General features: G+C 38.1%; 1 protein-coding gene across 1 annotated transcript; it reads right to left on the bottom strand.

Annotated features, from left to right (window-relative positions):
• Positions 1-3,341: 3,341 nt before the first annotated feature.
• Positions 3,342-107,645, bottom strand: SCAMP1 (secretory carrier membrane protein 1). The gene is made up of 9 exons (XM_058567454.1): positions 107,532-107,645; positions 73,237-73,314; positions 53,930-54,028; positions 52,887-52,995; positions 50,611-50,739; positions 46,047-46,206; positions 24,720-24,821; positions 21,989-22,106; positions 3,342-7,204 (listed from the first exon to the last, which is right to left on the bottom strand). Exons 1-9 carry the CDS (start codon positions 107,586-107,588, stop codon positions 7,040-7,042), a joined length of 1,017 nt encoding a protein of 338 aa, XP_058423437.1. The 5' UTR covers positions 107,589-107,645; the 3' UTR covers positions 3,342-7,039.
• Between the last annotated feature and the right edge of the window lie 14,251 nt (positions 107,646-121,896).

Below are 121,896 nucleotides of genomic sequence, written 5' to 3'. Positions count from 1 at the left end.
ACACATACAACGGTGGTCCCATATGATAATAAGGGAACTGAAAAACTCCTGTCGCCTAGCAACATCGTAGCCATTGTAACGTCATAGCACAACATATTACTCACATGTTCATGGTGATGCTGGTGTAAAGAAACCTACTGTGCTGCCAGTTGTATAAAAGTATATCACATACAATTATATATAGTATGTAATATTTGATAATAACAAACAACTGTTACTGGTTTATGTATTTACTGTACTATACTTTCTATTGTTAGTGTACTTTTTCTACTTATATAAAAAGTTTACTGTAAAACAGCATGCCGTGTTATGGCGGCAGCAGCCTCATGCATCTCGTGTTGACCTCATCTCTTGATTGCGTCATTTCCTCTTGTGCTAAATCTCATGTTGTTTTGTTCATCAAGGCCCCTAAGCGTACAAAATCTACTGCTAATGTTGCCAGTAAGAGGCCACGTGGAGTGAGTGACCTGGAAACAAAATTAAAAGTGATTAAGGACAATGAAGGTGGGAAATCAGCGACAGTTATTATCACTCGCCGGTCAGGCATGTCCCATTCCACCACAGCTATGATCTTAAAGAACAAGAACAAAATGAGGGAAGCTGTTAAAGGGTCTGCATTGTTGAAGTCAACAAGATTAACAAAAATTCGAGAACGGCCTATATCAGACATGCAGAAACTTCTAATAACCTGGATTGAAGACCAGACACAAAAGTGTATCCCTCTCAGCACCACGAAGATCATGGCCAAAGCAAAAAGTTTGCCTGTGATGTTTAAAGAAAAGGCTAGACCCAACTATAATGTTGAATTTACTGCTAGCTCTGGGTAGTTTAAACGATTCAAGAATCATTCTTTATTACATAAAGTGAAAGTGAGTGGTGAGTCTGCGAGTGCTGATGTGAAGGCAGCTGAAGAATTTTGGAAACTCCAGATAAGCTGATTGTGGAGGAAAATTACTTGCCAGAGCAAATATTCAATATGGATGAAACCTCCCTATTCTGGAAACGGATGCCTAAAAGGACTTTCATCCATAAGGAAGTCAAGCCAATACCAGGTTTCAAGGCTTTTAAGGACAGGATTAACAGTCCTGCTTGGGGGCAAAGTTACAGGCTACAAATGGAAACCCTTTGTGATCTGGCACAGAGAGAACCCCAGGGCCTTCAGGCACATCAGTAAGCATGCGCTGCCAGTGTACTACAGGAGCAATGAGAAGTCATGGATGACCCAGCTCCTCTTCCAGGATGCCTCTCTGAATTGCTATGCCAGAGTGGTGGAGAGGTACTGTTTGGAGAATAACACACCTTTCAAGATTTTGATTATTGTTGATAATGCTCCCAGACATCTTCCTTTTATTGGTGATCTTCATCCCAATATCAAAACAGTGTTTCTCCTTCCAAACACCACCTCTTTGATCCAATCAATGGATCAAGGAGTTATAGCAGCTTTTGAGGTCTACTACCCAAGAAGGACCTTTGCTCAGTCTATTGCTACAACTGAGGAAGATATTGATGCAATTCTGGAAGGATTACACCGCCTATGGCTACAACAAGAACCTTGCTTGGGCTTGGGGTGATGTTGCCAAAGGGTGTATGAATGGCATCTGGAAGACAACACTCAAAACGTTCGTCCATGACTTCAAAGGATTTGCCAAGGATGAGGAGGTTGCAAAAATCAACAAGGCTGTGGTTGAGATGGCAGACAACTTTAACCTGGGTGTGGATGAGGATGACATTGAGGAGCTCCCAGAGGTGGTTCCTGAGGAATTGCCTAATAAGGAGTTGTTAGAGCTAGAACAGGAATGCATAGCTGAAGAAGAGGAAGAGAAAAGGAAACTGCAGAAGAAAAAGAACCCCCAAGAAAATTCCCCGTGAAGAATTTAGCAGAAGCTTTTGCAGACCTCAACAAGCTCCTTTAAAAATTTGAAAACATGGACCCCAACCTGAAAGGTTTCCATTAATAGAGAGGAATGTTGATGGTACGTTATCTTGCTTCCAAGCAAATCTATGATGAAAAAAAGAAGCAAACCACCATGGATGTTTCTGAAAAGAGGACACATCTTCAAGATGGGCCTCAGGCAGGTCCTTCAGGAGCTGTTCCAGAAGAGGCGCTGTTATCACAGGAGATGACAGCTCCATGCGTGTTATTGCCCCTCAAGACCTTCCAGTGGGACAAGATATGGAGGTGGAAGACAGTGATATTCATGATCTTGACCCTGTGTAGGCCCAGGCTAAAGTGTGTGTCTTAGTTTTTAACAAAAAAATGTTTAAAAAGCAAAAAAAAAATTGAAAAAAAAGCTTAGAGTAAGGCTATAAAAACAATTTTGTACAGCTGTACAATGTTTGTGTTTTAAGCTGTTTTATTACAAGAGTCAAAAAGTTTAAAAAAATTAAAGTTTATAAAGTACAAAAATTAAAGCTAAGGTTAATTTATTATTGAAGAAAAATTTTTATAAATTGATTGTAGCCTAAGTGTCCAGTGTTTATAGAGTCTACAGTAGTGTAATGTCCCAGGCCCTCACATTCCCTCAGCACTCACTGACTCACTCAGAGCAGCTTCCAATCCTGCAAGCTCCATTCACGGTCAGTGCCCTACACAGGTGACCATTTTTTATCTTTTATACCACATTTTTACTGTACCTTTTCTATGTTTAGATACACAAATACTTCCCATTGTGTTATAACTGCCTACAGTATTCAGTACAGTAACATGCTGTAAAGGTTTGTATCCTAGGAGCTAGGTGTGTTAGGCTATACCATCTAGGTTTGTGTAAATACACTCTGTGATGTTCGCACAATGACGAAATCACCTAACAACACATTTCTCAGAACAGATCTCCGTCATTAAGCGATACATGACTATAGATTTCTTTCTAGCTCTCTATACACTGTGATAAAGCCTTAAAACAAGCTTTCAATACAAAAAGTGCTGTTTTGTAAAATGTACCCTAAAATTCTGGTGAAAATACTTCACTTTCCATATTATTTAACCAGATGCTTTTTAGTTTAATAAACAAATATTTAAACAATTTTTTTTTTAAGAAGATTGGCCCTGAGCTAACATCTGTTGCCAATCTTCCTCCTTTTTTTCCTTTTTTCTCCCCAAAAGCCCAGTAGATAGTTGTATGTCATAGTTGTCCTTCTAGTTGCTGAATGTGGGACACCGCCACAGCGTGGCTTGATGAGCGGTGTATAGGTCCGTGCCCAGGATCCGAACCGGCAAACCCTGGGCCACCGAAGCGGAGCGTGTGAACTTAACTGGTACGCCACCAGGCCGGCCCCATCTAATGTTTTAAGACATATTATTCTACTCTAAATAAATTTATACTATGATACTTGAAAATATGTCAAAGTAAGGTGTTTTTTATTTTTAATGACCCTCAATTATTTTTACATTAACCACTTTTATTTCACCTCTAAAGGTCTTAATCACATGGAATCAAGAAAGTCCTCTAAACATTTTCCTAACGGAAAAAATGGAAGGAGATACAGTGAAATGGTGTATGACAGCCATGGTAATTCTATAGGGGAAAGTATATGCAAAAATGTAACAAATTCTGTATATAACCAGTCTAAACATAGATTTTACCAATAGATATAAAATTAAATGCTAATGTCATGTTTCCAGAAAACGACATAACAAAAACTGTAAAAGCATTATGCTACTACAAACAATTTACAGAAACTAATAAACTTAACAAAAATTCCCTCTAAAATGCAAACCACACATTATCTCAACATGATTTATAGGAGATACATCCAATGAAAAGCCAAACTCACTTTAAGATAACACTTAGAAAACTGAAAATGCTGTTCCTCTTTTAACACGCATTTCTCAAAATAAGATTCATCGCTGAACATTATTTTAGACAATATTTTTACCTCCTCTTCAGATAACCAAGTGAAAAATCCAACAATACACAAATAGGTACCTTCATCAGTATACAAAACAGCAACAGGCAGGGAGGTTAGGAAACAGAACACAAGCTCAATCAAACCAGCACAACACTAGTACATAGGCATCCATTTTAACCCACAAGGACAAATTTGAGCCACAAAAGGTTTTCCATTTCAAATCTCACTAACTCCTAGTCTGTGTATTTTGACCTTAAAGTGGTCAAAATATTTAATATGAGTGAATCTCATGTTTCACTACCTACAAAGGTCTAATGCAATAGAAAAATCTGTCATTTTATGTTGCTGAGAGTTTTTAACTCTTTTATATTATTTGTTTAGCACATGATAGAATTATATATATTTTTTAAAAATCAAATCTGGGATTTCTATATACATTAAACCCTCAGCATAATTTCTGCCTCTGAAGTGCTAATATAGTGTTTAAAATTATACAAACAAACATCCATTAAACAGCATTTTATTTTATGACACTCTGTGTTAATACAATAAATATACAAAATTTCCAAACCACTGAAAACATGCAACATTAGCGGGACAGATGGAGGGCATTTATTTAGAACCATGACAGTCACCATGATGGCAGCACAATATTACTCACTGACAAAAATATACATACATCCCTAGATAAATAAACCAAGTCCCAAATTACAAATCACTGAGCAATGATTTTCCAGTGTTCGAACTTTAGTTTGAAATAAAATAGCCACAACTTAATATCGCAAACTGAAAAATGATGTGGATGCTTACAATGTGAAAACCATTTCATGACTGTGATACTGAGTAATGTTAGTATTAAATATAAAACACTAACAAATGCCAATCTTTTGCTGAGTGAAAATGTGACTATTTACTAATTATTGTTAAGAGAATAGAGAATACAAGAATTTAAAACTGTTATACCTTATCAAACTGTAAGGAATGCCAACATTTTAATGCACATTTATTGTTTTTAAATTACAATTTTCTCTCATAAGCTTGTATTAACCCAAATAACTGGATTTTAAAACAACATTTTCCCCAACCACACACAAAAAAGGTTCTGTAAAAAAAGGTTGTAATTAGTGTTTGCTATTTAACAATGCTGCCTCTGGGAATTTCTACAGAATAGAGAGAAGCATTCCTATTTTTGAAGGCAAGTATCTCAGTATTTTTCAAAATTCTCTATGATATTTCTTTCATTTGTAGTTTAAAGAAAAACAAAAATGGACTTGAGATATAAATTAATGATGGACATAAGTGCTCTTGTATTTTGTGGTTAATGTTTTGAATGTCTGTAAAATCCACATCCAATACAGCACACTGATGAAACAATTTTCAATAAGATTATAGACTGAAAAATTGGAACTGGCTTATTTGGTTGAGAAAGTAGGTGAAGATTATCACTGTTCAGAAATATTCATAAAAACAGCTTTAAATTCATACTCTGAATCCTATTTTCGTCAGAATAAAAGAAATATCTTCCAAGTATATTACTTCAGTAAAGTCCCAAATAAATCGAATGTAAACACTATCTGGTTGGATCCGCATTACCTACTATCACGCAACGCTTCTTTCATAAATAGTGAGAACTCACCATCCCACTCCAGCATGAAACTCATTTTAACTCCAGATTTGGGGAGAAGAATGAAAGTGATTTAACCATTTATGGCCATCTGATTTTTAAAACAAAAAAAAAATCATTTGCAGTCTCAAATAATATACTCCAACAGATTATCCTTACTTAAGATCAAGTTGAATAAATTACCATCTGTTATTCCGCAATCTTAAGTTAGCTAATGACTTTCAAAACACAGTATCATGACTTTACAAAATGTCTTTGAGTCATTTAATCAGTATTAAAAATTATTCAAAGTTTCAAACCAAATATACTATAAGAATGAACTCTTGTGCTGCACAGTAACAATTTTAATGTGATTATATTCATAATTAATGCATTCAACTGTATTTGTATTTTTTTGCTTGGTACAAGTTAAATGTCTTATTTTTTATTGCTGAAAAATTTTAATGTATGCAGTCTGTCTCAAAAATTGAAAGACTGAGGTACATCAGGGATTCAAATATATGTGAAATGCCAGGGTCTTTTTATTTTTAATGCCAGTAGAGATGAGAAGCTAAAAGAAAAATCTCTTAAATACTGTATATTCTTTTTGGACAAGGAGTTAGGCTAGACTTTAATACCCCTGTTAAAAATTATACACACACTCCCCTAAAAAGAGCTGCCAAACACAATCTCAGTTCAATTAAAAAGAGTAGCCACATGAATATACCAAAGTTTCCATACAGTAATATTTTACTATGATGTGAATCCTGAAAATTAAAAAAAAAGGTATTACATTACATTCTATTCCACTGATTATCTACCTTTTCTTTTGGATAATGCACTGCATATTATATTCTCACACTGCACCCCAATAAATTTTTATTTAATAGAAACTATTACAGAAAATCGTGTCTATGATTCTATAAACATCCCCAATCCTACAACCATAAGCAGTGCAGAACCCAAAATACTAATTCTTTTAAGAAATTAGTGCCCATGCAAGATCAGAGATTGATATCAAAATATCAACTACTCTAAAAAAACAAAAGAAAAAGATAAAATTTACATTATCTACTATGAAATGCACACAGGCTCTTCACTGTGACTGAAACTGCTGAAAAGCAAGCAATTAAAAAACCCCTAAGTCTCTGATGGCCTATTTCTTTCAATATAAATAGAGAAAAAGGAAGGAAGTATCGCTCGACTGCTCTGATGTGTAATCCTTAAGCCTAAGATTCTTGAAGGAATGACTGCCGCTAGCACTAAGTGCATTTTGAATCATAAGCACTGTCTTAATATCAGTGTGTCACCACTGAAATAATTCGCTGAACATTCATCCCCCAAAAAATATGGAGAATATTTATTTAGCATGTAATATTTTTTTCTGCAAAGGGCACTGAAATATTAAGAAACTGTTAGATAAATAATAAGACAAGGAAGTTTTTCTGTTTTTAGCCCATGCACAAGTGAATAGGAAATATACATGCTGTGTGTACTGTGTGTTTTGAACATAAAAATATTTATAGAATACAGTAACTGGAGAAAAAAGTACAGTCAAAAGGTAACGGCGTGTTGTTTCAGGATGCTCTAGATCTGGTTACCCTTGAAAGCACTCTGAGCTGCACTGGTGGCTGCAGTGGAAGCTGCATTGGCAGCTGCGGTCTGCACGGTTTTGTTGGACATCACCCCTGTCGCAAACTCTTGCTGGGCCTTCTCAAAACTAGCACCTGTTGTGCGATAGAGTCCATGTACCTACGGAGGAACAGAAAGGGGGGAGAAGGTGAGTGGTCATCTACACATTCATTTCAGCAGCTCTTCAACCAACCTCAACATCACTCAGAGATAAAAGGACTAGAAGATCCACAACAGCCACAACACTGGCACATAATATTATATTTAAATATTTTCTTAACACACATTTTTCCTTTTTATCTCCAGTGAAGAGGAGACAATTATGCCTATGCCAAAACCGATTTAAAGAACACCCTCTTAACCAAATGCAAAAAGCTATGTTTTCCACTGTACCTAATTAGTTAAGATATTATAGCATTACAAGAGAATGGTTCAAACATAACAAGAAATATTCTGACTTTAACACAGTAATTTACTACCTTAGACAATTCAAAGAGAATAATACCTTATCTGTTTCTACATTGGCTACATATACACCACTGACCCTACTATAATCAAATGGTATCATTTTATCATTTAATGTACCAAGTACTATTTGACCTTAAAGAACTTCTGCTATCCACTCTGAATACTATTTAACTTTTTTTTTTTCTTGTGAGGAAGATCAGCCCTGAGCTAACATCCATGCTAATCCTCCTCATTTTGCTGGGAAGACGGGCTCTGAGCTAACATCTACTGCCAAACCTCCTCCTTTTTTTCCCCCCAAAGCCCCAGTAGATAGTTGTATGTCATAGTTGCACATCCTTCTAGTTGCTGTCTGTGGGAGGCAGCCTCAGCATGGCCGGAGAAGCGGTGCGTCGGTGCGCGCCTGGGATCCAAACCCGGGCCGCCAGTAGCAGAGCGCGCACACTTAACCGCTAAGCCACAGGGCCGGCCCCACTATTTAACTTTTTGTGTATGGTCTAATCCTAAAGGATTTACAAAACACTTCTGGTAACTGTCTGTCCATACTGATTCATCACTCAAATCTTGGGATCTATTTTCATAAGTAGGGTTCAAAAATACTCTATTAGTATATGTTTTTAAGATGCATAAACTATGAAGTGCATCAGTACGTAACATCAGCTACTCAATTCAATACAAATGTGAGGAAGGAAATAATAACAAAGCAAATTAGAACAAATATTACATGCCTACAAACTTGGGGGGACAGGGGAGGAGACAGAAAAGTGAACCTGTGATGACACTGCGTTGTGATTAGGTCTCAATTAGAGGCCTGATGGGAGTGCAATGAGAGCTGGTTTGGAGGATGGGGCAGTGCACCCGACTCAGTGCTCTTCCCAAACCCAGAGAGGAACGGGTAACTGGAGTAAACGTGGAGTGAGGAAAAGGAGAACGAGTCAAAGACTTTCAAGTCAAGCTTGGATACTGGGAAGTTGTTTCAAGAAGACAGAGAATAGACAGGACAGGTTGGTTTAGGGGGAAAGGAGATGCTGAGTTAAGTCCTAAACATTCATACATCCCACAAATGTTTACTGAATACCCACTCTAGGCCTGCCACAGCAGGGAGCGAAGATTTGGTTTGGAGCACAAGAGAGCAATGGGCTGGAGACACGGACTTAGAGAGCAGTGGCACATAAATGGTAGCTGCAACTCCCACATAAGTGAAGCTGTCCATGGAGAACACACAAAGGAGAAAGAGAGTCAAGTACCGAAGGCTGTTAAGACACCAACATTTAAGAGGTACTCACAACAACAAGGAATGATTAGGAGAGGAATGAGAAAAACCAGGGACCCTTCCACAGATGCCAAGGGATAAGGAAGCCTGTTAAGGAATGAAGAGCTGTCAGGGCAAAAGATAAAAATACCCAGACAGCCCCAAGTTGTTCTGATATAGTGGTGAAAGCAAACGCCTTATGATCGGGGATCGAAGTATAAAGGGTCAGGGAGAAAGAGAGCACTGACAAATACATATACTGCTAAACCCTGAAATCTTTTCTTCTAGTACTGCAGACTATCATAAGTATAGAATTATTTCTATTCCCTTTTCAAAACCAAGTTTTCTTTGGAAAATTAAAGATACAGATAAATTACTACTTCTATGTTTAAGAAATTCCACAAGGAGAGGACATACGATTAGATCCTAGAAAATGGAAGCGTATTATGGAAATCTAATAAACCTTCCTTACTCACCAGACCCAGTCACAGTGCAATGTAATTACAGGTCCACTTGTCTGTCTCTTCCCCTTTCCCCCCAAGTTTATGGGCATGTAATAAATAAACATTTGTTCTAATTTGCTTTATTTCCTTTTTCAATTTTGTATTACATTGAGTGGCTGATGTTATGTATTCATGGGCTTCATAGTTTAATTATTTAAAATGTAATTCACAGCCCCACAGAGCAGAGAAGCAAAATAACAGTAGGAACAGCACCCATTTCTCAACAGTCTATATCTACACAGACCCAGAAAGCCACCCAGAGGGAGAAGACTACATACGTATCAGCGCACAAGGCTCAAGACTAAATCTATAACCTCCACGTGACAAAGGTGACTCTTCCTTGCGCCCCAGCAAGATGACAGGCAAATTATTAGAAGCAACATCTCAAAAAGCTTATCATTTCCCTGCTATGTTTCAGAGTAATATCTCCTGATGACTCATATTCCTTAGGAAATCAGGGACAAAGTTTTAATATAAAATATTGTAATTAAAAAAAACCTAAGCAACTTAACTACTTGCTATCTCTTCTACTTATGAGAATTGCATTAACCTAAATATTTAGTTCTAGGTGTATTACAGAAAGGGCACTAGTTTTGGTATCTACTGATGCCACTACTTTCTAGCTGGCTGAGCATTACTCAAAATCTGGTTTCCTTCCCATAAAACAAGAATATTTGTTGCCCTGTCTCTCAGAGTTTTCCTAAGAATCAAATGAGAATTACATAAACTTGTTACACTAATAAAAATTTAAATTAATTTAAAAATATCTGAATTGTCAAGATGTGTCAAGCAACTCCAAAAGAAAATCTGCCGCCTCAATGTCTCTTCAAGAATATCTCAGTGTACACTGTGGTGGTGTGCGACACAAAGAAACCGTACACTATGGGAAGTAAAGAACCATGGTACTTTAAACAAAATAGTCCAAACATGTTTCCATTAAAGCTTACAGAATACCACTTCAAGAAATCATTTAATTAATATAAGATCCCTGTCATACCAAAATTATTTTAACTTTTTTAAAAGCTAGGAAAATACAAACAAATGAGGCAGGGTTTTTTTAATTCTTGTTTTGAGTTTTTAAAAAACTTATGGATCTCAAGGCTGGCCTGGTGGCATAGTGGTTAAGTTCACACACTCTGCTTCGGTGGCGTGGCATTCACGGGCTCGGATCCCAGATGCAGACCTAAACACCGCTCATCGAGCCATGCTGTGGCGGTGTCCCACATACAAAATAGAGGAAGACTGGCACAGATGTTAGCTCAGTGACAATCTTCCTCAAGCAAAAAGAGGAAGAATGGCAACAGATGTTAGCTCAGGGCAATCTTCCTCAGCAAAAGAAACAAACAAAAAAGATTATGTATCTCTAAGCCTAATTTTTTCAATTAAATATTTCCTAGAAACCCTCTATGAACCATCCTGCCCATAGATCTGGGTCAGATACCTCTTCTGTAACCCCTTGAATTACCACTCCACTTTCACACTATTGAAATCCCACTCAGCTTCAAGCCCTGTCTCAAACACTGCTGTTCTCTTTCTGCCTGAACCAGCTGAGGCTCTTCATGTTATGAGCAACTCCAACACTCTGTGCATCTTTTAGGGAGGTTTATCGTGCTGCTTCTCTTGTGGGGTTTACATACATGTTCTACACCCTACCATTTAGGGAGTAAGAGCTAATTTCCACTTATTGTTATACCCCTAAAAGACATAGCAACTTGTGGTAGAAATCACTGAGTAATTATTTCTTTATTTGCTAGGGATTAAACAAATGGCCCCAAATTATCCTTATTATTAAAGAAAAAGTTACCAAATAAGGGCAAAATTGCTGTAGCAGACTATAGCTGTGTTACAGACTATAGCTGTGTTACAAAGTAAAATGCTTAGTTTGCAATTGCCTCAGAGTTTAACTGTTTTAAAAGTGAACATACTACTTCATACCTACTAGGACGGCTATAATAAGAAAAATGGAAAATAACAAGTATTGGCGAGGATGTGGAGAAACTGGAACCCTTGTACATCGCTGGCAGAAATGTAAAAGAGTGCAGCCACTACAGAAAATAGTTTGGTGGTTCCTCAAAAAGTTAAACATAGAATTACCAAATCAGGGTGACGTCAGCATCATGGCAGAGTGAGCTTTCCCGTGAATTCTTCCCCCGACAAGATACAACAAAAGCAACAGTCACAGACCAACAACGGAATCCCAGACAGTGAAAACCTAGAGCGGATGGATCCACACTGCCACACATCTGAGAGCGGAACGTGCTGGGCCCCTGGAGGAAGTGGGGAGAGGTAAGGAGAACACCGCTCCCTCCCCATCAGATCAGCGATCCTGTCTGCACGGCTCCCAGGGAGGGGGGAGGGGCTGCCCTCGGCGGGGAAACCGTGGCTCTTCGGACTCTCTCAGCCAGTGGGAAACTCCCGCACAGAGGACTCAGAGGAGCCACAGGGCTACCATCAACATCTGAGCACCCCAGAGAGCGGATAAAGAGGGGCAAACGAGAAGCCTCCCACGTCAGGGACCCAGAGGGCAAAAGAGAGAGCTCCCCCCTCCCCGCAACCCGGAGTCTGCAGCTCAACCGACCAGACCAGACCAAGCGATCCGCGGCAGACCTGATGAAACGACTGGACCCGTGGATCGCAGCCGGGGGGGGGGGGGGGGGGACACAAAACAAAACTGCGGATTGCAGCAGAAAAACCCGGGCAGAGCACAGGGGGCTTAGACTACACAGCCCTTTACCAACAGACAGTGGCGGCAGGTGGAAATTGCAACCAGAGACTTCCAGGATGAGGAAAAACAAAACCAACACAGGAACCACAATGCAAAAATATATCAAATCACCAGACCAGAAACAAAATGACAAGCACCCAGAAATCAACCCCGAAGACACAGAAATCCATAAACTAAATGACAGAGATTTCAAAATAGCTATCATAAAAACACTCAACGAAATACGAGACAACACAGACAATTAAATGAGATTAGGAGTTTCTTCACAAAAGAGATTGAAATCATAAAGAAAAACCAATCAGTGCTGATGGAGATGAAGAACACAATGGAGGAGATAAAGGAGAATCTGGAATCTTTAAAGAACAGAGCTGACAATATGGAGGAAAGAATTAGTACTTTAGAGGATAGGAATACAGATATACTCCAGATGGAAGAAGAGAGAGAACTAAGACTAAAAAGAAATGAAGAAAGACTCGGAGAAATATCTGACTCTATTAGAAAATGTAACATAAGAATTATAGGTATTCCTGAGGGAGAGGAGAGGGAAAGAGGAACAGAGAGCCTATTCAAAGAAATAATAGCTGAAAATTTCCCAAATCTGGGGAAGGAGCAGGAAATACCAGTAAGCGAAGCCAACAGGACACCTATATATATTAACAGACAAAGGCCTTCACCACGACACCTAGTGGTAAGGCTAGCCAGGGTCAACGACAAAGAAACAACATTAAGGGCAGCTAGACAAAAACAAAAAATAACGTACAAAGGAACTCCCATCAGGCTCTCAGCGGATTTCTCAACAGAAACTTTTCAGGCTAGAAGAGACTGGAATGATATATTCAAAATACTGAAAGACAAAAACTTTCAGCCAAGAATACTCTATCCAGCAAAAATATCCTTCAAATATGATGGAGAAATAGTAACTCTCCCAGATAAACAAAAGCTAAGGGAGTTCATGGCCACGAGACCCCCACTACAAGAAATACTCAAGAAGGCCCTCAGACCTGAAAAAAAGAAGAGAAAGGGAACACAAAGCTTGGAGGAAGGAGAAAAGTAGGTAGACAAAATCAGAGAAAAAGTAGATCTTTACCGGAATAAGTTAGCAACCACTTAAATACTAAACTCAAAGATCAAAGGAAGAAATTCACAAAAATAAATTTAACCTCATCACTGTAAACACACAGCCACAACACAAGATAGAATAAGGTATAACAAGAACAACTTAGAAGGGGAAGAGGAAAGTGACTGAATTGACTTAGTATAAGGAAATAGGAGGCCATCAGATAATGGACTATCTCATACACAAGATTTTTTGCCCAAACCTAAAGGTAACCACTAAACAAATAATCAAAGCAAAACCACATATGATAAACAAAGAGAAAACTAGAAGAATCCTAAGACAGAACAACCAAACTGAATTGGCAGTCCAAAACAAATGGGACAAGAAACAAAGGAAATGTAAAAGAACCAGAAAATAAGTGACAAAACAGCAACATTAAGCCCTCATAGTGAACATGATGTAATCTATGCAGAAATAGAAGTACAATGATGTACACCTGAAATTTTTACAATGTTATAAACCAATGTTACTGCAATAAAAAATTAAAAAAAAAAAAAAGCCCTCATATATCAATAATTACCCTAAATGTAAATGGATTGAACTCTCCAATCAAAAGATACAGAGTGGCAGGATGGATTAAAAAGCAAGACCCAACAATATGCTGCCTTCAGGAAACACATCTTAGCACTAAAGACAAGCACAGGCTCAGAGTGAAAGGATGGAAGACAATACTCCAAGTTAATGGCAAACAAAAGAAAGCAGGTGTTGCCATACTCATATCAGACAAAGTAGACTTCAAGATAGAATTACCAAATCAGCACCAAGCAATTCTACTCCTAGATATATACCCAAAAGAGTTGAAAGCAGAGACTCAAACAGATACTTGTACACCAACATTCATAGTAGCATTATTCACAACCCAAGTGTCCATCAACAGATTAATAAACACAATGTAGTATATACATAGAGTGGAATATTACTCAGTCATAAAAAGAATTGAATTCTGATACATGCTACAACTTGGATGAACCTTGAAAACTTTATGCTAAGTGAAATAAGCCAGACACAAAAAGAAAATATTGTATGATTCCACTTACATGAAATATCAAGAATAGGCAAATTCCTTGAGAGAGAAAGTAGATTACAGATTACCAGGGGCTGGTAGGAAATGGAGAATTATTGCTTAATGACTGCAAAGTTTCTGTATGGGGTGATGAAAAAGTTTTGGAAATAGCCTGTGGTAATGGTTATGCAACATGGTGAATGTAATTAATGCCACTGAATTGAACACTTAAAATGATTAACATGGCAAATTTTGTTACATATATTTTGCCACAATTTTTAAAAATTAATAATGTAATATGCCAAAAACCACTGAATTGTACACTTGAAATGGGTAAACTGTATGATGTGTGAATTATATAGCTCAATAAACCTGTTAAAATATACATATAAAGATGATTTAAATGAAAATACCATATGCACAGCATTACAATACTAGCAGCTCTACCAAATTTGAAGATGCCTAAGTAAAGATAATTCACAATAATTTAGTTACTAGATTTAAGATCTATTAAGTAACTAGCCTAGAACTTAGAGAAAAGGATAACAAAATAAAAACTGTGGACAGTCCAAAAAAACAAGTGAACATACTAAGGATGCCAACTGAGGACAGGATATAAACACCCTGCAGAGTGCCAGTTCTTCTAGGGATTCCAAAGTATGACTGCACCTGCTCTGTGTCCCCTAGATGAAGCCAGCAAGCGTGCGGACCAGCACTTTAATAGGCAATGTGAATCATCTGAAATGGATTCCTAATCAAGAAAGAGTATAACACTGGATGATTCAGAGAGAGAGAAGCAGCATGCCTGTTTGTGACTATAGAAAAGCAGTACAGTAAAATTATCAGCATTCTGTCCTAGATCCAAAATAAAGCAAAAAAAATCCAAAAAACAAAAATAGGGGTAAATGATAATAATGCTTTCGAAGAAAGTGCAAGTCACTTTTAATCTAAGAAGACTATCACTTTATATATAATAAGATATCGTGACAAAACCTTTACTGTAAAACAATTTAATAAATGAGATGTCATTATTCTGGATCATATAGCCAAATTCTGTACTCGCACACAAAATAAAAGAGTATTTGCAGAATAGGTATTTTGGTATATAAAAAAATTTTAAAGCACCTGGGGAAACTTTTTTTTTTTTTTGTGAGGAAGATCAGCCCTGTGCTAACATCTGCCAATCGTCCTCCTTTTTTGCTGAGGAAGACTGGCCCTGGGCTAACATCTGTGCCCATCTTCCTCTACTTTATATGGGACACCGCCACAGCATGGCCTGACAAGCAGTGCGTCAGTGCGCACCCGGGATCCGAACCGGCGAACCCGGGCCGACGCAGCGGAGCTCGTGCACTCAACCGCTTGCGCCACCGGGCCAGCCCAGGAAACTTTTTTAATAAAGTGAAAACTTTTTTCTAAAATTCTTTTGAAATGCAAAAATCACTATTAATAACTTTTATTAACATGGTCCCAAAAGTCTTTGAACAATTTTTTAAAATTTCATGAAAAAACAATCATTCAAAACTAGGTCCCAGAGAGAGGTGAATTATGTATTATCTATTTATTGCTTCCATACTAATTCTTATACCAATTAAAAGAAGGGGGATATTTTGGATTCCACTGATATCTAGTCTCCTTTGACTCATTTATTATTTGACCCATTTATATAATACCTCCCCCTTAGCCCAAAACTATTATTCCATTCTTTCTAATAGTTTACTATAGAAAGGAGACCTTTTAAAAAAATACCATTTAGAAATAATCTAAGAGAAAATTTACAAAATCTATCTGTGAAAGGTAAGGAGGTACAAGAGACATATTCTTGCATTTCAATTATTTTTAATTGGGATTATAAAATGACACTATGGGGGAAACAGAGATACCATGGTGTTCATATGGGGCACATTACACCAATGATTACCTACTGCAACTGTGCCAGACTTCAGAACGCCAACAAAATTCCCAAAATTGTATTCGTTGTAATTGAAATAAATATATACCACAAAGCACGTTTACCTGGGGCTGGAGACACAAAACAACCTAGTAAAACACAATTCTAGAGCCAAAATAGCATCCACAGATTTTTAGAGGGCATTAACTGTTTATGAAGAGCCTGACCCCTAGTGGTTATAAACTATGGCTACATACCCACAAAGATTTTTTTTTTTAAACAGCCAGTTTTGACAACGTGTGGAAAAGAAAAAAGAAAAATCAGGTGTTTCTATTGGGTCTCAATTTCTATCAAAGTAAGAGAAATCCTTGCCATTACAAATATGAAAGCTGACTCAAATTATATTTTAGCTTATATTATCCCCATTTATTGTCTTCATAAAGCCATACAGAAAATCACCTCATCTAAATTCCTTATTTCACAGATAAAGAATAAGAGATTCAGAGAAGTTTAGGGACATCTATAGCACCAAAAGGCAGTAAGCACATATAGAAAGAGGTAACTGGAGTTGCTTTAACTGTGAGGTAAGAACGGGTCACCCAGAAGAGCAGAGTAGCGGCACGACTCCCCCCGCGATCCTCCTCTCCGGGAGGCAGTGATCTCTCTCCTGAGTGCCTGGCACACAATGAGCACAGCTCTAAAACTTGTCCTTTCATGGGCTGGATCCTGAAGAAGTGTGTACCTGGGAGAAACCCCGCAGGACAGAGACTTCGCAGCACTGCACACAGCCGTCCCTCACCCCGCGGCTGCAGAACGAGCACGGCCTCCACACTCCGCCTCTGTTCACCGTCTGTGCCGCATCCTCCGCCACCCGCCCCACTGCTGGCTACAATTCTCTCCACATTCCTCCCTCAGGAGATTCTTAAGTGTCGGAGTGTTCTACCCTAGGCCCTCTTCTCACTCCACAGCCACTTGGTAGGTTTCGCTGACATCAAGTTCCTAAGCCTACAAATCCAGCCTAAAGCTCTTTCCTTTGCTCCCAACTTACATATCCAAAGCCTACCAAGTGCCCTACCAGTACTTTGAACTCTCTGCATTCAAAGTTGAAAACATCTTGATGCCCAAATCTGCTCTTCTTCCTGTACTCTCTTGCTGGAGTTTTTTTTAGATGGCCTACCATCTAAAAGCCTGGGTGTCATCCTTGAGTATTCCTTCATCTCCCATGTCCAGGCTCCAGTCTAACCAATCGCTACCTGCTCATCGTCCCTGCACTATAGTTACACACTGCTACTTCCTCAGTTCAGGCCATCACCACTACCACCCAGCTTCCTAGCTTGTCTCCCCATCTTCATTTCTCTAAGTACCACATCCCTGGCCCACAAATCCCAACTCTATTCCAGAATAGTCTTTCTAAAGCTCAAATCAAATCAATTCAGTTACTCTCCTCTTTAAACCTCTTCTATGGCTCACCACCACTCTTCAGAGAAGATCTAAACTTCTTTAACAAGATTTCCTAGTTTACAAGACCCGGCAGGATATAACTACATTTGTGTGTTCGGCCTCATCTTTCCCTGTCCTCCACCACCAATAGCCCACATTTCTCCCTGTCTGACTCATGCACCAAATTTATGTCCCATCCATTCTGAGTTACTTTCAACTCCCTGAATATGCCGTGCTATTTCGTGCAACTAGATATGAACGTGGTTTCCCTGCTATCTGGTACCTACTTATCCTCTCCCTTCCCCCTCATCCCTTTACTTAGATAACTCCTGTTCATCATGATGTCTCAGCCAACGCAATACTTAAAAAGACCTCACTACTTATAAAGATCTCCAAAACGTGGTTAGGTGTCCCTTCTGTGTGCTTGCTATACTTGGCCCTATAATGACCACTAAACCACTGGATTGTGGTACTCATTCATTTGTTTCCCTTCCACACCAAAATGTGAGCTCCTTGAGCTCATATATAGTGCAGTACCTGGCACATAATGCATGTTCATAAATGGTATTTAACAAATGAAGGGAACCTGCAACATACCACAAAACCCTCTACTATACTCTACATTTATTACATTTCTAGTTTTATAAAGCACCCCCAATGATACATCTGTAATAATGAAAGAATTGTCGGGGCCTGGACCAGTGGCACAAGCGGTTAAGTGCGTGCGCTCTGCTGCGGTGGCCCGGGGTTCGCCAGTTCGGATCCCAGGCTCGCACCAACGCACCGCTTATCAAGCCATGCTGTGGCGGCGTCCCATGTAAAGTAGAGGAAGATGGGCATGGACGTTAGCCCAGGGCCAGTCTTCCTCAGCAAAAAAAGAGGAGGATTGGTATCGGATGTTAGCTCAGGGCTGGTCTTCCTCACAAGAAAAAAAAAGAGAATTGTCCAAAGAGATATTGTAATGGTCTGGTTTATTTGGCTAGGCTACAGCTTCCAGGTAACAATCACACACTAATCTAGGTGTTGCTGTGAAGCTATTCTGTACATGTGATTAGCATCTATGATACGCTGACTTTAAGAAAAGGAGAGTATGATCTGGGTAGGCCTAATCCAATTAGTTGAAAGGCCTTAAGAACAGAACTGAGGTTTCCCTGAGGAAGAGGCAATCCCACCTGTAGGAAAGCTTCTGCTTGAGAGTTGCCACCCCTTCCTGACAGCCAGCCCCACAACCACATAAGCCAATTCCTTTTAATAAATCTGCTCATTCCGTTCTGTTTCTCTGATGAAACACTGACTGATGTATGCACCTACTAAACCAGACCCTGAATATAAAATGATAAAGGGATCAAGAAGACCAGAAAAGAAAAGTAGTTTTAGTTGAGGAGGCCCTGTGCTATGCAATTTACATTCACTGCTTCATTTAATCCTCACACCAACTCTATGAAAGCATTTATTATTCCCATCCCTTCATTTATTCAACAAATATTTGAGTGCCTATCACATACCAATCACTGCCAGCCAGTCACTGTTCCAGATGTGAGGAATACGACCTGCAAGCACAGAGACTGGTTCCCTGCTCTCACGGAGCTTAGGGACGGTGAGGACACTAAACCTGAGTGGTGACAGAAGCCTGCCTCGGTTCACACAGCTGTGAGTGAGGGCGCCAGAATGTCAACCTGAGTGCATTTTCCAAAGCTCTTGTTCTTCTCATTTAAATCTAATGCTAAAAGACACGCTCACCCTGGAGGAGCTTAACAAGCTGGCTACCCAGAGTATGCGCACTATAAGGTCTATAAAGTGGCTTGTGCCCAGGTCCCACAGTGAGTAATACAGAGAGCAAATTCTCCAAGAAATTAGAGGATGACATAATCCCTAAGACATGGGGTAATGAGAAAGATTCTATGGAAGAGGCAGGAAGATTTGAGCTGGGTCTTGAAAGAACACTCGTAGGTCTTCAACTGGCAGAGTAGATGAAGCGACCCAGGGGTTAAGAAGCATAACATGAACAAAAACTGGGGCAAAGCAACGCACATGATGTATTTAAAGAAACCGAGCAGTACAGTCTGACTAGAGTAGAAAGTCTGGATCCGGGAGTTGTGAAAGGTCACCACCAGCCCTACTTCCTACAGCCACCACAATCCCATTCCCCAACCCCAAGTCCATTGCAAAATCTTCAGAGTGCTAGGTTTGTTTGGGGTTTTTTTAGGTTAATAGAGTAGCTATACATAAAATGGAGTAAAGGAAGTGGGGGCGGGGTGTAAGTGACCCGCAAAAAAATTTCTGGATTAGCTGAGGTTGGGAATGGAAAGGAAGAGAAAGATGGAAAAGATACTAAGAAAGGATCTGGGAAATTGACTACAAAAGTCATGTAAGCACTGACAGAAGCAGAGTGTGAGTGTGACATGTTAAATAGGATCACATGAGAAAGTACTGACACCACCTCATGTATCGTAGGTACTTAATAAATGTTTCTTTTTTTAAAACAGCTTCCTTGAGGTAAAATTTATATACCATACAATTTACCCTTTTAAAGTATACAATTCAATGGTTTTCAGTATATTCGTAGTGTTGTGAATATATCATCTATACAACCTAATGTTAGAACATTTTCATCACTCCAAACAGAAATTCTATAACCAGTAGCAGTTGCTCTCCACCCCACCCCCACCTCACTAATCTACTTTCTGTTTCTGTAGATTTGCCTATTTTGGACAGTTCATACAAATGGAATCATACAATATGTGGTCTAAATAAATGTTCCTTGAACATGAATCAGAACTTCTGGAAGGAGAACTAGTTCTGAGAAAAAAACGAGTTTATGATGCATTACTGTGAGACGATGACACAAATCAACTGGAGATATAACCCGTCTCCTGAATATGCAACCAAATGTTTATGCAGAGCAGTGTGTCTTCCAACCTAAAGATTCTAGGTCACACAGGGAGAGAAAAAACTGAAACAATAAGGGAGGTTGGGATTCCCAAGGAAAAAGACTGTACAGCAGCAAGAGCAGAGAGCTGACTGCATCTAAGAAGACCTTTACTTATGAGCTTGACAAAGAAACAGAGAAAGAACAGCCTCAGAGGCAGGAGAGTCAGAGCACAATGGCAAAGACTGAGGGAGAGGGGCCGCCTGTTGTGTAGAAGGCTGCAGAGCTTGAGGAGGAGGAAAACCGAGAAAAGGTGGTAAGAGTTAACTAATAACGTTAGAAAGCTGAGTTTCAATAGTAGGTGTGTATAGTTCAGAAAAGAAGTAAAAGCTTTTAAGAGAGAAAACGAGTAGCAAAATATGGACAGAAAGAATAGAGCCTAGCCTTCATCAAGTTTTGAGAAGGCTAAAGGGCAAATGTACAAGTAAAATATTTCAAGAGTGCAAAGTGTTCTTAAATATAAGGTACAATTATTTCTACACATTTCTTGTACATATTCTCAAGTTACTGAACGGTAAAAAAGTCATTAAAAAATGTTGTAAGAACCTATTCTCTTTAAAAGTGAGACCCACCAAAAAGTCTTTTTCATTTTAAAACATAGGTGTTATTCCCAGGGTTTCTATATCACATTTGAACACATGTAGAATACCAAAAATATATATCGAAGGCACAATAAAACTTTATCTAAACAAATAAAAACATTGATTTCTCTCCTATCCTATGTAACAATTTTTTAAATTTTTTTTGTGAGGAAGATCAGCCCTGAGCTAATATCCGTGCTAATCCTCCTCTTTTTGCTGAGGAAGACCCGCTCTGAGCTAACATCTATTGCCAATCCTCCTCCCTTTTTTTTTTCCCCAAAGCCCCAGTAGATAGTTGTATGTCATAGTTGCAGATCCTTCTAGTTGCCGTATGTGGGACGTGGCCTCAGCATGGCCGGAGAAGCGGTGTGTTGGTGCGTGCCTGGGATCCGAACCCGGGCCGCCAGTAGCAGAGCGCGTGCACTTAACCGCTAAGCCATGGGGCCGGCCCTGTAACAATTTTTTAAGGCTATGAAAACAGCCCTGGGAATTCCACAGGAAGAAGTACAGCTAAGACAACTGAGCAGTCACTGTAACAAAATTCATGTCATAAGCCAGCGTGAACTTGTCACCAGCTCACTTTATACTCTTAAATAATCTCACATCTTTAAGTTTTAAGTACAAATAAAATGCTCTTATCACACAATAGTTTTACTTCTATTTATTAATCAGGCTAATATGCTTCATATTCAAAAAAAGAAATCAGAATATATTTTTTAAAAATCCAAATTTAAAAAATGAGGTTGACTTCAATTCATGACAGAAGCCTTCAATTAACAGGATTTCAAAATATTTCCTTTTTGCAGGAAGTTAAAAATGTGTACAATTTTCTAAAATATATCTACGTATAACTTTTAATTGTGAAAAGTAATCCTTAGAAAACTTGCACAAGAACAACAACAAAATGAGCTGAGGTTACACTGAATTAAAAACAAAATGGGAAAATGAGAACTGAACATCAGGTTCACCATAAAAATTGACAGACATAAAACTTCACTTACCTTTTTAAACATAACTAGTGAGATGACGGCTGAAGCTGTGAAAAGGGCTGCTATGATTATCATCATGATCCCAATAGGAATACTTTGGTTGAGACCAGTAAGGGATGAAATCCAACCACTATGAAGTAATAAAATGAAAAATGTAATTAGGCAACTAAGTCAACAAACATTTAAGGAAAAATCATGTAACGAACACATATTCAACACTTACGAGCCAGGCAATGTTCAAGTTCTATATTATATGTATTAACTCACTTAATTCTTACAACAACCCCATAAGACAGATGTTGTTTTTAACTTCGATTTTACAGATGAGGAACTGAGTCACAGAGATATTAAGTAACTTGCCCAAGGTCACACAGCTAATAAATGGCATAGCCTGAATTCAAACCCAAACACGGAACTCCAGAGCCTTAAGTGTGTACCACAAGAGTTTACATTTTTTAAGCCTATGAGTTTATTACTTTTTTTAAAGTTCATTATAAGTTCTGCAAGAAAATATTTGCAAGCCATATATCCAACACAGGGTTAGCATTCAGAATATATAAAGAACTTTCAAACTCTACAGTGAAAAAAAAAAAAAAGAAATCAATCAGAAAATGGGCAAAAGACATGAAAAGACATTTCACCAAGAGGATACAAAGACGGCAAATAAGCACATGAAAAGATGTGCAACATCATGAGTCATTAGGGAAATGCAAATTAAAACTTCACTGAGATATCACTACACATCCATCAGAATGGCTAGAACAAAAAACAGTGACAACACCAAATGCTGGTGAGGATGTGGAGGCTGAATCACTCATACATTGGTGGTAGGAATGTAAAATGGTACAGCCATTCTGGGAAACAGTCTGTCAGTGTCTGAAAAAACACTAAACATGCAACTTCCATATGAGCCAACAATTACACCCTTGGGAATTTACCACAGAGAAATGGAAACTTATGTTCACACAAAAACCTGTTCACAAATGTTCAGAGTGGCTTTATTCATAACAGGCCAAAACTAGACACAATCTGGAGTCCTTCAACTAGTGAATGGTTAAACAAACTGTGGTACATCCATACCATAGAATACTACTTAGGAATAAAAAGGAACTACTGATACACACAACAACCTGGATGAATCTCCACAGATTTATGCTGGGTGAAAAAGTCAAAGGTTACATACTCTATGATTCCATTTATATAAGATGCTTAAAATGACAAAATAACAATTGACGAACAGATTAGTGACTGCTGGAGTTAAGGACAGAGTTGGGGCAGGAGAGAAGTGAATGTGGCTATAAAAAGGCAATCTGAGGGACACTTTGGTGATGGAAATGTTCTGTATCTTGACTGTATCGATGTCAAGATCCCATAGCCTTGCAAGACATTACCATTGGGGAAAACTGGGTAAAAGGTAGGATCTGGGAAAACTAGGATCTCTCTGCATTATTTCCTGTAACTGTATGTGAATCTGCAATTATCTCAAAATAAACAGTTTAAATTTAAAAATCTGCTGAATTACATGAGGTCTATCTTAAAACAGCTCATCCTGTATGCACCCTCACCAGCAGATTCCTGTGCTATTTAGTCACTACACATGGTGTTATGCTCAATTTTAGTACTTTTTTCTCAGTTTGTGCTAAAAAAGCAAAAGAAATTACTTCAATTTCATAAGAATAAAAAACTTGTGCTGTTAACATAAGCATTGTATTGTTTTAATTAAACATTTAAAACATTTCCTTTTCTTCAAATGCCAAAGACTAAACACTATTTAAAGTAATGATGCTTTTTCCTATAACTGATTTAAAATATGTATATAAATTCTCTGCATGTACATTATAGGAGATCTGCAAAGCTCAAAGTTGTCTGATTGCCAGTCACTACTCTGATTCAATAGTAGCACACAAATTTAACTCCTCAATACACTTTAGTAACATGCTCATTTTAGTTTATGTACACAGTGCAGCCAAGCTGCCCTGTGCGTGGTTTTAGCTTACAAGAATTCAACCCTATGCAATGCAGTCATAAGGGAAAAAGAGAGGGAGGGACGATTTTAGAGACGTGTACTCTTCCGCCTACCGCTTCATTCAAGGAACGTTTGCTCCAGAGTGCATGAAGACAGAGAGAAATCTGCTGTTACTTCCTAGCCTGGGTCCAAACAGTCTTGGCTTCTGAGGGTCCCCCAGTGAGTGAGCACGTTGCCAGGCTGAGAATGCTTCTATTATTTAATGACACACATAAATATGTGTATGCAGTGATTCCAATTTTCAAAGACATGTGTCCATGTGCATGTGTGTGTATATGTGTGATGTATATGAAAATATATGTTTGTATACCTAAAATAGAGCTTTACACATAATAGGCACCCTTTTCCTTAATTAATTTCCTTAATTAATCCTTGAATTTCTTTCTTTTCTCTCCTTTTGCAATCCTTAGCCCTCCTGTCTATCTGACCACTCCTCAGACTCCTTTTCACTCTTCCTCTTAATGCCCGTTATACACATGTACATTTTACTTAAACTAGATATAAAAAGTTGTTTTTAAAAATGGGAACATAATTTTCAAATAGAATGGTTTGTCCAAAGGTTATACCTTCGAAAATTTTTAAACTGAAGTTTTTCACTTTTGCTAAAAAATTTTCTAATCTGGCTTTTATATGTTAACTATTTTTAGGAAGTGAAAAATTACATAAAGATACTAGATGAACAGATTAAAACTAAAGGAACTGAAGTAAATGACTTACCAGTTGCCCCAGTTGTGAAATCCTGCAGCCTGGAGCACGTGCACAGCAAACTGACAAATATAAACGAAGAAGAACACAAAGAACCTGAATGAACTGTCGCTCCTTTTTAAAAAAAAAAAAGGGAGGGGGAGGAGAAAGGAAAAATGTCATTTTTCTCAATACCTTTACATTCGCATGCAGACTGACTCTCAAATATTAAAAAATAAAAATATTTTTAAAAATACCAGTGGCAACTACATGAGGCTTCAAATTAAAATAATAATGCAATAATGTATGTGAACTCTTTATCCCAATACTAGATGATGATATTGTTATTCCAACTTGACTTTGTCCTTTCAATTTCCAACTGCACTACAAAATATCTTGACAGAGAAATTTATTTTTTTGTCTTTTATTTTTTATTAGCTTCATTGAATAATTAACATACAACAAACTGCAAATAGTTAAAATATACAATTCTATAAGGTTTGACACATGTATATAGCCATGAACCTTCTCCAATCAAAACAGTGAACATATCCCAAAAGCTTCCTTGTGTACCTGAGGATCGCCCCCACCCCACCCACTGCTTTCTATCCCTATAGTTTTCAAATTTTAGAGTTTTTATGGAAATGAGATCATACAGAATATACTTTTTTCTTATCTGCCTTCTTTCACTTAGCACAACTATTTTGTTATTCACTCACGCTGTTGCATGTATCAAAAGTCCATTCCTTTTCATTGCTGAGTAGTATTGCACTGTATAGATCTATCCTACAGTTTATTCATTCACCTGTTGACAGACATTTAAGTTTTTTACTGTAATGAATAAAGCTGCTACGAACATTCATGTATACGCCTTTGTATGAACACATATTTTCTTTTCTCTTGGGTAATTACCCAGAAGTGGAATGTCTAGAACACATGATAGGTCTATGTTTAACTTTTCCAAAGGGGTTATTCCTTTATAGTCCCATTGGCATTGTGTGAGCATTCCAGTTCCTCCACAGCTCACTAACACTTCGTATGGTCAATCCTTTAAATTTTACCCATCCTAATAGGTATAGTATCTCATTTGGTTTTAATTTGCATTTTCCTAATAACTAATGTTGTCAAGCACCTTTTCATGTGCTTTTTGTCATCCATATATCTTCTTTTGTGAACTGTTAAAATCCTTTTCTGAGGTTTTTAGTTGGGTTATTTCCCTTATTGTTGAGTTTTGTGAGTTCAGACATACAAGTCCTTTACCAGATACATGCTTGGCGGGATTTTCTCTCAGTCTGCAGCTTGTCTTTTCATTCTCTTAAGGGTGTCTTCTAAAGAGCAGAAGTTTTGCTTTTTTATGAACTCCAATTTATCAATTTGTTCTTTTATGGATCTTGATTTTATCCCTGTATCTAAGAAATCTTTGCCAAAGCCAGGGACACAAAGATTGTTTCCCATTTTTCTACAGAAGTTTTATACTTTTCAATTTTACATTTATACTTTTCAATTTTACATTTAAGTCTATGTTCTTTTTGAGGTAATTTTTAAAATACAGTTTAAGGTATGGATTAAAGTTCTTTTTTTTTTCACATATAAATGTCCAATTGTTCCAGCATCATTTCTTAGAAAGACTGTCCTTTCTACATTGCTTTACCTTTGTACCTTTTAAAAATATTAGTAATCTACATACAGATGGGTTTATTTCTGGACACTCTACTCTGTTCCATTGTTCTATTTGTCTACCCATATGTCAATATCACACTATTACGATTACTGGGGTTTTCTAATAAGTCTTCAAATAAAGTAACGTTAATCTTCCAACCTTGTTGTCCTTTTTCAAAGCTGTTTCAGCTATTCCAGGCTTTTACATTTCTATATACCTTTTAGAATCACCTTGTTCATTTCTATGAAACAATCTGCTGGGATTTTTATTGGGACTGCATTGCATCTATAGATCCATTTTGAGAGAATTCATTGTAATAAAATTGAGTCTTCCAATCCATTAACAAGGTATATCTCTCCATTTGTATTTTCTACACAGATGATCACGTGCCTTTTCTTTCTTTTTCTTGCCTGTTACACTGGCCAGAACTTCCACTACAATGTTGAATAGAAGTGGTAAGAATGAACATCCTTATCTTGTTCTTGATCACAGGCAGAAAGCTTTCAGTCTTTCACCCGTTAAGTATGATGTTAGCTGTTAATTATAGTTTTTCATAGATGCCCTTTATCAAGTTGAGAAAGTTCTCTTTTATTCCAAGTTTATTGAATGTTTTTATCAAGCAAGTGATTGAGTGTTGGATTTTGTCAAATGCTTTTTCTGCATCAATTATGATCATACGGTTCTTCTTTTTTTTTTTTGTGAGGAAGATCAGCCCTGAGCTAACACCCATGCTAATCCTCCTTTTTTTTTTGCTGAGGAAGATCGGCTCTGCACTAACATCTATTGCCAATCCTCCTCCTTTTTTTCCCCCAAAGCCCCAGTAGATAGTTGTATGTCATAGTTGCACATCCTTCTAGTTGCTGTATGTGGGACGCGGCCTCAGCATGGCCGGAGAAGCGGTGCGTAGGTGCACGCCCGGGATCCAAACCCGGGCCGTCAGTAGCAGAGCGCGCGCACTTAACCGCTAAGCCACGGGGGGGGGCTGGCCCCAAACCGTCCCAGCTTTAGCCTTCTGGAATCTGTTTGCTCAAGCACTTGATCCACGCTCATCTTGTGTTCTCCCCATCCCAGCTCTAGAATCAGCCATTTCTCCAAGTGCAAACAAGCAGACTTTAATGGTTCATGAATGTTTTCTATATCAGTCAAATTTAAATCAAATGGTTCTACCTTTTATAGTAATTCTATTAGTAATACATTACACCAAAGTTGGTATTACTTAATAACCATAAAACTTGGAAAAATTACCAACAAAAAACACACAAGCAACGTCAACAAAGTCCACAATATAAAATGCTATTTTTATTAATACCAATAGAAACCTCATGTATGCTTCATCCCCCCAAGCTCTCTAGGTAAACAAACATCACTTTTAATAATTAATGCTTTTTTATTCTTTTGAAGTAGATACATCTAAAATAAATTTCTATTTCCCTGTCCCTTTGGTAGAGAATGAAGACTATAACTTAATATTTTCTTTTTTCTTGTTAAAGTTTTTACTTTATTATCTGTGTACCAAGAAACCAGAATATCAAAATGGTTAAAATTATATATGTAATATATACTCTGAATAAGGTCTTCATACATAGAATAATGTCTAAAGGCTTCACAACAGCTATTTCAGTCACCTAAGAGGGATCTTTCTACTTAGTTCCAAATTCACAGACATATTCTAGAAGCTGAAACTGCCTAATAACCTCTAGTTAAGAAATCTATTAGAAGATACAGAATATGTTTTAAAAATTAAGCAGTCCTACTAAAAAGAAAATATTTCTAAAATATTGCTTTCAAGTATAAATGGGGGCATGTTAAAATTGGTTCACCTTCCTCTTTTATATTTACAGTTAATACATATAAATGTACAGTTCGTACTAAATTGATGACATGGAAATCTCAAAGTCTTTGAAACCCATTCTACTTTCACCCTTCCGGCAGGCTAAATCTCTTTCTTAATAGACCTCGTCTGCCTTATCTGATTAACCAAATTTTCTGTTTCTGGATAAGGAGACAGTAAAATTCATTTCACTGTACACTTACCATTACATTACTAATATATTACATTTATAATATAAATGATTATTTTAAAGCACTTCAAATTTCTCTGAGATATAAACTCCGTATATCAGCACTTACTTAACTCTCTGGTCTCTTCCCTCCAAGAGTGCACAAATCTTCCTCTATCTAATCTGTCCAAATTATTAGAAATGAAAAATCAGTCAAATTCAATTTTAAAAAGGTTGCCTTGTTTTTAACTAGATAAGTAGGCACTGAAAATACAGTTCTTTATATCAAAATGATATAAAAAAAGTGAATCTGACTCTCGTGAAAACAACTGACAATATGAGGTTGCGTATCCCCTACCAAAAGCTTAAAATTTACTGAAGACTTATATGCAAAAAACTGAGCTAGGCACAGCGCTAAAATGTATACTAAGTATAAATAACTTCCCATATACTAAAGAGTGGAAAACTCTGTAAAGTGTAAATTAACAAACTTGAAGAATACAATCATCACATGAATATCAAGTTCATTTGAGATGCTTGAGGGAAGAGCCTGATAAGGCTGAGGAGCTCTGAAAGGGCTAGAAGACCCTCGGGTGGAGGGCTGTACCTGACCCAGAATCAGAAAAAATTCAGGAGAAAATACATCACCGGGGGCGTAGAAGCACTTCTATTGGCATCCAGAACCAAAGGTGCTAGGTCTTATATACAGAAAGAGATTAGAAAGCAGACTGTTTAAATAACTGAGCTTGGACATAGCCATTTTAAGCCAAAGAAGAAACAGCAGAAATACAGTTAGAAAAACACTATCAATTGATTTAAGCTAAGTGATTTTAAATTGGAATCTGCCTCAGTTTACGATAAAGTATTTATGGTATTGTGAATATTTATTCATAGTAAATCCACCTACGTAATCTATTTCCTCATCAGAATAAATAAATTAATAAATAATAAAAACCTCCTACTAGTGATCCTGGCTTTTCAGATCAAAGTCTACTGGAAAACTGAATCTCAAATAAACCAGTTGTTTTTCATTTAATATCTTCAAATAATATACTCTCAAGTTATAGCACACCTTTAGTAAAAAAGTTCTTCCCTAAATTATAATAAATTTCAGAAAATAGGTTTATATGATCTTATAAAGCTTATTTCACATTACATATCAATATCAGAGAGATTTTTGTGTGTGTGTGTGAGGAAGATCAGCCCTGAGCTAACATCCATGCCAATCCTCCTCTTTTTGCTGAGGAAGACTGGCCCTGAGCTAATACCTGTGCCTATCTTCCTCCACTCTATATGGAACACCGCCACAGTATGGCCTGACAAGCAGCGGGTCAGTGCATGCCCGGGATCCAGACCTGGCCTGCCAGCAGCAGAGTGTGCGCACTTAACCGCTATGCCACGGGGCTGGCCCGAGATATTAATTATAACTACAGTTAGAGGAAGCACGGAAGACAAGGTATTTATTTCAAAATAGCTAACAGAAATTTTACATTGAACCATGATAAGGAGACACAACTTAACTAAAATATTAAACATTTTACCTTTGGTAACTCAGCATAGTAGTTAAGAGCATGTAGCTTTAGAGACAAATTTAGGTTTGAATCTAGACTCTCCCACTTAAAGTTGTTCAACTTCAAGCAAAATCTAAGCCTAAATCTGAGATTTTCTATTTGCAAATAGGAATAAGAGTGGAATTTACTTTTATATGGATGAAATAACACATGTAAAGTGCTTAGCATGGGGGGCCGGCCTGGTGGCGCAAGCGGTTGAGTGCGCACGCTCCGCTGCAGCGGCCCAGGGTTCGCCGGTTCGGATCCCGGGTGCACACTGACACACTGCTTGTCGAGCCATGCTGTGGCGGCGTCCCATATAAAGTAGAGGAAGATGGGCACGGATGTTAGCTCAGAGCCAGTCTTCCTCAGAAAAAAGAGGAGGATTGGCATCAGACGTTAGCTCAGGGCTGATCTTCCTCACAAAAAAATAAATAAATAAATGAAGTGCTTAGCATGGGACGTGAAGGCACATAGGAAGCAATCAATAAACGTTACTTGTTGGTACCTCTATTACACTAGTCCAATACTGCACTAAAAACTGTTTTGTTCACAGCATTAATATTCTGCTTACAGAAGTGACATCTGGCTTCTGATAAGATCTTGAGAATTTCCAGGACATGGCTGGTAACTTCATTACTACTACCAGAACCAAGTCATACATGAAATTCTTGATGCTGTAAAGGCATTAGAATAAAGAGGAACCTACGAAGTACAGCTGCTTTCCTTGTCTTAGTTTCTTCAGCATGCAGAATTATCTAAAACCAGACCCATTTTCCCTCTAATAATTCTGTGCCAAAATCAATTCTTTCTCCAAGAACAGGAGTTCCATAGATAGGCTCTGAAAGGTAGCACCATGAACTCATCCAAATTGTGCATAAAATTTTGCACGTGTGTTTTTCTTAGGAAGAGGACTCAAAGATTTTAGATTCATAATTGAGTCTGTGATGTAAAAACTATTAAGAACAACTCACTAGACTAGTCTAATGAAAAAGCATAAGACAGGGCTGGAAGAGATCCTAGACTTTGCCTTCTTCCACCTGTGTTCTACCAAAAACAGAGAGGCATAATGAAAAGTTAGCATGTAATGAAATTTTAAACTTGGACAATTTTAAACCTAGACCACAACCTGGGTTCAAGCTCTGGATCCTCTATACTTAACTGACTCTATATTTTGTAATAATAGCTTACACTGTTGAACATTATGTGGCAGGGACCATGGCAAACACAAGCATTACCCATTTAATCCTTATAATACCCATGTAAGGTAGGCACTAATATTGACTCCATTTTACTGATGAATAAACAGATTTAGAGAGGTTAAGTGATCCAAATACAGAGCTGGTAACAGAAATGCTAAGACTCGTCTGTCTATCTGTAAAGCTAATGTTTTTAACCATGTGATAAAACTATCTCTAGGATATTATTTCAATTCCATCTTGTCCAAGAAAGCTAATTATCAATGAAAAAGTACCACTATCTAAATTAAATTAACCCTAAATGCCCAATGTAGTGTTTCTTATATAAGGGGATATTACATATTTTCTTTTCATTTATAATAATTTAGGTTCTTTAAAATACTCCTTTTTAAAAAGAGTCAGGGAGGATATGATAGACAAAATAGTATTTTGCAGCTAATAAGAAAATAAGGACTGAAATCTACTAAACTTTTACTTGATTAGTCAAAGATTTTCTTGAGTGACAACCAAATATTCACATTCAATTGACAGCATTCAATTGAACCTTCAATTTAGACAGCATAAACAGCTAAAGTCAGCAAGTAGTCACCACATTCAATTACCTTTGAACAACAAAACTAATTAATTTAAAGGAAAAGTCAGCATTGGTTAGTTCCTAGGTCACAATTAAACCGTTTTCAGCATATTGCACAAGGCTAGGCTCTTATAAAAACTTATGAACATATTTTTTCCTACAAATATGCTTAAAGACACTTCTTTCAACAGAGAATACCAAACAATAATACACCTAGAGTTTTGCCGCATCTAGAATATATTTTATCAGAAAGCTATTTCTGGGCCGGCCCCGTGGCTTAGCGGTTGGGTGCGCGTGGTCCACCGCTGGCAGCCCGGGTTCGGATCCCCGGCGCGCACCGGCGCACCGCTTCTCCGGCCATGCTGAGGCCGCGTCCCACATGCAGCAGCTGGAAGGCTGTGCAGCTATGACATACAACTGTCTACTGGGGTTTTGGGGGAAATAAATTAAAAAAAAAAAGTATTAGCTATTTCTCATGCCTTTTGTCTTTTGTCAGAAAGAACAGTTTAATATTCAACTCTTACTTTACAGTTCTATCATTCATACTCTAAAAGTTTTCTAACTACTTAATCTAATTTGAATTATCCTTTTTTTCCCTTAAACTCTTCCCTCAAGTATTCACATATACTTAAATTCTAAATCAACTATCTTAACTTCATATTGTAGGCTAATTTAATAAGTATGTACTGCTTCTTACTTACAGTAAAATGCCATAGGAGAAAAACAATATATCTCATGGAATATTACCCAAAACAAAAAACTTTTATTAAGTGAACTAAAAACTTTATCTCCAATATCAATTCATCTTGAATTTCTTACTAAACGGTAATGATCCTCTATTTACATTATATTAACTTCAATCACCTTCCTGTCCATCTTAGATCGTGACTTAAAGAAAAAAATATACAGGACTCTTTCCTTGTATCATCCTCTTACCATATGCAATATATATTTAGTTTCTTCTTGTTTACTAACTCTGTTTCAAAAACTAAACTCAGAACTTGCTTTCATTTGGTTAACAGCTAAAGAGCAGGCTAATATATAAGAGAAATAATTGTAAAATCATTTATATTTATTACCATAAACAATGTATATACATATGCATACTGACAAATATATTTACTTTCTTTAATATAAATTACATATGTTATATATATAACTTATATTTACTTATATACACATAAATAAATACTATATGTGTACCATTCTGCTCTGTTCTACACCTAAACTACTCTTAGCTACACCACATATAAATGTTTCTTACATATCTACTTTTGCTGTTCTATGAATAATGTTACTCAGATTATTTGTATTTCCTTTTAACATCAGGTATGTGCAAAATAACCAGCTAAGAGAACACACAAAGAATCTAGAACTGACTCATCAAAAGATATTTTAAAAACATTTGTGGGGCCAGCCCCATGGCTTAGTGGTGAAGTGTGTGCGCTCCGGTACTGGCGGCCCGGGTTCGGATCCTGGCCGCACACCGACGCACCGCTTCTCCAGCCATGCTGAGGCCGCGTCCCACATACAGAAACTAGAAGGATGTGCAACTATGACATACAACTATCTACTGGGGCTTTGGGGAAAAAAAAGGAGGAGGATTAGCAATAGATGTTAGCTCAGAGCTGGTCTTCCTCAACAAAAAGAGGAGGATTAGCATGGATGTTAGCTCAGGGCTGATCTTCCTCACAAAAAAAACAAAAAAAAACATTTGTCTCATGCGCCTTACATTATTTCTGTATTTACTGCAAACCTCAAATATTTTAACAGTGCTAAGGATTTTAAAACTCTGAAGCTAACACCTCCTTCTGCATCTCAGCTAGTCTTTAAGAGGACATCGGACAGTACTGATTTACACTGAAGTGCAAATTATGCCAGATAGCACAACAGGTTTGCCTTAAAAAGAATACTTATTGAAAGAAGTAACAATGAAATGTTAAAAGAAACATTTGTAGATGGTGAAAAGAAAAACTAAAGAGCCTTTAAAACTTCTTCAAATAAAAAAAAGGATAGTTTAAAGACCAAGGGAATAAGTCTTGTGTCTAAGAAGGAACTTTCCTGTATCTCTCAAATTAAAACCAAAAGGTAGTGGGGAAAGGCTTTTGTTTAGGATACAGATAACCGGAAAGAGCACTGCTCTCAACCCTAAAGACAAAACAAAAGCTGGATAATCTGCAAAATCACAGCTGTACTTCAACCTATCAAAGAGCAACAAGCCAACTTGAAAACTAACTCAAGAAGAGACAAGAGACTAGCACTCGTTTACCTGGAGCAGACACTGAATGACATACAAGCAGGAAACAAGAATTCAGCAAAAGCTTATAATGAATTAGTGAAGACTGAATGCTTGTTGGTTAGAGAGAGAGTACAGAACCCCCAGGAGCCAAAGACACAAGTGAGATCCAAACTCACTCACAGGCTCTGCTCCAGAGACCTCACCAGGTGGCAGGCCTCGCTCCAAGTACCATTCTGAAGGAGAGCAGCAGCAGTACCTGTCACCCCCTTAACTTCCCTCAAAACAAAAGCCTGAAGGGGAGGGCAAGGGAGGATAGCAAACACCGCTCCTCAGGGCACAGTGATAAGCCAGTGCCGCTGGGGAAAGGGCACAGGACAAAACCCTCTAACACTGGAGGAGGGACAGGAATACATCTTGGTGAAGACTACTACAGAAACCTTATAGAGAGGAGTGGCAGGATCACTGGGAAGGCGACCACGCCACTCCTGACAAACAGCCTGGCTAAGACCGAGGCTGAACCAGAACAACAAAGACAATCTTCCTCTCTTCAACCAGCCCCTCGCGCTCCCACCACTAAGCTAGCAAGCATAAAGTAACAACAACAGTGTACTCCTGGGGAAGAGCACCAGTTTGGAGGGAGTCCCTCTCCGAGGGGCAGGCACCGAGGCGAGATCTAATGGCAGAGACAGTAAGAAAATGCCTCTGGAAAACCAGGTCTCACTCTAAACATAAAGTAATGTCAAAGGAATTTGAAGTCCATGAGGTACTAAAGGCAACCACAGCAACAAAAAAAATCCAAACCTCAATCAATTCTTGACTGGACTGCTTGCACCTCTCCCCACAACACACACACAAACACACTAAAAACCTAACAATAGAAAGGGATGTCTGTTTCCATGCATGAAAGCTATTTATCTCAGTTTCTACTGTCTTCAAAAGATGTCCAGCTTTGAAAAAGAAGTTATAAGGCATAAAAAGAAACAAGGAAAAAACATACGGACAAGAGACAAAGCAATCAAAAGAAACCGAGTCAGATATAACTCAATGTTAGCACTATAAAATAAGGAATTTAAAATAACTATGATCAATACATTCAAGACTCCAGTTAAAAAGGTGAATAACATAAATGAAGAGTAGAGGAACCTCAGCATATATGTAAGCTATAGGAAATAATCAAACATATGGTAAAAATAAAAAATGTGATTACGGACTTGAAGAATACCTTTGACAAGCTCATCAACACACTCAACACAGCTGAGGGCAAACTTGAAGATAGAAATCACACACACTGAAACGCAAGGATAAAAAAAGAGTGGAGAAAAAAAGAACAGAGCATCCAAGAGCTGTGGGGCAGTATCGAACAATCTAACATACATGTAATATGAATTCCAGAAAGAGAAGAAAAAGTGGCAGAAGAATTATGTGAAGAGATAATGACTGAGAACTTTCCAAAATTAATGAAACTCCAAACGACAGATCCAAGAACATTAGCGAACACTACTGATACACACCAAAACACACACACATTCACATGTCATATTCAAAATACCCAAAACCAGAAATAAAGAAACAATTTTTAAGGCAGCGAGAGGAAAAAAAAGATGTTAAATAGAAAAGAACAAGAATAAGAATTACAGCAGACTTCTCATCAGAACCTTTGCAAGCCAGAACACATCAAAGTGATGTGTTTAACATACTGAAAGAAAGAAAAAAAAAAAACTGTGAACCCAGAATTCCATATCCAGTGAAAATATCTTTCAAAACTGAATGAAAAATAAGGACCTTTTCAGACAAAAACTATAGCACTGGTTACCAGCAGACGTGTACTAAAAGAAACACTAAAGGAAATTCTTCTGGCAAAACAGTTATAAGACAGAAACAGATCTGAACAAAATAGAAAGAGCTGAAATGGCATTAATAAAGGCAAATATAAAATTCATTTTTCCTTATTTTTTTTCTTTGTGAGGAAGATCGGCCCTGAGCTAACATCTGCCAATCCTCCTTTTTTTTGTTGTTGTTGAGGAAGACTGGCCCTGGGCTAACATCCATGCCCATCTTCCTCTACTTTACATGGGACGCTGCCACAGCATGGCTTGACAAGTGGTGCATCGGTATGCGCCCGGGATCTGAACTGGTGAACCCCGGGCCGCCGCAGCGGAGTGCACGCACTTAACCACTTGCGCCACCGGGCTAGCTCCCATTTTTCCTTATTTTTAATTCTTCTTAGAGACAATTGGTTGTCTAAACAAAAGCAATAGCAATGTACTGTGTATTTCTAGTATATGTAAAAATAAAATATATAACAAAAGCAGTACAAAGGAGGAGAGAATGGGAGGATACTGTTAGGAAGTCCTTACAGTACACATGAATAAGCATACATGAATTACTATTTGAACATGGGCCACGATTAATTAAAGATGTATATTGTAAAAACCTGGGCATCATTAAAAAAGATTTTGATAACAGGTAAAAATAATGAAGAAATAGGAGAACATAAAATCATTTACAAATACTCAATTGATCCAAAAGAAGGCAAAAAGGAATAAAAAAGAAACAAAGAACAGTTGGAACAAATAGAAAACAGCTCATAAAAAGACAAATTTTAATCTAACCAGATCACTAAATGTAAATGGCATAAATACACCAATTAAAAGACACTGTCAACTTGGATGCAAAAGCAAGACCCAACTATATGTTGCCTACTAAAAAGAGCCATTTTAAATGGAAAAACATTGATAGGTTAAACGTAAAAGAACAGAAAAATTTATAATATGCAAACATGAACCAAAAGAAAGCTAAAGTGATTGTAATAATATCAGATAAAACAGATTTCAGTAAAAAAGGATTACTAACCACGGATAAAGAGGACTATTACACAATGATAAATAAGTCAAAGCACAAAGAAAACATATCATAACTACATCTCTAACAAGAGAGCACCAAACTACATGAAGCAAAAACTAATAGAACTAAAAGAAGAAATAGAAAAATCCACAATTAAAGTTGGAAATTTCAACATAGCTCTCTCAGGAATTGAAAATACAAGCAGATAAAAAATCAATATAGACACAGAAGATTGAGCAAACTATAAACCAATTTGACCACGTTGATATTTACAGAACATTCTACTCAACTAAAGCAGAATATACATTCTTTCAAGTGCACACAGAAGGAGATGTTAGTTTTAGAGTTTTAAAATCCCTAGCGCTGCTCCATTCTATATGGATTTTCCAATCATCTGCACTCAATCTGTTTTATGTTATGCTATTTTGGTTGAAAATTAAGAAAATCAGCTGCACACAGATATACAGTTAGAAAAAGGAGATTCTTAAGCTCCCTGAAAGGAGAACCCCAAGGGTCCTTACACCACACTTAGAAAAATTATTAGGAAATAAGCTGCATAAAAGCTAATAGGCCATTTTTCTTCACCACATTCTCAACACTCAGCTGGCACAGAACTTTGTAACAAACAGTAAGTCCTTAACTACTTCGCTTAAAGAACTATTTAAGAAATAAACATTGCTAGTAAATAAAATAAATTAACCCATTGAGTGGAGATTACTGAAATATGTGGATTCACCACAAATTAAATGATAATGTAAATACAATAAAGAAGGAAGGAACACAGGAACCATTAATGTCCAGCCTGAAGGCTTAGGTGAAAATTTCAGCAATTAATGACTCATTAATTAATGATCCTTAAAATCAAATATAAAGTATCTTTTCACAGAAAAAATTAAATTGCTTTCTAGCTCATACTCTACTATGTTTTTCAAGATGTTAAAATTGTGTTAAATAGTTCAATTACACTTAATTTCTATTTCAATTAGCAAAATGTTCCAACATAAGAGGCTTAATACCCCCATTAAGTATGTTATTAAGAAACAACAACAAAAAGAATTCTGTGTATTGTCCAGAGACAGCTTGCTTTTAAAAAGTGCACCTGGAAGAAGCTTAGAAGTAGCCAATCCAACCTAACAAAAGTAAAAAGCTAAACAAACTGAAAAACCAACAACTGTTCTAAGATCCAAGAGAGAAGTGAGGTCAAAGGACAAACTGTTAGCCCCAAATTGAAGAGACAGACAGATGAATATGTTACCCCGGACCCTGGCCCCATAAGACATTAACCACAACTCTGCTCAGAACAAGCCTAATGTTATCTTTAGCTTGCAGGAAACCACAAAGAAAGAAAGGAGAAGATGGCTGAACAAAACCAGTCAAAACTGGTTGAAGGCAACATGGCAGTCCGACTTGACCTGACATAGATCCTGCAACTTATCATACACTCATTGTAATATATTACCATATTCCAGAACACACCCAGTGATGCCACAACAGCTGTTGCAAGATATAACCAAATAAGGAAAGAAAACAGGTGGCACCCTTGCTCCCCAGAAAAGTCTGTCCATTTCCCCAAACAACTATGAATATTTCTCTCCTTCTTTACCTAGAACCCTTATAATAACTGCTTAATCACCTCAGGAGCTGAGAAGTTGATTTGTGAACTTGGTTCCCACTTCTCCATTCTCTGGCCATTGAATAAAGCTTGTGCTATTGAACACTCGGCTTCAGTCTTGTTTCAAAGCTGCAACACCAAACAGAGAAGTAATCCCAGGAGGAAGGGCAAGAGACTTCCTCAGCTCTCTCCCTGGTTGGAGAGAGAGTTCAATTGGTAACAAATATAGAGAACCAAAACTTACCAGAGCAGAAACTGCCCCAGGAACCAGTGCCAGGGTAGGAAAATCTGAACTTTGATGCATTGCCAGAGGTTCAGAGTGGACACCTCTGAGATTTAAAAACTCCAGGGAAACACAGTCACAGGGGAGCCCCCACACATCTGTGAGTTTTATCACCAACAGGTGGATCTGGTTCTCACAGTGAATATCAAGGAAAAATCCCCTCATGCTTCCAGCAAGAGGAGGAAAAACAAACCATTTGGAAATACTCCAGAGCACTCTGTTCTTAACAAGGTCTGCTCTCAGAAGAAACTAATTAACCAGAGCCTAACCTACATAGGGAAAGGAAAACACCCAACTCCAAACCACTCTAGCCATCCCGTCCCACCTAAGTGGGATGGGGACTGAGAAGCACTGGTGAAATTCCCAGTCCAGAGGCACACGCTCACTAAAAGACTGAGACCTCACCACAGGACTACAGAACACTCCCCGCCACACCTTACCACCACATTACCAAAGGCCTGTTTACAGCAGTTCCTTTACCCAGTACATGGGGTCCAGCTATCAAGTGAAAATTACAAGGCACACTAAAATGCAAAAAACACCGTTTGAAGAGATAGAGCAAGTGTCAGAACCCAAATCAGATACGGCTGGGCTGTTGGAATTAACAGATCAACTATGATTACAACTACAATTAATATGCTGAGGGCTCTGATGGATGAAGTAGACAGCATGCAAGAACAGATTAACAATGTAAGCAGAGATATGGAAATTCTAAGTAAGAACCAAACAGAAAATGCTAGAGATCAAAAACACAGTAACAGAAATGAAGACTGCCTTTAAATGGGCTTATTAGTAGATTGGACATGGCTGAGGAAAGAATCACTGAGCTCAAGGATATCTCAAGAGTAACCTCCAAAACTGAAAAGCAAAGAGAAAAAGACTGGGGAAAAAACAAAAGAACATCCAAGGACTGTGGCACACCTACAAAAGTTGTAACTTATGTGTAATGGGAATATCAGAAGAAGAAGGAGAAAGGAACAGAAGAAATATTAGAACAATAATCACTGAGAATTTCCCCAAATTAATGCCAGACACCAAAGGACAGATCCAGGAAACTCAGAGAACACCAAACAGGACTATACCTAGGCAAATCAGATTCAAATCAGAGAAAATCAGAGAAAAAAAAATTCTGAAAGAAGCCAGAGAACAAAAACACCTTACCTGTAGAGGAGCAAAGATAAGAATTACATCTGACATCTCCTCAGAAACCATGCAAGCAAGAAGAGAGTACAATAAAATATTTAGTGTTGAGAAAAAAAATCACCAATGTAGAATTCCGAACCCTGTAAAACTGTTCTTCAAAAGTGAAGGAGAAAATAAAAGGCTTTCTCAGACAAACAAAAATTGAGGGAATTTGTTGCCAGTAGACCTGCCTCGCAAGAAATGTTAAAAGACGTTCTTTAGAGAGAAGGAAAATAACAAAGGTCACAAACTTGGATCTGCATAAAGAAAGGAAGAGCATCAAAGAAGGAGTAAGTGGAGGTAAAAGGAAAACTTCCATTTTTCTTATTCTTAATTGATCTAACAGTTTGTTCAAAATAATAGTGACACTATATGCGATTATATATGCTTGTGTGTGTGTATATATATATGCTTATACATGTATAAGTGAAATGAATGACAGCAATGATAAAAAGGTGAGGAGAGAGGAATTAGGATTATTTTGATAATGTAAGGTACTCACACTACCCGAGAACTGGTATAGTGTTTTTAAAAGTAGATGTGGATTAGTTGTAAACGTACATTGTAACCTCTAGAAATCAACAGATGCAGAAAAAGCATTTGATGAAATCCAACACCCATTCATGATATAAACTCTCAGTAAACTAGGAATAGAGGGGTAACTTCCTCAAGTTGATAAAGACTATCTACAAAAAACTACAGCTAACATCATACTTTATGGTGAGAAACTAGAAGCTTTTCCTCTAAGATCAGGAATAAGGCAAGGATAACCTCTCACGCCACAGTTTTTCAACAGCATACTGTAACTCCAAGCTAATGCAGTAAGACAAGAAAAGGAAATAAAAGGTATAAAGATTGGGAAGAAAGAAATAAAAACTATCTTTGTTTGTAGATGATACGATCATCTACGTAGAAATCTGAAAGAATTGACAAGAAAAAACCTCCTAGAACTGATAAGTGATTATAGCAAAGTTGCAGGATACAAAGCTAATATACAAAAATCAAGTGCTTTGCTATATAGCAGCAATGAACAAGTGGAATTTGAAATTAAAAACACAATATCATTTATAACACCACAAAAAATAAAATACTTAGGTATAAATCTAACAAAATATGTACAAAATCTGTAAGAGGAAAACTACAAAACTCCAATGAAAGAAATCAAGGACATAAATGGAGAGATATTCTATGTTCATAGATAGGAAGAGTCAATACTGTCAAGATGTCAGTTCTTCTCAACTTGTTCTATAGATTTCTTTACTCAAAATATTTGAAAACTTATGTCCACACAAAAAACATGCACATATATGTTTATCAACGTAAAGCTTTCTTCATAATTGCCAAAAACTTGGAAGCAACCAACATGTCCTTCAGTAGATGAATGGATAAATAAACTGTAGTACATCCAGACAATGGAATATTATTCAGTGCTAAAAAGAAATGAGCTATCAAGCCATGAAAAGACACAGAGGAACCTTAAATGCATATTACTAAGTGAAAGCTGTTAATCTGAAAAGGCTACATACTGTATGTTTCCAACTATATGACATTCTAAAAAAGGCAAAACTACAGAGATAGTAAAAAGAGCAGCAGTTGCCAGGGGTTGGGGGTAGGGAGGGATGAACAGGTAGAGCACAGGATTTTTAGGGCAGAGAAACCACTCTGTATGAAACTATAATGGTGGATACATGTCACTATATTTGTCCGAACCTCTAAAATGCACAAGAGTGAACCCTAACATAAAATATGGTCTTTGGGTGGGGTTGGCCACCCAAAAGGCGTGGTGGTTGGGTTCACACACTCCGCTTTAGTGGCCCGGGGTTCACAGGTTCAGATCCTGGGCGTGGACCTAAGCACCGCTCATCAAGCCATGTTGTGGTGGCATTCCATTAAAGTGGAGGAAGATGGGCACAGATGTTAGCCCAGGGCCTCCCTCAGCAGAAAGAGGAGGAGTGGCAATAAATGTTAGCTCAGGGCTAATCTTCCTCACCAAAAAAAAAAAAAAAAAAAAAAAGGATTCAAGTGTACATGGTTAAACTGAAAGAAACTACTGAAATTAGGAATTCAAACATGAGTTTATACTCCAACAAACTGGACAACCTGAAAGAAATGGATAAACTCCTAAAAACATTACAACTTAACTTACTAAGTCTGAATCATGAAGAAATAGAAAATATGAACAGACCAATTATTAGTAAGGAGACTGAACCAGTAATCAAAAACCTCCCAACAAACAAAAGTCCAGGATCACATGGCTTCATTGGTGAATTCTATCCAACATTTAAAGACAAATTAATACCAACTCTTCTCAAATTCTTCCAAAAAATAGAAGAGGGAATACTTCCAAACTCATTTTATGAGGCTAGCATCACCCTGATACAAAAACCAGACAAGAAAAGAAAACTGCAGGCCAATATCCCTAAAGAACGTTGAGGCAAAAATCCTCAAGAAAATATTGGCAAACTGAATTCAACAATACATGAGAAGGATCACACACCATGATCAAGTGAGATTTATTCCAGCAAAGGAAGGTTACATCCACAAATCAGTCAATGTGATATAACACATTAACAAAATGAAGGATAAAAATCATGTGATCATCTCAATAGAAACTTGGAATTACCACCATCTACAAGAAAAAAAACACAATCTACTGGGAAACTAGAAAAAAAAAAACCTGATCACATTCTCAAACCTCACGTCCTCTCTAACTCGCACGTTTGCAATGACTGGTTTATCCTAACATCAATCCCTGTTGTGTTTTTCTTATTGCTTACTATTCTTTTCTTTACTTCTAGGGAAACCTGGAGAAATAAAATTCACAGTAGATACTTAAATAATTTTATGGCAGAATAGGCAAATATATCATTAGCCAGAGAAGAATAAAACTTGAAAAACTTTTAAAAAGCCCTTAGCTTCACTCCAGAGTCTGATTAATGAAACTAAATGCTTTCAATAACAACTTCTAAGAAATATGTGAACCTGGCCTAAAAGGTTTTAGTTACCCATTTTTTACTGACTTACATAATATGTTCAGATGCTTGTGTTTCATTTCTTAATCAACAGTCCTAAAACAGAATATGAAAACACTTGCATATCCTCTGACCCTTCCTTTCTCAAAGGCAGTAATCTCTGTCAAAACTGATATCAGGGGGCCGGCCCCATGGCTTAGTGGTAAAGTGCGCACGCTCTGCTATTGGCGGCCCGAGGTTCGGATCCCGGGTGCACAGTGACGTGCTGCTTGTCTGGCCATGCTGAGGCGGCATCCCACATACAGCAACTAGAAGGATGGGCAACTATGACATACAACTATCTACTGGGGCCTTGGGGAGAAAAAGGGAAAGAAAGGAGGAGGATTGGCAATAGATGTTAGCTCAGTTAGCTCAGAGCCGGTCCTCCTCAGCAAAAGGAAGAGGATTGGCATGGATGTTAGCTCAGGGCTGATCTTCCTCACAAAAAAAAAAACAACAACAAAAAAAACCAATCTCAGATATGGCACTTATGTGAATAAGTAAAGTCTATTCAAAACTCTCTAGTTAACGTAAATAATCATATCCAAAGTATCTGGTTTGAGATTTTCATATTTAAGGGAGATATCTGTCATCAGTCAATGTTTAACAAACTTTACTCGATACTTCAGAAGAGACTTAGATTCAGCAACACTTGGCAATATGGATGAAGGAAATACCCAAGTTACACATTGAGAAGGTACATTAATGATTTAAAACGCTTTAATTTCAATTTCCTTATAAAAAATTATACCTCTCAGTTCTGCTCCGAACAGTGAAACCCAGATAATTAACATATTTGTGATATACTGAAAAGGTTGAGATGCAGCTAAGAACTTAGCCTAGGGATTAATAATTCCAGAAGAAAAAATGTTCCACAAAGCATTTTTATTTCAACTGGCAAAGAAAGGGAATAAAAGGAAACTAGTGACTTCAAGTAATAAAAGGCAGAAAGCTGGCTTTCAGTAGTTTATTTTGGCTACATTAGTCACAGAAGGTTTAAAATCCAGTCTCTAGTCTCAGGTCACTTTTAAAGTCTCAAAGACAACCCCATTCCCAACCACCAATATCAATACAGATATATTGGTAATGTGATGGAAGTAGGCAGGCAGAGGCCAGATGGCAAAAAATAAAAAACTAAAAAACCTTGTGTACCAGGCTTAGATAACAAGGAAAATGGTAGCGATAACTTTCTCCCTAGATCAAGGAGTTAATAGGTCCTTTTTATTCCTCTCCAACCCACATCTACAGGGGCACCTCAGCCCACTCCTTGATAACCAAACTCCCACATTCCAATACATCCATAGGTTCTTTCCTCCTTTTCTCTCCTCCCATCTATTTTCTTCCCTTCACTCCATTTCTAACCAATTTAGTTTTCTGTTGAATGGCATCTTTTCTTCCCAAATTCCCTAATTTTCTCCCTTTTCTCTTTTTTTCCATCTGTTTACATATCTGGGTTTCTAATTCCATTGGGGGAGGGAGACTGATAAACATTCTGGTTAATTAAAGAAATTTTAAGTTGAAGTGGAAAAAAAATTAATTGAACTGGCCCTGTTATTTCTCTAATATGTTACTTGCACAATACATGCCTATTTTTTAGTAATGTTGCCCCTCATTTGTGAGAGTTGAAAAAGGTTCATTATTCATAAATGAGTTTACTCAAATACGAATGAGTTGGCAAATGATTGAATACACGGACTCATACAGGACAGACTGTCATCTAAATCAGCATTTCCCAATGTTTATTTCTCAAAGCAATAATCCAACAAGGTGCTCCACAAAAAAATAATGGTTTTATGGTCAAATTACAAAGCACACTAGGTTCTTAAAGAGTCCAATTAAGAAACTTGCTTAACTTTATTATCCAGCTATTCCCAAACGTAAGCTAATGAACCCTTTTTTCTGCAACACTTATTAATATCCCAGAGAACATGAATTAAAGAAATGTTAATCCTAACCCACTGATTAAAATATACCATGAAAATCAAAACAACACTAAGATATCACCTCATGCCCGTTAGAATGGCTATAATCACCAAGACAAAAAACAACAAATGTTGGAGAGGATGTGGAGAAACAGGAACCCTCATACACAGCTGGTGGGAATGCAAACTGGTGCAGCCTCTATGGAAAATGGTATGGAGATTCCGCAAAGAATTAAACATAGAGATGCCCTATGATCCAGCTATCCCACTACTGGGAATCTATCCAACGAACCTGAAATCAACAATCCAAAGAGGCTTATGCACCCCTACGCTCATTGCAGCATTATTCACTATATCCAAGAAGTGGAAGCAACCTAAGTGTCCCTCAACTGATGACTGGATCAAGAAAATGTGGTATATATATACAACAGAATACTACTCAGCCACTAAAAAAAGACAAAATCGTCCCATTTGCAACAACATGGATGGGCCTGGAGGGTATTATGTTAAGTGAAGTAAGCCAGAAAGACAAAGACAAACACTGTATGATCTCACTCATATGTGGAATATAAACCAACACATGGACAGAGAAAACTGTATTGTGGTTACCAGGGGCAATGGGGGTAGGGGGTGGGCACAAGGGGTGAAGGGAGTCATATATATGGTGATGGACAAGCAAAAATGTACAACCCAAAATTTTACAATGTTAAAAACTATTGAAACATCAATAATAAAAAAAATGCATACCATGCAAAGTATTATACTTAATCTTATAGTCTAAATAGTTTTAAAATGTTGCTGGCTTTTGAAAAACCAAAAATGAACTTACACAGAAAATAATTACCAAGTTGCTAGGTGAAAGTGACTCCTTTTAAATATCACATGTGTACTTACCTTACCCAGGTTCATTTAAGACAGGCTATAATCACCACTTGTGATTTTTTTTTTTGAAGGGGGAATGAAGAGCAAAACTTTTCTTAAAGTAACTGTATCATATGAAATAGAATCTCTTACAAATACTAATAAGACCTTAGACTGTTCATTTTTCTTTCATTCATTTTCATATTTGACCTTTTTCTCAAGTGGGAGAAAAGAATGGGATTTTATGACTTACTAAACCTAATGAATACACAGGCATGTTATGTATGGACTTTTCTGAAGGTATGTTATACAACAACAAAAAATTTTAAAAATCAAAATGTGTCAGTTTTCCCTGTAAGGTGTACTATGAATTATTTACTTCACAGGTTTTAAAGAGAATATTTTAAAGTACACACATTTTACCTGAAAGCTCCGTAAAGTGGTCTGTACCAACACACAAATGAACACGGAGTAAAAAGCAAGAACCAGAGGATACTCAATCCAAAATCAACCGCTCTTGCAGAATCAACACAAAACCAAGCCAAGCATCCGAAGATATTTAGAAACAGTGTTACAGCGTGGACTGTGGAATCAAAAAAGAAAATAGAAAACAAATGTTTACATTCAATTTATGAGTTCATTCAACAAAAATTGTAAATGAAAAAATACTTCCTAAAAGCAAATGCATTCTATCCCATGTTTCCATTTAATATTTTTCAAAACACTGCTGTTTCTTACACATTTGATTTGAAAGCAGAGTATACACAGGAAAAGGAGTGCTATGCACTGTTTGGCAAAGATTCTTCTGGTCCTCTCCTAAAGGGCAATTACACAGCTAAACTAGAGAAGCACTACCTTAAGGGCTTCTTCCCTGAGAAGGAAACATGTGATGCGTCTCTTGGTCCAAGGCCAAAGAAGAAAAGTAGTGCCTGCCAGAAAAAGGACCAGGACTTGGGAGGAAAAAGATCCTACACTCAGAACTTTATTTTTACAGAAAGGAGCTCCAGACTCCTGCCAGAGTCTCTACACAGAGAAGAGAAAACTGGAGAAGTGCCCTGTGCAATCTCATTATAACATTTTTAAGCAATCAAATTAATTAGAATCATTGGACTAAAAATACTAATACAGTAGTAATTTCTAGTGACTATACAGTCAATCTATAAGGATTATTAATTCATCTTCACAGATTTGTCCATTTATTAAAGTCCTGGGACAAAAACTGTTTTGGTAGAGGATTAAACTTATTTAAAAAAATAAAATAAAAAGTACACTATGATGCATTTCAGCTGCTGTGGCAGACCTTTCTTTTAGTTAACACAAATAGATCTTGGCAAACTCTTCAAATGTTGTTAATAATTACTTTCCCAGACAGATCAAAAACAATCTGAGTAACGTCTAACCATACTATGATACAAAAGAACCACATTTACCCAATATAATTAGTAACTTTTAAAAAGGATTTTTAAAAAATTTATTCCTAATTTATTATAGGAAATAAAATCTTTCAAAAGTTAATGTTTAATGTAAAGAATCAATACAATAAAAATATCCCAACTACTACTTGAATTAAAAATAACAAATGGAAAATCTAGTGAATCTAAATAAAAAAACTCAACATACATTAAAAACAAACTTTAAAATCTCTTTAAATTATTAATCAAAATTAATAATTAATGAAACAGGATTAAAACACACATTCTAGGATGCCTCTAAATTTGCTCTCATCCAACAACTTAATGAATACACAAACTCTAGAGCAGGAGAGAGCGCCCCAGGAAGAGTGAAACACCTGGGTTATAGTGATTTAATAATGAGCTAATCAACCTCTGTGCATTTCCATTTTTCAGCTATAGAAATGCAGGAGCTCTTCCAGCTTTAAAATTCCATTCCATTCTATTACAGAAGAAAGACTCTTACTCCCATCAAGATTTCTAACTATCATGAAAGCTAGCTAACTAATAAAATTACTCAAAATCCTTTGCCTCAAAATAAAAGTAGTTCTGTTAAGGACTTAAAAACAGAATTCAAAAGATCGTGAGATAGAAAATTATTAGTCTGTAACATTAAATGGCATCCAACTGGGCCGGCCCGGTGGCTTAGTGGTTAAGTGCGCGCGCTCCGCTACTGGCGGCCCGGGTTCGGATCCCGGGCGCGCACCGACGCACTGCTTCTCCGGCCATGCTGAGGCCGCGTCCCACATACAGCAACTAGAAGGATGTGCAGCTATGACATACAAATATCTACTGGGGCTTTGGGGGAAAATAAATAAATAAATAAATGACATCCAACTGCCTAAAAAAGTTTTAAATGTTCAGAACGTTCTAACTCAAGATTTCAACCTTCAGAGAAATAATTTTTAAAGGTTTCTCCCATAATCCACTTAAGGGAAGAAAGGCAGAATATATGGGTTTGTGTATTTTAAAGTTCACAAAAATTCTTCTAAATATAGACAAAAATATCAATTTAATTTTGTGTAATCTATTAAAACTCTTTTACAAATGTTTTCACACTAACCAATGACTAAGGATCAATAAGTCATTTATTTGTACCTCAATGAAGAGTAAAATGTCTAGGCCTACTTATTAAATAATCAGTCCACTTAGAGATTAAAAAAACATATAAAAGGCAAGGTACTGTGAAATGCATGATTCTATGTTGCTAATTTCAATCCAATTCTGATCCATTTGGTGGATTCCAAGTGCAGGTAGAACACTAAAGAAAGTCTTAGGCCATTTTGTTTATATGATTTGCAAGTTGAATGACTCATATATAAAATTTCAATTTGGTTTATTAAGTACTGAAATCTGGTACTAGTGGACCTAACTTTGCAACTATCACTACAATATTCTTTTGTTAAGCTCTGCATTACAATATAGACACCTAACAAACAGCTTTATAACAGTATATTATCTTCACTAAGTGGTCTTTAACGTAGCTGGATTGTTTTTATTATTCTTTTTTTTAAATTCAAGAGTACACTTAAAGAGGCTTAGATTCATCTCACAGCGATATTTCTAATTGCTTCAATTCCTTTATAGTATAAATTATTTGTTTCAAGTAAGGGAGCTTTGAAAGCATATCTTCACCATATTTGGGTTTAAAATGTAAATTACTTCTTAATTTTGGTACTTTGTAGGTGGTATAACATGGAAATCTAGACTCCGGGCTCTGGAGTCAAGCTCTCCAACTCCAACTTTACTTGCTATGTAATCTTGGACAAATTACTGAAAATCTCTAAGCTTTAGGTTCTCTATCTATAAAACTAGATAACATAGTACCTGCCTCATACTGTGGTTAGGATTTAATCACATAATGTACAAGAAGTGATTAGTACTGTGCCCGGCATAAAGTAAATCCTCAATAAACGTTCTCTCTCATCACAATTATTATTACAGCGTGAAAGCATTAGTCAACTCCAAAATCAAGAACAGGTTGACACTTCTTGAAAATAACTTTTCAAAACAGCCTATATTCTATGAAATTTAGAGACATCACTGAGCTGGTACTAGATCTTACTTTGTTCCAGGTAATGCTTCCTCAAATCAGAACCTTAACTGGAATCTTGAGCCCTCCTTTGAATACAGTTAACAGATCTGCCAACTGAACAGGGTTAGGAAAAACTATAGCCAATTACATTATTTATAAGAACCTCAGAGAGTTATATAATTCTAAGACTAAACAGATGTATTCTGAAACAATCAGCACTGGTAAAGCAGTTAATCACTCAGTTAAAATTAATCATCTTCCCCATTCAACCTCTATTTACTAAATTCTTTACAGAATTTTCTTCCAAACCCCATTTCCCCCATCAAAAATATGTTTTTCACTAAGTCAAAGAACTTATACCTAAAACGCAAGGCCAATTTCTGCCCATTTAAAAATAATTACTATATATGCATATAGGATATATTGATTAAATAAAATACATGAGTTTGTTAGCATGTACATATATGGAATCAAAACCTTTAATATTAAAAATATATACTACTAATGACACTGGGGATTCAGCAAAAGATATTAGACAACAAAATCTCAGAAAGAAACTAAAGAGTTAAAAATGTTCTATGCATAAGGAATCACTTCTCAAATTCAAAAGCAACTTCACACATGTGAAGAATGCTCCTAAAAGATTTTGAGGAAAATTATCTTATACATTTAGAGGGAAAAAGGCTCCCTAATGATACAGTAAAAACATACCAATTTCCTCCATCAAAAACGCACTCTACAAATTATCCATTAACCTGTAAGCTATGTAGGCGAGGAGCTGTGACAGCTACCTCACCTACGGATATGATGACATTAAATGGGGCTGAGACTACTGTTTGGAATTAAAATGAAACAGAGTAAGTGGGAATTCTGTGTACACACAGCAAACTGTTAGCAGCCTGACAGTTTATTTTAGTATTCCATGAGCTGTAATTACACTCAAAGCAATGTCAGCATCACAGCCTAAAATGTATGTCCTAATGTTCTATTCAATAAAACAACCTATATTAATTAGGTACTTTCAATAATAAAAGTATTCATTACCACTCGAAAAGTAAATTGTGCTCAAAGCTGTAAGAAAAATTAGTTTATTACAATATTTTATGCCCCTTTTAAAAAATAGTCATGATACCTTAATAGAATTTTTAGTGGCCTTCATGTGCATAAAAATACTATGCATAATTTTTTCCAAGCAAATATTGCCTAGGTAACATTTTTCAAGGAAAAAGGATTGTTGCAAAATTCTACCTGTGTGACAGAGAAGTCCTTTCCTAAAAGAATGCCAGTTCTTGATACATAAGTATTCCTCAGCTAAAAACAAGTTGTCACAGACAGTACAATTTTAAAGTACCTGAATATATGTTTCACTCTGAAAATTAAAAGATCTATAGGAAAAGACCAATTTACAATACTATCCTTAATATATGCATTCCAAAAAAGGTGAATTTTGACAATAAAATATAAACTCTGTTGACCAAAATATAATTTATTCTATACTCACACATCCACAAGTAGTACATAATCTTTACTGTCTTTTGGAATTCTACAGGAATGTCTACAGAAAAATCCTGATAGAAACAAGGTCCTACAGGAAAATTGTCAGGAAGAGGTGGCCAATTATTTTTTCTGCCTGCAAATTAAAAAAAAAAATTTATTTGTATTAGGACAAATATGTGCTATTCTTATTTTTGGTTTCATAATAAAGAAGAATATTATGTATTCTTTTAATAGGTGTTTTACAAATACAATACTATAGCTCTACATTCCTAGAGAACTTTGAAAGCCAAGCTTTATATTTTCTAAAACTTTCCCAGAATATCATTTTTGAAAACATTGGATGATAAAATAATCTTCCAGCGTCATATCATATAATGTTTAGCAGGAACCATTTATGTATATTTGAAATAAGAAACGAAAAAAGAGCACACGGACATACCCTGTGACTCTGCCCTAAGAATAGATTTATTTCAAAGTCCCAAGAGTCTAGCTCTCATGTGAAGGCCATGCAGTTTTCAAATCTCTACAATTTCCTCCTCAGCATCTTAAATCTTTCAATATATTTCCTAACCTATGAAGAGAGGGAAGACCAGCTTCCGAATCTTTCAAGTTTTCTACTGTTAGCTCCATGAAGAAACACAAGATTAACCAATACCAAAGAATCAGATTTCAAAATCTCAAAGTCTGGAAAAAATAATATCCAAAAGACACATGGAAGAAAACATGAAAAAGTCATGAGAAAGAAGCTAAGGAATTATAACACCTTCAAAAACTTGGAGAAAAAACAAATTCAAATTATGAGGAAAGATAAGGTGTCTATATAAAGAAATTAGATTGAAAATAGGGCTTTGGAAGTGGTGGGGGAAATAAAAAACTAAAATTAAACAAGTCAAAACATTAAAAATAGAGGGTAAAATGGCACCTAACGGCCATTTTCTCATTTTAGATACTATATCCCACAACTTTTAAAAATTATATTTTACACACTTTTTATAGACCAGGAAAATTTTCATAATGGAAAAAAAAGCATGACCTATTTCTGATTCTTCCCAACATGTCTCCACTGTTTAATTTACCACCCTTTTCAAATTTCATATAGTTCATTCATTTCTCATACAAGCTCATACTATTTGAGAAGCAGCAGAGAACAGCAGTAAAGAGCAAGGCTCTGAAACCAGAACAGCCAAGCCACTAACTGGCAGGAGACCTCGGGCAACTTACTTAACCTCCTGAGGACTTTGTTTCTACAGCTGTAAAATAACAACTATACCACCCTTCACAGAATTGTACTAAGGATTAAATGAGTTAATAGATGAAGAGTACTTACAAGTACAACATACTGCAAGTCTAATTATTAATTTCCCACTCTTCATGAATACCTTTACTAAAACATGTCATAGAAATAACTTGTATTAGTCAATGCTAAGGAAATACAACAGTTTTTAATTACACAGAGAAATACTGATCTCAATTAAATCTTTAGTTTCTCCTTTTATAGATGCTATCTCTGATGCTGCAAGCAAGAAAATGGCCCAGGATAAATGTGTCCTCATGAGGCCACAGACTTACACGTTCTAAGATAAGGAAGAAACAGTTGATTTATTTCATTGTCCTAGCCTTGCCATTCCATCACTATCGCAGACATACTAACAATGACTTGTCTCAGCTCTCTTATCTCTTCTTACCCAGGCTTGGACTGCTAGCTTTCCCTAAGATACTCCTCTGAAGTGGCCTGTTAGTCACAGCCTGAATAGATTTCATAGCAAATAGTCAATTCAGCACTTATTTATTTCCTTGGCGTCCTCAAAACACCCTAAGCTTCCTAAAGTCATCAGAGACGTTTTTTTTTAAATGATTCCACAGATATGATATAGTTGTGAGGACAGGGGCAGGTAATTTGAAGCTGGGCTGAATAAACCAGAAGTTAAGAGTCAAATGTAGGGCACATTTCCATGTACTCATAAAGTTTCAATAGACTCAGAGGGCCCAAGCACAGAATCAAAGGCTTCTGGCCTTAGAGTAAACCAAAACTATCCTATTCACATTCACTTTCTGTGGTGTGATAATGGTAACACTGTTCTAATCTATCAAAAGACTATGCACATCAGCCAAGATCAGAGAGCTACAGAGTACCAAATAGGAAATCTGCTGTCTGATCTCCTTGATAGAACAGGAAAACAGGGCAGGGTTTTATCCACAAAACAAATGACCTAGAGCTAGTGCAGGCACAATTTAAAGTGTTTAAAAGTTATTTTTATTTCAGACTTCTCGGGACACTACCATGTTGACTGAGGTTTTGCATTTCTCGTTCTCGACGATCTAATTCTGCTGCTTTTCTTTCTAGTTCTTCCTGGCGCTTAAGGAGTTCGGCTTGGGCCAAGGCATGTTCCTAAACAAAAAATAAGTGAACAGCTTGTCACAAGTATAAAATATTGTAACAATGATACGCTATTTCCTACTCCTCCCTCTACTATGCTAGAAATCTAATTCAAATGCTCTTCCAAAATATAAGAATTCACTGAAGATTACAGTTTCAGAAAATATTATGGAGATATTTGGCCCACTTTGGTCTTTTGGTTATGAAAACCCTCAGTGGGAATGTTGGGCACATTAGGACAGGAAAAAATTCTCTCAGTAAGAGTAGTCAGAGTCCTAAGGTAATTGGGAAAAAGAAATTAAGGTGACCTCTATGCCTAAATGATAGTGAAGAACGGAGACAAAGGGAACAGTTGAGGAAAACAGACGAATGGAGAAAAGGGCAACTGAATTGGTTCTTATGAATTGGGTTAAACGGTACATAAGGTTCTCAATGCAAGAATATGTAATATATTTTATAAGATAATGAGGTAAAAGAAGGACATGGTTAAGAAATTCTGATGTGTAACTCCACTCACCTTTATGTAATACCAGGCATCCTATTCATCTCCTTTTTTCTTGTATTTTTGCCACCTTCTATGTCCTACCATTGCTCCTTGCTTAGCCATTATAACTCTCTTTCAGTAATATCTATTATTCTATCATTGTTACTGTAATGGTATGCATTAAAAAGTGAGACCAAAGGCAATAAAAATTCACTATACAAATTGTATACCAAGATAATATATGTATTCAGTAACTGCTAATAATGGAATAAAGCAAATGTTATAAACTGAAAAAGAAGTATGAGTATTATAAGGCTGACAAGCTAGTTAATCTAGACTCAAAAGTAAGTTAAAAATTTAACAATAAGGAATGCAACATATAAAGAATTATTTTGCTCTGATGGTAATTGTTATTGATACTGTAACTTCCAATACGAATTTATACATGTAACATGAACTAACCTTTGCAATCTGTGTATAAGCTGGATGTTCCTCTGTTGGTTTCATTATTGCTGGTTGTGTACTGGGTACATTAGGCATTTTCACATTGCCTGGTGGAGCCTAGGAAGATTAAGAAAAGGACAAGTTACATAACATAGAGATCTAATTTTAACTTCTTTCAAAAGGCATAATACCAACACAAAGCAAAATGCCAGGAACTGCATCTTTTCCTCCCCTTCCTTCTCACGGTCGAGTGTCTGGCAAAGAGCTGCTTAAGCTCCCCATCTCCATTTTCTCAAACTTATTCCTTTACCAATTCTTCAATGTGGCTGCTACCTCTAACACTACACCACCAACACTCTCCTTCAGGATACCACAATAAAAAATTTTAAAAAAAACCTTTAAGTATTTCTTTTTAGTAAAATACAGACAACACCAAACTGAAGAATTTACACCAAGGTTAACTATCAACTCTTACCTCTTAAGAAAGCTACATGTCAGTGCCCTAAAAAGTAGATAGAAAGCTCTTGACAGAACCCCACTAATACCCCTTGAAAAGAGTAAGAGGAGAGGCCTTAGGGAGATGGAAAATAAACTGCACAATCTCCACTTTACCGAGGAGAATCAGCAGTATTTGAAAGTAGATGCAAGATCAAAAAGTAGGTAGATATCTACAAGTCCATCAAAGGACAACTGGTCACAAGAGCCACACAACATTTTGGTCAAGGACAGACCACATATACGATAGTGGTCCTAGAAAATGGTACCATACAGCATAGGTGTGGGGTAGGTTCTACCATCTAGGTTTGTGTAAGTATACTCTATGATGTTCACACAATGACAAAATCGCCTAACGAAGCATTTCTCAGAACACATCAATGGCGCGTGCCTATATACATACAGTGCAGCCATCAAAAGGAATGAGTCAGAGCTATAGAAGAATGCCTTTTTAAATACTAAGTGAAATAAAGCAAACTACGGAACAGTATGCATATGACCTATTTTTACTTTTACAAACACACATTACACATGCTCAGAAAAATATATGAAAGTTCTCAGCAAACTGCTATCAGAGGGATTTGCACCTTTTGTTTTATACACTTCTCTATTATTTGCCTTCCCCTCCCCAATAAACTACATTTTTAAATAAAAAATACATTTGTAAAGTAATCTTTTAAATGGTCATAAGAAAAAGAAGACAGGAAGAAGGGAGAGAAAGCAAGCATGCAAGCAAGCAGCTGCAAAGGGGAAGTTCAAAGACCAGAACTATGAAAGCTGCAAGACACCTCGACGGTAGGATTTATCCTGACACAGCAAATAGCAGCCATGAAAAGGAAGCTAGGCACAACCAGAGATATAACTGGAGTACAGCTGATTCTGAAATTCACATGGAAAAGCCAAGGGCTAAGAAGAGGTCAAACAATTTTGAAGAAGAATAAGGCAGGCAGACCTATGATATCAAGACTTATTATAAGAACATAGTAACTAAAGGTATGGTACAGATGCCAAAGATACAGAAATATACCAATAAATAGAAGGGACACAGAAACAAACCCACACAAATGCAGAAACGTGATACCCAACAGAGGTGACACTAAAAAACAGTAGAGAAATAATGTATTAGCAAATAAATGGTGCTGGGATAACTGGTTACCCTGATGGAACAATTAAACTAGATTTCCTACTTTACATTACATACAAAAGTAAATTCCAGGTGGACTAATGACCTAAAAGTGGAAAAGCAAAACAAACACTTTTAGGAAAAATATACAGGTATTTTTATGCACTCAGGATACATAAGAGCTTCTCAAATGTAAGCTCCACAAATCTTTGTGTGTTTTGTCTATGATGCATCCCAAGTGTCTAAAAGAGTGCCTGGAACACAGTAACTACTCAGTAAGTATGTTAAATTAAGATTCGAAAACGCACACACCATAAAGTTAAGATGGACAAATTCAACTATATGGAAAACTTAATCAAATAAAGTGAAAAGTCAAATGACAGACTGGGAAAACCGGTTTATGCATATAACAAAATATTGCTAACCAGAATACAGAAAAGAATTGTTACAAATCCATGAAAATACAAACTAATAAAAAAATGGGCAAAAGATTTGAACAGGGAATATGAAGAAGAGAAAACAGGATTGACCAATAAAGTATGAACTAATAGTTCAATCTCACTAGTAATCAAGAAGTGCAAAAACAGTGACATATTTCACAACCATAACATAGAAAAATGAAAAGCCTAAAATACCAAAATTTGGAATTATAGTACATACATAATGATGGTGTATATAAAAATTACAGCAAATGACTGAGATAGCATTTCCAATCAGTGGGAACAGGTGAGATTATCAATAAATGGTGCTGGGACAATTATTTAAACGTTTGGGGGGAAAAAATCAGATCCTTGTATCTCACCAGAATAAATTCCAAATGGATTAAAGTCCAATGTGAAAAAAAAAAAAGAAACTATAAAGACTAGAATATAGTATAGTACATAGAATATAGATGGTTATCTGATCTTGTGTTGGAGAAAAGTCATTCTAAACATTTAGAAGGAGTAAAGGGAGAGAAATGAAAATGACAAAGTAATATATCTGACTACATAAAAATTTTGAACTTTGATGACATAAAGTATTTCATAACCAAGATTAAAAAGCAAAATCTAAATAATAAGCAATACACACAACAGTTAATATATTTCATTACCTACAAATCAATAAGAAATAGATGAACATGTTATTGAGGGCAAATGCATTTTAAAAAACTCTTAACAGGCAGCTTATAAAAGGAAAATAAGCATATCAAAAATGTCAACCTCATTAGTAATCAAAGAAATGCAAATTTTACCTAATTATTTTTTAAATGATTATTACCATAAGATTACATTTTGGAAAAGATGTGGTAAAATGGGTATCCTCACACCTGACAGTGGGAGTATAGACTAGTCCATATAATAATCCTGGCGCACAATCTGGCATTATGTAAAAGCCATAGAAATATTTATACCTCATGACCCATCAATAGCTTGTCTTTGAAAATATCATAAGGAAATAATCCAAGATATGCACAAATGTGTGTATGCCAAGAATGCTCACGACAACATTATTTATAAAAGCAAAAGTTAGAAATAACCCAATGACCAACAATAGGAAAATGGTTAGATAAATTGTGATCCATCCACAGGAGAACATATAATGCAGCTATTTAAAAGTTCTGAAAGATATTTCATGAAATGGGGAAAGTTTGTACCAATATTAAGTGATAACAACAAATTATAAGACAAAACTGTATATACAGTATAATCCCAATTTTTTATTTAAAAATATAATTAAAATGTACCAAAATATTAATAGTGATTATTTATGGAAAGTGGGATTAAGAAAAGCTTTTTCTTGGGGGCCGGCCTGGTGGCGCAAGCGGTTGGGTGCGCGCGCTCCGCTGCGGCGGCCCGGGGTTCGCTGGTTCGGATCCCGGGCGCGCACCGACGCACTGCTTTGGCAAGCCATGCTGTGGCGGCGTCCCATATAAAAGTGGAGGAGGATGGGCACAGATGTTAGCCCAGGGCCGTCTTCCTCGGCAAAAAAAGAGGAGGAAAAGAGGAGGACTGGCGGATGTTAGCACAGGGCTGATCTCCTCACAAAAAAAAAAAAAAGAAAGAAAAGCTTTTTCTTATTTTCTTATCTCCACTATAATCTTTTGCTACCAAAAGAACTATAAACTCTCTGTTTCAATTGCCTGTTCCCCCAATATCTCATATTAACAGGCAGAAACACTGAAGCTAACCAATCCTAACTGTCCTCTAGCTAGAAAAGTAAGCACCTAAAGTTTCGCTTTCTTGGTTTATTTTAAACACAGAGCAATAACAAAACAACGACCAAATAAAATGCCTGGCAAGGGTCTTCTGGCAGCACACTTCGGAAACGCACACAAGAAGTTACCCAAGAATTCACTCAGTTGAAACCTTACTATAAATTCTTTACTGTTTTAAATAACAAATGAAGTATTAAGTACAATAAATTAGTAGATAAGGATGAAGGCTGGGTTAAAGCTAGCAATTTGACATATCTGAGGTCATAGTTGCTCATGGTATAGCAATGATGAGAAATGCTGGAGAAGTACAGATCTCTAACAGCAATGATATTAATGTGACAGCTATTTTTCTGATCATTTCTTCAAAGCTGTAGACATTAGCCAGATCTCTGTCCAGCTCTGGGACCCAGTATTTTCTTCAGCCACAACATACTTGTTTAGCCACCTCAAGCCAAGAACAGCTCTTGTCATAATTATTAAAGACCTATTCTGATGATGGCTCCTAATTCTTTTCCAACTTTTTACTTCTGCAGATATGAGTAAAAAGAAAATTAATACAACAATCCACTCAAGATTTCCATTTCTGGCAACATAGCAGACCACATATTTGTAGAGACCCCTCTGTACTTAATACCTAAAAATGCTAGATCAAATTTTATTTAAATAATATCTTAAACATAACTGAGCTGACGGGAAATTCTGGGAGGCCAGAAAGGAGGAAAAACTGCAAATCCAAACAAAGAAGAGCTTTGATGCCATGCCATTCACAAAATACTGGGGTTCAATGAGCTGCAGACAAAGCTTGGGAGGCAGTGCAAGGCAAAATCAATCTGAGATCCCTTCATAAAGCCAAGACTCCCTAAAAAGCAACATTAGTGGAAAAGAGAAATACTAGCTTCACAGAAAGAAACAGTAGGAATACTTGCCTTTCTTGCCCTGGACTCTGGATAAAGAAGGAAAAAAATCAGAAATATTCCCTGAGAATTCCCTGAGAAAACCATAAAGCTATCAACTTGCAGACTTGGGGCCAGAATTCATACTACCCACACAGAAAAATAATCCAAGATGAAATTTTCATTTCAAGGGATCCCAGGTTGGTAGTGACCTCAGGCATCTAGGAAAAGTAGAGGAACACACTTTAAAACCAGGCTTCAAAGAACTTTCACAAAGTGCCAAGTAACTTTGGCTCATGATTTAAACACAGATGGAAACAAGCCACCACGAGCAAGGGTCCATAGACATACAAACTACAGAATAAGACCCAAGATACTGGAATTATCAGATACAAAATATAAAATAGGTATGTTCAATAAAGAAATAAAAGATGGTAATAAAAGTATGACTAAGCAAGAAGAGACTATCAGAATTGACCAAACATCATCTTAAAATGATATAAATGGAACTCCTAGAAATGAAAACTGTAATAACTGAAATTATAAATTTAATAGACAAGTTAAACAGCAGACTACACAAAGATGAAGAGATAATTAGGGAAATGGACGTGGGTCTAAAGAAACTGCACAGATGCAGCAGAGAGACCAAAAGAAATGGAAAATATGAGAGGTTAAGAGAGATGACAAGAGAATGAGAAGGTCTAACAACTAAGAACTCCAGAGAAAGAGAACAGAGAGAATGAGGGAGTCAATATTCAAAAACAGTGTGAGGACGCTAATTCTCAGATTCAAAACTCCAAAACCCAAACTAGATTTTTAAAAGATTAACACCTAGACACGTCATAGTGAAAGAGCAAACCCTAAGAACAAGAGATCTTAAAACCAGCAAGAGAAAACAGACAATATCTACACAAAGGAATGTGAGTAAGACTGCGAGCTAACTTCTCACCAGTAACAATGGGAGCCCAAGCAGAACGTGCCAAACTGACGAGAGAAGACAACTGCCGATGGAGACCTCTAACTCTGGTTAGGAGCTTCTGAGAACCGAGGTGAAATGCCGATGAACACTGAAAGAGTTACTACCAATAGAGCCTCACTAGAGGAATTTCTACTTTAGGAACAGGAAAAATGATACCAGGAGGAAAATGTAAGATGCAAGAAGGAGTATCTTTCTGCCTCACTGGACACTTCTGAGTACATCAGCTTGATTTTACACTCATCAAAACTCCAGATATAGGGTCCAGCCCCATGTCCTAGTGACTAAGTTTGGCACGCTCCGCTTCAGCAGTCCAGGTTTGGTTCCCAGCCACAGACCTACACCGCTCATCAGTGGCCACACTGTGGCAGCAACCCATGTACAAAATAGACGAAGACTGGCACAGCTGTTAGCTCAAGGCCAATCTTCCTCAGGAAAAAAAAAAAAACCTCCAGATATAGAAAGAAAGTCAACCTATCTGTAGAAAAAAAGAGAACACTCTAGTGCAACTGGATGTATTGGAGTAAGATCAATTCCCCTCCCCGCAACAACCCTAAAACTGACTGCCACAGCTAGGCTGCCCCCGGGAAAAACCTGAAGTACTGAGTAAAGCAGAAGGTGCAGAGTTGGAAACAGAGAAAAAGACCGAGACAAGCCAGGAGGATGGTAGGAGAGCGACCTTGGGGGCAGAATCAAAAACAAAGACTGGCAGAGCAAGGCTGTTTATCCTTCTCCCATGGTGGATGAAATTTCACAAGTTAGGAGCAGACTGTATTTTAAAATCTCTCTGTGAAAGTTAAGGAGTTATAACTCTTTTACATGTTTTTTATTGAAGTATAATTGACCTATAATATTACATTAGTTTCAGGTGTACCACATAATTCGATATTTGTATATACTGCAAAACAATCACGAGTCTAGTTAAAAAAAATTTTTTTTCTTGTGATGAAAACTTTTAAGATCTACTCTCTCAGCAACTTTCAAATATGCCATACAGTATTATTAGCTATGCTGTACATTACATCCTCATGACTTATTTTTATAACTGGATGTTTGTACCTTGTGACCCCCTTCACCCACTTCGCCTCCCCTGCAACTACCAATCTGTTCTCTGTATCTATGAGCTCAGCTTTTTTAGTTTTTTTTATATTCCACATATAAGGTATTTGTCTTTCTCTAACTTATTTCACTTACCATAATGCCCTCGACATTATCACAAATGGCAATATTTCTTTCTTTTTTATGGCTGAATAATATTCCATTGTATAAATACTACATTTTCTTTATCCATTCATCCAGAGATGGACACTTCTGTTGTTTCCAATTCTTCTACATTATAACACAAATTACCTTACTACAGCTGCCTGTTCTGTGTGGCTTTGGTGAACTCAACTAGGACCAACAGATAAAAATTATAGGAAGATATATTTTGGCTCAATAGAATTAACAGCATTATAATAATCATGGTAATACAATAGCAGATGGACTGTTCTATAATATAGTGACCTCTCTGCACTAGAAATTCCCAAGGGGTTTCATTATTAAATAAATGACTGAATCAAGGCATGGGAGGTACACGAACGAGTTGCCTTTCTCATGCATAAACAAATATATGTTCTCCTTCCTAGCTGTCTTCCATATTCTAAACACCTATTCAAGAATATTTCTCCTTCCTTTTTCATGCTCTTTCTCTTCCGTCTGTGAACCAATAAAGTTCCTAAGCATACTCAGGGTCTAAAGCAATGTTTCTTAATGTGTTCATAGATCTCTTGCATCAGAAACCCCTAGTGCTTACTGAAAATGCAGACTCTGGGCCCCACCATGGACAGATTGATTCAAAAACTCAGGAGATGATGAAAAGGGATTTGCATTTTTAACAAGCTCATATTTTTAGTAAGTTCCCCAGGTGATTCGTAGACACCTTGAAATTCAAGACCTCCCCTCTAAGGCAACAAAGTTTACAGCTTCTCTAAACCACTGTCTTATTCTTTCACCTAACGGAGAGACTGCCAAAAGAAACCTAACACTTTTCACAGCTTTCACTGACTTCATCAATCTCTGATTGAGTAGACGAGAACTGCAGCTACGCTTAATGCAGATTCCCTTGTTATTAAGGGTGGTGAAAATTATACATATTAATATCAGAATCAGGACAATTAGAAATAATTTTATCAGAATAGATAACCATTTTACAACAGGCTTTTAAAGATTAGAATACTCTTTAATCAGGAGGAAGTGCCTAAGAGGAGGAAACAAGGGATATACAAGGATGGGAGTGTCCAAGTACAGAAAGGCACATAAAGGAACAGAAGTGTGACAATACACATTCATTCATACATTCAACAAACATTTACTGATCAACTACATTGAGCCACAAATAGTTATAGACACTTGGGATACATTAACGAACAAAACAGGTAACCATTCCTATCCTCAAAGGAAGATAAACAATATATATAATAAACAAACAAATACATTAGAGTATCTTAGAAAGCAATAAATTTTATGGAACAACAAAAAGAATAGGGTAAAGGGGTCGTGAGTTAAGGCTGAGTGGGGATAATGTTACTAAGGTGGTTAGGAAAGCCAATATCTGAGCAAAGACTTTATGGAAGGGAAGAAGCCAGCCTGGCAGGTATCTGGGGGGAAGACCCCCTCAGGCAGACAAAGCAGCCAGCGCAAAGTCAAGACAATGCCCAGCATCCACAAGGAGGACCAGTGTGCTGGAACAGGAACACATGAGAGAAAGAGTGTGAGCAGATAAAGAGCAGAGAGGTATTAGGGACCAGATTATATGCTATTTAAGGACTCGTGGTTTTACTCTGAAAAAAATTAAAAGCTAGTGAAGAGTTCTCAGCAGGAGACTGAAACGATCAACATTTTTTAAGGGATCACTCTGGCTACTGAGTTGAAAATAGACTGAAATGGGGCAAGGTAGAAGGAGGGAGAGTAGTTAGGAAACCACCACTGCAGTAATCAGGCAAGGGATGATCGCAGCTCAAGACAAGTCATGGTTACGGAGATAAAGGGTCGGTTCTGGATATACTTTTAAGGGAGAGCCAACAGGATTTCCTGACAAAATGATGTGAGATGTAGGGAAATGGAAATACCGCCAAGGTTTGGCCTAAGCAACTAGTAGGATAAAGTTGAGAAAGACTGAAAATGAGCAGGTTAAGGGCAGGGGACTCACTTCAGTTTTCAACATGCTGAATTTGCAATTTCTAAGACATCCAGGTAGACATGTCTAGTAGGCAGTTAAATACATGAGTCTGGTGTTCAGAACAGAGGTGTGTGATGGAGATGTAAATCTGGGAGTCATCAGCATGCAGATGGTATTTAAAGCTGTAAGACTGGATGAAATCACCATTTGATGAGCACAGAGACAGAAAAGAAGCAAAGCTTTAACTCCTGGTACACTCCAATATTGGGGGTGAAAGGGCAGAGGTAGAAGAGAAACCAGCAAAGGAGACTGAGAAGGCAAAACTCAAGTGCTCTGAAAGTCAAATGAAGACAGTGTTCTAAGAATGAGATAGTGATCAACTGTCAGTGCTGATGATAGATTGAATAAGGGTAAGACTGAAAATTTACCATCTGATTTAGCAATGAGGAAGTCACTGGCTACTTTGACAGGAGTGTTTTGGTGGCGTGCTGGGAGCAAAACCCTTATGAAGTATCTGTTCGGAGAAAGGAATGAGGAAAAAAACAAGTAGACAACTCTTTAGAGGATTTCTGCAGCAAAGGGTACGAGCAGAGAATTTTTCAAGGAAGGGGATGCCAGAAATGGACTGAAAAGGGAAATGAGGTCAAGATAAAGTTGCGTTACAGAGTTACAGTAATCAAGCCAGGGTGGTAATGGCCTAAGGATAGACATATAGATCAACAGAATAGAATTGAGAGTCCAAAAATAAACCCTTACATTCATCATCAATTGATTTTCAACAAGAGTGCCAAGATAAACCAAGGGTAAGAACAGGCTTTTCAATAAATGGTGCTGGAACAAGTGGATATCCACATGCAAAAAAATGAAGTTTGACACCTATCTCATACCATACACAAAAATTAACTCAAAATAGATCATAAACCTAAATGTAAGCACTAAAACTATACAACTCTAAGAAGAAAACATAGGAGTAAATCTTTATGACCTTGAGTTAGGCAAAAGTTTCTTAGATATGACACCAAACACATAAGCAACCAAAGAAAAAACAGAGAAATTTGACATCAAAATTAAAACCTTCTGTGTATCGAAGAACACTATCAAGAAAGTGAAAAGACGTCCCACAGATTGGGAGAAAATATTTGCAAATCACATGTTTGGTAAGGAACTTGTATCCAGAATATATAACAAACTTTTACAATTCAATATTAAAAAGACAACTCATTTTAAAAATGGACACCTTTGTGTCCATCTCTGGACATTTCTCCAAAGAAGACATACAAACGGCCAATAAGCACTTGAAAAGATGTTCAACATCATTAGCCATCAGAGAAATGCAAATCAAAATCACTAAGAGATATCACTTCACATCCACTAGGATGACTATAAGCAAAAAGTCAGAAATAACAAATGTTGGCAAGGCTGTGGAGAAACTGGAACCCTTATACGCTGCTGATGGGAATGTAAAATGGTGCAGCCACTTTGGAAAACAGTCTGGTAGCTCCTAAAAATGTAAAAATAGAGTTACCATATGACCCTGCAACTCCACTCCTAGGTATATATCCAAGAGAAATGAAAGCATACGTCCACATAAAAACTAGTTGTAGTGTAAGCCCTGACAGTTGGGTTTCCTCTTTTTTGTAATGCAGTGCCTAACTTAAGTTTCGATTGGCGAGGCATCCATTTCAAAGAGGCATCCATTTGGAAGAGAGCATATTGCCAGCCACATGACTAGATAAAGAGCCAGGCGGCCTCCCCTCACTGAGGCTTCTTTGTTTTAGAGATCTTAGTTGATCTACTTGTTTTTTGGGCTACTTGTTGGGCTACTCGTTTTTTTCTCTTCCGAGGTGCTTTAAACTCCCATTATGTTTTAAATTCATCAATAAAGAGTGAGCCTGCAAAACCCAAGGCCTGCCCCCACCCTCGACCCCCATAAAAGCAGAACCCCTCTCCCTTTCTACCTGCAACCTCATTGTGTGGCCCCAGGTGTGCTGTGTACTTTCCAGGTCTTGTAAGTAATAAACCTTTATTTTTTCAAAGTTTCCTGACGGTTACTACAGCAGGGCATCTTGCAATCATAATAAGAACCACAAGGGCCAGTCCAACCACAACATTTGTTACTGATAGGCTGAGACAGGCACAAGACACTAGCACACAAATGATCATAGCCGCCAAAAATTGGAAACAACCTAAATGCCCATTAACTGATAAATGCACAAATAAAATGTGGTATAAAAATCAATAAAAAGGAATGAGGTACTGATACATGCCACAACATAGTTGAACCCTGAAAACATTATGCTAAGTGAAAGAAATCAGTCACATATTATATGAAATGTCCAGAATAGGCAAATATAGAGAGACAGAAAGTAAATGAGTAGTTGCCTAGGGCTGGAGACAGAGAGGGAATGTAAAGTGACTGCTAAAGGGTGCACATGGGTAGGAGGGACAAAAATATTCTAAAATTAAAATTTGGTACTGGTTGTGCAACTCTATGACTACAGTAAAAACACTGAATTGTACACTTTAAATGGTATATGGTACATTAACTATATCTCAATAAAACTGTTAAAATAAATGAATAAATTTTCATATTTCCTTTTTCTAAGATGGGAGAAAACACCAAGTGTTTTTATGATGACATGAATGATCCAGTACAAAGTGAAAAAAACTAATGATGTAGGAGGGGGTGATTTAGAAAAGTTCTTAAGGTGAGAGTGGATGGAATCTAGAGCACAAATAAAGGGAATGGCTTTCAACAGAAGCACAGACAGTTCACCTATAAGTAAGAGGCAGGAAAGCAGAGTATATGGGTGCAAACGCTGCTAGGTACGTGGACGCAGTGGTGGGAGCCTGTGGATGTTCTCTAGTGATTGCTTCCATTTTCTCAGTGAAACAAGCAAGGTCATCAGCTGAGAGTGAAGACAGGGGAAGAGACTTGAAAGACAAGGAGAGGGCCGGCCCCATGGCTTAGCGGTTAAGTGCGTGCGCTCCGCTGCTGGCGGCCCGGGTTCGGATCCCGGGCGCGCACCAACGCACCGCTTCTCTTGCCATGCTGAGGCCGCATGCCACATACAGCAACGAGAAGGATGTGCAGCTATGACATACAACTATCTACTGGGGCTTTGGGGAAAAAAAATAAATTAATTAAAAAAAAAAGACAAGGAGAGAAGAAGAGAGTGGACAATTAAATGACTAGAATATTCAGTACAATTCAGAGTTGATCACTACAATTAAAAGTGAGACCCTGCAGCACAGTTTCTCCAGGCATATTTAGCTGCTAGGGTAAGGGCAGAGAGTAGAGTTGTATTGTATTTAACCAGCACTTGGATTTTAGCCAAAGGATTATGTCAAAGTAAGGGGGTGAGGGGAAGTCAAAAGAGTTGAGGTACATGCAAAGGAGTGATCATAACGACTGAATGTGGAACTGAAGCTGAGAGGAGAGAACAAGAGGTGGATAAAGGACAGTCATATAGTAGGATCAACAAACCAGGGGTCCTGGAGGAGTTGAAAGATGTGTTGAAATTGAGCAACTAGAGGAGGACTAAAAAGATACATGAAAATAAGATTACAGAGGAGTTCAATAAGTGATTATAACGCCTCTACAATACAGCCATGGGAGCGAGTGACTGGAGATAACATGGACGGCAAAAATGAATGGAAGAGATGAGCTCAAGGCACTGAGAGGACAAATGTTGGACAGACCACCACTAAGAATTCTAACTAGCGGGGCCGGCCTGGTGGCGCAAGCAGTTAAGTGCGTGTGCTCCACTGCGGCAGCCCGGTGTTCGCCGGTGCAGATCCCGGGCGCCCAGAGATGCACTGCTTGTCGTGCCACGCTGTGGCAGCGTCCCATATAAACTAGAGGAAGATGGGCAGAGGTGTTAGCTCAGGGCCAGTCTTCCTCAGCAAAAAGAGGAGGATTGGCATCAGATGTTAGCTCAGGGCTGATCTTCCTCACAAAAAAAGAAAAAAGTGCTGCCATTTGAAAAGTGCATATTGGGGCCAGCCCCATGGCGTAGTGGTTAAGTGTGCAAGCTCCACTGCCGGTGGCCTGGGTGGGGATCCCCGGCGCGCATGGATGCACCACTTGTCGGGCCATGCTGTGGCGGCGTCCCATGTGGAGTGGAGGAAGATGGGCACGGGCCAGGGCCAGTCTTCTTCAGCAAAAAAAAAAGAGGAGGATTGGCATGGATGTTAGTTCAGGGCTGATCTTCCTCACACACACACAAAAAGAATTCTAACTAGGAATAGCGTTAGAAAGAATAATGGTGAACCAGAAACTAAAACTGAGAAATAAAAAAAAAGAAAAAGAAAGGATAGAAATTCAGGACTCAGTAGATGACAGCCACAATGAGTGGTGGTACCCAAATATCATCTGATGACATGAGATTCAAAGGTGGGGATTTTTTAGACAGGAAAGAGGAAGAACTTCTGGAAGCCCAGTTGTCTGAGAACTGTACGAGAAAAAGCAGCTGGTTTTTGAGAATGTTGCAGGGGAATCAGCATCCTCATAGAAAGGCCAGTTTCCACAGAGCAGAAGAAAAAACATTTTGAAATAAAAATAAGGGTATTGGGGATTTTGATGAAGAGGAACTGTGACTTCCAGAAAGCACAATGGAAAGTTTCAGGAATTAAGGAAATAGAAGGGTACAGAATAAGCAATGTGCAGAGCATCATGAGGACTAAAATCCAGGAGATGAGACGTATCCTGGGAGTCTGAGGTTTCTCGCAGAGATTGACACAAACAGGAATCAAGGGCATAAAGAGATTAGTCCTGATAACCTTAGGCCAGACAAGTGTTGAGGAGAGGAAGGGATAGGTGTTCTGGGGGCTCCACTTTGACCCTTTTAAACAGTGTGAAGACATATGGAGACTCGAGATAGCAACTAGAGTGAAACAGCAGACTAGAGTGAGAGACTCTCTGCAGACTTGATGAAGTAAGTGGCCATGGTGGAGAAGCACACATGCCAAGGAACTATGCAGCCTCTAGCAACTGTGGATGGCATCTATGACCTGAGGGTGGTCTCCAACTGATATTCAGCAAAAACCCAGGGCCCTCAGTCATACAATCACAAGGATATTAATTCTGCCAAAAACCTGAATGATCTTGGAAGCCGATTCTTCCCCAATCGAGCCTCTAGATGAGAATGCAGCCCAGACAACACCTTGACCACAGCCTTGTGAAACCCTGAGCAAATGACCCAGTTAAGCTATGCCCGGACTCCTGACTCACAGAAACTGTGAAATAATAAACGTGTGTTTTTTCAAGCTGCTAAGTTTGTAGTAATTTGGTACACAGCAATAGAAAATGAATATATCTAGTATGAGAGGTTCATCTTGACCCACTAAAGGTGGGAATAAACCAGGGAAGCCAGGCATTAGGACCACACCCAGTCTCTCTCAACTCCATTCAATGACTGATAAAAGCCCTGGGGGCGTGGTCTCAATAGAGTTGGGGTTAGTGAATAGATGACTTCAGCTGGAGCAAATGGCACATTAGAGGATAAGACTAAAAAGATAGTCTGGGGGGGCTAGTATATGGGGACTCTAAACTTTCTGCACAGTTTTTCTGTAAAACTAAAATTGCTCTAAAAAATAAAGTCTATAAAAAAATTAAAATTAAAAAAAAGGACAGTCTGAGGTCAAATTATGGAGGGCCCCACACGCCACACTACTAAGTAGGCAATGCATAATCAATGTACACATTTCTAAGGAGACTAGACCTAACCTGACCTTGGCTTTAAGAAATAATTCTAGTCACAGTGAAAATAAAATGGTTTAAAGAAGAGAAACTGGAGAGAGGTAAGTAGATAGGCCATTGTACTATGTCACCAGTACCTGAATTAGGACAGTGTAGTAGGAATGAAAAGGTCAGACACACAGGTAATACCTCCTAGAGGTAAAAGTGACAGACAGGATATGGCAACTGGAAAGATGTAGGAAAAGAAGCTGTTTGAGCCCAAGAGGACTCAGGTATTCCTAGCCAGAGACACTAGGAGGATAGAAGGCAATAGTCAGGGCCGGCCCTGTGGCTTAGCGGTTAAGTGCACGCACTCTGCTGCTGGCGGCCCGGGTTTGGATCCCGGGCGCGCACCGACACACTGCTTCTCCGGCCATGCTGAGGCCGCGTCCCCCATACAGCAACTAGAAGGATGTGCAACTATGACATACAACTATCTACTGGGGCTTTGGGGGGAAAATAAATAAATAAAATTATTAAAAAAAAAAACTAGAAGGCAACAGTCATCATTAAGTAACACTAGAAACAAAGAAGACTGGTGCTGGAAAGGACAGATAATGAGCTCCAAGAAAGACAAGACAGTAAGAAGCAAAGGAGAAAGGAAAAGACAAAAAAGACATGCATGGCAAGAGAAAATAAAGACAGGTCTGACGGTACAGAAAATGCGTTTGCTGTATTAAAGAAAGGTCAACTACTAAGTACAACGATACACAGTTAGTCCCTGGAGATAAAAATTTTATCCATTTTCAAAACAGAAATTGATATTAGAAATTATTTAACTCAATATCTTCCTCTCTGCCTCCACTGTTACATATTTTAAAAAAAAAAAAAAAAGACACCCAGAGAGGTTAGGTGGTTTGCCTGAAGTTACCCACTAATTAGTGGCAGGGCCTAGATTAGAATCTAGGGTTTATGATTTCAATCTACTTCATGTTCTGAATCATCTTACTTTTCTATGTCCCTATGGTTGGAAATGACCACTTGAGCATGCCAGTACTTGGAATTTTCTTCTCTTGGTTCCTCTTTCTGTCAGAAGTACAGATCGTGCTGCTATATGTGACAAAAATCATAGATGGCAAAAACTAGCAGAAGAGGAACCTGGCAGTCTATCCCTGAAGAAAAAAAAGATGACAGTAAAGTAGGCCCTGAGAAATGGCACTAAGGATTTATATCAGCAGTGCCATTCTTCCCACACACACATAGGTGTCCCCATCACTATACCTCAATACCCACCAGAAGAAATCCTGTCCAAAGCCTGAATGCCATCACCAGTGGCTGAAACCAGTGAGAATCGAGCTGCAATAGGCATTTTAAACTGTTACCTAATTTAAAAGGAAAACATTCCCCATAAATACATACCAATTCTCAAGGAAGAGCCAATTCTTCTAGCAATTTATCCATTAAATTTTAGAGAGTAGGCCAGGGAACCTACTCACCATGCCAAAAATAACTTCAGTGGGCAAATACGTTTTGACTTCAAACAAAAAAAATTATTTCCTGGGGCCGGCCCAGTGGCGCAAGCGGTTAAGTGCGCGCGCTCCACTGCGGCGGCCCGGGGTTCGCTGGTTCGGATCCCGGGCGCGCACCAACGCACTGCTTGGCAAGCCATGCTGTGGCGGCGTCCCATATAAAGTGCAGGAAGATAGGCACTGATGTTAGCCCAGGGCCGTCTTCCTCAGCAAAAAAGGAGGAGGATTGGCGGATGTTAGCTCAGGGCTGATCTCCTCACAAAAAAAAAAAAAAAAAAATTATTTCCTAACTCAAAACCTCCATTTTTACAGCACACCTCAGTTCAGACTAGCCACATTTCAGGCGCTCAATGGCCTTCCATTTTACTGCCAACAGACTTAGTCCATACTGCAAGGTGTCTTGTGATAACTCCTTTCTCTGAATTTATAATATAGAGTGAATTAATATGTAAATTATTCAAATATTTAATTGTTGCCTTCCTTAAATACCTTAAAGTTTCCATTCAAACAGAAAACGAACTATTAAAGAAAACCTAATTTTAAAAAAAGAAACAAGACAGGAACTTGCTTTAAATCTTAGCAAGGTTATATACTCATTCTGCTCAAGGATCTTCCTACTTGACCTCAAGTAGTGCACCACACCCTTATGCAACAATCCAGAAGCTTCATTTTCACGAATATTTTTCTAAGACAAATATGAATACCACCAATCAACTAAAATAGTATTTGGACTGAGTTCTAACATATCACTTAAGTCGATTATCCAAGTACATCTAATCTGTGTTGGAAAAATAGTCACAGCCAAAAAAAAAAAGCACAAATTTCTGAAACCATACTTACAGGAAACAAAGGAACTCTTAATTTATTATTTCAACTGTGTTTTCCATCATGTAAAAAGTTCAGTGGAAAATGCATAAGGGGGCCGGCTTGTGGCTTAGTGGTTAAGTGTGTGCACTCCGCTGCTGGTGGCCCGGGTTCGGATCCCGGGCGCGCACCAACGCACCACTTCTCCGGCCATGCTAAGACTGCGTCCCACATACAGCAACTAGAAGGATGTGCAACTATGACATACAACTATCTACTGGGGCTTTGGGGAAAAAAAAAGGAGGAGGATTGGCAATAGATGTTAGCTCAGAGCCGGTCTTCCTGAGCAAAAAGAGGAGGATTAGCATGGAAGTTAGCTCAGGGCTGACCTTCCTCACAAAAAGAAAATGCATAAGGATTCAAACAATAATCTTCCTGATTCTGGCACTGCATCACTGCTCATCAAATCTGAGAGAAGTGTTTCACTGTAAATTGGCTTGTCATTATTGCCCAGCTACATACTTAAGACTAGTCTCTTTTGGAAAATCTTTCTTTGACTGTAAAGTCTCAACATTTAGGACCACAGTTTATATTTTTCCACTTTATTTTTCCTGGATGTATCTTCTTTGCGTAATTTTTTAAAATCCCAATTCGGTGAGAAATTTTTCATAGACCAGGACTATATCTTCTATTTCTCAGGCATCTAGCTCTAAAGACAACCCCAGCAAAATGGAAAAGCCATAAGCTTTACAGAAAACAGATGAGTTAGTAAATTAGTTCTGCCCCTTACTAGCTGGATGCCCTGTGTCTCAGACTCTTTATCAGTAAAATAGAAATAAAAAATATCATTTTGAACGTTGTTTTAAGAATTCAATAAGATAATATAGGTAAAGTACATGGCACAAAGTGGACAACTTGAAAAAGATTACTACTACTCCCATTAAGAATAATCTAAAGTTGCTCCTGTAAAAAGGTTAAACATGTTTCTTGCTGGTAATATCTTTCAAAAAATCACATGAAAATCTTTTTATTTTTTATCAGCAAACTTTAAAAAGTCTTGTTCCCATCTCCATCCCCAAGAAGTCATGTTAGAACGACTACATATAGTGGAATAAAATATACCAGCTCTTCTTTTCCTCCCTTTCAACTACTACTAAATTACAGCGTCATATGTTCATAGCGCTAATTTACTATAATGTTGAACCATATGAAACTGCCATTTTACATGTCAAAACCGGTCAACATATTGCCCACTGCACATGGTTCAATCTGAACTTTACTTACTCAATGAACACCTTAGCAATCCCAGCCTGGGTTGCAGTTGCTACACATAAGCAAAAGCTTTAAATGAGGGCTTTGAAATAACAAAGTGAAATTTAAAAGTTCACTCTTATATTAATGCTTTTACTTTGTACAAAGCTCTTCCTAAAACTAAAAAGTTAATATAATACATCTTCAAGAAATTTCCAAGTGAAAACCTAGATAATCTTTTTGAATTATTTTCTACACTATGAAAAACATACATCTGGAAGAGGTGATCAAGTAAAGATCATTATACTGACATGTAAATCTAAGCATATAGCTGAAGAACTTCAATATCTTTAAAAGAATGACCAACATTTCAAGAGCCAACAATATTCAAAATTAGGGACCTCATGAATGTGATATTTAAGCTAGAGACTCAAATACAGGAGGTAAAATTATTTGCCAGAGAAATTTTGGGAGAGAATTCTCGACAGAACCTACCTCAATAGTTACTCAAAACTGGTTCACAATAAAATCACCAAAAGGGCTTAAAAAAAAAAAAAAAAAACACTGCCCTAACTCTGAGAGATTAGAGCCCTAATGGATAGTGTCATAAGGCTCCCCCGGTGCTTCTAATATGCATCTAGGGTAAAGAACCCCTATTTTACAGGGATTTTTTTCATAGCTCTACATTTTATAAATCTAGGTTAAATTCTGAAGGGAAGAATATGTTCCTAGGCCAGGTAAAGTTCCAGAGGTTCTAGTCTACCAGAGCGGAAGGCTGGTGCTATTCAGAATAACCTAATTCAAATGACAATAATACAAATATTCACGGCAGAGTTCCATACATAGGTCCCTCATTGTAAGAAAACCTCACTCCACATTACCATGAAGACAATATGCACACCAAAAAACACTTCCCTCTCCTATTTCAAGTACTGTAGTAAGATTTACATATTAGAGGGATTATTAGCAATTTAATTTGTAGAACATAAAAGAAAATTTGCAGTATTCACTAGGACCATCATGGTAATTTTCAATTACTACTAATATTCCTTCTTGTTTAAAAAAAAAATTAACTTGCTAAATTCTAAACAAAACACTACCAGCTTGTTTTACATAAGTTTAACCTATCAATTAAAAAAGAAACCATAATTAAAATAGAATTCCTATTTAATGTCAATTTTAACATTTAAAAGTAGTCCAATTAAGAATAGTCTTACTGTTCTAGAATCTGAGAATGGATTGTATTCGTCAAGTCCCGGTGGAACATTTCTGGTCACTTGTGTAACTGATGGGTCCTGGAATAAAATTCAAAGGAGAAAAAAAGATTACTTATCCTTTAAGATACAATTTTGATATTTACAAAGCATTTCTTTTATCTGTACTTTTGATCACCCAGCAAAGCTAACAGAGGAAAATAAGATTATCAGATTTACTCAGTCCCATTCCAATGAAGTTGGAATTTAAACCCACAACCTTTGCACCCTCAAGGAAAAACAAGTGAAAACTGGGTTAGATGCAAATCAGCTGCTAGTTATTATATAAAGAATGAAAGTAGACTAGCTCTTAACAGCTGTGTGGAACTGACTGCACAAGAGCATCTTAGCAAATCTTGAGTAAACTCACCATCCTTTCCTTTGGGCTCCACAAAGAGTTCATGTTCCCCTTTTTTATATCTTCAATCAGTTTTCCCTACTACAGATTTAAATACCACACTACAAATCAATGTCATGTACAGGCAACATCTAGAGCATCCAAGATTAAGTATCTCTTCCTTGTTTTATTCTACTACAGTATTTCCACTTGACTGTAGTTTATTTTTCCACGTGATCCTGGACTGTCTCCCCTTTTCCAAGTATATCACCACACTATCCTAGCTCTTCAAATCTCTTAATATTTGAGCCTAATAATAGGCTTTCATATAAATAACTAAACCACAAAATCCTAGGTATTTATTCTATTTCTCTTGATTTTGAATGTAAAACACAAACAATGAACAGCTCAACAAAATCAACGACATAATTAACGTGAAAAGCATTTGCAAACTGTAATGTAGCCTCATTGGCTTTCTTATCCCTAGTTTCAAACTTTGGTGTGCATCAGAATCAAATAAAACACAGACTGCTGCACCCCACCCCAGAGTTTCTGATTCAGCAGGTCCGGGAGGGCGGGGCGCTGAGAATCTCTCTAACAAGTTCTCAGGGGATGCTGCTGCTGCTTGTCTGGGGATCACTGCTCTCCGGTCTATACTGTATCTTCTCCAATCCACCTTCCTCAACATAGTCATCAAAGTTACCTTTCAAAAATGAAAAGTTAATCTTGTCAAACCCCCCTCCCCGTCCCTCATCCATTTCAGGTTGTTTAAAGGCCCTCCACTAACTATAAAATCCAAATTCCTCAAAATGAGCTACAAGGCTTCTGACCATCTAGCCTATCCCCTGCCTACCTTTGAAACAGCCTGATCAACTCTCTCATAACCACCCTCACATTGCCAGATCCTTCCCCCTTAACCAAATGAAACAAGCTCCTGCATAAGCAGCCTCAAACTTGGCAAAAAGCAAGTGGTAAGGATAAATTAAAAGAATGGCACAGACAAAAAATAAAGGCTGTAGACTTGCTCAACAACAAAAGGGGAAGGTGGAATGAAATCACTCTATTTCCCAGGGTTCCCCTCCCAAGTTTACTCAAAAATATGAGGAGCAGGAAGATTATCAAGAGGGGATGTGTGCCTCAGGGGGAAAATTTAAAAAACAGAAACATAAATATCTAATCAAATTTTTCAAGTTGGTGCACTGCTGCGGTTAACTTAATTTAGAAGTGGGTTTAGGGTTAACAAGTGGAGACTTAGCAAATCCAGAAGGTCCAGCCGCAGTCTCAATGCCCACCCCATCACCACCCACAAAATCAGGGGACCTGGCAGTCCTCGGACATCATATTCTTCCTTGGCATTGCTTCCTCTAGTAGGAATACTCTTCCAGGCAGAGTCAGCCTAGCAATCTCCTCCTCTTCCTTCAAGACTCAACCAAAGACGACCTCACATGCTAACCAGTCATCTTCCTGATACCTTCCTGCTACCCAAGTCACTCCATCCAGGCTCAGTACTTCCACAGAGTTTGGTATTTATCTCCATTAGCATTTATTTCACTGAACCATGATGATCTTCATGCAAGTCTTTATTCTCAAATTAAACTGTGACTTCTTTGAATACAAGAAATAGGTAAATAGGTCTTTTTTTATTAAATCATACATGCCTGGCAATACTCTGTTTCTTGACAGATTACCACCAACCCTGGGGGAAAAATATCCAAAGAGTAATTGTTCAAGACAGTAGCAGCAGTAATAACAAAGAAATACCTCCTGGAAAAAAAAGAGCATAAACATGAAGATAGTTCAAAATGTGTAAGTGAAAAGATGTTTAATCTCACTCAGAAATACTAATTAAAACTACACCCACGTAGGTGCTGACCCAGTGGCATAGCAGTTAAGTTCACGAGCTCTGCTTCAGGCAGCCCAGGGTTTGCGGGTTCGGATCCCAGGTGCAGACCTTCACACGGCTTGTGAAGCCATGCTGTGGCAGCGTCCCATATAGAAAGTAGAGAAAGATGGGCACGGATGTTAGCCCAGGGCCAATCTTCCTCAGCAAAAAGAGGAGGATTGGCATCAGATGTTAGCTCAGGGCTAATCTTCCTCACAAACAAACAAACAAAAAAAACAAAACTACAATGAAGTAATCATTTCTTACCTTATCAGATTAGCAAAAATCCCAAAGTCTCACATACCCTACTGACAAAGCTGTAAGGAAACAAGGATTCTCATACATTATTAATGGGAACAGAAACTGTTACAACCTTAGGGAGGGAAAGTTGGCACTAGGGGGCAAAATGACATCTGCATTTATACTCTGCCCACGATCTCACTTCTAGGAACTTATTCCAAAGATACACTGGCAAAATACTATTTGTAACAGCAAAAGATTAGAAGCAAACTAAATGTCTGTCAATTAAAGATGGCTGAATAAACGATGGTACACGTCCATGATAAAGTACTACACAGCTGAGTATTATGCAGTTGTAAAACGGTGTAAGGAGATTGATACGCTGCCACGGAGTGAGCGAAAAAATAAGGTGCAGAACAGTGTAAATGAGATGTTACCTTTTATCCACAAAGGAAGACAAAAATGAATGTGTATATGTTTACTTATATTTTAAAAAAGGAAAAATAAACCAAAAACGAATAAAAATGATTACCTATAGGGAAAGGAGGAGAACAGTGAGAAGAGAGCAAAGGCTTAGAAGCTAGACTTCTCTGAATGTACCTTGTTTTACAATTTTCACTTTAGAACCACAAAAATGTTTTTCATAGTTTTAGAAAAAAATTAATTCAAAAAGAAAAAATGCAGGAAGCAAAATGTAGGGTCAGAAAGATGGATCCAGTTTAGCCAACATTCATGCCATCGATGTCACTCTCTCAATGCCACAGAAGTACAATGGGTACGAGCATAGAAGTACCAGTAAGTCCCAACTCTTACAAATATGCATATCCAATTATCAAGGGTCCTAAAATTCATATTCTTTTTTTTTTTTTTAATTAATGTTTTAATGGTTTCTAATATTGTGAAATTTTGGGTTGTACATTTTTGTTTGTCCATCACCACATATATGACTCCCTTCACCCCTTGTACCCACCCCCCACCCCCACTGCCCTGGTAAGCACAGTCCAGTTTTCTCTGTCCATGTGTTGGTTTATATTCCACATGTGAGTGAGATCATACAGTGTTTGTCTTTCTCTTTCTGGCTTATTTCACTTAACATAATACGCTCCAGGCCCATCCATGTTGTTGCAAATGGGACGATTTTGTCTTTTTTTATGGCTGAGTAGTATTCCATTGTATATATATACCACATTTCCTTAATCCAATCGTCAGTCGAGGGACACTTAGGTTGCTTCCACTTCTTGGCTATGGTGAATAATGCTGCAATGAACATAGGGGTGCATAAGCCTCTTTGGATTGTTGATTTCAGGTGCGTTGGATAGATTCCCAGTAGTGGGATGGCTGGATCATAGGGCATCTCTATTTTTAATTCTTTGAGGAATCTCCATACCGTTTTCCATAGAGGCTGCACCAATTTGCATTCCCACCAGCTGTGTATGAGGGTTCCTGTTTCTCCACATCCTCTCCAACATTTGTTGTTTTTTGTCTTGGTGATTATAGCCATTCTAACGGGCGTGAGGTGGTATCTTAGTGTTGTTTTGATTTGCATTTCCCTGATGATTAGTGATGTTGAGCATCTTTTCATGTGCCTATTGGCCATCTGTATATCTTCCTTGGAGAAGTGTCTGTTCATTTCCTCTGCCCATTTTTTGATCGGGTTGTTTGTTTTTTTGTTGTTCAGTTGTGTGAGTTCTTTATATATTATGGAGATCAACCCCTTGTCTGATGTATGTTTTGCAAATATTCTCTCCCAGCTGGTTGGTTGGTTGTTCATCTTGATTCTGGTTTCGTTTGTCTTGTAGAAGCTCTTTAATCTGATAAAGTCCCAATTGTTTATTTTTTCTTTAGTTTCCCTAGTCTGGGTAGGCATGTCATCCGAAAAGATTCCTTTAAAACCAATGTCAAATAGTGTGTTGCCTATATTTTCTTCTATGAGTTTTATAGTTTCAGGTCTCACCTTCAGGTCTTTGATCCATTTTGAGTTAATTTTTGTGAATGGCGATAGCACATGGTCCACTTTCATTCTTTTGCATGTGGCTGTCCAGTTTTCCCAACACCATTTATTGAAGAGACTTTCCTTTCTCCATTGCATGTTCTTAGCACCTTTGTCGAAAATTAGCTGTCCGTATATGTGTGGTTTTATTTCTGGGCTTTCAATTCTGTTCCATTGATCTGTGTGTCTGTTTTTGTACCGGTACCATGCTGTTTTGATTACTATTGCTTTGTAGTATGTTTTGAAGTCAGGAATTGTGATGCCTCCTGCTTTGTTCTTTTTCTTTAGGATTTCTTTAGCTATTCGGGGTCTTTTGTTGCCCCATATAAATTTTAGTATTCTTTTTTCTATTTCTGTGAAGAATGTCATTGGGATTCTGATTGGGATTGCATTGAATCTCTAGATTGCTTTAGGTAATATAGACATTTTAACTATGTTTATTCTTCCAATCCACGTGCATGGGATATCTTTCCATTTCTTTATGTCATCATGGATTTCCCTCAATAATGTCTTGTAGTTCTCATTGTATAGGTCCTTCACCTCCTTGGTAAGATTTACTCCTAGGTATTTTATTCTTTTTGATGCAATTGTAAATGGTATTATCTTTTTGAGCTCTCTTTCTGTTAGTTCATTATTAGCATATAGAAATGCAACTGATTTTTGTAGATTGATTTTGTACTCTGCAACTTTGCTGTAGTTGTTGATTGTTTCTAATAGTTTTCCAACAGATTCTTTAGGGTTTTCTATATATACAATCATGTCATCTGCAAATAGTGAGAGTTTCACTTCTTCGTTACCTATTTGGATTCCTTTTATTCCTTTTTCTTGCCTAATTGCTCTGGCCAAAACCTCCAGTACTATGTTGAACAGGAGTGGTGAGAGTGGGCAGCCCTGCCTCGTTCCTGTTCTCAGAGGAATGGCTTTCAGTCTTTCCCCGTTGAGTATGATGTTAGCTGTGGGTTTGTCATATATGGCCTTTATTATGTTGAGGTACTTTCCTTCTATTCCCATTTTATTGAGAGTTGTTATCATAAATGGATGTTGTATCTTGTCAAATGTCTTCTCTGCGTCTATTGAGATGATCATGTGGTTTTTATTCTTTGTTTTGTTGATGTGATGTATCACGTTGATTGATTTGCGGATGTTGAACCATCCCTGCGTCTCTGGTATAAATCCCACTTGATCATGGTGTATGATCTTTTTAATGTATTGTTGTATTCGGTTTGCCAATATTTTGTTGAGGATTTTTGCATCAATGTTCATCAGTGATATTGGCCTGTAATTTTCTTTCTTTGTATTGTCTTTGTCTGGTTTTGGTATCAAGGTGATGTTGGCCTCATAGAATGATTTAGGAAGTGTTCCATCTTCCTCTATTTTTTGGAATAGTTTGAGAAGGATGGGTATTAAATCTTCTTTGAATGTTTGGTAAAATTCACTGGAGAAGCCATCTGGTCCTGGACTTTTATTCTTTGGGAGGTTTTTGATTACTATTTCAATCTCTTTACTTGTTATTGGTCTATTCAGATTCTCCATTTCTTCTTGGTTCAATTTTGGGAGGTTGCATAAGTCTAAGAATTTATCCATTTCTTCTAGATTGTCCAATTTGTTGGCATATAATTTCTCATAGTATTCTCTTATAATCCTCTGTATTTCCATGGTATCCGTTGTAATTTCTCCTCTTTCATTTCTAATTTTATTTACTTGAGCCTTTTCTCTTTTTTTCTTAGTAAGCCTCGCTAACGGTTTGTCTATTTTGTTTATCTTCTCAAAGAACCAACTCTTTGTTTCATTAATCCTTTCTACTGTTTTTTTGGTCTCAATATCATTTATTTCTGCTCTGATTTTTATTATTTCTCTCCTTCTGCTGGCTTTGGGCTTTGTTTGTTCTTTTTCTAGTTCTGTTAGGTGTAATTTAAGGTTGCCTATTAGGGCTTTTTCTTGTTTGTTAAGGTGGGCTTGTATCGCTATGAGTTTCCCTCTCAGGACCGCTTTTGCTGCATCCCATATGGTTTGATATGGCATGTTATCATTTTCGTTTGTTTCCAGATAGGTTTTGATTTCTCCTTTAATTTCATCAATGATCCATTGGTTGTTCAGTAGCATGTTGTTTAATCTCCACATTTTTGTCACTTTCCCAGTTTTTTTTTCATGGTTCATTTCCAGTTTCATAGCCTTATGGTCTGAAAAGATGCTTGTTATGATTTCAATCTTCTTAAATTTATTGAGGCTTGCTTTGTTTCCCAACATATGGTCTATCCTAGAGAATGTTCCATGCGCGCTTGAGAAGAATGTGTAGTCAGCTGTTTTTGGGTGGAGTGCTCTGTATATGTCTACTAGGTCCATCTCGTCCAGTTTTTCATTTAAGTCTACTATTTCTTTATTAACTTTTTGTCTGGATGATCTATCCATTGCTGTAAGTGGGGTGTTAAGATCCCCTACTATTATTGTGTTGTTGTTGATTTCTCCTTTTAGGTTTGTTAATAGTTGCTTTATGTACATTGGTGCTCCTATGTTGGGTGCATATATATTTATAAGTGATATGTCTTCTTGATGGAGTGTCCCTTTTATCATTATATATTTCCCTTCTTTGTCTTTCTTAACCTGTTTTATCTTGAAGTCTACTTTGTCTGATATGAGTATGGCAACACCTGCTTTCTTTTGTTTGCCATTAGCTTGGAGTATTGTCTTCCATCCTTTCACTCTGAGCCTGTGCTTGTCTTGAGTGCTAAGATGTGTTTCCTGAAGGCAGCATATTGTTGGGTCTTGCTTTTTAATCCATCCTGCCACTCTGTATCTTTTGATTGGAGAGTTCAATCCATTTACATTTAGGGTAATTATTGAAATATGAGGGCTTGATGTTGCTGTTTTGTCACTTATTTTCTGGTTCTTTTGCATTTCCTTTGTTTCTTGTCCCATTTGTTTTGGACTGCCAATTCAGTTTGGTTGTTCTGTCTTAGGATTCTTCTAGTTTTCTCTTTGTTTATCATATGTGGTTTTGCTTTGATTATTTGTTTAGTGGTTACCTTTAGGTTTGGGCAAAAAATCTTGTGTATGAGATAGTCCATTATCTGATGGCCTCCTATTTCCTTATACTAAGTCAATTCAGTCACTTTCCTCTTCCCCTTCTAAGTTGTTCTTGTTATACCTTATTCTAGCTTGTGTTGTGGCTGTGTGCTTACAGTGATGAAGTTAAATTTATTTTTGGTGAATTTCTTCCTTTGATCTTTGAGTTTAGTATTTAAGTGGTTGCTAACCTATTCCGGTAAAGATCTACTTTTTCTCTGATTTTGTCTACCTACTTTTCTCCTTCCTCCAAGCTTTGTGTTCCCTTTCTCTTCTTTTTTTCAGGTCTGAGGGCCTTCTTGAGTATTTCTTGTAGTGGGGGTCTCGTGGCCATGAACTCCCTTAGCTTTTGTTTATCTGGGAGAGTTACTATTTCTCCATCATATTTGAAGGATATTTTTGCTGGATAGAGTATTCTTGGCTGAAAGTTTTTGTCTTTCAGTATTTTGAATATATCATTCCAGTCTCTTCTAGCCTGAAAAGTTTCTGTTGAGAAATCCGCTGAGAGCCTGATGGGAGTTCCTTTGTACGTTACTTTTTGTTTTTGTCTAGCTGCCCTTAATATTGTTTCTTTGTCGTTGACCCTGGCTAGCCTTACCACTAGGTGTCGTGGTGAAGGCCTTTGTCTGTTAATATATATAGGTGTCCTGTTGGCTTCGCTTACTGGTATTTCCTGCTCCTTCCCCAGATTTGGGAAATTTTCAGCTATTATTTCTTTGAATAGGCTCTCTGTTCCTCTTTCCCTCTCCTCTCCCTCAGGAATACCTATAATTCTTATGTTACATTTTCTAATAGAGTCAGATATTTCTCCGAGTCTTTCTTCATTTCTTTTTAGTCTTAGTTCTCTCTCTTCTTCCATCTGGAGTATATCTGTATTCCTATCCTCTAAAGTACTAATTCTTTCCTCCATATTGTCAGCTCTGTTCTTTAAAGATTCCAGATTCTCCTTTATCTCCTCCATTGTGTTCTTCATCTCCATCAGCACTGATTGGTTTTTCTTTATGATTTCAATCTCTTTTGTGAAGAAACTCCTAATCTCATTTAATTGTCTGTGTTGTCTCGTATTTCGTTGAGTGTTTTTATGATAGCTATTTTGAAATCTCTGTCATTTAGTTTATGGATTTCTGTGTCTTCGGGGTTGATTTCTGGGTGCTTGTCATTTTGTTTCTGGTCTGGTGATTTGATATATTTTTGCATTGTGGTTCCTGTGTTGGTTTTGTTTTTCCTCATCCTGGAAGTCTCTGGTTGCAGTTTCCACCTGCCGCCACTGTCTGGTGGTAAAGGGCTGTGTAGTCTAAGCCCCCTGCGCTCTGCCCAGGTTTTTCTGCTGCGATCCGCAGTTTTGTTTTGTTTTTTTTCCCCCGTGCGATCTGCGGGTCCAGTCCAGTTTGATCAGGTCTGCCTTGGATCACTAGGTCTGGTCTGGTCGAGCTGCAGACTCCGGGCTGCGGGGAGGGGGGAGCTCTCTCTTTTGCCCTCTGGGTCCCTGACGTGGGAGGCTTCTCGTTTGCCCCTCTTTATCCGCTCTCTGGGGTGCTCAGATGTTGATGGTAGCCCTGTGGCTCCTCTGAGTCCTCTGTGCGGGAGTTTCCCACTGGCTGAGAGAGTCCGAAGAGCCACGGTTTCCCCGCCGAGGGCCGCCCCTCCCCCCTCTCTGGGAGCCGCGCAGACGGGATCCCTGATCTTATGGGGAGGGAGCGGTGTTCTCCTTACCTCTCCCCACTTCCTCCGGGGGCCCAGCACGTTCCGCTCTCAGATGTGCGGCAGTGTGGACCCCTCCGCTCTAGGTTTTCACTGTCTGGGATTCCATTGTTGGTCTGTGGCTGTTGCTTTTGTTGTATCTTGTGGGGGAAGAATTCACGGGAAAGCTCACTCCGCCATGATGCTGATGTCACTCTCTTCATATTCTTTTTTAAAAAAAAATCCTACATAAGGTATAACTTAGTTCCAAGAAGACCCAGAATGAAATCATTCTTCCAATTTTCTACTTTTGACTGCAATAACCAAAATACACTTGTTTCCTTCTAGATTCTAGAAAAGTTTAACCCAGGCTGAAAGTTAACTGGCAGTTTGACAAAATCATTGTCTCAATTGAAATGAGCTCATTTCTAGTTAGTCTGGAATTTCTCCTCCTGTAGTATTAAGTGACAAAGCAGTAGAGTATGTATAAGATATGCTGAGAACGATTCAGGAAAATAAAGAACTGATAATTCTGAATTATCACATAATTAACGTTTCAAATTAGTTTTAACAAATGTAAATAGTGTTGAGGAAGCTATAGTCTCTGAACTGGGAGAAAACAAAACTGAAGATTTTAAGTAATAATGAATGATCTTTTAATGCCTAATGAGTATCCAGCACTTATATTATTTCCAAGCCTTGCTATGATCCGCCCTGGTACACAGTATTATTCCATTTTTCAGAGAAAGAAGCTATGGCCTTGAAAAGGTCAAGAAACTTGAAGGTCAATTAGTATATGTCTGAGACAAAACATGAAGCCAGGACTTTCCAATGCCTTTTTCCATCAGATATACTAAAAATAAAGTTTACCACAATCACAACTTTATCAAGAAAGACAGTGGTTGAGCTGACTGGTTATTAATGATTCCAAAACTTGGGCAGGAAAATATTGTTTCTTCTTCAACACCATCAAAATGAAACTGTTTCAACTGTTAAGTTGGTTGCTTCTATGGCAGTGGTTCTCAAACTTAGCACACATTGGAATTACCTGGAGAGCTTGTTAAAATCCAGACTGCTGAGCCCCACTCTGAATGTACCCTGATGTCTGGGATGGTGCCTGACAATTTGCATTTCTAACAAGAAAAACATTCTGAGATAGTCTTATTCTATTGACTTAGAGGAATATGCTAGGCTTCTTTATTTTATTAACTTTCAAGAAGCAAGTAAAGACATTCTTCAGAGTTTAAATATCCTATATTTAGGATAAGAAGCAAGTAAAGACATTCTTCAGAGTTTAAATATCTGGATCTGACTATATAGTTATATTTTTACGTCATTTAGTTAAGGCTACTCTGCCAACCTTTAGTAAGCCACCTAACTTCACACTCTTATTTCATTAAAAACCAAGATGCATTATAAAAATAAATGTTTTCCAAAGAGGAAAATAAAAATTTTACACCTACCATAATTAGCTTTTTTATATCTTTAATCCAAGTTTCTTTACCAAACCCTCCAGGGAGTGCGCCTTCATTGCATTTCAACTGATTTCCTCCACCGTGCACTAAACTGGACATTTCTCAGTCGCTGCCACATATAACCTCACAGGAAGATTCCAACCTGGCAGAAACTACTTTCACCTGCAGCTAGACGTGAGGCGATTAATTTAGTAAACAATTCTTGTGTTTGTGGCTAATCAACCTCAGTCTCCTGCTTATTCTCTTCTCTGTATATACATCATCCTTGAGCTAAATAGTAGTCTAATAACATAAAAGCCTACATGGATGATTGTGTTCAATCACATATTATGTATTCACTTACTATATCTGCCAACACTTAATAGATTTCAGTTTCAAGATTAACACTCAAAACCTTGTGTGTCTTAGGTACTTGTTTTGCAGTAGAAAGAGTACTATTCTAGGAGTTAGGAACTCTAGGTTCCTGGCAATGACTAGCCTCTGTGACCTTAGGCAAGTCATCTAAACTCTCAATTTTCTCATCTGTGAAAAAAAGGGGGGGGGGCGGAATTTGAGAGATGATCACCCTGTTCAGTTGCAGCTCTGAAATGCTATGCTATAGATTGAAGGTCTTTATTGGTTGAAAAGCTGCCTGTATTCAAATCACAGGTCTACTAATGAAAAGCTGTAAACTTTGAACAAGGCACTTCATATTTCAATGTGACTCAGTTTCTTCATCAGTAAAATGTTATCATATAGCTCATGAGCTACTACATGTAAAATGCTTAATACAGTTCCTGTACATGGAAAATACTCAGTAAGTGATAGCTGAGGCTGTTATCATCATTACCAACAACAAGCTAAGGATGAAACAAAAAAGCTCTCCATTTATGATTAACTGAGATATTAAGAAAGTATAGCACATCTTATGTAATGAATAGGCCAAAAAAATACCCATAGCCACCTTTGGAGGAAAGCAACTAGAAGCAGTTCTTCGCCCAACCTTTGTGTCATGTGACCCTATTACCTTAGCTACATGTGAGAGGATGAGGCATTGGCATCTGTGCCAAAGGCAGCCATTTTTAGAACTAGACATGAGGAAGCCTGGCAGACCCCAACAGAACTGACTCTATATCGGATAACAACTAATCAATTCAATTAGATCCTGTTTCTTAAGGCACCTGAATATGAGACATAAAGACTGGTAATTAGTAGCAGCAGCAGAAGCTGACACTAGTCATGGTAGAAAGACGAATAGAAGCTAAGTCATGATAAGGTGACCAGAAAAGAGAGCAGCAGGTACAGCATCTGAGGGGAATGGCAATTACCAGAGTTGCCAATGAGTCACCAAAGCAAAAACAGGGCCCACAGAGTTACTGCTATTCCGGTTGGTGAGGAAAGACTTGATGTTACAGGAGTTTTCACGCTGTCCTGCAGATCCTCAGAAGGGCGTCCGGGTCAAGGAATAAGGAGGAGAAAGTGTGAGAGGAGCAGAAGAGAGAAAAGAAGGTGGCAGAGACCAACCCCTAACCTTCACTTGAATCAGTGCAGCTCAATTTTTATCTGTTTTATAAATACTGATTTAACATGAAAATGGCTTCCACTGCTTGGCAAGAGGGAGGTGGAGGACAGGGGAGTGTGGATTGAGGATGCGCCTTGTTAGCTCCCAGAGACTGTTTCATTACAATCGTAGAGACTGACTGCGTTGGGCTTCCTTCTCTCCCCCAAGAATCCCAACAATAAACCTCCATCACCTGAGGTAACCTGAGCACGTCTCCACGCCTTAAAACCAGAACAGGTGGGACAAGCATTCTTTGCCATTTTGTATTCCACTAAAACTCTGTGTAAAAACAGTTTACTGCCATTAATTATATTTATTTATTTTTTTCCCCTTTTTCTCCCCAAAGCCCCAGTACATAGTTGTATGTCATAGTTGTGCATCCTTCTAGTTGCTGTATGTGGGACGCCACCTCAGCATGGCCGGAGAAGCGGTGCGTCATCCGAACCCGGGCCACCAGCAGCGGGGCGTTCGCACCTAACCGCTAAGCCACGGGGCCGGCCCCTGCCATTAATTATATTTAAATAAACTCTACTGTGAGAGAAATATTTTAGTAAGTATGAACATTTACTGATCCCTAGTATACATACTGACACCCAACACACTTACTGATCCAAAACTGCTGTTAAACCACTGCTTAATTTAACTCGTTTCACCTTTCTTCCCCTTCCAATTAAAAAAATGAGAGGATAATACAAATATAACCTTAGTCTTTAATTTACCGTTTTTCTTGGTGTTAGATATTCCCCACAGTTCAAAAGTTTAAGCCAACTTGACAAAAACTATCGAAAAAAAAGAAAAAACTCTTGATAACTAGTTTCCTCTCTTCCCATCTTTTCTCAGGATTACCCTATCAGTTATCCTCTTCTCTCCTATGTTCAACTGCTTCCTCTCAAAACGATGCCTCACACCTACATTTCAAGTCTCAGTCATCTTTAAGATGCACACAAGCAGAGAAACAGAAACATCCCTTCAATTACATATCACCCTGAAGCTACCATCAGGCCCACTCTCACCCTTCCTTCTGTCCACTTCTCCATTCTGCCCCCAACCTCCTCCCCCATAAAGCTGCCAATATTTCTCACAAGTAAACTGCAACAGCTGAAACTGGCAAACAGTTAGCCATTGATGATTAAACAGCTAGGAACTAAAGTTTTTTCCTTCTTGCAATTACCGGTCATAGCTTTTAGCTGTTTACCCACCCATTGTTAACTGTGCTGTTTAGGCATATGCTATCTGACTCCCACTAGGTTCCTATAGATGACATCTCCCTGGAGCCTGGGTCACCATGGTAACAGGTGTTTGAACTGTTTTTCAGGAATTAGAACCCCTTGTCCACTTCAGGCCAGCTGAGACCACCAACCCATCAACTGGGCCCGGGCCGATGTCTGATAAGCAACCTTTTGACGTCAAGAGCTTAAAAACTCCACCCTCAGGTCATGCTGACGCCACCATTTTGCGAACACGCATCCTATGAAGAGGCATGAAGTGTGACTATGCTTGCACAGATCATCAATTACCTCACCTCCAATCGTCTATCTCTACATTTCAGACCACCTTGCTCCCTACCTCATAAATATCCCTGACTCCCCATTATTGAGGAGGCAGATTTGAGACTTGTTCTCCTGTTTTCCTTACTTGGCTGCCTTGTGATTAAACCCTTTCTCTCCTGCAATTCGTCGTCTCAGTGTGTGGCTTTCTGGGCCATGGGCAAAAAATGAACACGGTTCGGTAACACAGTCCTTATGGGTCCCTCTCCCATGCTCAGACTCCTTCCCCAACCTATTCTTCACAATGCACAAAAATGAGCCTCTCAAAATACGCACTTGCTCATGTCACACCTACAGATTTGATTAATGTGAAGAGAACAAATGTATATTGAATTTGGTTTCTGCTCTCAATAATTAAAGAGAGTGTTTTAGGCCTTTGGAAATTTACAAAAATTTGGGAATGGATAATGAATAACTAGTGAAATCATTTATGGAATAAGGACTGCAAAGATGGGTAAATTCTCACAATCTACATAAGCAAATGCTAAGGAACGAAGACAAACTGTAAACCAGTGATAACTACTGACAATCTTTTATCACACACAGCTTATGGTGCAAAAGCCATCTACTGTTTTAATAAAACATTTTATTCATCTAGACTTGTGCTACATAATATGGTGACCACTAGCCACACGTAGCTCTTGAAATGTAACTAGTCCAAACTGAAAAGTTCTGAAAGTGTAAAACATACCATGTTTCTGATTTCAAAGATTTAGCACAAAACAATGTAAAATATCATTAATAATTTTTACGTTGATTATGTATTGAAAAGATATTTTATATATATGGTTAAATAAAAGACATTCTTAAAATTAATTTCACCTGGTTTTTTTCCCATGTGGCTACCAGAAACTTAAATTACATATGTGGCATGAATTATATTTCCATTGGACTGTGCGGATCTAGGCATTACAACTTTTTCAAGATTGGCTTATAATATAATTTCACTTTCATCCATTTGGGCAAATTCAATTGTTAGCAAAAATAAAAACAACAAATTCAAGACTTAAAGCTAAATTTCCTCTAAGTTTTTCAAAATTACAAAAGATGACAGGAGACTTGATCAGAAACTTCCCAATCCAATGTTTTTAATATAACATAGTAGCAGACCTGCACCACACTTTTTCACTTTCCTCACACTTTTTCATATGAGATAGCAAAAGATAATTTGAATATTAAAACAAACATTTAGAAGAAAACTTCTATCAAGAAAGCCCATGGGAAACTGAAGGCTAAAGCAAAGATAGATAGAAGGAGAGAAAGAGAATTCATCTAGTTTAGCACATCACTGGCCTCTTTAATTCTCTCACGTAATCCTCAGCACAGCCCTGAGTTCGACTCCATATCCTTTCTTTCACTGGTGAGAATCCTAGCTGAGATTTTTCAGTAATTTGCCCCAAGCCATATGAGCTAATAAGTGAAGTGGTCAGGATTCAAATTCAAATCTGACTCTAGAGAGCAAGTTGTTAGAAGAAAATGTAATAAAGAACACAAATTTACATTTAAAACAATATTTCCTCAAAAAGACTGAATTAAAGACTGCATTGCTCCACAAAACAATTAAAATACTCTTCAACAGCTCTGCTTAATCCAATCAACATTACACACTATACTAGGCAACTTGATTAAACAAGAAAAGTTCCAAGCTGGGGGCTATGAGAGGCCCAACCTTTGGAGCATTAATTTTTTTTCCTACTCTATATATCTCAGAGCTACTATAATCATAGGAACTTAATAAATAGCGAGAATTTCATTTACCTAGAGAAGTACTACCGTTTCTAAATGCCCCAATCATTTTTCTAAAAAAAGGGGGACCAGAACCCATTAAAAATCTCAGCAAGACTCTAAAACAACATGTAGTTAGCAAAACTTTTATAACTCATTATAAGAAGCGCTTAATAATCACTAGGAATTATTCAGTAAATCATGGCTTTTAAAAATTGATATTCATTTTCATGCAAGAGTCATGACACTCTTACTCAAACCTGAAAGAAACTCACAAACTAATTTTTATGGACCCAAATCAGTCCTTAGTAAATTGGAAACAAATGAAGCAATCCCACCCAAGCAGATTTATCTTATAAGTGCAACTTAAAAGTTAACAAACCACAACTTAAGTTGCACTATCTGTCCATGTTAACACTAGTATTAAATGCCAAGAAATAATCATCATTTTATTATCTAGCACATTCTACATTCTAAAAGAATTCTTTGAAAACAAAACAATTTCTAAATATAATATAATCTGGTTAAAATTTCCTTCAGATAACTAATGACGTATGTAAGGGACTTGAATATAGAAAGCAACAAATTCTCGGACTTAGCCTACAGTCAAAATGAAATTAAGAGGTCTGGTCCTTTCTTTGTTCCATTTTATATTACCAGCAGCACTTTTAGCAGTTGCTGTGAGAAATCATCCCACATTACCCTTATTACAGCCATTCCAAAGGATAGTTTTAGTCCAGGTTCTCTAAGTCCTGAGTAAACTTGGAAATATGAACATCTGTGTCTGAACTTCCCCTTCTACAAAATGAGGCAGCTGAGCTATAACACATTAGCCTTCTGCCTCTGACTCTGCATTTAGGAGAACTGAGGCCACATACTGACCAATTCCTCTTTTTCCTTCAACACAGCTCAGGCATCACTTTCTCAGGAAATTTTTCTCCTGCAATCTCAAAGACATGCTATTCTCGTCTTTTTAGCATCAAAGCATTTATCACGCATTATGTCTCCCAACCAAAGTGTGGATTCTTTGACATCAAGGACTTCTCTTCCTCACCTTTGTATCCCTAGAGACTATCACAATGTCTGACTCACTTCTGGGGCTTCATATATGTTTGACCAAATAAATAACCTACTCTTGTGCCATCTTCAATGGTAACAATTTATTGAAGACAACTGAGTTGGAAGCTCTTTAATCTCGAATGCAGTCACAGCAATTGCACAAAAATTTTAGGTAACCATAAAGACCTTATTAAACTGGCAAACTCTCCAGTTCAAACATAATGGTTGATAAAGACTGAGAATATGCTTTGCTTGTTTTTCAAAATATCCCATTGGATCCAGTCAAAGTCACAATAATCATCTAACCAAAGCAATAGAAATCCATCCACTGGCAAAAGACGTAGATGGTCCACTGGCAAATGCCATGAGACACCACTAAAGTAAAGGGATCCTGTTTTTCCAAATGGCACATTCTATTACGTAGCACCATATCTGAGCTACATGAACTACACGAAAGCCAATCAAAAAAAGATAATATGTCTCAAGATAGAGCAGTGGTAAGAAATCAAACCAATAACTTCTTAAAGCAATCTATAGGACAAAAAATTGAACATTTAGATAATATCAAAATGTCTTACATCTTTAATAAAAAGAAAGTTTAAAAAATAAAGTACCTTTAAACAGACAACCGGTAGCTTTGACCACACACAAAAATTAACTCAAAATGAATCAAAGCCCTAAATGTATGCACTAAAACTATAAAACTCTTAGAAGAAAACACACGAGTAAATCTTCATGATCTTGGGTTAGGCACTGGCTTCTTCGATATGACACCAAAAGCACAAGAAACAAAAGGAAAAATAGGTAACTGGACTTCATCAAAATTAAAAATTTCCTGGGCCAGCCCTGACAGCCTAGTGGTTAAGTTCAGCGGCCTGAGTTCGGTTCCCCGGCGTGGAACCTTGTCAGTGCCCATGCTGGTGGTGGCTCACATACAAAAAGAGGAAGACTGGCAACAGACTCAGGGCAAATCTTCCTCAGCAAAAATTTGAAAACCTAAAAAATTTTAGAAATTAAAAATTTCCAGGGGCTGCCTGGTGGCACAGCCCAAGGTTTACAGGTTTGGATCCTGGGTTCAGACCTATGCACCAATTATCAAGCCATGCTGCAGCAGGTGGAACCTCGTCAGTGGCCGTGCTTGTGGTGGCTCACATAGAAAAAGAGGAAGATGGGCACGGATGTTAACCCAGTGCCCATCTTCCTCAGTAAAAAGAGGAGGGTTGGGGAGAGCAAACAGGCCACAACAGAAGGACACACGTAGCCCACATAGGGGTCACCCCTGGAACACTGAGAACTGAGGGAAGCACACTGGAAGCCTCCTAAGTCATCACTTACATAAGGTCACCTATCCAAGAGCAGGAGACATAGCTGACCTACCTAATATGTAGACACAAGCACAGGGAAAGAGGCAAAATGAGGAGGCAAAAGAATACATTCCAAGTAAGGGAACAGGACAAAACCCCAGAAAAGGAACTAAGTGAAACAGAAATGAGCAACCTACCCGACAGAGAGTTCAAACTAAGAGTGTTAAGGATGCTCACTGATCTGGGGAGAATGAACTCAGTGAGAATGTCAACAAAGAAATGGAAGATATAAAAAAGAACCAATCAGAAATGAAGAATACAATACTGGAAATGAAAAATTCATTAGAGGGACTCAAAAGCAGAGTAGAGGATACAGAAGAACGGATCTGTGAGCTGGACTAAAGACTAGAAGAAATTACCCAAGGTGAACAGGTAAAAGAGAAAAGAATTAAAAAGAGTGAGGACAGTCTAAGGGACCTCTGGGACAACATCAAGCGCACTAACATCCATGTTATAGGTGTCCCGGAAGGAGAAGAGCGAGACAAGGGGGCAGAGAATCTATTTCAAGAAATAATAGATGAAAACTTCCCTAACCTAAGGAAGGAAACAGACATCCAGGTACAGGAAGCACAGAGAGCCCCAAACAAGATAAACCCAAAGAGGCCCACACCAAGACACATCATAATCAAAATGTCCAGAATTAAAGATAAAGAGACAATCCTAAAAGCCGCAAGAGAATGTCAAGTTACATACAAAGGAAACCCCATAAGGCTATCAGCTGACTTCTCAGCAGAAACCTTACAGGCTAGAAGAGAATGCCACGATATATTTAAAGTGCTAAAAGGAAAAAACTTACAGCCAAGAATACTCTACCCAGCCAGGTTATCATTCAAAATGGAAGGAGAGATCAAAATTTTCCCAGATAAGCAAAAATTAAAGGAGTTTGTCACCAAGAAACCAGTGCTACAAGAAATGTTAAAGGGACTGATTTAAGGGGAAAAGAGAAGACCACAAATAGGAAAAATTATCTATTTCCATGATTAGAACATAATGGATACAAATGCACAAAAAAGAGGTTAGATATGATATCAAAAACATAAAAGGAGGGAGGAGGGGAGTTAAAGAGTACAGCTTTCAGACAGAGGTCAAACTAAAGTGATCATCAATTCTGTAGAGAAGAAGAAAGGAACAGAGAAGGACCACTAAAACACTGAGAAAAAAAAAAAGTTAAAAAATGGCAGTAAGTACATACTTATCAATAGCTACTTTAAACGTCAATGGACTAAATGCTCCAATTAAAAGGCAGAGGGTGGCTGATTGGATAAAAAAACAAGACCCATATATATGCTGCATACAAGAGACACACTTCAGACCTAAAGACTCTCACAAACTGAAAGTGAAGGGATGGAAAAAGATACTCCAAGCAAATGGCAATGAAAAGAAAGCTAGGGTAGCAATACTGATATCAGACAAAATAGACTTTAAAACAAAAACTGTAAAAAGAGACAAAGAAGGGCATTACATAATGATCAAGGGAACAATCCAACAAGAGGATATAACACTTGTAAATATCTACGCACCCAATGTAGGTGCACCTAAATATATAAAGCAATTATTAACAGACATAAAAACAGAAATAGACAGTAACACAATAATAGTAGGGGACTTTAACACTCCACTTACACCAATGGATAGATCATCCAAACAGAAGATCAATAAGGAAACATTGGCCTTAAACGACACACTAGAACAGATGGACATAGTAGATATATACAGAGTATTCCATCCAAAAACCAAAGAATACACGTTCTTTTCAAACGCACATTCTCCAGGATTGATCACATATTAGGCCACAAAACGAGTCTCCATAAATTTAAGAAGATTGAAATAATACCAAGCATCTTTTCTGACCACAACGGTATGAAACTAGAAATCAACTATAGGAAGAAAATCAGAAAAGCCACAAATACGTGGAGATTAAACAAAATGCTACTGAACAACGACTGGGTTAACGAAGAAATCAAAAAGTACCTGGAGACAAATGAAAATGAAAATACGACATGCCAGAATTTATGGGATACAGCAAAAGCAGTTCTAAGAGGGAAGTTTATATCAATACAGGCCTATCTCAACAAACAAGAAAAATCTCAAATAAACAATCTAACAATGCACCTAAAGGAACTGGAAAAAGAAGAACAAACCAAGCCCAAAATCAGTAGAAGAAGGGAAATAATAAAAATCAGAGCAGAAATAAATGAAATAGAGACCAAAAAAACAATAGAAAAAATTAATAAAACCAAGAGCTGGTTCTTTGAAAAGATATGATCCAGCTATTCCACTGCTGGGTATTTATCCAAAGAACTTGAAAACACCAATTTGTAAAGGTACATGCACTCCTGTGTTCATTGCAGCGTTATTCACAATAGCCAAGACTTGGAAGCAACCTAAGTGCCCATCAAGGGACGAATGGATAAAGAAGATGTGGTATATATACACAATGGAATACTACTCAGCCATAAGAAATGATGAAATCCAGCCATTTGTGACAACATGGATGGACATTGAGGGTATAATGCAAAGTGAAATAAGTCAGAGGGAGAAGGTCAAATACCATATGATTTCCTTCATTAAGTAGTAGATAATAACAACAATAAACAAACACATAGGGACAGAGATTGGATTGGTGGTTACCAGAGGGGAAGGGGGGAGGGAGGAGGGTGAAAGGGATAATTCGGTACGTGTGTGGTGATGGGTTGTAATTAGTATTTTGGTGGTGAACAGGATGTAATCTATGCAGAAATAGAAGTACAATGATGTACACCTGCAATTTTTACATGTTATAAACCAATGTTACTGCAATAAACAAAAAATTAAAAAAAAAAAAAAGATGAGGGTTGGTAACAGATGTTAGCTCAGGGCTAATCTTCCTCACCAAAAAAAAAAAAATTCCTACTGTAAAGTACACCATCACGAAAGTAAAAAGACGATGTGCAGAAGTGGAGAAAATTTTTGCAAATCACATATCTGATGAGTGACTTGTATCTACAATATATAAAGAACTCTAACTCAATAATAAAAAGACAAATAACACAATTGAAAAACAGGCAAAAGATCTGAATAGACATTTCTTTCAAGAAAGTATACAAACAGTCAATAAGCACATACAAAGATGCTCAACATCATTAGCCATCAGGGAAATGCAAATCAAAACCATAACGAGATTCCACTTCACACCTATTAGAATGGCTATAATCAAAAAGACAAGTGTTGGTAGGATGTAAGAAAACTAGAATCTGCTGGTGGGAATGTACAATGGTACGGCCATTTTGGAAAACAGTTTGGCAGTTACCATACAACCTAGCAATTCCACTCCTACGTAAATATCCATGAGACTCAAGGTGTACAGCCTCACAAAAACTTGTATACAAATATTCATAGCAGCATTATTTCTAACAGGCAAAAAGTGGAAACAACCCAAACTTATATCAACTGATGAACGGACAAATAAAATGTAGCATATCCACGCAATGGAATATTATTTGGCAATAAAAAGAAGTGAAGTCCTGATACACGTTACAATATGGATGAACCTTTAATACATTATGCTATGTGAAAGATGCCAGTCATAAAAGACTACATATCATATGATTCCATTTATATAAAATGTCCAGAAAGCATATTAGTGGCTGCCTAGGGCTGGAGAAGTTGGGGAGAAATGGGGAATGACTGCTAAAGGATATGGAGTTTCTTCTTGAGGTGTTGAAAATGTTCTCAAATTGGCAGTAGTGATGATTGCACAGCTATGGATATACTAAAAACCACTAACTCATACCCCTTATTTTTTTTTATTAATTTTTCCCCCCAAAGCCCCAGTAGATAGTTGTACATCATAGTTGCACATCCTTCTAGGTGCTGTACGTGGGACGCGGCCTCAGCATGGCCAGAGAAGCGGTGCGTCGGTGCGCCCGGGATCTGAACCCGGGTTGCCAACAGCGGAGCGCGCACACTTAACCACTAAAGCCACGGGGCCAGCCCTAACTCATACCATTTAAATGGGTGAACTGTACGGTATATGAATTATATCTCAAAGTTGTTTAAAGAAAATAAAATTAGATGTAGTATTTCTTGGAGGAAATATTGCCAACTGGCTGTAATCCATAAGTCTTCAAAATCTAAATACAGAATCATTCACTGCCCTCATTAAATAAAGAGAAAGGCTCATTAGGAAATAAGTAAGGAAGGATGGGGTAGGGAGATGAGCACTTAGGGACTACGCTGACACCAGAGTTTGAATATTTAAAATTGGATACTTTAACATCCTATCATACTAAATCACCAAAATTTCTTCTGAAATTTGAGAAATTGGGTAGCTAATAGAAATTGGGTAGCTGTAGGTGCCCCAACATTAATGCACTGAAGTCTACAGACATAAAAAGAAAAAGGTTGATCACATAGAACAGGAAAATATTTGGTCATATGTCTGTTCAACTGCCCGGCGAGTTCAATTACCTTTGACCACTAACAAATGCGCCACTGAACTGATATCCTAAGGATGGGAGAACAGCAGTGTCCTCCCACCTAAATATCCCTTATTTTCAGTAAACTGTCAAGAGATTTTTGTACAAAAAACTTTGTTTTATTATACATAGTGGTTCTCCACTAAGATTAATGGGTTTTCTGTCATTCTCATTTAATACATTAAATATTGAAATACTGAACAATTACCACTAAATGTGGCAAAGACCTGTGAACAAATTTTAAAAGGTCTTATTATTTCGGTCATATTACAGGCAGTCAACTTTTAATGTAGTTTTCCACCTGAGAGTAAAGGTTTAGTTCACAGAACATTTTCTTATGAAACGAATTCTGGCTAAATAAATAACCTACTCCTGTTAACTCAGTGGTTAAGCTCCCCAGGCCAGTACTTAAAATCACAGCCTCACCAAATCCAAGCACTCTCTACAACACGAGGTCCAGGGGGAAATGTGCCGAGTTCCAACTGTGAGAGCAGGCAGCCACCTCCCCCTACAATAAAAAGAACACTAGATGTCCTTTCCAAAAATCACCAACATTAAACAACCAAGTGCACAACTGTCCAACATTTAAACAAAACTTACATCACGAGGTGATTTGTCATAAAAATAAAAAGAGCTCTCCTTATTATTACCCTCGGTTCAAGTTGTGATATATAATAGCTTCTAAAATCCCTAAGCTTTGTAAGACAACCAGTAATTTGTATGTTTTGTTTTTGTTACTATTTTTGTTAATACCAAAAAGTTTAAAAGTTAATAAAAATTAGAGTCTGCCTTAGAAAATATAGGCAATTTAGGGATGAAACAAAGGAGAATAAATAATCACACGTTGCAACCAAAGATAATCTTGCACCATTATTTATTTCCGATAATCTGTTATTTTAAGAGCTTCCCATTTTTGTCTTGATTCAAAAGAAAAACTCCTGGAACTATAAGAAATGTAAAAAAACAACAATAAATAAATATTGCAGACAGAAAAATTAAGTAATTTGCCCTAGGTCACCGAGGCTAGGCGGTGGAGAAGCAAACCTCAGCAGTCTGGTTCCAGAGCCACCCTTCTCCCCACTCCTCTGCTAGGAGAAGAAATCCTCTGCCAACGTCCTCCACTCCCCCTAACACCAGGCTACGAACACAGAAATGTTTGTCTGCAATACATAGAGTCCACACAACATTTTCTTATGAACTCAACTCTAAATGGTGGTTAAGTTTCCCTGAGATTCAAATATAAACATTACCATTAAAAAATTTTTAATCAAATAGAAAAAGCATGTAATACACTTCTTTTAAGCTTAGGGAACACATTAATTTGCAGTTCTACAATATGCCACTTACTAGTAAGCAATTCACTAAAATTTATGACTATTTGAGATGCCAAAAATTAGGCATGCTAGGCCATAAATAAAACCATAAGACTGACTAAATCAATCTAAAACAAGCATCAACAGATCCAGGAAAACTGCTAAGCGGCGGCATAATTACACTAGGATACCAGCCCCTGGCCATGACCTGCTGATATTCCTGAGGCTCTTTTCCTATCACCTACCACTGTCATTCTCACCACTTTCCACATATATTCCAAATCACCATATGCGGATTCTAACCACCATTACAGGATTCCTACAGGGAAAATGGCCGCCAACGGCATGTATACAACTCTGCTACCGCTTATGTCTCTTGGAGAAAGCGGAAACTTCCAGTATTTGTTGTGTGTATAACGTTTCTACAACATGCATTGGTTTGACTGTGTTTGACAAGCAAAAACTGTTAATAGTTGGTTTATTTTTTCTTCTATTATCAATTAAAATTATCAGTAACTATCACAAATCCCTTCCTCCTAGTTTGATCTCACCAATACTCAAAATGCACAATGCTGTAACATACACTTATTCCGTTTAAGAGGTTTAAGAGGTTGCTTTAAGAGGTTTCAGAGGTTCCAGTATTCTTGCTCACATGCAAGAACGTATTCAGTGATTCTTTGTATTCTGTAAAATAAATGGAAGTGTTTCTTTTAAGGAAAAGGAAAAGTAACAAGTTGGTAATATTGATAATGTGTTCATAATTACACTCTAAAAACATGTATAAAACCTATTATTACAGTATTTTTAAAAAAAACATACTGAAGCAAGCAGCGATTTAGAAACAGTTGCAACACAAGCTCTGGAAATTCTGAAAGCTAGACAAGCTAATGTACATACTCTAGGGACAATCATCAAGTATTTGGGAGCCATTTGCATAAAATATAAAGGACTTTTTTAGATAAAATATTTCATTTATTTTGCAAGAACATATATTAATAAAGAATACAGAGATTTTTGACGAGGGTGTCAAGATCATTCAATAGAGAAAGAACAGTCTGTTCAACAAATGGTGTTGGAACAACTGGACATCCACACACATAAGAATAAAGTTCCACCTCACTTCACATCATATAGAAAAATTAACACAAAACGAATCACAAACCTAAAGGTAAGAGCTATAACTCCTAGAAGAAAAGACAGGAGTAAATCTTCATTACCTCACATTTGGCAAAGGATTCTTAGATACAACATCAAAACACAAGCCATAAAATATAAATAATTTGGACTTAATCTAAATTGTGCTTCAAAGGACATTAACAGAAAGTAAAAAGACAATTGACAAAATGAGAGAAAATAATTGTAAATCATATACCTGGATAAAGAACTTGTATCCAGAAAATATAAAAATCTCTTACAACTCAATAATAAAAAAGACAACCTAATTTAAAAACAGACAAAAGATCTCAACAGACATTTCCCCAAGATGATATATACAAATGGCCAATAAGCATGTAAAAATATGCTCAACATCATATAGCCATCAGGGGAGTGCAAATCAAAACCACAATGAAATACTTCACATACAGTAGGATGGCTGGACTCAAAAACAGATAATAACAAGTGTTGAGGAGGACGTAGAGAAAGTCGAACCCTGCTGGCAGGAATATAAAATGGTGCAGCCACTTTGGAAAACAGTCTAGCAGTTCCTCAAATGATTCAACAGTTACCACACGACCCAGCAATTTCACTCCTAGCTATATACCCAAGACAATTTAAAATAGGAGTTCAAATAAAAACTTGTACATGAATGTCTATAGCAGCATTATTCATAATAGTCAAAAGGTGGAAACAACCTAAATGTCCATCGACTGATGAACTAGCATTACTAATTCTTAAAAGCACCCAAAGCCAAATGCCAGGGAGAAGGAGATTATTGGATTGCTCTCCGTGTACAGGTCTACAATTCTTGTGGCAGTTCTTGCACAGGGAAGAGAAACGGGCTCCAACACTGGTCCACCGTGAGAAGTCAGAAGCTTTAGGACAGTACAGGCTGCCTCAGTAGGAACAAATGAAACAGAATGAAAGTGGTGCGGGGACTTGATACAAAGTCAAATTCAACCAAACTCCACATTAGCCTTTATTTCCCACACCTGCTGAAAGTCAGGAACTTTCCCTCTTGTGATTTACAAACATCTCATAGTGTTTGGATCTGCATTACTCTATTCTACGACCAAAAACTAAACAGAGGTTTAACTCTATCATATAGACTTACATTCTATCATTTGGATCTGTATTAAGTCTAAATACAGGTTTAATTCTATCATGCTTTTGGCAAGAAAATGTTACTTCACATTTACCTTTTGGCAATTCTGGTCGAAAGAAACAGACTCAGGTCACCTCAGACGCTGGGAGAAGGGAGGGTAATTTACAGACATATGCAGAAAGAAGGATGCTGGGTTTCACAGAGACTGGAATTCTTCAAGACATGGCAACATCTCTTGTAGTTCAAGGGCAGCTCTAATAACGGACAGTAATTCTAGAAAATGACCCTCAGAAGCTCTGGTCAGATGATTTCTACTCCAGTGTTTCGTGATGAAGATAATTTGGCTCTTTCCTCACGTCCTTCCATGGTTATTCCCACTACAACTACCTGACTTGTTCTCTGTGCTTTCAGTTCAAGGTCCTGAGAAAGACAGTGCAGTTAACTATCATTGTTCCTGTGGGAGCACAATTTTTGGACCAAGCGATCTTATCTGCTCCTGACCAGCCCAGGGGCTGGCTTCCCTTGGGCCAAGCACCTTTGGTAAGATCAGTCCGCTGAGGCCAGGGTGGCCAGGGTCACACAACAGAGGACATGATCACCTACGTGTAAGCAACCACTTAGGCTGCTCCCTCAGCGGAAGATGAGGCTCAGAGCATAGCACGCCCCTAGAACATAAAGCCTTCTCTCCAGCTGAGATGATCAGACTCAATCCTAATATTCCACAGATTAGAACAAGAGCATTTATGTATTCACAAAATGATCCATACAGGTACAAAAATGTAACAATGATAGAGTTGCACAGTCAAAAAAAATTTGAGACACAAAAATCTCTACCTTAGCACTCTGACAGGTCATCCAAATTCTGCTTGCATTTCTTCGAGTGTTGGGGAACTCCATACCAAAAAAGCATTGTCTCGCTATTCTAATAGATTTTTTTAAATCTTTATGTTAGGACAAAAACCTACCTTCATGTAAACTCTGCCAATTAGCCTGTTTTTTTTTCCCTGAAGAACAGGTTTATTCACTCAACCAACTAAGAATCCTTCAAGTATCTGAATATCTGATATTTCCCTTTAGCCTTCTGTAGACTACTAGACCACTGAGTAATTTAAACTTAAATTATTCTTCTCAGGACTTGATTCCAGACCCAGGACCATTCTGACTTCTTTGGGCACATTCTACTTTGTTCAAACCACTTTTTAAATATGCACTTGGAATTGAAGACAGTACCTGTGGAATAGACAAGAACAGAATATGGTAGATTCATTTTTAGTAACTGCTCACTAACTTCATTACTCCAATATATATTTTTCAGGAACTATATCGCATTGGTGAGTCATATTAAGAAAATATCCAATAAATTTCCTGGATCAGTACTCAGCACTACTAAATATTAACTGTACTCCAAAAAAATTGTTTTTTGATAATATCAGCAAACGAACAGTTTACTTTCAAAATTTTTCACAATCACCATCATCTCAATTATGATTATTGTTAAAGCCATGGAACCAAAATAAAACTGTGTTCAAATACAACTTTTGTCATGTAGCATTTGTGAGAGGTAGCCCACCCACACTAGCAGGCTCCCCTTGTACGTGCCTAAGAGCTTTCACTGGCCATAGGAGATGCTCAACTTAGCCAAAAGGTTTTCTAAGTATCTTAAGAGTGTTGATCCATAGCACCCTCACACTCCACCCTAAGTAAAGAAGACTGTCTCAAAAAGAATTACGGATGTGTTTTACGGGATAATTTGAACCCTGATAAGACTAACAAGAAATTGTTAAGGGAGTTGTACCAGCCTGGACTAAAAGGAACAGAGAAATTTCAAAATGAAAAGAGACTTCCTACCCAACTTTCAATGGTTAGGAAGCAGACTGAAAATGCTCCTCAGCTGCCAACAGGGGTCATTTCTTACATGAAAAAAAAAGACTTCTCAGAGGGTGGAGCCAAAAGCAGAAGAAAATAATAGATTAGGGAAAGACTTCCAGGTAGCAGAACTGGCTTCTAATCAAGGAACACTCATTGCCCCCAAAGTAGGGGACGCTGACAACATGAGCCTGGCTGGATTCCAGAGTACAGACCAGCAGTGGCTACATGCCTCCCACTCCTTCCCTATCCGAATGGGAGTGTCTCCTGAGGTTATCTGTACCTGTCTCACCACCTGAGGCTGGGTGTATCTTTTCAGGTATATCTGCATCAAGAGGGACACAGCTCCTCCCATCAAGAAGTGGAGCCTAATCCTCCCCACTCCTTTTTTTGAATCTAGGCTGGCTTTGTGGCTTGCTCTGACTAACAGAATGTAAAAGAAGTGAAGCCTTGACTCAAGAAGCCTTGCAGCTTCAACTCTTGCCCTCTTGGAACACAGCTGCCACTATGAAAAATGCCCAGGCTATTCGTAGTAGAAAGGCCACACGAAAGATAACCAATTGCTGCCCCCACTGACAGCCCCAGGTAACTGCCAGATACTTGAGTGAGGACATCTTAAACCATCCTGCCCTAGAGAAACTGGCAGATGACTGAAGCCACAGGAGTGACTCCAGGCATCAACATTCAAACTGCCCGCTAAGTCTAGCTCAAATAACAAAACTGTTTTAAGCCACTACATTTTGGGATTATTTGTTACACAGCAATAGATAACTGAGAGTGGTAAATGAAATAATGAAGCATCTTAATTTGATGAAATATAATCAGCAGCTCAATACATGCTTTTTAAAAATATCAACCTAGGGCCAGCCCGGTGGCATAGCGGTTAAGTGCGCGCGCTCTGCTTCGGCAGCCCGGGGCTTGCAGGTTCGGATCCCAGGTACGGACCGATGCACTGCTTGTCAAGCCATGCTATGGCGGTGTCCCATATAAAGTAGAGAAAGATGGGCACAGATGTTAGCCCAGGGCCAATGTTCCTTGGCAAAAAGAGGAGGATTGGCATCAGATGTTAGCTCAGGGCTAATCTTCCTCACCCAAAAACAAAAACAAAAAATATCAACCTAAGGAAAAGAGAGTGGGAACTCATGCAGTTGACATGAATGTAAAATGCCATAGACCATAACTACTATCACTACATTCCAGACTAATGTTGAAAGACAACGTTTGCATAGTTAGACTATCACAGAAGAAATCCTCAAAATCCTTTCCTGGTGCTATCCCATCTCCAGCCTTAAATTTTAAACGAATAAGGGAGGATTGACATCAGCTTGTTGTAAATAAAATCAAAATGGATAACACCCTTGAAATATGGGTCACTTTTTAATGACAAGGTTTTCAATTTTCAACTTCAAGGAAACTTATAGGATACCACCGAAATTATTGTAAGTTAAAAGATAACATAAGAATGCTGAATCGTAGGCCATTTTTAAGAGATTATTTAAATAGAGTAGAATTCATTTTTGAGGCCAAAACAAAATGGAGGTTGTGCTCAACCTTAATACAGAGTTCTTTCACTAGGGAGGAGACAAAGCACTAGGATTCAGACAACTGGGGTCTGGTCTAGCAGGGTGTCCTAGGGCAAACCACTTTATTCTTGGCCTTGATTCCTCAACTATGACCTGCCAAACAGCTACTACTAACACTTTAGAAGATTCAAAAGGAACATGAACTTCACCAAATTAATAAGCTAGGAATAATGTGGTTAACTATAATTAAACGTACTTCCTTGATTTACTACTAATACTACCTACTATTATCTAATTAAAGCCACCACGCATTGAGCACTTATTGCATACTAAATGTAGGCTCAACTAATCCTATTAACAATCCTACAGAGGGGCCAGCCCTCTGGCATAGTGGTTAAGTGCATGCCCTCCCCTGCTGGGTGCCAGGGTTCGATCCCGGGTGCACACCAAGGCACTGCTTGTGCCTTAGGCAGCCTCCCATAGAAAGTGGAGGAAGACAGGCACAGATGTTAGCCCAGGGCCAGGCTTCCTCAGCAAAAAGAGGATTGGCATGGATGTTAGCTCAGGGCTAATCTTCCTCACCAAAAAAAAAAAAAATCCTATGGTTTTTAGATAATAGGTTTTTAGATAATGGATAATAGGATAATAGAAGGTATTATTATCCTGTTTTACAGACTAGTAAACTGAGATGGAGAGAGGCTAAGTAACTTTCCAAGGTCTCACAGCTGCTTAGTGACAAAGCCAGGATCAAATGCAGGGTTTTTTTGTTTTGTTTTGTTTTGTTTTTAATACTACCCTCTGCTGTCTCCTCAAGTACAAGCTCCAAATATAAGACAAGAATTTCGGAGTCAGAAAAGCAACCAAGGCACATATATCATGCCATCAGTAACGGACTAGGAATCCAGAGATCTAAATTCTAACGCCAATCCTGCACTACCTACACCTGGATGTAAGACAATAAGTTAGCAAAAGAAATCAAATAGTTTTTAATCAAGAAGAAATTAGAATGGTTGCCAAATGTGAAATATCATATCTCTGGGCTTTTTTTCATTCACAGAAGGAGACTGACTAAATACATTCAAAACTTTTCCTTTCACAGCTTTGAAATTTTGATTCTTTTTTTTTTTTTTTAATTTTTTGTTTATTGCAGTAACATTGGTTTATAACATTGTAAAAATTTCAGGTGTACATCGTTGTACTTCTATTTCTGCATAGATTACATCATGTTCACCACCAAAATACTAATTACAACCCATCACCACACACATGTACCGAATTATCCCTTTCACCCTCCTCCCTCCCCCCTTCCCCTCTGGTGACCACCAATCCAATCTCTGTCCCTATGTGTTTGTTTATTGTTGTTGTTATCTACTACTTAATGAAGGAAATCATACGGTATTTGACCTTCTCCCTCTGACTTATTTCACTTTGCATTATACACTCAATGTCCATCCATGATGTCACAAATGGCTGGATTTCATCGTTTCTTATGGCTGAGTAGTATTCCATTGTGTATATATACCACATCTTCTTTATCCATTCGTCCCTTGATGGGCACTTAGGTTGCTTCCAAGTCTTGGCTATTGTGAATAACGCTGCAATGAACACATGGGTGCATGTACCTCTGCAAATTGGTGTTTTCAAGTTCTTTGGATAAATACCCAGCAGTGGGATAGCTGGATCATATGGTAGTTCTATCCTTGATTTTTTGAGAAATCTCCATACTGTTTTCCATAGTGGCTGCACCAGTTTGCACTCCCACCAGCAGTGTATGAGAGTTCCCTTCTCTCCACATCCTCTCCAACACATGTTGTTTCCTGTCTTGTTAATTATAGCCATTCTGATGGGCGTGAGGTGATATCTCATTGTAGTTTTGATTTGCATTTCCCTGATAGTTTTTAAAAATTACATTAAATGTTATTTCCAAGATGAATTCTCTAATTCAATTAGCATATCAATATGCTAGAGCATATTAGAAGGCATGAAGATTTTCTTACCACTTACTGACTTTTCCCTCCTTTGAACAAACCGCACTCATTCTGGCACTCACTCTGACACTGACTTACACAGCCTTTATTACTGATCTCTGCTGGTTACTGAGCTCTCCTTTTATTTCACTTTCCAAGTATGTTTATGTTAGACTAAATCCTTCAGGATAGAGATATTTCTTCAATATCTGTTGAATGATGAATAACTGACCAAAAGAACAAAGGACATATAGCAATTACTCAATAAATACATGTTGACTATGAGGAAAATATTTTTCCTCTCCAGCTTTAAAACCGCACCATAACAACTCAAGAGTGGATTCTCAAAAACTCCATATAATTAATCAAGTATTTTCTTTCAGATTACTACACACTTCCAGTTATGCCAAGTTTCTTGATGCACAATGAAAACTACTCAAATTCCATAAACTCATTCACTGAGCCTATCACAACCACCAGAATAAAGCAGGCACTTGAAAAATGAATGCATTGAATCCAGCAAATAATTTTACAACAGCTAATAAAATCAAGCAAACCATTGTAGTTACATTATCTAAGGAGATTATCCTCAGAAATTATTTTCATAACATAGCTCAAATGAAGATGCCGGCAAAAGCATTCCTAACATTAAAGTGAAGGGAAAAAAATGTTAAAAAAACTGAAAAAGCAATGGAAAGCAAACAGTTTTTAATCAAGAAGAAATCAGGATGGTTGCCAAATGTGAAATATCATATTTTGAAAATATGAACTTTATTTTCTAATATTGAAATGCTTCAAATATTGAAAATAACAGACGTGAAAAGAAAAATGATCATAAGGTAAGACAAAGATGAATATAAGAACTTTTTATATTTAAGTAGAGAGGACCAGAAATACTATTTCAATAATCACATTTCCATAGCAGGAAGCCCAAATTAGAAAGAAGAAAGAACATGCTATAGATGTAAAGCTTTACTTTGAGAAGAGGAAAGGCAGCTGGATACAAACAGAAAGAAAAAAGGTCAGACACACAGTGCTGTGACAGTCACCAAAAACAGGGCAAGACCATAAACAGGAACATGTACAACCACGTCTTTAGGTCTAAATTATCTGTCTCTTGAAGCACTTTATGAACTTGAATAATCATTATCCTGGTGCATCCACTTATAAAGAATAAAAAGGTTTATAATTTTATGCCACAATGAATGCGTATTTACAACTACTTTGGGGTTTAAAATTACTACAGCAACTTTACGTATGGCAGAAGAGCAGAGTGTCAAGGCAACATTAGATGTCACAAAAGAGCAGTCTGGGCTAAGAAGAAGACAATGTCTTGCCTAACAAGAGAACCAGAGATACAAAATGAGCCATGAAATGGAATCACCAAATAGAAAACGGACAAACTGTCAGACTTTGAACAAACAGCATCAATGAATTATCTGAATCAGGTAAAGCTAACAGTTCTCAATGTTATACCTTCAAAATATTTTAAAATAACACCCATTTGGCAAGTTATGAAATGTCTCTTTCGAATATCTATGATTTAAGAATAATCTGATTTTCCACAACATGGAATGACAGAATACTAAATGTTAAACTAGGGGGAAAAAAACTCTCCTTAAAGTACAACAATATCATTGGTAAAAACCTGAAAGTTTCAGGCCAGTTGTATACAATTTTCTTAAGTGACATTAGAGGCAAAGGAATAGTGACTGAGTCTATTCTGCACTTCCACAGTGAGTCAAGTTGTCAATAATAACCAGGATCATTTCATTAAGATAATCCCCCATGAAGTCACCAGGTTAACAATCAGAACACAGATTTGTCTACTTCCAGGATTCTTAATAAAGGATAAAACCAGGAGTAAAAAGAAGAAAGGTAAACTCGCTAAGCCAGAAGTGGCATTTACAGAAGTGGCTACAAATTAAAGTTACTATTTTATTTTGTGTGACTACAAATTATAGTTACTACTGCACATTTCCAGGGGAAATTAAAAACAACTAACTTCAACAGTTGAAAACAAATCACACGTGCTAAGCAGTTGCTGCTCATTAAGAAACCTGGACTACTACTAAGAGATATTTATTTAGATGTTGCATTAATTTAAGCTCAGATAATGAACATCTTAGCCGTCTGCCTTTGCCATTGCTGTGCCAAGCCCTCCCGAAGCTGGGGCTGATAAGGTCGGCTCCAAGAAGGAAAGCAGCTCCTGTGGGAAACGGTATCCTCGTACAGCCCAGAGAACCGGTGACGCACTAGGAGCTTGGAAAACATCCCGTCCTTTGCCTCCCGAAGAGCAGCCAGGTAGGAAGATGGTCGTGCACGTGCACTATTGTTTTCCAGGTGCGTCTGTTTATTTTTAACTTAGGCTTTGAAAGCAGTACCCTCACCCCCAGCCTAATGGTGGGGAGGGGAAATGGTAGCGCCGCGGGGGGTATCTGGGCGCAACACAAGTTTAAAACATAAAAACCTTTTTTTCCCTCTAATTGCAACTTACTCTGTCCCCTCACCCCTCCATCACCCCCCGCAGCTCTCCGCCGCCGCGGGTCCCCATGACAACCCCACCGAGGGCGAGCCCCCCCCGCCCCCGGCTCTCGGCCCCGCCCGCCCGGCCGGCCACACTCGCCGGGCAGGTGACAACTCCACCTGCCCCTGCCTCTCCCCGTCCACGCTCCCGGGAGCCGGGAGCCAGGCAGGAACCGCCGGCGCGGGCCCACCCCCGGCGAGCGCACGACCCTCCCCTGCCGGGGACGTGGGGGGCGGCGGCCGGACAGGGAGCCGAGCAGGGGCCACTACGACCCCAAACCAGGGACGCGGGGGCCGGGGCGCGACCCCGAAGCGGGCTGCGGCGGCCCGGCGCCCCTGGCCAGGCGGCTGAGGGCAGCCGAGGGCCGGGCGCGAAGGAACTTGTCTGTTTTCACAAACGACGACGCGGCGCGGCGGCGGGAGATGCCGGGACCACGCTCACCTTGAAGGGGTTGTTGAGATCCGGGTCCGCAAACGGGTTACTGTCGAAGTCCGACATCTCCCCGGCGCTCGGCGTCACCCACCCGACCCAGGCGCAGGGAGAGAGACGAGGCGAGGCCGCCGCCCCCCTGCGCGCTCACGTCGCCGCCGCCGCCGCCGAGCAGATCCGGGTGCAGCGCGCGGGGCCACCCAGCCGGCCGCGCCACTGAGCATGCCCGGTGCGCCGGGCTCCCGGCCGCCGGCACCGCTCCCGTTCGCCATCCCGTTCCTCCGGGCCGGGATCCGGAGCTCCGGGCTTTGGCGACGACCGCGGAGGGCCGGGGGCGGAGGGCGTCCGTCCTTCCGCCCAGGCCCGGCTGAGACTCCGCATCCTGATGGGACGTGCGTCAGGCTGGGCGTGACTGTACTGTCACCGATTTAAAGTCGGCCCCTGCGACCGAGCGGGATTGGGGCAGAGGTGGTACTCTGTGGGCAAGAAGGGCGCAACCCACCCTCCTCCCCAGGCCGGGAGAGCCGCCTGGAAGGCAGGCTGCACACCTGGCGAGGGAGAGGCCGCCCCACCACGTTCCGGCCTCGGGCGAGAGGCGCGCGGGATGGAGAAGCTTCGCACCGGTCCCCAAAGACGACCTCCCCGGGCCCCTGCCCTCGCTCATGAATTTTGTCCAACCCCTGACCCCAGCGGGGAAGCCCTGCCTCCCGTCTTCTGGTCCCTCCGACTCTGGGTTGCTGTCAAATCACGGAGACCAGCCTCGGCGCTACCGATCCGGACTGGCTCCGCGGAGATTTGGGAACAGATAGGATTCGATACCGGGGTCCGGCCCCAGCTCCCATCTTCTTGAATCTGCAAAATGGCTACTTCTCCGGAAATGATCAGGGGGTGGCACAAGTCCAGAGATCAAGGCCCTCGAGTTAATCTTGGTGGATGACGAAAAGACGCTGTTATTGTTTATTTTCAGGCATTTAGACACAAAACACACACCTCCGATTTTTCCTATTCACTCCCCAACACCAGAGATGAGACTGAAAAATGGGTATGTGTAAAGAATTTATCTGTACCGTTCGTCGCCCCACCTCTGAAGCTGAGAGGGCATCTCTTTCCCCGCTTGGATGTTCCTTCTGCTGTAACAGAAAAGCACTGAGAAGATGAAGCTGCAAAGAGGCAGAATTATTTTCACTTGGTGGATGCCTGAGACTTGGAAGGAACTAGAGTTAGTCTTCTCGACTTTTTGGGGGCTTTCACTATGCAAGGTCACCTGGAAAATGAGACTTTCTCCCCATTGTGAAAACACTAGCTAGAGAAGAAAAAACACTTGTTATAATCTCTCTATGGCAGGATTCAGGTGACAAAGGAGCTGCTTCTAGGCAGCCGACTAGGAGTATCAACTAATAAGTGACAACAGATAGTGATGATCATGGCAGAGCTGCAAGGTTCTAGATATGAAAAAGAGCCAACAATCCTGTGCTCACCATCCTGCCGTCAGCAGCTGCCTGGAGTCTGATTTGCAGCTTAGTGCTCAAAACGTCTGGGGTTCAAATCCCAATTCTGATACACTTCACCTCTCTCAGTCTGTAAAGGGTTATTTAAGAATTAGGTGAATACGATATAGAGAAGTGTCCTGCATGTATTTAGTGCATAACAAACATTGTGGAGTGTTTGAAATGCCAAGGGGGCCCAGCCCTTTCTTCATATGTGCTTTTCCTCCTCTCTCCTGAGCTCGACCTTGCCCAGCTGACCTGCGTCCCTCACCACTTTGGCCCTCACTCCCTCCACCTGTCCTCCAAATGACTCAAATAATGGGCAACTATTTCTTATGCAGCTACTATGTTCCAAGACAATGAGGATCAGCTGAGCCTGCATTGCAGGGCGGAAATTTCCAACTATTTCCAGTTTACAGCTAATCATATGAGCACCTAATGCAAAGATTCGCAGACTTCGTTGTTACAGAATCGCTTGGAATACTTGTTGATGATGCAGACCCCCACCTCTCCACACCTCCTATCCCTGAGATTTGGCCTTAAGGGATCTAAGGTAGAGGCCCTGGATCTGCATTTTTTATTTTTTAAATGTCTTCATATACAAATACATTCTTTTACATAAATGCACGAATAGATTCATAGCATACATACGGATGTTTCCACCTTTTTAAAAAATTTTTCTTTTTATTTTTCCTCCTCTCTTCCCCTACATTAACAACCTACTATGTTCCTTTCAATATTCTTGTAGTATTGTGTAACTGCACGTAATATAACGTTCATATAATCATATATGATCAAACATAATATATATTCATGCAGACATACGTATACTCATACAGAATTTTGGCATTGTCTTGAAAAAAAGGGATCATATACATGTTTTTCTGCAACCTTTCTTTCTCACCCAGTGAGACTTGTGGCAGAGTTTCTCAGTGAGATGTACATTGGCCAAGAGCCAGTCTAAGGTCTCTTCCCCCAGTAAATATAATTATTTACACATAAATATTAAATATAAACACATAAATATATGTATATATTTATATGTATATAAATATAAACACATAAATATTAAATATAAAACATAAATTATTTACACATAAATATTAAATTTACACATAAATATTACCACTTTTTATGTGTACCATGACTATAGAGGTGAAAACAGTTGGGAAGCATGGTCTAATGGAAATTCCTGCAAATCAACTATGCATCTAATTCATTCTTTTTAACAATTGCAAATCAGCATATTTAAAAGGACCCTAGGTGATTCTGATAGAGGCGATATGCTGACCACACTTCAAGAACACTGATAGAAGGAGATTCAGACATATGGTCCATGGATGAGCTTGTTAATCAGCTTTCATGAAATTTAGAATCACAGTTTGTCAGGACTGAAAGGAACTTTAGCCTCTCTCACTGCAGAAGAAGAAACTGAGTTTGGACAAGTTACATAATTTGCCTCAGTTACAAAGAAAATGCATAGAGGAAGTAGGAACAGAATTCTGGTCCCTTGCCTCACATTTCAGACATTAAATTGATAGGTTTGCTTAGTAATATTTCACATAAGAAGAAGAAGAAATGCTGTGTGCGAGGAAGAGAGAAAGTCAGCACACGGGACGCTTCACTTGTTGGAGTACTTAATTTTTGAGGAACTAAATTTTATAGAAGAATGCAGAATCAAAACTAGTTTCTAGATCCAGCTCTGCCATAAACCAGCTGTGTGACCTTGATCCTATCAATTCACCTCTCTGACCTGAGTTTCCACACTAGTCAGTCAAAAAGTATTTATGGAGCACCTACTAAGTGGTGAACAAGGTTTTAGATGTTGGAGATAAAGCAGTGAACAAGATATAAGGGCAGGGTCTGTTCCCAAGAAATTTCCTGAAAGGCCTAGAACGTGACTAAATGATATCCCTGGTCCTTTGGACAGCCTTAACATTCTGTTAATCTGTGGCAGTGGCATACTCCTCCTAAACTCTGTTTTTGTCCTTAATGGCTTCACACCATTATCATGCTGCTTCTCCCTCAGTCTAACAAATTCAATTTGTGAATCCATTGGGCAGGGGCTGTAGTCTGAATTCCTTGTTTTCTATACTGGCTAGCATACAGCTGGTAAATGTAGAGAAAATGTCAAGTTAGAGACTTACATGTATTACCTCAAAAGTTTCACTGGGCTCTAAGTTCACTGATGGGTTAGAACTGAAATCCATCATCTCTCCCAGTGGATCCATTCTCCAGATTTGCTGCTGTGACTGCTGCTACTGACACCCATGACACCCCAACAGGAGCGTATGTAGGTAGCCCTCTATTCTGCCACTGGCTACACTTCCAGGAGGTATCACAGGAGATGAAGGCACTGTGTGGTAGGCCAAATAATCATCCCCAAAATGTGTCCATGCTCTAATCCCTGGAGCCTGTGAATATGTCACTTTACATGGCAAAAGGGACTTTGCAGATGTGATTAAAGTTAAGAACCTTGAGAAGTAGAAGAGAAAGGCAGAAGAGATGCTGGTTTTGAAGATGGAGGAAGGGGTTCATGAACCAAGGCATGTATGGCCTCTAGAAGCTGGGAATAGCTCTCAGCTGATAGCCAGAAAGGAAGTGGAGACATCAGTCCTACAACCATGAGGAACTGAATTCTGCCAACAACCTAAATGAGCAAGGAAACAATTCTCTTCTGGAATCTCCAAAAAGGAACCCAGCCCTGCTGACTCCTTGATTTTAGCCTAATCAGACCCATGCTGGACTTTTGACCTATAGAACTGTGAGATAGATTGACACCACCATCCATTATTCAGCTCACTGCCTTCCAAGCTTACCACCTAAGCCATCCCTCACCCAACCATCTCTAAAGTAATCACCCTTTCTCATGTGATCTTATTCTGTTCAAGAGGCTGAATGGTCTGAGTATCCTTCAATTAATTACATCATAGTGGCATTCTTTTATGATTTATTGGATGAAAGTATTGTATAGTACAGGAACACAATAACCATAACAAAAATAAATGTATATATTGAATCTCAGTTTACCTATGACTATACATGCACATACAGTCCCTTCTACCGATTCTCCCACTCAATTTCCACTTGTGAAAGTCCAATCAATCCTTCATAACCAATTTCAAATAGCATGTCCTGAATAAATCCTTACGGGCTTTCCCTAATCCAAATTTGTCCCTCCTTTCCCATAGTATCTAAAACAATTCTGTATCTTTGGTATAGAACTCATAATATACCATCTCCTGTGGGTATAAAGTTATTAGTACATGCCAAGCAAATATGGTAGCTCTCAATATTTGGAGTGAATGAATGTATCTGTCTCTCTCTCCATGATGTGAGCTTCTGAAGGCAGGGAGAAATTTCGTCTTTATATTATTATTCACAGAGCCTGGCACAGCGTTCTGCTCAAAGAAGATATTCAAGAAATAATAGTGTTTACTGTTAAGATATCTTAGCTTATAAAAGGGATTGCCACGTAACATCTTTGGTCAGAGTAAGCCCAAATATGAGATTAAGAGCAACCATTTTAGTAGTCAATATAAACAGAATTGTACAGCCACTATGATAAAACCTTCTGGACTGAAATTCTAAATTCTAAATGATGACCTCATAGACCATGGAAGCATTTCAAATGGTATGGGCCAATGAGATGCAACAACTAACTGTACAGCTCATTTTATTTCCTACAAGGGTCTGCATAAGAACATTATGGTGGAATTATCCTCATTTTGCAAAACAGAAAGATATTATTGCCCATATATGTACATACATATACATGTACACCTAAATATTAAGGAGGCATTTATCAATGACCGTATTTAAAATACTATAAAAAATAAGTAAAATCAAGTAAAATAGTACTATATTAAAATATAATTTGTATAGTAAATATATATAATATATTTAAAAATATATGTAAAAATATACATATATACACATATATACTATACTATATAAGTTATATAGTAACAGTAAAATATATAAATATAGTAATATATAATATATAGTTATATAGTAATTATATAAATATAGTAAAATAAGTATTACAGTCCTATGACTATTTGGATACTATGTGTGAAGAGACAGAAAGAGAACTACTGTTATTTTTATCTAGGTACATTTTCAGCACACTGATTTTGTTTTTTTCATGAACCACAAATTATATAATCATACCTGATATTACCCAATGTCTATGCAATTTCATAAAAGTCTTAAAAGTAAGGACAGTTTACAATTCTTAAATTGCAAATTAGGCAAAAGTCTTCAGGGGAGTCTTGTAAGAGAGGAAATAATCATAGAAATCTAACCCATTTTCTGATCTCCCAAAAGAAATACTCCAGATCCAATTATTAGGTCTTTAAGGAAAGAAAGGTTACTTTCAGGTTCTCCCTCTTAACTTTAATGCTGAGAGTTTTAAAAAGTAAATCAGGAAATCAGATTTATTTGGAATGGCTACTCTTTTCCTTACCTTATGGGAGGAGAGAGAGACAGCTACAGTTTCCTTAGTGCTTGGCATATGTCAGGCACTGAGATGCTGGAGGCTCAGCAGACATTTTCTCATATACAGCACACCTTTGGGAACTGAGCATTATCTCCATTTTACGAATGAGAAAATGGGAAGGCGGAGAGGTGAAGTGAATCTGAAAGTTATTTTAAGAATGAGTATGAGAAACAGAGGCCTCGTATCTGGGGTTTGTACTGTTTGTCCTCGCATTGTACATTAGGCTTTGTTATATTGCCCAAGGAGAGAGTTCTATGTTGGTTTTTTTAGAGAAGTGGCATAATCTTGTTGGTTCATTAAGTATTCCATTGTAAGCCAATGTCCAACTCCCAGATGACTAGGGAGAAACAGTGACAGGGTGTGGATAACTATATCCATAGTCTCTGGGTTGAGGACCAGAGCTCTCACCCATCCCCACTGCATAACTTCCTTCATCTGACCTGTCTGTGGGGTAGCTGCCCCAGTTGGTTTCCCTCCATTTGTGATCTCAGGAACTTTAATGGTTCTGCCTGCCTCTTGACATGGTTTTAGGCTCTGGAGCTGAGGGAGGACATTGTTCCTCCCATTAACACCAGTATGGACTGCTTAAACCTCATACTCTCCAGAGGTCTTAGCCAAGGCATTGGGTTCTGCTGGGAGATGGGCCTTCCACCGGAAGCTTCTCATGATTTTAGTTTTTTACAATGCTTTGATGAATTACAACTTTTCCTTTTGACCTTCTCTTTAAATTTTCACAGGCCCTCTTTCATGGAACCTGGCACACATTCCCCTGGGAGTGTGGTTAGAAGACAGTAGAAAGCCACCATGCAGCGTTGCAAGCAAACTGTCCTTTCATGCTTGACCACAACCATTATCACTGGACCAAGCCTGGAAGTCTTAATGTTCTCCTACCTCAAAGCATCCTTCCTGGTCAAGGGATGGTTTCAAAGGTCAAAGCATGGACCTGTTCCTATTTTTGGTTCTAAAAACTGCTTAGTCCTAGGACTGGGCATTAGCTCCAACTTGTCTCATCATTGACTCCTCCCAAAAGCTCAGAAGACTCAGGCAAACATAAGTCACTCAAATAACAGGAGATATGCAAATTAGCCTCCATTATATAATCCTGGGACTATATATCTCATATTGAGCTATAGTTAAAGAAATTGGAGAGACTTATTTTTCAACTATCAATTTCAAATTTCTCCTTTTCTTTGGCTCCTGCAATTAACCTATAGTCTTTCCTGGCAACTCCTACCCAAGGAATTAGTTGCTCCATCCTCTGCAGAACAGAAGAACCCCGTTTATATCTTTATCATCTATAAAAATTATTACTTTGTAGTGGTAATACAAGAATTGGGTTCTGCCAAAAACAGGACGTTGGGTGCAAGTGACCAGGAACTTGGGTACAAGTAGCGTATTTGGGTGTTGTTCCCAGGAAGCCAGAGTGAGGGAGAGGGAAGGATGAGACAGATAAAGAGAGAAAGCCAATAATGGAGGAATTATTAAGCAGTTTACAACTGTGGGTAATTGGGCCTCAATCCCAGTAAGGATCCTCTGAGGAACTGTGTAGAATGTTCCTTATAATTGTCCTTTAAAGAATGGGGGGCCAGGGGCCGGCTCGGTGGCGCAAGCCGTTAAGTGCGCGCACTCTGTGGCGGCCCAGGGTTCGCTAGTTCTGATCCCGGGCGCGCACCGACGCACTGTTTGGCAAGCCATGCTGTGGCTGCGTCCCATATAAAGTGGAGGAAGATGGGCACGGATGTTAGCCCAGGGCCAGTCTTCCTTAGAAAAAAAAAAAAAGAATGGGGAACCAGAGACGTTTATCCACCAACTTCTGTCCCCCATTGGTTGGGATTTTCTCAGGGGTGTTAACTACACACACACACACACACGCGCGCGCACACACACAGTCACACTGGCAGTAGAGAAGCCTCAGGAAAACCCCTGAGGCAGTAAAGCTGAGGAACTCACTGGACACTAGTGGTAGAAGCTGTCAGTGTACATGGTTACTGTCTACCACAGCTCAAGTCAGAGGCAGCCAAAGGAATGTGACCTGCGACACTGACAGTGTCTACTGCACCTCTTGACATACCTCTGTCCCCTCTAGATGATGTATCCTTCTGGGACACACACCACACCTTGCTCATTTTCACATCCTTGATACCCTGCACAGCATCTGGCGTAAGGTAGAAGCTAAATGATTGCATGGATGAATGGATGAATGGAGTTAAAGCCAAAGAAATTTCTTTCACATCAGATTTGCACTCACCTAACAGCTTTTTAACTTCTTTTTATTGCTTGCTTTGTTAATAGTAGTTTTTACCATACATTCTGAATTTTTGCCATATAATGCTATATTTTATCATAGTACATAAAAGCTTTAATAAAAGTTTCTGAAAATATTTTTTAAGAACAATGAAATTTCTGTAAAAACAATTAAAAAATCATTTGCTTTCCCTTTGCCTGCTTTGTCACTCACTTTTCACCATAAAGGGCACAGGAAGATCAGTGATCATAAAATAAAAACAGAAAACATCTAGTTTGTCAGGCACGGTTCCAAAGAAATTAATCACATTTTCCACAAGGGTATTAGACCAGTTTCCTGATTAAATTGTAGTTTGGTACACAAATGAATTTGAAAAATAAACTCAATGGAGATTTAGTGATGTGAGATTTTAAAAATTAATGTTAACACAAAAATGACCAAGTCTAATAATTTCTAAATCAATGGAGTGAGGGTCCCAGAGCATTAGCTCACACTGAAAAGTTGAGAACTCAGACAGGTCTAAACACATCAGGGTGGCCTGTAGACAGGCTCACCAGAGCACAACGGTAAGAGGACCGAGGAGCATCACGGGAGGGACAGTGGGAGATACTGACAGACAGCTTCTGTACCTGAGGCCCTGAAGCCACTTGGGAACAGAAGCTCTTCCTTTGTCCTCTCACAGGCAATGTGCTTGGTGAGGAAAGAATTCAGCCCCAGAGGAAGGAATGGGAGAGCCTTGGCTTGTTCTGTGGACAGGAGCTGAGGTCTGAGAGGGAAGACAATTCGGGATGCATTGTGAGATGCATCACTCGATTGCCTTCCGGTCCAGCCCTCAGAAACTCGTGCCAAGTTCCTAGGAAGACAAAAGCTATAATGAGAGGAAGCTAAATAAGGAGCTATTATCACTTGAAGCACAGCAAGGAACTGAGAACAGATAGCTCTGCCTCGTGTGAGAAAAGAAATACCCCACTTCAGAACCAAGAATTCTGCCAATATGGGAGAGTGGAGAGAAGGGGTTAGGTGGAGCAACATCAGGCACTTCCAGGCAGAAGAAAGAAGGAGGTCATGATGGAATGACTTACAGAGAAAAGTAGTAACATCGGGAGGAGAGGTTGGAGGCATCCAGGCCACCAGCTAGGAGGCAGAGCTGAGGTTAAAACCACACTGCATGATGCTGGACAGCAGAATCAAAAAGGGCATCCTTAATCCTCTAACCCTGTGACTGCCCATCTCAGGCCAAACCACACTGACCAAGACAAGTGTCACGGATCGTTACTAGACAACACTGATTTTTGTTCCTTCTTTATGTGCAAAGTTTCTGAAAACTCAATTTGATTAAACATAGTATCAAATATTTCTTAGCACTTGTCAAGGTAAAGAAAATTAAGTATAAATAAGAAAACTTATTTGACTTGATTATTAAATTTAATTTATATGTAAATACATGTGTTTTATTATACAAGCAATTGACATCTATTAGAAGAAAGGTTCTGGATTACCCTATCAGCTTGCATAAATTTGAAAAAAGATTGTGAAATGAGGTTCTGCTGCATTACCCCACCAAACAAACAAGAACATTATTGGAGAAAAATACAGAAAACTAAAGTCAAATGATTAAATCATCAAGGCTCAAGCCACGCAAGGATTATTATATAACCACTAAAATGCTGTTTTAAAAAAATGTGTAATAACATGAAAGAACAAGTATAACAATGAATGGGAAAAGGTAAGCTATATGAAGTGTGAAGAGTAGCGGCACAATTTCATCTTTAAACCCTAAAATTAGAAAAGAAGATAGATGGGACAATGGACTATTTGTTTTCTTTTCCTACTTTCCATTTATTTAATGGCCATCCATTACTTTAACAACTTGAAAATAAGTTCAAAAGAAAGAATAGGGCTTAGTTTTACTTAAATGATGTGTGTAAAAAAATCCAAATCTTCACAGGGCTTAGAACTGAAAAAATTGACTTTACAGATCTAGAATAAGCTATTTTGAATCAAATAAGTCACTGCCTTAGCTTGTAAATCAACTTTTTTCTCCCACATAGTATGGACGAGATATGTGAAACATTGGAGAACTGTGTGTCTGGCAGTTACCTTGCTGAAAGGAAGCCCTCAGTAAAAGTTTACCGACGGTACAATAAGCCCCTTACTACCACCTTTCTTTAGCCAGCCCTGGTGGTCTAGCAGTTAAGATTCAGAACTCTCCCCTATATGGCCCAGGTTCATTTCCCGATCAGGGAACCACACCACTCAGTTGTCACATTGTGGTGGCTGCATGTTGCTGTGATGCTGAAAGCTAGGCCAAAGTATGAAGAAAGACCTGGCCACTCATCGTCTGATATAGCTCCAGAAGGGGAGAGGATGGTGCAAAAATTCGACTCAATGGCACTAACAACAATAAACTGGCTCTTTCCCAAAATTTAATCACCCCACTCAGTGCAAAACAACATAAAAAAGTTTAAATCCAACCCTAGTAAAGACACTCCCAACATACCATCCTTTTTCTTACCAGTATCATTTACCCATTTGCCCATGAATGTCTTAGGACTAAACATTGATACTGGCATTAATTATATGTCTTAGGACTAAATATTGATACTGGCATTAATTATATTTTAAATTTGTAATTAATTTCTTTTTGATCAACAGGTACAAAAATGCTTCTGGAAGGTGATCTATGTCATAACTAATAGGAGTGTCTGTTTAGAGTACAAGCTGGCCGCACTAGAGAGACCAGCCATGTGATTTAGGGTGGGGGCTTATGAGTCATATGGTTTCAGTTGACCTAGATACTGAGTTCAACCATGTGAGTAAGCAATCAATCATTTATGCCTATGGAATGAAGCTACAATAAAAACTCTGGACCTCAAAGCTCAAGTGATCTTCCCTGATTGGTAATACTCCATGCATATAGTCAAACATCGATGTTGGGAGGTTAATGGGTCATTACCCCATGGGAGAAGACTATGAAAGCTTTGTGTTTGGAACTCTCCCAAACTGTGTCTCTCTTCCTTTGGCTGATTTTAATCTGTATCATTTTCCTGTAATAAATCATAATTGTAAGTATAATAACTTCAATGAGTTCTATGAATCCTTCTAGTGAATTATCAAACCTGAGGGTGGTTTTGGGAATTTCCCAATCTTGCATTTGGTGTCAGAAGTAAGAGCAGTCTTGGGGACTTTGCCCCCAGACTTTGCAGTTTGACCAACTCTAAGCATGTAGATAATATGTAAACGAATGGGTGCAGCCTAATTTGGTTCTCGGGCCACAGTTTGCCAACTCCTGTTCTAGCTCATTAAAATATCTGTAGAGTGTAAGTATATATGTAATTTGTAGCAATGCATGTAAAATTTATAATTGTGTCCAAATAAGCTGCAATATTCTACCAATCAAAATAGAAACTGACAATGGGTCTACCGTTTTCTTCAGGACAGATATGCCCACCTACACTCTCAGGGATCCTTGGGACCCCATAGCCTATGCAAAGTAAATGAGTAGTTGACAGTAGAGTTCTCAAGCTCTGCCTCATTCAGTTATAAATGGCATCACATGTGAGGCATTCCCTACCCAGTACACGGTAGGCTGCAACCATCCCATGCAGTTTCATTTCACAGCCTTCCTTTCAGGATGCAGAAAGGAGGAAATTAGACCTATATGTCTCCTCTGCCATGGTGCTAGTCTCATGACTTCTGTGAGGAAATAACTGAATAAAAAGGCACTCATCTCTCAAAAACAATTCTTTTTGAATTGTAGAAAGATTTTTTTCCCCCAACTCTGTAGTGGCCTCATTCTAGAAAGATATAATGCAATTTAGATTGCTAAAGAAAATTTAATATCCCAATGAGAAACATCTGCATTTGGTTCAGGGTGTCCATAAGAATAATAGTCAGGTGCTTGTTTACAGTAAAATGATTTAAGAGTTCACTGAAGTAGCCACACCCAGAGCAAAGAGAAGGGAGGTTCCAGGTTCAAGGACAAATTCCAGTGTCCAAGAATGCAGAAACTTCTCACTGCTATGCCAAATGGGTTTCCAGTTTGAACAGTTTCCCCAGGTACCAATTACACTAGTGTGTGATTATAATCCAGCTGAGTCTTGGCTGGTTGAATTCTCTGGTGGTTTAGTTGTCCAGAGGTCAGTTAGCGATACAGAGTCCAAAGTCCAGAAACCCCCAGTATAGTGAGGAACATGTTTATGTTTTTCTGTTTCAAATAGTACTTCTTACCTGACAATATTATATTTAATTTATTCTGCTGTAGAAATGCTCATGAACATACCTCCACCCTACAGATGACTGAAAATACAGGCACATTGATATTGTATGGATTATTCAAACAACATATGTTTGAATGAAACAGAAATGTTATCAAGTAGAAACTACTGAATATTAAGCATTATTATATTAGAAGAGCAATTACAGTAGTGTAGCCTACGTAAGGCCCTAGATATGGCCTAGTTTGTCTATGAAAGAGCTACTTTGACAAGAATATGCCTATTTTATTTGTTTTTATAAAGAACCATCTTGAAAACCAAAAACACAAAATATAATTTTTTAAAGTACATTTTGGTATTTATAGATTGTTTTTCTTTTTTCTAATTCATTAATGTCTACAATTTTTATTAATTCTATTTTTTAAAATTAATTTTGCAATTATTTTCCTGGACTCGAGATAGATGCTTAGTTATTTATTTTAAAAAAAGCAATTTAATGATAAAAGCATTTATAACTATGAATTTGCCTCTAAATACCGGAACCATTCCCACGTGTTTTAAGTGTGGTGTTCTCATTATCATTAATGTCTAAATGATCTGTAAATTCCATTTAAACTTCATTTTTCTGACCCAATATTTATTTAGAAGAGTGTTTTTTAATTTCAAAGTGGTTAGAATTTACTGCATTTTGTGATCTGAGCCAATACAAATTATATCCTTTGCAATATTTTCTTTTTGGCCTGAAATATGATCAATTTTTTTGTAAATATTTCATGGCAATGTGAAAAAAGTATTCACTGCTTATATGGTACATATATTCATATTTGTTAATAAAATAAAGTTTATTAATCATGCTCAGTTGGCTCACAGCTGATTCAAGCTGGCAGAAGAATGAATCAGTGAATTGAGAAGAATGAATCAGTTAATTGAGATTATCTAGTGTGAGGAATAGAAAGAAAAAAGAATGAAGAAAAATGAACAGATTATAAGAGAACTCTGGGGGCATGATAAAGCATACCAACATATGCATAAAGTCTCAGAAGGAGAGGAAAGAAAGAAAGGCAGAGAGAAAGAAATAATGGCCCCAAACTAACCAAATTTGATGAAAGACATTAATCTACACATCCAAGATGTGTAATGAACTCTAAGAGGATAAACTCAAAGAGATTCAAACCTAGACACACCCTAGGCAAACTGTCAAAAGTCAAAAACAAAGAGAATCCTGAAAGCAGCAAGAGAAAAATGACTCCCAAGTACAAGGGATACTCAACAAAATCCACAACTGACTTCTCATCAGAAACTATGGAGGCCAGAAGGCAGTGGGATAACATATTGAAAGTGCTGAAAGAAAAAACTGTCAACCAAGAATTCTAAATACTAAAGGAAGTCTGTGCTGAAATGAAATGACGTTAGACAGTAACAAATTTGCCTGAGAATTAAAGAGCACAAGTAAAGGTAACTACTTAGGTAAATAAAAAAGACCAGATAAACGTATTTTTGGTTGTAACTCTTTTCTTCTCCTATCTTATTTAAAAGACAGTTGTGTAAAGCCATAATTATAAAATTGCATTCCTAGGCTTATAATATATAAACATGAAATCTATATGGCAATAATAGCACAAAGGAGGGGGATGGCAATAGAGCTATACTGAGGCAAAGTTTTTGTACACTACTGAAATTAAGTTCCTTTTGATCCAGACTTGATTGTTGTAAGTTAAGATACTAATTGTAATTTACTAATTGTAATTTACTACAATCAGTATCTTAGTGTGCAATGACTAACTCAAAAAAGATACAGGAAAAGAAACAAGGCATGAAATGATGCTCATCATTAGCCGTTGGAGAAATGCAAATCAAAACCACAAGGAGATATCACTTTAGATCCACCAGGATGGCAATAATAAAAAAGATAGACAATAACAAGTGT

This window comes from Diceros bicornis, chromosome 1 (genome assembly GCF_020826845.1).
Source record: "Diceros bicornis minor isolate mBicDic1 chromosome 1, mDicBic1.mat.cur, whole genome shotgun sequence".
In the NCBI taxonomy this organism is placed as follows: Eukaryota; Metazoa; Chordata; class Mammalia; order Perissodactyla; family Rhinocerotidae; genus Diceros; species Diceros bicornis.
The sequence above is the reverse complement of the archived record's forward strand: the minus strand, read 5'-3'. Positions and strand labels throughout refer to the sequence as shown.

Excerpts from the sequence above, each read along its gene's own strand:
- SCAMP1 (XM_058567454.1), bottom strand. The coding sequence starts at position 107,588 with ATGTCGGACTTCGACAGTAACCCGTTTGCGGACCCGGATCTCAACAAC. Across the intron at positions 73,315-107,531 it reads ATCTCAACAACCCCTTCAAG|GACCCATCAGTTACACAAGT; the intron begins GTGAGCGTGGTC and ends ATTTTATTCCAG. Across the intron at positions 54,029-73,236 it reads CATTCTCAGATTCTAGAACA|GCTCCACCAGGCAATGTGAA; the intron begins GTAAGACTATTC and ends TAATCTTCCTAG.